General features: G+C 47.3%; 2 protein-coding genes across 3 annotated transcripts in view; one reads left to right on the top strand and one right to left on the bottom strand.

Annotated features, from left to right (window-relative positions):
- The window catches only part of Tmc7 (transmembrane channel like 7), a 48,685-nt gene extending 36,251 nt beyond the window's left edge, over window positions 1-12,434 (bottom strand). The window contains exon 1 of the mRNA XM_028867788.2: window positions 12,314-12,434. Within this exon, the coding sequence (XP_028723621.1) occupies window positions 12,314-12,377 (64 nt within the window). The 5' untranslated portion in view covers window positions 12,378-12,434. The remainder of the gene's footprint in view (window positions 1-12,313) is intronic.
- Window positions 12,435-33,988: 21,554 nt separating this feature from the next.
- On the top strand, window positions 33,989-116,124 carry Tmc5 (transmembrane channel like 5). 2 transcript variants are annotated; one of them, XM_028867912.2, is made up of 21 exons: window positions 33,989-34,086; window positions 59,064-59,896; window positions 62,122-62,237; window positions 66,433-66,522; window positions 73,675-73,774; window positions 75,382-75,469; window positions 78,819-79,067; window positions 80,215-80,366; window positions 83,879-84,023; window positions 85,678-85,833; window positions 88,262-88,413; window positions 90,957-91,035; window positions 92,939-93,036; window positions 95,651-95,746; window positions 106,341-106,416; window positions 106,607-106,740; window positions 108,317-108,490; window positions 110,956-111,034; window positions 113,122-113,226; window positions 114,510-114,552; window positions 115,630-116,124. In XM_028867912.2, exons 2-21 carry the CDS (start codon window positions 59,139-59,141, stop codon window positions 115,674-115,676), a joined length of 2,937 nt encoding a protein of 978 aa, XP_028723745.1. In that variant the 5' UTR covers window positions 33,989-34,086; window positions 59,064-59,138; the 3' UTR covers window positions 115,677-116,124. The 2 variants fall into 2 exon arrangements, with proteins under 2 accessions (XP_028723745.1, XP_028723744.1); XM_028867911.2 differs by lacking the exons at window positions 33,989-34,086; window positions 59,064-59,896; window positions 62,122-62,237; window positions 66,433-66,522 and adding an exon at window positions 70,272-70,793.
- The last annotated feature ends 470 nt before the right edge of the window (window positions 116,125-116,594 follow it).

Raw genomic sequence — 116,594 nt, 5'->3', positions numbered from 1 at the left:
CAACTCTCATTCTGTTGGCTGAGAGCCAGGTTAGGATTCTGGAAGGAATGAAGATGTTCCCTCTGTGATGAGATTCTTCCCACTTCTTCAACCTCCACGTCTCCTAAGGGCCCACCCAACGGCGGTCATCCCCATCCTTAATCTATGCAGCTTAATGTGCACTGTCTCCATCCTCTCAGGGACCCCATCTCTCTCCACCACTGAATCCCCAGGGTCTGCACAGGGGTTGGCACATGGCAGTGTCTGATAGATACTTGATGAATGAATGAATGAAATGAATGAATGAATGAAATGAATGAATGAATTGGGAATGGATGATATGAATGAATTGGGAATGGATGAATATGCTGCTGAGGACATAGTGTTCAATTACCTGCCAAACTTTTGATCAAAGTACGTGTTAGTAACCCAGAAAGCGTGATACAAAAATCAAAGGGGAAAAAAAAATAAGCATTTTCTTTATTATTCTTTTCTGCATGGATAATAAATCCTTACAACTGAAAATAAAATTCGTTGTTGTTTTTTTCAGAGTGTTTATTTATCTATCCCAAGCTAACCTGGAACTCACTCTGTAGCCAAGTTTGGTTTCAAACTCAAGATCCTTTAGCCTCAGCCTGGCTAGGCCTCAGATTACAGGTGTGAGCGATCATTCCCAGCTCTACATTGACCTTTTAAAGGGGGGGCGGGGCGAGCTGGCAGGAAACACTGACTCCACCTGCTGTCCTTGCTTCAGGTTCTTTCCATAGACTTGTTTATGGAAATACACTTTGGTCTGTTAGGACACAATCCATTGTTCTTTTTTTTTTTTTTTTTTTTTTTGGTTTTTTGAGACAGGGTTTCTCTGTGTAGCTTTGCGCCTGGCTCTGCCTCCCGAGTGCTGGGATTAAAGGCGTGCGCCACCACCACCCGGCACAATCCATTGTTCTTAAACAATCTGTGATTATCACAACTGGGGAGACACTGGTTCCTGAGAGCTTGTCCATTCCCTGTGCTTTGATGTCACTATTATCCTGGAAGCAAACTGGAGGTAGGAAGCCTGAAAAAACACATACTTACAGATTCCAAAGGCTTTTATCTACAAGTTCCTAGAATTCAGAGACTTAAAAAGCTGCCACAAGATACGTATCAAGTGCTAACACACACACACACACACACACACACACACACACACACACACACACACACGGGCCATGGAGATGGCTCGGCAGGGATGGCACTTGTCACCAGGTCTGATGACCTCAGTTCATTCCTAGGACCTAGGAGGAAGAGAAGCAACCACTGCAGAATGTCCTCAGAATTCCACACCTGTGCCATGACACATGAGCGCCTCCTACCACACACAAACAAAAACTCAACAATCAAAAAGCTTCCTGAGCTCTGCCGCTCCCCCAAAGATCACCATCCTCCCACTCGTGCACACACCACGCCCTCATCTCCTCAGACGCCTGAGCACATTTGATGAGAAACTTCCACAGGCCAAACAGTTCTTTAAGACTGAGACACACACCTAAGTGCAGGACACCCTACCCCTGCCTTTTTGAAACTCGCCTTCTATTTCGAAAAGACAGACATTAAACAATAACATATACCAGATGGTGATTATATGGAGAAAAATAAGTTGGGGGTGGGAGGGAAGGAGGGCTTAGGGGCTGAGGTATAATTTTAAACAGAGCGGTCAAGGAGAGCACCGCGAGAAGCTGACATTTGAGGAAGGCTGGGAAAACAGGGGAAACAGCTGTGCAGCCATCCTGGGAGAGGCTATCAAAGGAGGAGACAGCAAGCGCAAAGGTGAAACGCAACAGGAGGAACTCATCGACTTGAGAAACGGTTTGATGAGAGAGTCAACAGAGTCCACAGGAGGTCATGGGGGTGGGGGACAAGCCAGGTCACATGGGGCCTTGAGTATCATGGAAGACTTTTGCTTTTGTTTGGTAAAGTGGGAACCATGAAGGATTTGTGGCAGAGATCACCATGGCTACCACTGTCACTACAAGGTAGCATGGCTGTGGACCAAGCTGGGCACACGTCCAACAAAGAAAGTGTATGTACTGGTCTTTTTTTTTTTTTTTTTTTTTTTTTGATAACTCAACATAAACCAAGACATACAAGAAGAGGGGATCTTTTTTACTTTGTAGATTTATTCATGTGTCTGAGTGTTTTATTTGCAAGTGTCTGTACACCATAGAGATGCCTGGTACCCTCAGGGATCATAAGAGGGAATTTTAGTTGTGAAGATACTTCTACCAGATTAGCCTGTAGGCAAGTCTGTGGGACACTTTCTTGATTAATGATGTAGGAAGGTCCAGCTCATTGTGGGTGGGGCCACCCCTAGGCAAGTAATCCTGGTCCTGGGTGTGTAAGAAAGCAGGCTGAGCAAACCACAAGGGCAAGCCAGTGAGTAACATTCCTCCATGGCTTCTGCTTCAGTTCCTGCCTCCAGGTTCCTGCCCTCAGTTCCTGCCTTGGCTTTCCTCAGGGACGGACTGTTACCTGGAAGTGTAAGCTGAAATAAACCCATTCCTCCCCAAGCTGCTTTTTGTTCATGGGCCTCAGCAATAGAAACCTAAGACAGAGGTAAAAGTTCTATATCTCTAACATTGATCATTAAGCAACTGAGGTGTGACTGAGGAAATGAAGCTTTCATTTGGTCACATGGCCAAAGCTGCCTGTGGCTGGTGCTGTAGTGTATACTGTGGACGAGTTCCTGTGACACAGACCTTCAAGAAGATGGGAAAAGTGTTGTCTGCCCACCAGACACCTGGACAGCGAGCTAGGAGGACCAACCTGAGTCACATCGGAGTCAGGTCAGGCGTCTGGTGGGGCTAGACCCCACATTTTACAACCAGATGAGCAAACAGCCCTCAGGAGCAGGTGACTAACTTGTTAATCAGAGCTACTACTGGGTGAAGTGCCTGGATCACCTAGTTGTTGAGCCAGAAGAAAGTGGGGTGTGCTGGCTGTGGGCCAGTTCCTGTGAGTCAGTGGACCTGATTTGGCAAGGCCTGTATGACAGGGCCCTGCCTCCCTGGCCACCTGCCTGGTGCCACACCCCAGCCCCCCCTGCCCCCCCCCCCCCCCCCCCCCCCCCCCCCCCCCCCGTCAGCTAGCGTGTGTTTCGAAGATCCTGTACCTCAGCTGGCTCTCATATGTAAAGTGTTTAGACAAAAGCCAGACAGAAAACCACGTGCCCCAAGTCTCTGCTGCCCACACAGCAGAAAAGATCCCCAAGTGAAAGTCACAGCTGTGTTCTAACAAAAGCTTATTCACAAAAATGGGTGGCAGCTGACGTGGTGAGACACGTGGAAGCTGAGACTTACTATTCATTGATAAAGCTTAGTGTGTGAGATGATTCTCAATGTGCACGGGAGGGGTCTTCTTGGTAGGGACCAGACTAGTCCTTAGTGTCCTCTCTACTAAGACCGCTTCAAAAAAGTCCAAAGCAAGAGGCTGAGGCAGGAGGCTGGAGAGTCTGAAGCCAGTCTGCGTGAGGCCCTTTCTCAGAATAAATGTAAACAAATGGGGCTGGGGAGATGGTTCTGTAGGTCAAGTGCTTGCCTTGCAAGCACAGGGAACTGAGTGCAATCCCAGGACCCACATGAAAAAAACAGTGTTTATAATCCCAGCACTGGGAAGGTGGAGGCAGGCGGACCCCGGAGCCAGCCTAGCCTACTTGCTTGTTACTCCGTGAGTTCCAGGCCAGTGAGAGACCTGTGTAAAAAAAATAAAAATAAAAAAGGATGCACCTGAGAAACATCACCTGAAGTTTTCTTCTGACCTCCACACGCATGTGAACCTGCAGGAACACACTCGTGCATACGTGCACACACAAATATTAAATAAATAATAAGTAATTTCCAGTGTTCCTAGGAGCAATGACAGAAGCCTCTGGGGAGCAAAAGCACACACAATTATGAAAAACTTTTCTCCTGGATCCCCGGTGAGTCTCACAATGGCGGATCACACAGGGGCTTCTCATGCACTGTCCTCTTCTGCAGCTAGGATAAGAACCCTGCCCATGAGTGAGCCTGAGCCAAAGCTTCAACCGTGAGGGGGAACCTCAGCAGAACATGTACATGCCACACGTCCACCATGGCAGTGGCCTGGCTCCTCACAGGTATTCAACAAACATCCCTCAGATGGACACATGGATACGTGACCTTTGGAATTTCTCTGCTCCTGGGTGGCTGTGGTGTGCTGGTCTGGTTTTCATCACTAATTTGTCACAAAAAAAAAACAAAAACAAAAACCAAAGCAGCTGGTGTATCATAAGCAGGTGGATTTCACACACAGTTCTGGCAGTTCATGGTGCCTGGCAGGCTCAGCTCTGGTGAGGACCCAGGGACGGCTCCTGGAAGCAGGCAGGGTACAGCACTGGAAGTCAGAGGGGACCCTGGGGATCCACAGTATCTTTGGAAGAGACCCCCCATTAAGTTCCACCTCTTCCCCCACCCCATCCCTGGTTTTTCAAGGCAGGATCTCATGTAATCCCAGCTGGTCTCAAAGTCAATGTGTAGCAGAGGTTGGCCTTGAACTCCAACCCTCCAGGCTCCATCTCCCAACTGCTAGGATTACAGGTGTAGGCCACCATATCTAGCTCCATCACTTTCCAGTACCAGTACCCTGGGGACCGAGCCTCCAACACACAGATCCTCAGGGATAAGCCACATCCAAGGCAACACAGGTGGCTTGTCAAGCAATTTCTCTGTGCCTCCGTTTCCACAGAGATATAGCAAATAATCCTGCCCTGGTTTGCTTTCTGTTGCTGTGGTAAATGCCACAACCACGTGCTACTTGAGTAGGAAAGGGTTGGTTTGGCTTACACCTCCAGGTTATCAAGCCCATCACCGTGAAGGAACCAGGAACAGAGGCCATGGAAGAACACTGCTTACTGGCTTCCTCTCTGGCTCAGGCTCAGCCTGCTTTCTCATACAGCCAGGTGGGTCTTATCTAGCCCAGACGCACCTTCCTCAGGACGGCATCCCGGGCCTTCTCATGTCAATCATCAGTTCAGACAATCTCTCACAGACATGGCCACAGGCCAATCTGATATGCACAGTCCCTCAGCTGAGGTCTCTTCTCCCCAGGTGATTCAGGTTGTGTCAAGCGGACAATAAAAACACTTCACTGAGTTCCTAATAGAACTTGGGAAGGTACGCTCAGACTCCATAAGCAAACACAGACCCTGGCCTGCAGAGTCCACATGAACAGGCTCCAGCTTGCCTGACCCAAGCCCTCCATGATCCTCTGAGCTCTACCAGAGGTCTCCTCACACACACCAGGGGCTGTCCAGTGTCACAGACACCCTCACATTGCTCACTGGACAGCCAGGGGGCAGGTCCAGTACAGCCTCGGTGACCTCAGCCCAGGTGCGGCAGGATCTTGATGTCCACCAAGAGAAGACTCAAAACTAGTCAAGAGTGAGGCCAAGTTACAAGATTACAAAAAAAGACAGAATTGAAGAGAGTCCAGGGCAGGTAGGAAAGGCTGGCCCAGCTGCCTCAGCAGTCACAGTGGATACAATTCACAGGCTTCCAAGCTATTCCTTCGGTAAGTTTAGATTTAGAGGAAGCCCACGCTGGCCTGGAGACTTACCACAGAGCTGTGTCCCCAGAGAGAAGGGAAGGGAATGCTGGTACAGATAAAACACAAGACCACTAAGGGGCCCTTGCTCTTCCTTGGGTCACAGGATGCTGGACCCAAGACCCCATTTAGTAGCCAGAGTTCATATCTATCGTTTATTTTTACTTTCTGTGCATTAGTGTTTTGCCTGCATGTATGTCTGTGTGAGAATGTCGGATCCCCTGTAGCTGGAGTTATAAACAGTTGTGAGCTGCCATGTGGGTGCTGAGAACTGAACCCCAAACTCGAGCAGGGCAGCCAGTGCTGTTAACTGCTGAGCCATCTCTCCAGCCCCCAAGGAGCCAGAGTTCTAACAACACTGTATGTGGTGCTTCTCAGAAAGGGAAGGGCAGTGCTGTAGACCTGGTTGTCAGCCAGCGAGGGACAGAAATCAGAACCAGTAGGGTGTGTGGTGGGGGAGGGCCCTTTCTCATGTTCCTTGGTCCTCCCTTCCTCTCTCCCACTGTCCCTCCCTGTTTGAGACAATCCAGAGCCTCACTAGGCAGCCAAGGATGGCCTCCAGGTCTTGGCACTCCCCCGTTCCTCGGCCTCCTGCTGACTAGGCACTCCCCCATCCCTCTGCCTCCTGCTGACTAGCCACGGTGCCTTGCTTGGCTCTTTCCCGGTGCCTTGCTTGGCTCTTTTGGTTTCTAAAATGACATGTACCTGTTGTGCAGGCAGGGGACCAGAGCGAATGCATGCAGAGGTAAGAAGACCACCGCGGGGCTCAGCAGACAACTTTAGGAGTCTTCTCCTTCCACCATGTGGACCCAGAGATAAATCCAGGTCACCCACCAGGCTGGGCTGACAAGCCTCTTTGCTCACTGAGCCACCTCAGCAGTCCTGGTTTGCCTTTTGAGAGGAGCTTTCATGTAGCCCAGGCTAGCATCAAAACGGCTATATAGCTAAGGATGACCTTCAACTCCTGACCCTCCTGCCTCCCGGTCCTGTGCCTACCCCTCTCTATTTCCTAACTAGCCCTCCTGCCCTCTGCCCTTCAGGTCCCTCTCCTTCAAAGCTCCTCCCACTTGGGTTGCCAACAAAGGCCCCCCAAACACTCCTCTTTATATCCCCCTGCCTCAGCTCAGTCATATCAGAGTCACTCCACATTTGAGCTGGTACTGCCACCTCCCCCCTGCATCCCCACCCCCACTCCAGTACCTCCCTGCACCCCCTGCCCCCCACTCCAGTACCGCCCCGCCCCCCGCACTCCCCGCCCCCACTCCAGTACCGCCCCGCCCCCCCACCCCTACTCCAGTACCGCCCCGCCCCCCGCACTCCCCCCCCACTCCAGTACCACCCGCCCCGCACCCCCCCACACCTTTGTGTAATTCCTTTCCCAGCACTTCGGTTCCCTTGGATTTTCTTCCCATCCTTCTGTCCACCGCTTACTCCCTTGACCTGGACCTCTGTGGCCAGACTCTCACAGGCTGGCTCTCCAGGAGTCAGTTCCAAGGGCCTGACTACAGCCTGGCCCACCCTCCCTCCTTCTACTCCTGGGAGGGAGCCCCAAGTGCACAGCCTAGTTTGACTGGGTGGTCCCAGACCCAAACAATTCTCCTTGGGAGAGAGCAGCCAGCTTGCAACCAAGTCACACCCCTCCAAAGACATTTCCCCCTTTTATCCCTCCAAAGTTTTCACTTCCTGAAAAAACAAAGACAGCCACCTCTAATCTGGGTCGCCTGTTGCTGGGCAGAGCTGGGCTCCTCCAGACAGAGGGGCAAAAATAGCACACGAGAACCAGTCCCCATGAGAACCCTGACCGAAGTCCTGACTGAAAAGGCTCATGGAATCTGCAGCCTGGTTCCGAACGTCCCACCCTCCTCAGACACCCAGAAGAGCGGTGGGTCACACACCGGATGAATGGGCTCAGCAGATAGGGGAAGATATAAACACCACAGTCAATGGCTGTTTTCATGTTTATTGCGATGTAGACTTGACTCAGGAAGAAGAGAAGTCCATGCAAATGCCTGATGGTGTATCTGCAGAAGCCAGTCACAAACCTCACGCTGTCAGTGTTACAAAGACCAAGCAAAAATACCTGTAGTGCTGTCAGGGCTCGGGGACAGTATCTCAAATTATCATGCCTCAGAATCTCATGTCCCAGCTACTAGGCAAGACACACGCTCAGAACTTCTCTTGCCCAAGGCCAGTCATAAAAACTGGAATCCTTTGTCTCAAAGACAGTGACTTTAATTCCCGCCCGTCTAGGAGGCTGGAAGGACTTCTCCACCTGTGTATGACAGGTGCTGATAGGAATCTCCAGAGGGAAGCTCCTCAGGGTTAGGGTTGCCCAGGGATCCCCAAGAAGCTGGGTTCCCAATCTGCATAGCTCACACATGGCTTTGATGTGCCTCACAGCTCTCCAGGGGTGATCCCATGTGGCTTCCCCACCTAAGCCTCACAATGGAGAGGTCACCCTGGATCTTTGGGTCTTCAAGAGTATAACAAACTTTGATGTAGCTAGGCAGAGTACACACCTAAAATGCCAGCACTGAGTGACAGAGGCAGGAGGATGGTAGGTTCAAGGCTATACTGTAAGACTCAGTCCGACACTCAGGGGGAAAGGAAGAAAAGAGAGAGGGGGCAAGGTTTCCAACAACAACACTGTGCACATGTGGGCTGAGCAACCCCATTCACTGGACCCAAGGACTGAGTCAGCCCAGATGTCAATCAGTGGATGTGTGCACACACAAAATGTGACCCACCGACAATGGAGTATTAGTTACCCATGAAAAAGGATGAAGCACTGTTTCATGTGACCGTGGACAAATTCTGATGATATGCTGAGAGGAAGCTACTAAACACTCAGATCAGTGTCTAGATAGGAGATCCACAGACAGAGGTAGGAGCAGGCTGGTTGCATGAGGCTGAGGAGGAGGAAGGGACGGCTGAATGGGGTGAAGTCTCCATGGGGGTGATGGAAATGTGCTGGAACCAGTCAGAACCAGTCAGAGCATTCTCCTGAGGCAAGAGAAACTTTAAGTAGTAAAATCGATGCTATAAAGGATTTATTAATTAACTTGCTTAGGAAATATAGATTATACAAAGTGGAATTTTATAGCTGGAAGTTTCTCTGGTCCCACTTGGCCCCATGGTTCCACAGCTGCTTATAAAATAATCACTCAGAGGCTTAATATTAATTTACAAACTGTATGGCCTATGGATCAAGCTTCTTGCTAGCTAGCTCTTATCATTTAACCCATTTCCATTCATCTATGTATCGCCACGTGTTCGTGGCTTTACCTGTGTTACCTACATGTTGGACTGTGGGCTGGCATCTCTCTGACTCCACCCTTCTTCTCTCTGAATCTCTGCTTGGATTTCCCACCTGCCTCTAAGATGTCTTGCCATAGGCCAAAGCTGCTTTATTTATTAGCCAATGGGAGCAACACATATATTCACAGCGTACAGAAAGACATCCCACCACAGAATTTAGATGAAGGAGCACTGACTCCAATACGATGGAGATAAGTGGTACACTAACTAGGCTTGCTAAAAAACGGTAGGAAGAAAAAATTTGTACCGCAATTGAAGTTCAGGGTTGTGGCAAAGAACACGACCCTAAGGGCAGAGCAGGTTTGCAACCATCATGAAGTCCTGGTCTGCAGTTAAGTGTCCTGAGCTCTTACCAGGAGAAGCACAGTTCTGCCAGGTGGGTAAAATGACCCGGGTAACAAACATTTGAACAGAACAGCACTGGTTGTTAAGAAGCAATCCTGGCAAATCTCTGCCATGTAAATCTCCCATCCATCCAAGTGGCCCGACTTACAGTCTCCTGTCTCTGTTTTAATTGTTCAAAGTGTGGCCAGGGGCTGAAGTGAAAGCAAGTTAAGGATGAGAGTGTATGAGGAATATATAAGCCTAAAGTGTGTAAGTTAATAAAACCTTCTTCTCCGGGCCAGCTCCTCCTTGGGCATCAGCCAGAGCAGGATGTGAGCTATCATTAAAGAGCTTTCTCCTTATTCTTCCTGAATAGCAGAGTGGGTTCTCATTAGTGTTGGGGACACGCAGAGTGGCTTCTCACTGGGGATGGGGGTATGCAGAGTTTTGGTTCACACTGGGGGGCAGGGAGCATGCTTCTGAATCACTCCATGCTAATGAACCACAGCTGAACATGTGTGATCAAACCTCCATTAAGAGAAGAGAGATGGAGGGAAGAGAGAGGGAAAAGGAGAGAGAGGAAGTGTTAGAATAAATGATCACACAGAGAGTGTGTGGACAGAGTAGCCTGCCAAGACAATCCTGTTTGTAAAAGGGATACACCAAGACCCAAATGGGACAGGAAGTTCACTTCGTTTGTATTCTAACATAGGTGGTGACTGTTCGTTCCCCCTCTCCCACGTTCCCCCCTTCCCATTGTCTGGGGGTTGGACCAATCTTTCAGGGTTACCTAGTTTTAAAGGAATCCATTCAAAGGAAATGAGGGAAAGTAGAGGCCACTTAAATTCTGATAACACAGCTGGGCATGATGGCCTGTGCCTTTAATCCTAGCATCTGCAAGGCAAGAGAGGCAGATCTCTGTGAGTTCTAGGCCAGCCTGGTCTACTTAGCGAGTCCCAGGTAGGCCCGGGCTGCATAACAAACTATTTGAAACAAAACAAACAAAAAAAGCATTAACCAGGGATAGGATAATCCCTCCCCATCAGGGGGAAGTGGTGAGGGGGGGGGGGTCCTCAAGAGCATATGGTAGAGACAGAGTTCAACCTCCAAGAGGCAGTCAAGGAGTGTTTCTGGGAAGAAGTGACCCTGAAGGAAGAGAAGAGATATATGTACCTTATAAGGAAGGTCATGGCCCCCAAGGTGGAGGGACAGGGGCTAGAACAGAACAGCACCATCAGGTGGTCATGGGAGGAATGTGTGCGAAAGCAGGAACCAGTGGAGAAGGGCATCCGTGCAAATACAATCACCAGAATGTGCCGGGCACTGGTGAGCCACTGAGACCACCTTCCAGGACCCCGGTGGCACAAGGAGGCACAGCCATAAATAACAACAGTTAACGTTTTGTAGCATCGCCACTGGTCCCAGGACAGCCCCAAAGAGCCATGTTCCCAACGTCTGGGTGCTCACATCCAAACCCAGCGCCCTGCACTCTGGGCAAGGAGACCTGCACACACTGCGGCCCAGCACAGGACCGTTGCTCCTCTACCCCACACCATGCCACTGTGGGGTCCTTTTGCAAAGAGGCCCCACTTCATGCAGCTTGATTAGGAGATCAGAAAACAGCATCTGCCTGGGGCTGGCAGTATGAATCTGTATCCCAGGATGCCAAGGCAGGTCGGATAAGTTGAAGGCCAGCCTGGGCAGCACAGCAAGACAATGTCTCAAACTTTAAAAACAAACAAAACCAGAGGCAGTGGTGCACACCTGTGCTTCCAGCCTCAGGAGGCAGAGGCAGGAGTCCAAGGCCAGCCTGGATTACGTAAGATTGTTGTCTTGGGAGAAAAAAAAAAGTGAAATGTAAAAGAAGGCTGGGGAACATAGTTCAGAGGGAAAGCTCTTGTCTCGAGTGTGTGAGGCCCTGCGATCGATCCCCAATATTGCGAAACAAGCAAAAATGTGTCCATATCCAAGCGGGTGGGGAGATGGTTCAGCTATAGGGGCCCAGCTGAGTGGCCCTGCAACTCTCGGGGAGATACGAGAGGACTAGACTGCCAACATTGTAACGGCGTGAGCTGGAATAAGAGGAAGATCATGGGAGCCAACCAGAAAGACACTTGGTTTTCACAGGGCTGGGATGGAATCCTGGAACTTCATACAAGGCCAGAAAACTCTACCAGGAGACACGCCCCCGCCCCTCACTGGGGGAGTCTAGGCAGTCACACTGCAACCTTTGACTGCTACCTGAGGGCTGAAACGAAGTTGACATCAGCAATGCCAGATTGAGCGAGAAAAACGATCAAAGACCCCCGCCTGGTTTTTTCTGATTCCAGAGCACTGTCCCAGGATCAGGGTCTTTCACTTAATGTTGAAAACAATCCTAAGGAAGGGGCCCAATGCCCGAATCCATATGCTGTCCCCACGCTAAGCTTTGCCTTGGTAGATACAATCTCACACTGAAACTCAGCCTACAGATATCATTGTGAAGTCTGGCTGAGGGCAGAAACAAAATAAATACAAACTACAAGGAAGCTTGCCAGAGGGGCTTGGCAGCTCTACTCTACCTACTGGGCGGTGTCCTTACACATATCTGTAAAATCTTAGGAAGCTGTATAACTGACTACATGTTTAACACAACTAAAAAGAAAGATCTCCCTGCTCCCATTGACTATTGTCTATGACCAGGGGCTGCGTGGGGCATTTATTAATATTTCACTGTTTCTCGGCCCATCTGAGGCTCAGAGAGGGCAAGTCACTTGGCAAAATGCACACAGCAATAAAGACCAGAGACAGAATGGCTTCCAAGTGGATCTAAAGAAACTATCCAGGGGCAGGGGGCTTGAGGGCAGCCTATAGGGCAGGCAGGTTGTCACAATCTCTTTACAGAACAGATAGCATGGCGATCTAGAGGCTGGCCTGGGTCCGAGGGTCATCGTGTGGAAAGCGAGGACCGCCTCCCCAGCTCGGTAGGCAGGGCGAGGGGAGCCTCCTCGGCGGACAGGTCCGCTGCCCCCGCTTTCCCCGCAGCGATCCCCTGCGGAGGACCAGGACGGCCACCCCGCCTTCCCGCACGCTCGGTCCCGCCGCGTCCTACCTGTGTGTACGGCCCGCTGCCGGCTGGACCCGCGGCCCGGCTCGCCCGCGCTGCCCTCGCTCATCTCGGCCCCGCGAGGACCCTCCGCCGCCCCAGCCCGCCGCCCCGCCTCGTCGGGTTCCGGATGACGTCACAGAGGCGGGCGGGGCCGTTCCCACGGGCGCGGGGTGGGGACCAGAGCTACCTCTGGCGCCTCTCCCTCTTCTTTCTCGGTCTCCTTTCTTCTCCCCTCCTCCTCGCCCCCTCCTCTCCCCTCCCCTTTGCTCTTCCTATTCCCTCCCTCGGTCTCTTCTGGTACTCTGAGACCTAGGCTTGAACTCCTAATCGTCTGCCTCCACTTCCCAAGTGCTTGGATTACAAGTCCCGCTGTTGTAAATTTGGTAGCTAGGGCACGGAAAGTATGGAACGTTGCCGTTTGGGCACGTGTGTGTGTGTGTGTGTGTGTGTGTGTGTGTGTGTGTGTGTGTGCGTGTAGACACGCATAACTTAAGACAGTCGTGTAAGTTGCACCAAATATCGATCTGTGTGTAGATAACTCTCTAGAGGGTGCAGTTTACTCGCTTGCATGGTTCCTGGGGGGGCGGGAAGGAGGTCAGGTGGGGGAGGATTTGCTACATGTGCTTGTCTTAGAAATGTTCTCATTTCACTGATACCCCATACCGATATTCATGTGCAGCTGAAACATAAAATTAAAAGTAATGAATGGGGCCAGGGAGATGACTCAGCAGGTAAAGGTGCTTGCCGCTAAGGCTGACTGAGTTCTAGCCTCCGAATCCACATGGTGAAAGGGGATCGATCAGCCTGCATGCATACAGACACAAAATAAGTACACAAATATATGAAATTGGGACAATTGCCTTTTAAAAGAGAAAGTGGGGGCTTGAGAGAAGGTTCATCAGTTAAGGACACTTCCTGCTCTTCTGGACGGAGAGTTTGGGGTTCGATGCCCAGCACCCACAACCACCAGCTTCAGAGGATCTGACCCTCTTCTGACCTACACAGGCACCTGCATGCATGTGGCATATGTTCACACACACACACACAATAAAAATAGCTCTTTAAAAAAGAGCTTGGGATACAGAGGCAGGCAATTATCTGTGAATTTGAGCCAGCCTGGTCTAATTAGCAAGTTCTAGGCCAGCCTGAGCTACCTAATGATCCCAGTCTCAGAGGAGGAAGAGAAGAGAGGGGAAAGAAGTGGGAACTATGGGGTGCAGTTGCTGTTTTACCTTCTCAGGAGGCTGAGGCAGGAAGGTCACTTGAACCCAAGAACTCAAGGCCAGCCAGGGCAACGCAGGAACTTCATCAAAATAAAGAAAAGTGGGGAGGGGACGGAGTAGGAAGAGCAGGCAGGTGGCTACAAGGCAGAACAAGAAGTTCTATTTTGAGAATTTCTAAAAGGCTCAGACTCCAGCTGGCACTGGAGACCTTGTTGAAGGTCACCCGGCTTCCAGCGTCCCTCCCTGTGCCTTCGCAGCCCTGTACACACACACACACACACACACACACACCCTGTTTTCTTACACCATGCCGCCTTCCTCCCTTGTCACTTAGATAGTATCTGTTGACCTCTGGATGTTCACTCGGTTTCTGTCCTTGTAGTTTCTCTGTCCCAGGGGATGATTAATACAGGATATTAACATTGCTTTAAAAAAAAAAATTCCCAGGCATGGTGACTCAGGCTTGAAATCCCAGCGCTCTGGAGACAGAGACAGGACTATTAACGAGTTCAAGTCCAGCCTGGGCTACATAGCAAGACCCTCTCTCAAAGCAAATAAATAAGAAAACTGAACTATAATATAAAGACTGCGACCCAATTACAGCAGAGTGCTCGGGCGTGCACCAGCTCATCTGTGTGTAAACTACAGCTCATCACCAGAGTCCAAGTCATTCCTCCTCAAACAGAAACCTGTCTCCTACTGTTTCTCTTCTTTTTCCAACTTTCTTTCACATTTTAATTTTCAATTTATGAATATGGATGTTTTGTCTGCATGCTGTGTGCCATGTGTGTGCCTGGTGCCCGTGGAGGCCAGAAGAGGGCATCAGATCCCCTGGAAATGGAGTTGCAGACAGATGTGAACTGCCGTGTGGGTGCTGGGAACCAAAATCAGGTTCTCTGGAAGAGCAGCCCGTGTTCTTAACGACTCAGCCATCTCTCCAGCCCCTGGAGAGTTTGTTGTTTTTTGTTTTTGAGGTTTCTTTAGCCCAGGCTGGCCTGGGACTCATGATATAGTCAAGGATGACCTTGACCCCTTGCCTCCACCTCCCAAGTGCCGGGATTACAAATGTGTGCCAACATGCCGGCACTTCACTGTCAGCCCTTCCAGCAAACTGCATTTGTGATAAAGTAGAAATTACTGAGCTGGGTGTGGTTGTGTGAGGCCAGCTTGCATCGTGGGACCCTGTGTCAGAAAACAAGGAGGGGAGGAAGGAAAAAAGGAAGGAGACAGGAATGGAAATGAGAGCTAATTATCATCATCACCATCACCATTTGTGTGTGTACAGTGTGTTTGTGTGTGTGTGTGTGCAGATATGTATGAACAGGTATGTGGAGGTCAGAGGTCACCTTCAGGTCTCACACCTCAGGAGCTCTCTACCTTATATTAGTTACATTTCTATCACTGTGATAAAATACCACAATCAAAGTAAGAGTTTGCTTTGGGTTTATGGCTTCAGAGGGTTAGAGTCCTTGATGGCGGGCGGGGTGGAGGTAGCAGACAGTGGGCAGCTGGAGCAGCTGAGTGTGCACATCTGGATCTACAACCAGGAGGCAGAGAGGGCTTACTCCAAATGGCATACGTCTTTTGAAACCTCAAAGTCTGCCCCCAATAACACACCTCCTCCAACAAGGCCACACCTCCTAATCCTTCCCAAACAGTCCTACCAAGTGGGGATCAAGTATTCAGGCATAGGAGCCTAAGGAAGCCATTCTCATTGACGCCACAACACTGTGGTAAAGTTGGGGTCACACCTACTGGCTCAGCAATGTCAAAGGTTAGAGACACTTAGGGTGCTTAATACATACCATCAGGACCTGCTGTGTGTCTATCTCCTCAGACTTTTTCTCCTCCAGTGTGCTTCCGAGCTCTCAAAACTATCCTTTACAGGGAGGCAAGATCCTCCTGTGGATAGCCACAGAAGCTTGGTGAGTGCTGGGTGATTTAAGGGTACCACCTGACCATTTATGGACCTCCTTTCAAGATTGTGTCTTCAGTAGCAAGGGATTCAGTTAGACTGGCTGGCCAGGAGCCCAGCGATCCTCCTATCTCTGTTCCCAAGACTGTGATTACAAGCACACACTACAGACAAGGTCTCACTCTGTATCCCAGGCTGGCTTCAATTTACAATCCCCCTGCCTCAGTCTCCCAAATACTAGGATGACAGGCACGTGCCCCCACATCCAACTGAAAGCCACTATTTTGAAACCTCTTACTAGACACAGGTACTTTAATGCTGTTTCCTTGACTAGACTCTCAATAGGCAAATGGAAGACACCAAATCTATATATTTATTAAAATCTTCATCACTGATGCACCGAACAATAATAGACTGCCCCAGCGCTAAGTGGTTGTGCAGTCAAATCACCTCCCCCAGGGCATCCCTGGTTTTCTTTTTCTTTTTTTTTTTTTTTTTCTTTTTTTTTTTTTTTTTTTTTTTTTTGTTTGTTTGTTTTGTTTTGTTTTGTGTTGTTTTTCGAGACAGGATTTCTCTGTGTAGTTTTGGAGCCTGTCCTGGATCTCACTCAGTAGATCAGGCTGACCTTGAACTCACAGAGATTCGCTTGCCTCTGCCTCCTAAGTGCTGGGATTAAAGGCGTGTGCCACCGCCACCCAGCCTTGGTTTTCATGTCTACATAACACATGGGTTTGGGCCATGATGCCAAGCTGGGCTGACTCCTGTGGGGGGGGTAGTTTGAGAGCCCTGGTGATCTAGGAATGCTTTTGATCTGAAGGGTGGAAGCTGTGATTGTTCTCCAGCACCAAGCCGGAGGTCATCCTATCCCACACAACAGCCATTCTGCCTCCCAGGAACTTGGTAACAAAAACCTGAGCCAGTGGCTGGAGAGACGGCACTGCTGTTCACAGAGCCTACCACACCTCCAGATGACTCAGGTTTGGTTCTCAGCACCCCAGGAAGGCAGCTCACAGTTGTCTGTAGCTCCAGCTCCATGGGATCCAACATCCCCTTCCCATCTCCAAGGACACACACATGTATATGGCAAATACACACAGACACATGGAATGCACATAAATAAATTAGTAGGGGCGGGAGGCAGCTCACAGGAACTCCAGTTCCAGGGGATTGGGCACCTCTGGCTGCTCAGGCAGCGGCACTCACATGCACATCCCTACCCACACCCCCATATATGCAAATATGCATGATAAATTAAAAAATTGCACACACAGCTGTCTGGTGTTTCTGCTTCCTTTTGACAAGAACACAGTTTTCAGGAACACACCACGTATGTTATGAGAAGAGCACTCAGGATTCAGTCTCGAGCAGCTTCTGAGGATCAGCCACCCGGTGTCTTGGTCTTCGCTGTCTGTACCAGTCCACATCTGTAGATGCAGCATTGGTGGTGTTTCCCCTGGAAGCCCTTTGTTGTGGACCACTGTCCTCCAAGCACAGTGGCCATTACCATCGTCATCAGAGCAGCTGTGACGACCCAGAAGAGATCAGGGCTGTGGAAGTTCCCAACAGAAAGAGGGCATGGGGAGTGGCAACAGATCCTCACCTGACTCCAGCTGGATGCTCTTCTGTCCCTGCTGTCCGTGGTCTCCGGAGGTGCTAGACTATACAATGGGTGGAAGGTTCATTGAAGCGGGAATCTATACAGTTCCGTCTTGCTGGGCTGGGACTTGGGGGTAATGAGACTCTAGGAGGTGGGTCCTGGCTGTGGATAATCAGTCACGAGGGGCAGGCCTTTAGAAGTTCTAACACAGGACTGGTTCGGGGTCCAAGGTGCCTACATCCTGTCCATCACCATGTGAACAAGCTACTCCAGCCTACCACCACCTGTCTACCATGCTTCCCCGACATTATGGGCTGAAATCCCTCTGGAAGCAAGGACCCAGAATTCTTTCCTCCTGGTATTGTCATGCATTTTGGTCACATCGGTAAGAAAAGTAGCCCACCTGGCCGTTTCCTGGGCATGCCCACCTGCCCTTCCCACGCTCCTCGACCCTTGACCCTCTTCTCTGTGTCTCCCTTTCTCATGGCATTTGCCATTGTCTAACAAGACAGACAACAGCTTGCTTTCCGGTTACTGCGCCACTGTCGTCGTTTCTACCCGGCTACAACAGAATGACAGTTCCGTGGCAGGGAGGTGTGTCGTCATGTGGTATGCCAGGCTTCTTCTTTGGGGCCACCAACCAGCTCCCAGATCACAACATGGAGACTTATTGTTGGTTATGAACGCTTAGCCTTATCTTAGCTCTTATTTTAATCTGTTTCTCTTTATCTACGTTTTGCCTCCAGGCTTTTTACTTTTCTTTCCTTCTGTACGCTTAACTTTCACTGTTTCTCGTGTGTGGCTGGCTGGCGGCTATGCCCTCTCTTTCTCTCACCATGCTCTCTCCTCCTCCTCCTCCTCCCCCCAGATTTCTCCTCCCACTTACTTTCTTTGCCCTCCAGCCCTGCCTGTCCCTCTCCTGCCTAGCTATTGGCCATTCAGCTTTTTATTAAAGCAATCAGGTACCTTAGGCAGGCAAGATGAAACAGATGCAACACATCTTTACATAATTAAACAAATGCAGCATAAACAAAAGTAACACATTTTTACACAGTTAAAGTAATTTCTACCATATGGTGGAAGTTCACCAGGCATGTGGGAATTAATGGATGGAGGAGGGAAGTCTCTTTCTCTCAGAGACTGCTCTATATTATTTATTTGTTCATTTCATTTTACTGGTTTATTCATTTGCGTTTGTTTTGCTTGTATTTTTTTGGGGGGAAGAGGGTCAGTGTAGTCAGGATAAATCTCTCTCACCCATAGCCCTGTAGCCACTTATAAAATAATCACTCAGAGGCTTAATATTAATTACAAACTCTATGGCTTATGCCTAAGAATTCTTGCTAGCTTGCTCTTTCATCTTAAATTAACCAATTTCTATTAATTTATGTATTGCCATGTGGCTATGCATTAATAGTCTGCTGGCATTTTGCTTCTTGGGCAGCAGGCTGGCATCTCCTCTGCCTCTCCTTTCTTCTTCCTGTTTCTCTCTTGAATTTTCTGCCTGCCTATAACCTGACTCGCCATAGGCCAGAGCAGCTTCTTTATTAACCAATCATAACAACACATATTCACAGCATACAGAAAGACATCCCATAGCAGGTCAAAGTTTCAAGTATCTCATGCTGACTTCAAATTCACAATATAGACTAGGATGACCTTGAACTTCCAACCTACCTGCCTCCAATTCCTGAGTGCTGGGATTACAGGGATGTACCACTGTGCCCACTTTTATGGGTGTTGGGGATCAAACCCAGGGCTTCATTTCTGTTGGGTAAACTACCAACTGAGTTATATCCCCAGCGCTCTCTCTGTCTGTCTCTCTCTCTGTCTGTCTCTCTCTCTGTCTCTGTCTCTCTCAGAAAGGATCTCACTGTGCAGTCCAGCCTTGCCTCAAGTTTACGATCCTTCTGCCTCAGCCTCCCAAGTGGTGGGGTTACAGGTGTACACCATTCTGTGCTACTGCTCTCTGAATCTGAATAGATGGACTTTGCTGGCTTCTGGTTAGTCTGTCGGCTGGAACTCACCTACTCCATGGGGCTGCAGATCGAACCCGGGGCCTCAGGCATGCTGGGCTGCTCTTGAGTGCTGGGTACCCCATGAGTGCTACTTGTGGAGATTTCTGTGCATCTGCCACTGTACCTGAACCTAACAGAGCACTCACGATGGGTGTTTGTGTCTTCATTCTGAAGCCTCCGTACAGACCAAACTTTTCTCTCGATAACTGACCTTTTGCTATGGGGTGTCCACCATGACTCCTCATGACGGACAGAGGAGGAATGTCCCTTCTCTCTCCTACACACTTTGGCCTCCTTACTTCCCACAGATTTACTTCCGGTCCATCTGGAAAACATTTACCTCCTAAGGACTTCCGCCTCTGCCCATTCCTGAGGCCCCTGATACACTGCCCCCTGTTCTCACTGAGTGCTGACTACACAGTCCCTGTTCTCACCGAGTGCTGATACACAGTCCCTGTTCTCACTGAGTGCTGATACACATCCCAGTTCTCACTGAGTGATGACTACACAGTCCCTGTTCTCACCGAGTGCTGACTACACAGTCCCTGTTCTCACCGAGTGCTGATACACAGTCCCTGTTCTCACTGAGTGCTGATACACCATCCCCAGTTCTCACTGAGTGATGACTACACAGTCCCTGTTCTCACCGAGTGCTGACTACACAGTCCCTGTTCTCACTCAGTGCTGACTACACTGTCCCTGTTCTCACCGAGTGCTGACTACACTGTCCCTGTTCTGAGTGCTGACTACACAGTCCCTGTTCTCACCGAGTGCTGACTACACAGTCCCTGTTCTCACCGAGTGCTGACTACACAGTCCCTGTTCTCACCGAGTGCTGACTACACAGTCCCTGTTCTCACTGAGTGCTGACTACACAGTCCCTGTTCTCACCGAGTGCTGACTACACTGTCCCTGTTCTGAGTGCTGACTACACAGTCCCTGTTCTCACCGAGTGCTGACTACACAGTCCCTGTTCTCACCGAGTGCTGACTACACAGTCCCTGTTCTCACTAAGTGCTGATACACCATCCCCAGTTCTCACTGAGTGCTGATACCCCATCCCCAGTTCTCACGGAGTGCTGACTACACAGTCCCTGTTCTCACTGAGTGCTGATACCCCATCCCCAGTTCTCACTCAGTGCTGATACACTGTCCCCAGGGAGGACTCGGTTGAAATCTCCCAGGCTGGAGCTGACGCCCTGACAAGAGCCAAGGGTTCTCTGAGGCTGCTCCTGGCCTATGAGCCAGCTCTCCAGAACACAGCGGGGAAGCTTGTCTGTGGGTGGAGGAAGGGACACCTCCCTCTTGGCTATTGTTGCGGACAGCAGGACGCCATCGCACCCTTAGCTGCCTGCCCTCTTAGGGATTGATTACTACGCCTGTACATTTGTGGTCTGTATGAATATGTCAAACCCCAAAGGCTCCCTTTGGGAGAGACTCTTCTGTTCTGACGAGTCCTCATTCCAACTTTCTCAAGTTAAGCCATCCCTTTCCAAGGGCGAAGACAGCCTTGGCTCAGCAGTGGGCTCCTCACTCACCAGCTGTGTGACCCAAGGCATGTTATTAAGCCAGTCTGGGCTTCTGTTTCCTAATCTTTTTCCCCTTTCCCCCTTTCTTCTTTTTAGATAAGAGCTTGCTTTGTAACGCAGGCAGGCTTTGAATTTACAATGCTCCTGCTTCAGGTACCCAAGTTCAGGGATCACGGGTATGCATGACCGTACCTGGATCTCCTGTTCTACCAAAGGAGGCTAGTAATGGTATCCATTCTCTGCTAAAGAAATCATTAGCTGGACCTGGATTTTGCAGACAGGGAGGGGGTGGGTTTGACTCCTAAGGTGACATGGGTATGTGGGATCTGTATCTAAGGAGCAGGGCGGGGCTTGGTAATGGGAAATTACTAAGAGGAAACATCAGGGTTGGGTGAGTTCTTAAGTTGCCCTGACCAGATATCGGACAAAAGAACTCAAGGGAGTCTACTTACTTTAGCTCGCGGTTTCAAAGGCCTCCATCTAATTTATATCATGGTGGCCAGGAAGCAGAGAGATGGTGGAAAGGAAGAGGTCAGGGCATGGCGTAGCTTTCCCAGGACTTACTTCTTCCACAAGACCTGCCTCCACCTTCCTCCACCTTCCTCCACCTTCCTCCACCTTCCTCCACCTTCCTCCACCTTCCTCCACCTTCCTCCACCTTCCTCCACCTCCCAATGGTGCCGTTGAGTTAAGAACTCACTAAGATATTAGGTCAGAACCTGCAATATCTACCCGTGGGCAATCTATCACACACACAACAGGAATGTACTCCTCTAATTAATTCTGTAGGTGATTCCCACTCTAATTAGGGCGGCTGTGACATCCTGATCTAAACATCACAGGGAGATAAGGGTGTTTCTGGCTAGCCTGATCTGATGGTCTGTCACTGCAGATAGATCAGGTGACAGACACCATCTAGGAAGAAAGCCCTGTTCAGACAGTGAGGGGCACCAGGAATTGGGGCCCCTTCCTTTTCTGACTGAGCAAGGCTCTCTGCTAACACTGGCCTTCGTGGGGAAGCCTACAGGCTGGCCTGGGAGGTGGCCAGGAGTCAGGCCGAGCAAAGACTCTTAGTCACCTCCATGCAGGTCAGGGATTGGCCTAAACTGCAAAGGCAGGGCACCTGAGCTACATGTTATATAGATCTGAGTCCAGAGGGCACATGCGGAGCTTTCCAGGTTTGTATGTCCCAGAACAAAGAACTGGTCCAGGGACACATGATAGTAGAACAAATAGAAACTGCTTTAAGAAAGAGAACACTCCCAAGCGTGGAAGTGGGCCAGAAAGCCGAGAAAGGATGGAGGTGCTAATGGCCCCCAGCTGCAAGTGTGGCGAGCTGGTGAGCTGGTGAGCTGGTGAGCTGGCATTTATAGGGCATTTGCCCTCTCCTCTCAGGAGAGCTCCTAGGGCTTGCTTGGTTTGTTCCTAGTGGGAGGAGTTCCCAGGCCTCTGCCAGCTGGCTTCTTACATATGCTAATCTTCCTCTCCCCCCCCCCCATTCTGCCACCAGTTGCTGTAACAGAAAACCCCACACTGGGTAGTTTGCACAGAAAAACACATAGCTCTCACAGTTTGCAGCGGGAAGCAACATCTGTTTAGAGGAGGGTGACAAGTCCCGATTCTAGAACATTCCTGTGAAGCAAATTGCCTGAGTGCTTCAAAATTATCAGCAGCTGGGGGTTGGGGGCAGGGGTTAGGGGTGGACATGAGGAGGGAAGCTGGGTGGTTGAGCTCTTGCATAGTGAGCAGGAGGTCCTGAGTTCCAGTCCAACCCTGGGGTGGTGGTGGTGGGGGGGATGGGAAGAACTGTGATTAACAAAAGAAGGGGAGGAAGGGGAGGGCCTGGGGACAAAAGGGGAACAAAGCTGGGACTTGATGGGATTCACAGCCGACCTCCTCTGCTGATGCTTGCTATCAGTGTGCAGCAGGGAAGCGTTTGCTACCTGCTGGCACTCCATCTTCAGAATTCCTACCATCCAGAACTGTGAGAGTATTCAAAAGCCTGCCATCAGGGACTGTGGGATGGCTGGGCGGGTAAAGCACTTTCTGCACAAGCTTGAGTATCTGAGTTTGGATCCTCAGCAGCCGGGAGCACACATCTGTAACCTCAGCTCCTATAGTGAGAGGGGCCACAGGAGAAGCTGGGAAGCCCTCAGGCCAGCTAGGGAATACACTTGTGAGCCAGACTCCACCCCTCACAGGCGGGAGGAAGACAAAGGTCTCTCTTTCAATGTCTCTTAGCTCTCTTTCACTAAACCTGGAACTCAGCTGCCTGCTAACAAGCCCCAGTGTTTTCCTCTCTCTCTACACGCTCACTCCCATTTTTACCCCAAAATGCGGTTACAAGGGTGCATGCAACCATGCCTGGCTTTTTACTTGAGTGCTGGGGATTTGAACTCAAGTTCCCACGATTGCAACTAGTGCTCTTCCCCACTGAGCTCCTTCAATTTGCAGACACTTGTCTTAATTTACAGACATGCTATGCTAGCATTAAATAAAGACTCTGGTGTTGTTGTTTAACTCTTTTGGGGGGCTCAGCTCCCAAATAAATCACACATGGAGGCTTATTATTGATTATGAATGCCCGGCCTTAGCTTGGCTTGTTTCTTGCCAGCTTTCCTTAACTTTAAATTAACCCGTCTGTCTTTTGCCCCTGGGCTTTTCCCATTCTCTTACTTCTGTAAACCTTACTCTAATTCTATGGCTTGCCGTGTAGCTGGGTAGCTGGCCCCTAGAATTCTCCTCCTCTGGCTACTACTCTTCTTCTCCTCTTCCTCCCAGATGTCTCCTTCTATATATCCTCTCTGCCTGCCAGCCCCTCCTATCCTTTCTTGTGGTAATATATTGCTGTACTCTTAATAAAATTTGCCTGGAGGTCAGAGGACAGAACAAGCCATTAGATTAAACATAGAGACCAGGCAGTGGTGGCACACAACTTTAAATCTAGCACTGGGGAGAAGAGATCCATCTGGATTTCTGTGAGTTCAAGGCCACACTGGGCTACATGAGATTAATCCAGTCTCAGAGAGAAACAGAGCCAGACAGATGGCACACATCTTTAATTCCAGCACTTGGGATCACACACCTTTAATTCCAGCTCTAGGAAGGTTGAAATAGGAAGTGATATGGCTGGGCAGAGAAAAGAATATAAGGCAGGAGGAAACAGGAATTCACTCTCTTTCAGCCTGAGGAGTAGGTGAGGTAAGAGGTGGTAGCTGTGGCTTGCTCTGCTTCTCTGATCTTTGAGCTTTCACCCTGATATCTTGCTCCAGGTTTTTATTAAGACCAATTAGGATTTGTGCAACACTTTCTCCTGCCTTGTTATTGGCCATTCAGCTCTTTATTAGACCATCAGGTGTTTTAGACAGGCAAAGTAACACAGCTTCATAGAGTTAAACAAGTACGACATAAACAAAAGTAACACCCCTTAAGAAATATTCTACAACACTTCCCCTTTTTTGTCTAAATAAAAAGAAAGGTTTTAATTTTAACACAGTAGAACTATACACAATAAAAACAGTTATCAAGTAAGAATTAATTTATAATATTCAGTCCATTTACATTTAGCAAATTCAGAGAAAGCACTCCGCCATCCATCCATCTTAATGACTCCAAAGTTTTACACCTAATTTACTCTCTTTCATAACTACGGAAAACTGCAACTATAACTATCTAGTCTTCAACTCCATCAAAGGCCCTGAAGGATAAAAGATTATATAACTACAAAGACATTTGGCTGCCTGCACAGTCACCCAAAGTTCCTCCGAAACATTGGGGCATCTATCTTCAGCCTATGGGTCTTGAATATCTGGCAAACTTTTCAGTGAAGCAGGAAATTTGAAGGACTGTCCTGCCTTGTTTTGGCAAAGTTCAACAGTCTTGTTCCTGTATGTCCTGTATGTCCAGTCTGCACAGCACATTGTCAGCAGTCAAAGGCAAGAGCAGTTTCTTTGCCCAGGGGCTAACCTTGCCATAATGAAAGCAAACTCCATAAGGAGTTTCTTCAGTGCCTAGCATCTCTGAAGTGATTGGTGCTGCCAGGAGCAGATGTGTCTCATTGTCATGAGAAACCTTAAATTAACAAAACATTTTAAATGCCATATTCTATAGGTCATTGAAAGGTTTAAAGACCATCTATCTATCTAAAATATGATCTGGAAAGCATACCTAACATATCTACAATTTTGATTGTTATAAATGACTAACCACTTAATGAGGACTACTGGGGTCCGGCCTCTAATAGTCTTCTTTGCAGGGTTTCCAGAAGAGACGCTACCAATGGCGGAATGAATCTAAGTACACTGAGCTCTTTAGTCCATTCACTTTATTCCTCTGAGACAAAATTCTATCTACACAGCTTCAATTCTGTACCCATACTTAACGCCTCTCTGTCTCTTCTCCTCCTGTCCTCTCGTAGTTCTAACTAACTTCTTTCCATCTCATCCTCATCTTCATCTTTGTTCCTTCTCGTTCCTCCCTGGGAACTGGTCTAAAACCTTACAAGAAGTCAGACTTTTACAATGCAATGTGGTGATATTTTATTTGTATGTTAATAAATAAAGTATGCCTGGAGATCAAGGGGGGAAAAGGGCTATCCAATTTTAAGTAAATATAGAAGTCAGGCAGTGATAGCACACGCCCTTAATCACATGGCAGGCAGGGTCTCTGTGTGTTCAAGGACACACTAGGGAACAGCCAAGCATGGTCACACATGCCTTTAATCCCAGTACCAACCATAGAGACCTGGAGGTCTGTACAGATAGGCAGTAACAAGGAAGTGAGGTAGCTGGGCTAAGAGCCAATGAGAGCACAAACAGCAAGACAATAAAAACCTGGGTAGACAGGAAGTATCTCCTCTTGGGAAGCTATGGCGGTGGCATGGTGAGTTAAGGTTAGCTGGCGGCTCTCACTATTTCCCTGATCTCTAAGGCTTTCACCCCTATATTTGATTCTGTGATTCTTATTTAATAAGACCATTTAGGAATTCATCTACAATGCAAAGCTTTCAAGGTCCCCATAAGAGCAGTGATAGTCAGCTTCATTTGCAACCCAAAAGGGGCGTGAATAAAGGAAATGAGGTCAAGTAAGGGCTGGCAAACACATTTTTCTGGTAACAGGTACTATGTGGTACAGAGTACCAGATAGCTAGGTGACTTGTGTCATGGCTTGAAGCACCTGGTGTGAAAAAAGCCTTTTGTTCTAAGTAAGTTGCTTCAGGCTGCCACATTGGGCTGTGAGAGAAGAGTGGGGGTAGGTGGGGGGTGGGTGGGGGGTGTTGAGCTTAACTTGCACGAGAAGGAAAGCTGTGCACCTAATGTCCATCTAGGCGAGACAGTGTCCCCGAATGGGTGTTTAACTTAATTCAGGAGACTAGCAGGTGGTGGCCTGGGTGCTTATTCTGTCTGTTGTTTGTCCTTGGATATAGCTAAAGGAGATATCTGATTCTAATGCTAAAAAAGGAGAAACAAAAGGTCTGGAAGAAGGAAGCCTTGCCTGCGTGGCTGTTACCCAAATACCTTAATTGTATATGTCCAAAGAGTGATCAATCCACACTGCTTAGAAGTTTGGGGGAAGCTATGAGAGCACACATGAAATTCATAGCAGGAAACAACTGTTATATTAAAAGCCAAATAACACCAAATACTCCTTGAGACTTGGCTTCCTCTGCAAGAATTCCTTGATTCTTCCAGGTATTAGCTTTTGTTACAGTCAGTCCTGCTTCAGATTCCTGTGGCCTGCAGGAACTGCTAACCTATGCTTCCTGATTATCCTATATAGTTTATAATAATAGCTATCAAAACTAGAACTTCACCCTACATTTCCAAATGAACTGCATAGGTACAGTACCTCAAACAAAAATAGAAACATACATACATACAACGTGTTGTTACAAAAATAACCTTAAATTTTTATCAGTATACAAAAATCCTTTAAACAAGAGTAGAAACTTATATACAGTGTAACAAAAGTAATTTTAAATTTGTATCAATATTCTATATTCCCCTAAATGATAACAAACATCCATAACCCACAAAATAACCAAAAACCACCTACCCCATCTCTTGGGATTCTGGGCATAGTATTCTCCATACTGCTTCTTGCTGTCTGTGGACAAAGCATCTTTAGGGTCCCAGAGAGAAAATTTGAGATAATGGCCAAGTCCTGAAAAGAGCAGCTATAATCTTTGTTGATAGATATCACCTGCCAAGATTCAGGAGGTCTCACTTGATCAAACCTGATATTAACCCTGAAGGAATCCACAGCCCCTCATCTCCTGTGGGAACAAAACTCCAAAGCATTTTTGAGTTCCATTTGACAAATATATTTTTTAACATCTTTTTTAAAGTTAAGATAGTCCTAAAATATCTAGCTTGGTCCTAGATACTTGTGCAGTCCTGTTCACAGCCCCATGTCCGCCAGGAGTTGTTGTTTGCGCAACAACATTCAAAATCAACACAATAACATACAGGATCCAGATGCCCTATATATTTCCATCTTATGTGGCTTTTTTCTTTTATATTGCTTTTACTCCCTTTATAGACTTTTTAAAAAAACTATTTCTTTCTATGACTATGCTCATATCTTTCTTTCTTAAACTTACGCATATTGTTAAACATGTTGGAACCTATTTAGAGGTTTTTTCCCCCAATCTGGACCTCTTTTACTGTGTATCTCTAGTCTTTTTTGACCGCATGAGCAAACTTTAAACTGCTAAGATACACCTTGATTCTCCATGTGTATGCGGCTCTCAGCTGGCTCTGCTGCTTCTCTGGTCTCGAAAGCCAAGTGTGAAACCCGAGGCCGGTCAGAGGGTTGTCTGACCAGGAACTGCATTCAGCCTTCCTAGAGCTCTAGAATGCTGATGCTTGCACTGTGGCAGGAGGTTTTTTACTTAGTTTTTGCTTCTATTTAATGTGAAAAAAAGCTGTTTAAGTGTTCTGCTATACAGCAGGGTTTCTTAAAGGAGCATATGCTTTTTCCCCCCTCTCTTTTCAAGCTTTCTCAGGCCCTATGGAAATTTGGGAGCCTCAAGTTGGTATGCCAAAATGTTGTTGTTTTTCTTTTACTCTTGCCCCACATTGGGCACCAAAATGTTGTTGTTTGTTTTAACTCTTTTGGGGGGCTGTCACCCAGCTCCCAAATAAATCACACACAGAGGCTTATTGTTAATTATGAATGCCCAGCCTTAGCTTGGCTTATTTCTTGCCAGTTTTTCTTAACTTTAAATTAGCCTGTCTGTCTTTTGCCTCTGGGTTTTCCCCATTCTCTTCTATAAATCTTACTCTTATTCTGTGGCTTGCTATGTAGTTGAGAAGCTGGCCCCTGGGTCCTCCTCCTTCTCTGGGTACATCTTCCTCCTCCTAGATTTCTCCTTCTATTTATTCTCTCTGCCTCCCAGCTCCACCTGTCCTTTCCCCTGCCTTGCTGTTGGCCATTTGGCTCTTTATTAGACCATCAGGTGGTTTAGACAGGCACAGTAACACAGCTTCACAGAGTTAAGTGAATGCAACGTAAACAAAAGTTAACACACCTTGAAATAATATTCCCCAGCAGTCTGGTGTGTTCAATGGCTTGTGAGGTTTATCATCATGGAACCTGCACTTTGAATCAGGGCCTTTGGTGAGTCTCCCACTTTGTGCGTCAACTGCTGGGAGAAGGTTTTATCCTCGGAGGTGTGGGATCCTCATGAGTCATGATTCTCTTATGGGTGGAATAGTGGAATTCGGATATAGTCTGAGCTCCAGTCATGTGAGCCAATTATATTACATTCAGATCCATAGCATGCCACAGAGGTCATGTGGCCCTCAGGTCAAGCAGACCCAGACTGCAGCACTGGCCCTGTAGTTTACTGATGGGTAGGCAATGTTAGGCAAATTCCATTTGCCCCTGTTTGAATCTACCTCTTTGTGTCTAGATTTGCATGTCTTTAAACTTAAGATAAGATATGACTATGTTTCCCCAGCCAGTCCAGAAGTTCAGCGCTCAAGCCATCCATCCTCCTGCCTCAGCCTCACTTGTGGCTGGGACTGTACCCAGTGTGCCCCTACACACAGTTCAGTTTCTGTATTCACCAGTTGTCACATGAGGGAGTGCATGATGTCAAGTGCCAGGTGAGCTCCTACTCTGAACTCTTTTGACCAGTGAGCCCCTTTCTTAGACTGGGCTAGCTTCTTTCTTAGTCTAGGTTAACTCATTTCCTTGAGGAAGCCTAACTCCCTTTTCTGCCTCACACCAGAAGCAGGTGGCCACTAGAGGGCACCAGAGAGCAGGCACAGGCTCTTTCAGGCCACCTAAGGAACTTTGCAAAGTTTACATTGATGCCAAGCAATTCTGCAGAGTGTAAACACCATCCTCCCCAGAGAGGGCAGACTAAAACCGTATCTGCTCCCAAAGGTGGCCAGAGTTCTGTTGGGGCTCTGGGGAGTCTGTTCTCTGGCTGCTATGGAACTGTCACAGCTTATCCTCCTGAAAAACAACCAGTCCAATCTCCTTTTTGACCCTGAGTCACACCACCTTTCAAATAGTGTCATACTTGATGGCCTTTATGAAGATGTTTGTACACAAACTGGAGGGCATTTATTTGTTTTGTTTTGTTGAGACATGGTCTCACTACATAGGTTAGGTCCCAACTGGCCTGGAAATCTTTTTGTAGACCAGGCTATCCTCAAACTCACCTCCTGAGTGCTAGGATTAGAGGCATGTGCCATGGGGTTATTTAAGAAATGATTTAGCCAGCCCAGTGACAGTGGCGCACGCCTTTAATCCCAGCACTCGAGTGACAGAGGCAGGCAGACCTCTGTGAATTCCAGGCCAGCCTGGTCTACAGTGTGAGCTCCAGGACAGGCACCAAAAACTACACAGAGAAACCCTGTCTCAAAAAACCAAAAAGAAGAAGAAGAAGAAGAAGAAGAAGAAGAAGAAGAAGAAGAAGAAGAAGAAGAAGAAGAAGAAGAAGAAGAAGAGAGAAAGAAAGAAAGAAAGAAAGAAAGAAAGGAAGAAAGAAAGAAAGAAAGAAAGAAAGAAAGAAAGAAAGAAAGAAAGAAATGACTCAATGAACACGACATGCTCAGATTTAAAACTTTTTATTACAGTGTAAGTGTGTATGGAGATCAGAGGACAACTTATGGTAGGTATGCATTTCTCCCTTTATACCATGTGGGTGGAACTCAGGTCGGCAGGCTTGGCAGCAAATGCCTTTATCCTCTGAGCCATCTTACAGTCCCATGATTGCATGTTAAAGAATTATGTCTGACACCAGCTCGTCATGACCTTCTTGGTCTCAGAACCAGATGTTAGTATCCCTGAGATAACCAGGCAAACAGATACCACTTCCTTAAGGAGACATCCAGGACGCTGACATCCCCAAAGCCCCACATACCCCCTGCAATAGTCAGAGTGGCATCTAGGACACTGTGTGAGGTGCTGAGGCAGACCTGGAGCACCCTGTGTGTTGGGCGAACACTGCACCCGTAAGTTGCACCTCCCAGTCCCCCACTGTGCATTTCTTAAACAGCAATGAAAAGCAAATGACATGCAACTTCATGTCCTCATCTTTCTTAACTCAGTTAATGGAGGAGAGCCATGGTACGGTGCAACTTGTCTCCAGAATGTTTTTATCTGCCACCCCCCATACCCCCCATTCATTTCCCACTTCTGTCTGTGGTTGTTTCCTGTGTGAGTTCAGCAAAGAGTATTTGGGCCGCTGTGCCAGACCCATCTCACCTAGTGTAAGAATCCCTTGTTAAAGACAAGCTGGGTATGAGCACGCCTGTTGTCCCAGCACTTCAGGGGTTCAAGGCTATCTTCAGCTACATAGTGAGTGCCAGGCCATCCTGGCTACTTGAGACTGCCTCAAAAAGCTGACAACGTGGGGCCAATGAGACAGCTCGGCAGGCAAAGCGCTGCTAAGCTTGACGGCCTGAGCGCCAGCCAAAGACCCACGTGATGGAAAATGGGAACCGACTGCTACATGGTGTTCTCCGACCTCCACACATACTGCCGTGTACCCCCTAATAAGTAAAATGTAATTAACACACGCACGCGCATGCACGCGCATGCACACACACACATGCACACTCACATGCACACTCACATGCGTGCCCCTCTGTTTTGTTTTATGAAACCCTCACTCTACCCCTGGCTGTTTTGGACTTTCAGCAATCCTCCTGCCTTGACCTCCCAAGTGCTGAGATTACAAGCCTGGGCCACCTGTCTGGCTGACACTTCCTTCCTCTTCTAAGACAGGGTTTCACTAAATAGTGGGGACTGTCCCGAAGATCGTCCTGCTGGGATGACAGGCTAGGTCACCGTCCTGGCCACTTTTCCTTGTTCATCATGGATGGACATTTGAGTTTGCTTCTGTTAAAAATAGTGCTGGGGCTGGGCAGCACTTGGGAGGCAGAGCCAGGCGGATCTCTGTGAGTTCGAGGCCAGCCTGGTCTACAGAGTGAGATCCAGGACAGGCACCAAAACTACACAAAGAAACCCTGTCTCCAAAAAAAACCAAAAAACCAACCAAACAAACAAACAAAAGTGCTGGGAAGACCAGAGATGTGCATATATTTGGAGGTCCCTCTGGAGTATGGGGGATATCCCAGAAACAGGTTGCTGGATGACACCCCACTATTATTTCAGTATTGGGGGACTCCCCCCCATACTATCTTCCACTGAGGCACCTGGAGTGCTGCAGCGCCTCCACCCATTCACACCTACTTTCAGGCAGCTACAACAGTAGCCGGGTGCTTGCTCACTGTGGTTGGGATTCTTTTATCTATCTATCTATCTATCTATCTATCTATCTATCTATCTATCTATCTATCTATCTATCTAGTTTTCCAAGACAGGGTTTCTCTGTGTAGCTTTGTGCCTTTCCTGGAACTCACCTTGTGGTTGGGATTCTATGCAGTCCCCAGATCTAATAATTCACTTTGCATTTCTTTAGGATCCCGCAGCCCTTTGGAGCTAGCCGCTCCAGCCCAATGCCTTCTGCTTCCCCAGGGGACTCCATGGTGTGTGGCAGCTGCCAGGCGGAGGGTGAGGTTTTTGTAGGAGACAGTAAGTAGTGCTTGCACACCGGGACCAGCAGTTGCCCAGAGACGCCACCCGCAGGGACCCGCTGGATGCCAAGGATACTGTGGCAGGTCTCTGGATAGCAGGACGACACACCGCCTGTGCACAGTCCAGGGTCCTCATCGCCAACTGGGACACAGCATGAGTGAGAGAGGCACTGTGTGGAGGTGAGGGGCCACACAGTGGCCATGGGTAGCAGCTGTGACATGGGAGCTGGGAACCACGTAGGTGGGGTACGAGAAAGCCCGGTGTTGGGGGGATCTGGGAGCTAGGGGTCCAGACAACCTCTGCACCCCAACTGCAGCTCTGGCTTTCTGTGGCAACAGAAGCGGAGTAGTATTGTCCAAACTACAGCTTGTAAAAGAATATCTTCAAGATCTATTTTCTTTCTTGAGACAGTTAGTTATACAGCCACAGGGTTTAAAACCCCACCGGTATCTAAGCCAACAGTGAAGCGCGCCCCTCCCCCACCACTTGCCCCGCCTGTCTCTAGTCGCCCAGAGCGATCACTGCTGCCAGGTGCACCTGCAGACAACACAAGAAACCTCACACAATGTCTAGGGCAGAGTCCCAGGCTCCATGGATGGTTTCTAGAAGGGAGAAATCGGGCGGGGCTTGTGGGTGTGGTTGACTTGGGGTGTCTCTAGGGTGGAATGAGGAAAGGGCTGAGATGCTGCTAACCACCCCACGATGCACAAGGCACCCAAATGCTGAAACTGTAGAAGTCAGGAGAGCCTGCCTCACAACCGCTCAAGGACCATTTTCCATGTACTTCCTCCCGACCCTCTGCGACAAAACCACCAGTCCCCGTGTTCCTGGGGCCATTGGCCCCTGGGGACCTATCCCTGCCCCAGGACAGTTCTTGAAGCAAACCAAGTCATCTTCTTGGGGACCATCTTCTATTTCCTCTCATTTTAAGGCCTTTTCTCAATTTGTAAAAAATAAAATTCCCGTCTTACCTTTAGAAAATCACCACTTTGCATTTAAAATGTGAATTTTACTTATTTTTAAGATTTTATTTTATTTTGGCAACAGAGTATCACTTTGTAGCCCTGGCTGAATTTGCTATGTACACCAGGCTGGACTTGAACTCATAGAGGTCTGCCTGCCTCTGCCTCTGCCTCTTGAGTGCTGGGACTAAAGGGTGTGCCCCCAATATTTCATTTTTATTTTTAATTATGAGTATGTGGGGGGGGGTATGTACCCATTAGTGCAGGGCCCCTGGAGGGTGTTGGATCTTCAAGAACTGGGTTATGGGCAGTTACCTGAAGTGGGTGTGGGAATCCAATTTCATTCTCTGCAATAACAACAAATGTTCTTAACCACTGAGCCATCTCTCCAGACCCACAAATTTATTTTTAATTTCCTTAATAATTGTGTTTTTACTGTTTGTTTCTGAGACAGGGACTCCTGTATCAATCACAGTCTGGCCTTAAACTCACTGTGTAGCTGAGGGACCTTGAACTTCAGATCCTCATGCCTCTGAGTGTTGGGGTCAAAGGGGTGCACACGCCTGGTCTACCTGGCACTGGGGATGGAACCCAGGGTCTTGTGCATGCTAGCTAGCCCTCTCCAACTGTGCCACAGTCCTAGCCCTACTTTGCATTTTAATGTGGGTGCCAATATTGCAAGCTGGGAACAGGAAGTGTAAGCCCCATCCCCCATCCCCCTCTCTCTCCCGTCCTCCCTTTATAAGACAGGGTCTGCCTCACTGTTTTCTAGGCTGACTTCATACTTGACACCCTCCTGCCTCAGCCTCTCCAGTGCTAGTTCAGACTTGTGCCACTGACCTGTCTCGTTCCTTCCTTTTGAATGTTTCCTTCTTAGAGGCAGCATTGGGGGAAGGCTGAGTGTCTGAATAGCTGGGGTTTCTCTCTGGAAGGTTGAGTCTTGTGTGGCTAGAAATGAACTGAGTTGTACAAAAGTCCCATTTGTCTCTGGTGATGCCAACACTGAGGAGGTGGAGGGGATTTTGCTTCCATTTCTCAGATGAGGAGGGTAAAGCTGAGGCTGGGAGAGGGTGAAGAGTAAGAGTCATCAGGACTTGAATTCTGAGCTGCCTGCCTTGAGATGTCAGGCATGTCCACAGTGACTGCAAGGCACTGCTCAGGGGGAGGTAGCTGGCTGCAGAACACAGTGTCCCAGGTTCTACCAGCATGCTCCAAGGGACCCATGGTTCAGCCTCTTCCCACACCTCCATGACACTCCAGGTGGGGGGAAACCCGAACACTTCCTTATGGTGTCTAAGAAATAAAATACTGAGGTAAAAGGACTTTGCTCTTTTTATTGTCTTGATGCCAAGAGGACAACAGGGGAGGAGCCCAGACTCAGGAAGAAAGCAGAGGATTTAGAGTCCTGGTGAGCTAGCTAGCGCCTTGGCAAGCCCCAGACGCTGGGATAGGAAGGAGGTCTGTGCTACAACAGGTGAGTCTTGGTTCTTCACTGGCAGGGAGGGGGCAGCTGATAATGAGGGGCCTTTGTAAAACTTTCACAACCTAGGTCAACAGTTCCCCCTGCCTCTGCCACCAGCTGAGTGGCAGCTGACTGAGTGAAGGAGACCAACCGCCAGGCAGGCATACAGGTGTGCATAGGGACCTGGACCTGGGCTGAAAGAGATGAGCCCTAACCGGTTATTTTAGAAGAAGGAAGTGTCTGCTTCCTTTTCCTTTATGTCTGCCTAGGCAGTCTCCTTCCCAGAGGCAGTGCTGGCTCGGAAAGCATCTCTGTAGCTGAGCTCTCTTCCTGGAAACAAGTCCCTGGATAGAAATGCCCGAGCGAGCCACACAACAGACCCAGGCCAGCTCTGATCAGAGTGCGGAGGGAAATTATTGGGACGTTTCTGCAGGACAGACAGACAAACTGAGACAGGGACAGGGAAGGACGTTACAGAAGTAAAGAGGATGCTTGGGGACGTGTCGGGGAGAAGAAACACACAGGACTGCTCTGTGGCTTATTCCTGGGTGTGGGTGCAGAAAATGCACACGGTGAACGTGTTAGCCAAAGAATGCGCATGGCGAGGTAGAAGTCCAGAGCACTCTGGTTAGGACCATATGTGCTCCAGCTACCTCCTACCTAGTTAGAATCTAGGCTTTCCTGGTCTTAACTGTGTTTTGGTAAATTACTGTTCCCTTCTGGCCTTGATTTCCCTCCCCATCTGCTGAATGGGTAAGATGCTATGAGCTCACACCTGTATAAGGAAAACATCAGAGCTGATAAGAGTATATGGAGTATTATAGACACCCAGGAGTGTCTCCACGACCTCTGCTACCTCCTCACCCTTCCTCTTTTGCTCTTCTTCCTCTGCTAACATTGATGATGCTCTTGATGGTGGTAACCAAAGTTTCAGGTCTTTGGGCAGAGAGGCCCTGGGGTTACATCCCACCCTGCTTCTGTTTGGCTGTGCAACCTTGAGCAAATTTCACAACCTATTTGGCCTCAATATCATCATAGATGGGAGAGCCAAACCTCCCCAGGAGGCTTGACGTTTCGGTTGCTGAGACTGCAGAGCTTGGTCCAGTGTGGACACACAGGCAAGCCCTCAGCGCGTGGTTCCGTCTTTGTCGATGCTGGCGTTACTTTGAGTAGGATCTGTGTGAACTGGGGGGAGGAGAATTGCTCTCTGGGAATGGATGTCAAAGGCAGGATTGAGGCCTAGCGTGGAAGTGCACACCTGTGATCCCAGTGCTTGGGAGACTGAGGCAGGAGGATTTCAATTTTGAGACTACGGAGCAAGACTTTGTTTCTAAAATCAGAGAGAGAAACAGAAGGAAGGGAGAAGGAGAGAGAAAAGAAGAGAGAGGCCTAGGGAGACGGCTCAGTGGACAAGAGCACTGTGCAAGCGTAAAGATCATCACCCATGGCAAAGCCAGACGTGGTTGTGGGCTCCTACAACTGCAGCGCCATGGGGGCAGACAGGAGGACTGCGGGCCATCAGCCCAGTGCCAGGTTCAGTGAAAGACCCTGTCTCAAAAGACCCAGTGTCCTCCGGTGCCCCCTCCCTGTGGGCACATGCAGTCGGGATGTGCTATTCGGAAAGGTCCTCCGGCGGGTTCAAGTGGATGGTATAATGCCATCCGAGGCCAGTGAGTCACCTGCTGGATATTTCTGTCCCGGTTTCCCAGAATGAGGTGATGAGACCGTGTTACTGCTGAGGTTATTTGTAGTCCTTAGGTTCAACGTCCGCAGAGGTCACGCCAGCTGCTAATCACTAGGAAGGGCTATTTCTGGAAAGAAACTGCTATGAAGGAGCGCAGGATTTCCATGTTGTTATGAATGCTAGACCAAACAATTCCACTTCCTGCGGTTTTTTTTTTTTTTAGTCTGATCATCATTTAAAAGAAAAGAAAAAACAGCGTTATGTTTGTAATTTACAAGAAGACTTAGAGGCCTCTAATGACTATTATTAGCATCCACATTAAATGCAAAAAAAATATAGAAAAGTGATTTTTCCATAATGAAGATGGAATTTCTTCTTTGGTAGAATCTTGAGTTGTAAGCAGAGTGATCAGAGGGATGGCCTTTAAATGAGGGGAGGGGGGCTGTCTCCTAGAGGTAAATGAAGGGAGGAGGGGGCTGCCTCCCAGAGGTGGATTTGCCTCAAGAACTGTCTTTCTAGTGGGGAGGGGACACACAGACCACAGGGTCTTGTCTGCATCTGTATGGAGCTGAGCTATTGAAGTCGAAGGCAGACTATGCTTTCTTTGTTGAATCTTCAATGTTTTGCTCATGGAATCTGGAGTGACTTGAATCTGAAAAGTCCCCAAGAGGTTGGTGGGCTTGAACACATGACTCCCAGCTGCTGGTGACTTTGGTGGTGGGGCCTGCTGGTAGAGAGGGGTCCCTGGGCTGGGCCTGGAGGGTGGTAGCCCCACCCACCATCTGGTCCTCTTTTCTCTGCTTCTTGAACCACCAAGGTGTGAATAGGTTGCACAGCAAAACTCCTGCTACTCAGACTGTTCCAGAAGTCATGCCTCCCCACCAGGATGGACTGAAAGTCCCTGAAACCATGGGCCCCCCGATACAGCCTTTCTTCATGAGGTTGATTCCGTCAAGTATTTTGTCCCAGAGATGAGAAAATTAACTGAGGGAATCTGTATTGGTTTCATTTGGATTTTGGACATCCCATTCTTTAGTTTCATAAGCTGTAAGAGGTACTTACTGCCAAAAACAATTTCAGGGCCAGGAAGATTGCTCAGTTGGTCAAGTACTTGCTTTGTAAGCATGCGCACTGAAGCCCCCAAAGCCATGGGGAAAGGTGGGCATTGGGCTAGAGAGATGATTCAGTGGTTAAGGACTCTCACTGCTCTTGCGGAGGACCAGGGTTTCGTTCTCAGCACCCACTTGACAGCTCACATCCATCTGTAACTCCAGATGGCCCTTCTAACCTCTGAGTATGTGTGCGTATGCACTCAGGCATGCACACACACACACACACACACACACACACACACACACACACACACGAGTCTTTTTGTTTTGTTTTTAAAGCTAAGCATGCTAGCGTGTGTGGGACACCAATGTGGGGAGGCAGAGCAGGTGGGTCTTGCCAGCAACCTCACCTATGTGAGTGCCACCTCAGTGAAAGACCTTGTCTCAAATAACAAGGTAGACAATGGCCTCCACAGGCACCCACACATCCAGACACAGGCATCCACACATCCAGACACAGGCACCCACACATCCAGACACACACACACACACACACACATCCAGACACAGGCACCCACACATCCAGACACAGGCACCCACACATCCAGACACAGGCACCCACACATTCAGACACACACACACACACATCCAGACACAGGCACCCACACATCCAGACACAGGCACCCACACAGACCAGACACAGACACAGGCACACACACAGACCAGACACAGGCACCCACACATCCAGACACAGGCACCCACACATCCAGACACAGGCACCCACACATCCAGACACAGACACACACAGACAGACAGACAGACAGACAGACAGACACACACACACACACACACACACACACACACACAATTTCAAATAGTACAAAGAAGATAATAAAAATTAAACACTTTCTTCTTGTAACTTCTACGCCAAACCTTGCACATCGTTTGGTCACATGGGAGATAACCTCATCTTATCTGTTTCTGGTTACCATGGTAGCCACCTTTAGCCCTATGGGTTCTGTGTCTCATTGGTTATTGTGGAAACATTCCATGCTTAGGTGCAGGTGCTTAGTCCCTGCAGCTGTCCTTCATGGACTCTGTTCTGAGGGCTCAGGAGTCCAGCTCACCTACGTTGTCTCCTGTCCCCTCCTTCTCCCATTTGGTCCCCTTCTAGTTTTGTTTATTATTTTTTCCTTATGCAGCTATGGATCATGACATCTCAACTTTCACACTATTGAGATGTTCAATCAGGAAAAGTTTGTGGGCTGTGAGACGTTGAGTGTTGAATTCCACAGATGCCAACAGCATACTGTATTAGTTCTCTCTCTCTCTCTCTCTCTCTCTCTCTCTCTCTCTCTCTCTCTCTCTCTCTCTCGTTTTTTGAGACAGGGTCTTTCTATGTTGCCTTGGCTCTCCTGGAATTCTCAATGTAGGCCAGGCTGGCCTTGAACTCACAGAGGTCTGCCTGTAAACCAATGTTTCCTATTCCGACTGCCCAGCCTGACTCAGAGGCTGAATATAAACTGTAAATGCTCTGTCAATAGCTCAGGCTTGTTACTAGCTAACTTTTACATTCAAATTAACCCACTTCTATTAATCTCTGTATTGCCATGTGTCTCGTGTTTAACCTGTCCTCTAGCACATCTTGCTCCCTGAGTGGCTGCCTGGCACATCTCTCGACTCTGCCCTCCTTCTTCCCATCTTTCTCAGTTTGGCTTTCCTGCCTAACTTCCTGCCCAGCTACCCACCTATCAGCTTTTTATTAACCAATGAGAGTAAAACATATTCATAGCGTCGAAAAGGATTGTTCCACAGCATCCTCCTGCCTCTGCCTCCCAAGCACTGGGATTGAAAGTGTGTACCATCATACCCAGCAGTTCCTTTTCTCATTACTCTAACAAAAGCAATTTAAGGAAGGGGGCGTTTATTTTGACTCTCAGTTTGAGGGTGTGGTCCATTGTGGTGGGGAAATCTTGGCAGCAGAAGCCGGAGACAGCTGATTACCTCACATGCATACAGAGAGCAGAAATGATGAAGGCTGGTGTTCAGTTCCATTCCCTTTATTCAGTGTGGGAATCCAGCCCGTGGGATTGTATCTCCCACAGTTAGGGTGGGTCTGCCCACCTCTGCTAACCTAATCTAGAAACTGCTTCTCAGACTGCCCAGAGGTTTGTCTCCCAAGTGATGCTAGATCCCATCAGGCTGACAATTGAACTCAACTATCACACATACACACACACACACACACACACACACACACACACACACACACAGGCACACTCGCTGGCATTCAAGTCTGCCGGGCTTTGACAGATATTCCCCTAGCTGAATGCAGTTGCCTGGTACTTATGGTTCAAACACCCCACCTCATAAATTGAGCACATGGACACCTCAACACTTCTAAGTTCCCCTGTTTCACTCCTAGGCTTCTAGACATTACCTTCATGGACTGTGGCTCTTAAACGTTTTATGTTTCTTGAATGTTGGGGAAACAGTTTTCTCCTGTGTCTCCTCTGCCAAAGCAATGGTTGGTGTCACTCCAAAAGTAGCCACAGGGGAGTTCCCGGAAAGCAGTGTTCCTTGTAGTCATGATGGACCTGGCTGGAACTTGAAAGAAGGAAGCCCTGGGTGCCAGGGCACCTGTCCAGGTATTTACTCAGGGCACCTGTAGGAGACTGCAGCTTACCCTGTGACAGGAAGGGGGAAGAAAGTTCTCCCTAGGGAGGGTCAGAGTTTGTGTAAGGTTTAAGGATTTAGGCTCAGTGCCAGGCCTAGCTTCTCACAATGTTTTAGCAACAGCCTGACACCTTTGTTGATGCCTGGGAGCTAGCTCCCAAGGCCCTGGCTTGGGCCTCGGAAGGGGAGGCCCAAAGAAAGCTGGGCTCTGGGAAGTGCAAACTCTACTATATCTCAACAGAGAGACTCATAGGCTTGGCGGTGCAAGGCTTTTCAGTACTGGCCAATTAGCCTATCCTAGCTGGCCCATAGTTGAATTAAATTCCAGTATTTTCTACCTCGAGTTAGTCAGCATCCCCAGGTTAAGGACTCAGTCCCACAGGATACCCCAATTCAGAAGCCAGTGATTATTCCAGGCTTCTGTTAAAAAACAAAATTGCAATGAGTTTATTTGAAATATATGTATGTATGTATGTGTGTGTGTACATATATACACATATACATTTTTAGATCACATTTATATATCTATTTATACAGCTGTGGCACAAATGTGGAGGTCAGAGAACAACTTTGGGAGTTGGTTCTCTCCTCCTATCATGTGAGTCCCAGGGATTGAACTCAGGTCATCTGGCTGGTGGCAGGCATCTTTATGCACTGAACCATCTTATCCAGCCCCGACACTTTTTTAAGATAGGGTCATGCTATGTAGTCCAGCCTGGCCTTGAACTCGTGGTCCTCCTACCTCAGCCTCCTGTGTGCCCCTACCACAGGTCTATACCACTGTGCCTGGCTAAAACTCACAGTGCCCTAGGTTGCCAGTGTCTCCTTGATTTTTTTTAAATCTTTTTTGCTGGACCAGCTGTGTAGTGCAGGCCTCATGTGCAGCTGGCCAGCACTGGACCACTCAGCCACACCCCCCATCTTTGAATGATCTTCATTGACTTTGTTTGTGATTCTAGAAGCAGGCACCGCCCCAGTTATGATGAGCTTGATAACCAGAAAAGGACTAGGGGAGACAGAAGAGAAACAGTTGACCGAGTGGTAGTTCCCAAGTTACTTTCCCTAGAAAGGTTGAAGCAGAGAGGACCTTTCCATCCTGTTGGCTGAAAGTGGCTTCTCTGGGGAAGTGGTTCTCACCTCTCTCTCCTGATCTGATCTTGGAAGATGAGATAAAACAACTTAGTTTTGACTTAATAATATGAAAGTTTGGTGTGAGTGACTCCATGATGGTTGGTCTATGGGGCCTGATGCGTGGCCTCATTTAAGTTTTATTTAACACCGAAAAACGTATTTTGTGCTCTCTCTCTGTCTCTCTGTCTCCCCCTCCTGTGTGTGTGTTTGTGTGTGTGTGTGTGTATATATAACATGTGCATAGGCTTGTGAGAGACAGAAGTAGACTCCCTGTCGTATCTATGTGGCTTTTTCCATGGGGGCTGAGGATCCAAACCCAGGTCTTTATACTTGCACAGCAAGCCGTTTACTGACGGACCCATGCCCTGAGCGTCTGATAAAGAACTTCTCTGACCAGCCAGCTCCCACCGCTCACTCCTTCATGGGCCTTATCATTTGCTACAATCACTTACACAACTCGGGGAAAGCTCACTCTTATTTACAGGTTTATTGTCATAGTTATGAGAAGGATACTGATAAACAACCAGACGAAAGGGATCATAGGGTGAGGTGTTGGGGGCAGGTACTTCTCTTCCTGTTGACGAATGCCACCAGTGAAGCATGCCATCCGACCAGTGCCTGGTGTATTGAAGCCACAAGTTCCCAGAAGCCCTGAATTAAGGGAGTGGTGTGAAGTCTTCAATACCTAAGTATGATCCTGCGATCCCTCCATCTGCAGCTTGGTCCTCATCTAGTACGACAGGGGTGCGGCTGAGAGCCCTAAGCTGCTGCCCAGGCTCCCCAAGATTCACCTCACTAGAGTAAAATAGAAAGTTCCCAAGCATGGGAAACTCTATGTCAGAGACCGTATATTATTTTATTGTTATTATTTAAAATTTTGTAGTGCTAGGGAGCAAACCCAGGACATGAGCATGCGAGGTGAATACAGAGGAACTACAGCCCCAGCCCTGAAGTCTAAACTTGAGACTGAAAGATTCTGAGTCTGGGGAGATGGTGCAGAGGCTAAGAGCACTGGCTGCTCTCTCAGAAGACACTGGTTCAATTCCCAGGATCCATGTGGCCGTTCATAACTGTCTGTAACTCCAGGGGATTCAACACAGACATACGTGCAGGCAAGACACCAATGCACATAAAAAAATAAAAAGGAATCATTAAAAAGTGTTAAAGAAGATAGATTCTCTCCTTGTCTCTATGGTTCAGGAAATGACAAGGCCCTTGGGCTCTCCCTCTGTCCTTCCACTTCTGCGTGGAGAGCAGCTTTATGACCAATCACTTTCGTCCCGACTCTGCTTCCCTCAGTCTTTTCCTGGCTGTCAAGCCAATCTTCCCCCAGCTCATCAGAATAGGTATTCTATTTTTACAAAATTAGATGGTGCTGGATTCTAGAGTCACAAATAGGAGTCAAGGAAGTTCATTCATGGCTTTGCACATGCTGGGCGTTACAACTGAGGTCTGCCCTCAACCTCTAGCTGCTGTCTACTGTCAATGGAGGATGTGTATAATTTATTTACAAATATGGTTGACAATGTTAGGTCTCAAACCCGGAACAAATGGCTAACCTATTAACATATCAAAGCAGACTCCGGACACCTGGTTCTCCCAGCATCCCTCAGTCCCTATTACAGGGTCCTCCTGGCTGGCACACCTTGCCCCCTACCCTAAACTTCTCCAACTGGGGATGGGAGGGGTTTTCCCTTCCCTCAGCTACTCTTCCTTATATAATCCAGCCATTTGGGCTACAGGGCCCTTTTCAGCCCTTTTGGTCTCTTGGCCTCCTGCTTCCTTGGTTCCGGGTTCTCTCACGGTCTCCTTAGCCTCCTGGCCTCCCTGCTCTGCCCTCCCCACTTCCTCAGGGTCATGTTCACTCTGGACCCTTCCAGATGCCTCTGGCTATGCTCTTCCTCACATCTACAATAAATGTTCTTCTCCGTCATTCCTAGGAACAGTCATGTCCTCCTTTTTATTTCTTTTTTTCATTTATCTGGTGCCCAAACCTCAGGAGTGGCATAAATGAGCTCCCATCCAAGGGACTCAGCAGCTGCTGATCTGATTCTCCTAAGGTATGTAACGGATCATTTGTTTCTACTGGCTTCTGCTACCCTCCATATTTGGCCTCACTTCAAGTTCCAGAACTCGCTTTGATATGCTAATAGGCACCTCAACCATTTGTCCCGGGGGTTTGAGATCTAACAGACTGCACATTGTATGCATGACGTTAAAAGAAAAACCTTTATTTTAGTTTAGTTTTTGGTGCGGTAGCTGGAGCAGGCCTTAGGCACGAGAGGTAAGTACATCGCAGCTCCAGCTTCAGACACATTCAATTTCTCAGAGTTTGAGAAAGGAAAGATTCTGGAATCACGCAGCCATATGAATGAGCAACGGTTTAGGAAACATCATCAGTCAGTGGGCAGATAAAATAAGGAAAGAGACACTCAAAGATTGCCAGGGATGTTCAAGTTCACGGTTTGCTGTATTTGGATGGATCTGACCAGTTTGTAGCGTGTAAGCAGCTGAAAACTCAGCTGCTATGGTTGGCAGAGGTGTGGCTACTTTTTACAAGAATACCCTGTCCAGGCAGGTTACAGTTCACTGTGTGTGGACACAGCTTGGCACCAGATTTAGTTACATAGTTTCCATGTTTCTATGCATGTGTGTGTTCAAGGAAAACAAAATCATATATTTAAAAAAAAGGTTCATTACTTATTTGTGTATGTGCATGTCTATGTGTGGGTGTGTGCCTGTTCTTGTGGGTGCCCCAAGAGACCAGAAGATGGAATCAAGATTCCCTGGAGCTGGAGTTGTAGGCACTAGTAAAGCAGCCTGATGTGGGTGGTGGGAGCAGAACTTAAGTCCTCTGGAAGAGTAACAAGTATTCTTAACCACGAAGCCATCTCTCTAGCTCCCCATATTTTAAATTCTATTTAGATTAGGCAAAGTGAATGGAGCCAGTCTCAAAAGGCAGCATACGATGGGTTGCATTTATACAACATTTTGGTAAAGGTGAAGCTGCGTGAGCAGAGAACGGGTCACTGTGACTAAGGGATCTAGGAGAAAGTTGCTGTAGAGGGCAACAAGGAGTTTTGGGTGGTGCTGATGTTGGGACCCTGGTGAAATCCCACAAATGACCACCATCCACATATGCAACCGACAAGAGCATTTATTATCTCCAGAGTAATGATGCCAGCGTGTTGGAGCCACACATCCAACTCAAAGGCAAAACGGCCACCCTGAAAGAAGCTCACAGGCTCCTTTTATAAATAGTTGAAAGAATTCTAAGGCAGGTAGGTCCTTCTATCTACAATTGGCTTAAGCAAATGGCAATCATATTAGTACATTTCTAATTGGTTAGAGCTAGCAGGGGTTGGCCAAGGCTACAGCTTTTCCATTTTTGGGCAAGTCTGGACAAGTCCCAGGCCTTGTCCTAATTTGGCTATTGCCTTGAGGTACCCTGGGGGGTTGGCCCAGGCCAGGTACACGGAGTTCCTCTCATCCTTGCTGTGTGTGGGGGGCAGGGAGCGGGGGCATTGGTAATTGATCGCCCTGTGTTCTGTCTTCCTCAGAAACTGTCTTGTTTAGTTTCAAGAGGCAGGAGCTGAGACCTAGTTCTTAACTGAGTTATTAGGAGCCTGTCATGGTATTTGTCTAGCCTTTTCACTCTGTGCTAATGATAAAACTACTGTGCTCGTCAACTTCCTGTTACTGTAACAAATACCTGAGCTGATCAGCTTACAAAGAGGAAAAGTTTATTTGGCTCACAGTTTTGGAAACTCCAGTCTGATCACTGAGTCTGTTGCTTTCAGCTTGTGGCCACCATCCAGGCAAGGAGGCCAAAGAGAAGAAGGAGGAGCTGGAGGCTAGTGTCTCCTTTAAGGACACCCCTCCCCCAGTGACCCAGGACCTCCTATTGGGCTCTACCTCTTATAGGCTCCACCAACTACTCACAGCAGCACCAGCTGGGAAGCAAGCCTTGAACACACAGGCCTTTGGGGGGGGACCCCAAATAGCACCCACACATTAAAAACAAAAATCACTGTATGTTAAAGTAAAAATAAAATGCGGGTGGTGCCCATGATCCAATTTACTGTCTACCCAAACAAACAAATGACTCATAACTCTCACTTTAAAGGGAAATACGATTATTCTGGAGCCAAATTTGAGTGACCACCGCAGCCTGGGAACACAGATTTAGGTCTCCCCTAACTTAGAAATTCCATGTTCCAATGCTGAATCTTTATAGTTTTGAAGAACAAAGAAAGTCATGAGTCAAGGCAAGTTTAAAATACATTGGTGGATACATCAGAGAGGTGTTTACAGAAAGATGGGGGGAAGCTTTTCTACAGGCCTCAGATGCTATTTGATGCCAGTCTTAGCTTCTAAGTTGGCAGAAGCTACTGGTCTAATAAATTAATAGATTCCAAAAGGGTTTTATATGTTAGCCACAGGATGTTAGTTCTGACACAGAAGTGGGTGAGGAATGGTGCTGCTCCAGGAGGCTAGAACTAGTCCAAGATAAGGTCGTTAGCCTCTGGACCTGAAACATTCCAATCACTACAGTTCTAATCAATCAGTCTTGGCAGACACAGCTTCTTTCCAGGAATTCCACTTTACTGTGTTTTGACTTGACGAGGGTGCAGGAGCTACATGCATTCGGGAGAATCATTTCAGAGTTTGGATTTTGAGAGTTGAATGTTAACATTTTTCCAGCCTAAGAGATGGTACCATATTCTCCCTGTCAGCCCCGTGGCTACCAGGGAAGCAGTGAGCATGAACAGCGTTTGCTGTACTGAGGAGTGAAACGCTTTGGACGTTCATCCATTTGCTTCACAGCATCTCCAACTTACTGTTGGGTTCCTTGGGGCGTAAGTCAGGAGTGTCTGCAGTGTGATTCTGGACACACACTGTGGCTTCAGGGAGTCTCTGAGCTTGCTGCTTCATTTGGTCTGTATTGGAGAGGACATAATGGAGAGGCTGCTGAAGACTCCTTGGTAGAGATGCTATGCAGCTGTTCACTGGGCTTCAGCGGAAATGTTTTTGTGTATGTCTCTGTGTGTGGTATGTATGTGTGCTTGCTTATATGGTCACAGGTGTGTGGGCACATGTGTGCAAAAGCCAGCATACTTGCTTATCTTACTTGGTATCTTAGTTAGGGTTTTATTGCTGAGAAGAGACACCATGACCACGGCAACTCTTATAAAGGCAACATTTAATGAAGGCTGGCTTACAGTTCGGAGGTTTAGTCCATTGTCATCATGGCAGGAAACATGGTGGTGTGCAGGCAGATATGGTGCTGGAGAGGTAGCTGAGAGGTCTACATCTGCATTGGCAGGCAGCAGGAAGTGAATGCTACATTAAACCTGCCTTGAGCATTTGAGACCTCAAAGCCCCTCCCCCTTGGTACATAATTCCTCCAACAAAGCTACATCTTCTAATAGTGCACCCCTATGGGCCTGTGGGAGTCATTTTTATTCAAACTACCACATTTCATTCTGACACACACCCCCCCCGCCCCCACACCCAGGCTTATAGTCATTAACAAAGCAAAATGCATTTAGTCCAACCTCAAAAGTCCCCAGTCTGTAAAAGTCTCAAACTTGTTTAATTCCAAAGTTCAAAGTCTCTTCTGAGACTCACAAAATCTCTTAATTGTAATCCCTTCTAAAATCAAAATAAAAAAGCAGATCATATACTTCCCACATATAATGGAACAGGATATACATTACTGTTCCAAAATGGAGGAAGGGAACATAGTGAGGAAATACTGGACCAAAGCAAGACTGAAAACAGCTGGGCGAACTCCAAACTGTATCTCCATGTCTGATGTCAAAGCACTCTTCAGATCTCCAACCCTTTATGGTCACAGTTGTGTGGGTGTAATGAGGGCAAAAGCTAGAGGTTGATTTCAGACACGTTCCTCTGAATCAGCAAGGGCTTTCTCTTTGCACCCTTTTTCCTCTCTCTCTGTCTCTGTCTCTCTCTCTGTTTTACATAAGTATTTGCACATATACTGACAGTCTCTCTCTGGAGCTTGCCAAGCAGGACAGAATGACTGACTAGTGAGTCCTAGGAATCCTAATCTGCTCTGCCACTCCAGCAACTATACCACCACACATGGCTTTTAAAAGTTGGTCCTGGTGATGGAACTCAGGTCCTTGTGCTTGCAAGGCGAGTACTTTACCAACTGAGCCACCCCTCGGCCCTCTTTGAGCCCTTTCAAATGCTCTCTGCTGTGCCTAGGTAGAGCGGGCAGGCACCACCTTCAATCCTTCCAGCTGTTTGTCAGGTCTCTTCACCAGCTGCAGGAGGAGTAGGGCATGGGACGGATCATCCAGTCAGCACTGTGGGCTTTTAACATCTCCCTTTTATTGCTGTGATGAATGGCTATTCGATTTCAATGACAATTTATCACATTTGCTTCGAGGCTATAAACTGCCTTTCTGAAACCCAGTAGGTGTGCCTACTCACTGATTAGATTTATTTGAAAGCCTCCGTCACCTGTTCGGGTTTGATGGCAAGAAACAATCCCGATGCCAGCTTATTCCACATTTTTCTCACCACTCTGCCCCCAGACATCATGCTTTGCTAGTTGACTGTTTGCACAGTTTCCATTTGAAATGACTATGACTCAAGAAAACTTGCACTGGGCAGTGGTGGCGCATGCTTTTAATCCCAGCCCTCGGGAGGCAGAGTGGATCTCTGTGAGTTCAAGGCCAGCCTGGTCTACAGAGCAAGATCCAGGATGGGCACCAAAATTACACAGAGAAACCCTGTCTTGAAAAACAAAAACAACAACAAAAACCTCTTGCCTTTTTTCACTCAGCTTATCAGTTTTCTGTTAAGAAGGCCTTCTTTAAAAACTGATTTTATTTTACTTACTCATTTTTTAAATATATATAATTTTCTAAATTCTGTAAGAATTTTGCGCAATGTGTTTTGGTCGTATTCATCCCCGCCCTTTAATTACCTACCCACTTTTGTGACTCTTTTTTAGTTTTATGTGTGTGTGTGTGTGTTTTTAAACATATCACGTCCAATTTGTGCTGCCCATATATTCTTGGATATGTGGTTTTCTACTAGAGTGTGATGGACTTATCAGGGGTTGTCTTAGTTAGGGTTTCTATTACTGCAATAAAACACCACGACCATAAAGCAAGCTGTGGAGGAAAGGGTTTATTCAGTTTACTTACGCTTCCGCATTGCTGTTCATCACTGAAGGAAGTCGGGACAGGAACTCAAACGGCGGGGATTCTGAAGGCAGGAGCTGATGCAGAGGCCATGGAAGGATGCTGCTTACTGGCTTCCTCAGTCTGCTTTCTTGTAGAACCCAGGACAACCAGCCCAGGGATGGCACCACCCATCATTGGACTGGGCCCTCCCCTATTGATCACTAATTGAGAAAATGCCTTACAGCTGGATCTCATGGAGGCATTTCCTCAACTGAGGCTCCTTCCTCTCTGATGACTCTAGCTTGTGTCAAGTTGACACACAAAACCAGCCAGTACAAGAGGCTCCACTTTTTAAATTCTCTATTTATGTGTAAATGCTCTGTCTGCATGTACACCTGCCCTCCAGAAGAGGGCATCAGGTCCCATTACAGATGGTTGTGAGTCACTATGTGGTTGCTGGGAATTGAACTCAGGACCTCTGGAAGAGCAGTCAGTGCTCTTAACTGCTAAGCCATATCTCCAGCCACCAGAATTACTTTTTCTCTTTTTATTTCTCTGAGACAGTTTCTTTGTGTAGCCTTGGCTATCCTGGGACTAGTTCTGTAGACCAGGCTGACCTTGAACTCACAGAGATCGCCTGCCTCTGTCTCACCAGTGCTGGGATTAAAGGCATGCGCCACCACTGTGCTGGGGGCTATGCTCTTAAAACCATCTCTCCCTCTCTCAGCTACTATCAGTTGCCAATAAGTCCTTGGCTAGGGATGGGACTTGGTGCCTGCCCATTTTCCCTTTCCATGTTGGGATTTGATCTGAAGCTATAATTTTATATTTGAAAATTTCACACATATATACAATATATTTTCATCTTGTCAATTCCCACTCTCCCCTCAAACTCCTCCTAGAACCTACATACTCCTCTGATATTCATATATGTCTATATATAATGCACACACACACACACACACACACACACACACATACACATCCCGCGCTGAGTCAATTGTAGTGTCCACTGTGATGGAGAGTCATAATGGTGACTATGGTGGTAACTGTGACATTCATTTAGCATGGAAGTGTCCACTGTGGTGGTCAGCTGTAGTGTCCCCGTGGTGGTCAGCTGTAGCGTCCCCGTGGTGGTCAGCTGTAATGTCCACCATGGTGGTCAGCTGTAGTGTCCACCGTGGTGGTCAGATGTAGTGTCCACCGTGGTGGTCAGCTGTAGTGTCCACCGTGGTGGTCAGCTGTAGTGTCCCCTGTGGTGGTCAGATGTAGTGTCCACTGTGATGTTCAACCATAATGGTCACTATGGTGATCAGGTATAGTGTTCACTATGGAGGTCAGTTGTAGTGTCCACTCTGCTGGTCAGCCACAGTGATCACTCTGCTGGTCTCTGTGTATAGGACCATCCCCTGGAGCATGGGCAATGACACCCTTGAAGAAAATGATACTCCTTCCTCCAGTAGCCGTCAATGGCAACAGCACCTCAGCTAAGGGTAGACTTCCCGACCTTCTCCCCAGCCATGGTCAACTTGACACAGAGTCATCAGAGAGGAAGGATGAGCAAACGCCTCCAGGACATCCAGCTGTAAGGCATTTTTCTCCATTAGTGACCAATGTGGGAGGGCCCAGCCCTTGGTGAGTGGTGCCATCCCTGATTTTCTATAAGAAAGCTGCTGAGCAAGCCATAGGGAGCAAGCTAGTAAGCAGCACCCCTCCATGGCCTCTGCATCAGCTCCTGCCTTCAGGATCCTGCCCTGCTTTGAGTTCCTGTGCTGACTTCCTTCAGTGGTGAACAGCACTGTGGACGTGTAAGGTGAATACACCCTTTCCTCCCCAAACTCACTTTGTGGTTGTGGTGTTTCATCGCAGCCATAGAAACCCAGAACCCCTAACTAAGACAGTGCTGAGATGTTGACTGGCTTTATCTTGTGTTGTCAAACACAGCTACTGTGAGTTCCTGAGCAAAACGTTGGGCGCCAAATGCAGATGAATTTCTAAGCAGTCTTATTAAATAAAAAACACGGAGCCAAATATAGGGGTGAAAGCCTTAGAGATGAGGGAAATAGCAATAACCACCAGCTAACCTTACCTCACCACACCACACTTTCCAAAGTGAGCTACTTCCTATCTACCGGGGCCTTTATTGCCTTGCTGTTCTTCCCTCTCATTGGCTCTTAGCCAGCTACCTCACTTCCTTGTCACTGCCTGTCTGTGCAGACCTCCAGGTCTCTATGGTTGGTACTGAGATTAAAGGCATGTGTCACCATGCTTGGCTGTTCCCTAGTGTGGCCTTGAACACACAGAGACCCTGCCTGCCAAATGATTGAATTAAGGGAGTGTGTGCTACCACTGCCTGACTTTTGTACTTAAAATGGCTTGCTATTTCCTCTGATCTCCAGGCAAACTTTATTTATTAACATACAAATAAAATATCACCACATTTCAGCACAAATAAAATATCACCATAGCCAGCATGTCATGCCCACTAGATACTGTTTCACCCCTGTGCTGCCCAGCCTCCGGTTCTTACGGTCTTCCAGCTCCACTCCACCCTGTCATGTTCCTGAGCCTTGAGGGGGAGGGGTTGATACAGATGTCCCATTCAGGGCTAACCACTCCACGGTCTCTTATTCTATTGCATTTTGACCTGTCATGAGTGCCTGTTAACCGCCATCCACTGCAAGAAGAAGCTTCTCTGATACTGGCCTGAAATTGCATTAATCTCTGCAACTAGAGAGGGAAGTAAGGTCACTTATATTTAATTTCGGATAAAAGTCTTTATCCTTGCTTCTACCTGATTTGAAATCCTAACTGAAGTAATTCTGGGCTGCGGCTCAATTGGTGAGGTGCTGGCCCAGCATACGTGAATCCCTGGGTTTGGTCCCCAGGACCACATGAACTGGGTGCAGAGGTGCACACGTATAATCTCAGCGCCAGGAGGCGGGAGGAGCTGGAGTTCAGGCTAATACTGAGCTATAGAACAAGGTGGATACTGACCAGCGATGTGAGACTCTGCTCACACTCATGTCCTTGTGTGCGAGCCTGTAAAGCACTGACTGCACTGGGAGGATGAGGTGAGAACAGGAACATGTAGGGGGGGTGGAGGTGGGGGAGTGAGGGGAGATGGGGAGGTGGAGGGGGTGAGCTCAGTTTAGGAGGGAAGGTTCCTGCCTCTCAGAAACTTCTCATCTTGCTAATTTAGGCCTCATGTCCATCTAAAATAGTCGCTTTATCTTTAATGAAAAGGCCTCCCACAGGTGCTTTGTCTCAGTATTTTCCTCACTATTTTTTTTTTCTTTATGTCACTTGAAATTAGAAAAATGAGGTCATCTCAGCTTCTGGTTTTGTTTTTTTTTGTTTTTTTTTTTTTTTTTTTTTTTTCTTTTGGTTTTGGTGTTTTGTTTTGTTTTAGAAACAAGGTTTTACTATGTAGTCCTGGCTGGCCTGGAACTCACTGTGTGCACCAGAGAGACAGGTCTTCAACTTGGGATCCTCCTGCTTCAGTCTCAGGAGTGGGTGGGATGACAGGTTTGCCAGGCCCAGCTGGTTGTCTTAGCTAATCTGTTTACCTTGGCCATTCTCAAACTCTTGGTGGGTTAGGAAGAGTGATGATTTTGTCCCCGGAAGGCTAGCTGGCAGTGCTTGAGAGTTTTTTTTTTTTTTTTTTTTTTTTTTTGCCTGTTACAATGGGGGTTAGGTCCTTTTGGTGTCTGGTGGGAGAGGCTGCAGATACTGCTGAACATCTGCTGCACACAGGCTTCCTCGCCACAACAAAGACTTGCATGACCCACATCACTTGTACTGATATAGAGAAAACAGGATTTAACTGCACCTCATGCCACAATTCTTGTGTCTGTGTGTCTGTGCATGTGAGTGCAGGTACCTGAAGACACCAGAAGCGGGTACTGGATGCCCTAGAGCTGCATTTACAGGCAGTTGTGAACCTCCTGACTGGGAACCAGCTCAGGTTTCCTGCAAGAGTAGTATGAGCTCTATTATTATTATTATTATTAGTAGTAGTAGTAGTAGTACAGTGTTCTGCCTGCAGGCCAGAAGAGGGAACAAGATATCATTACAGATGGTTGTGAGCCACCATGTAGGTGCTGGGAATTGAACTCAGGACCTCTGGAAGAACAATCAGTGCTCTTAACCATGAGCCATCTCTCCAGTTCTGAGTCTTGTCTGTCTGTTTCCTTTATGTGAGTTGCATAGGAAAGGAACTAACTGACTGTCCTCTTCAGGAAAGGAAGAGAGGTCAGTTGTGGGAAATCCTGATTGTCCTGGGAAGACAATGTAAAAACGAATAGACTACTAACCCACAGTGGTGGGAAATCAGTATGGCAACTTGGGGAACAGCTGAGTCATCCCCAGTGAGATGGAATATGCTCCATCCAAACAGCCCTGGAAGCCAGAGTTTTCTCCCTTCCTTATGGACATTTGCACAGCCCAAGGAGACTCATCTGGGGCGTACAGAGGTCACTGTGTAGAGCTGTGAAAATCGGGGACAGCCCTGTGACCCAGGAGAAGGAGCAGGGATCAGTACAACAGAACATGATAACAAAATGAAATATATGAAGCCATTGAGACCAATAAGTTCTTACAGTGTGACTTCCTAGCCTTAGCTGCTAGAACTAACATCGAGGATGGATTTCCAACCTGGCTTACATTAAGCTAAAACATAGGTCATTGTGTTTTACTTATGTCTAGCTCATATAATTTCTATTATATAGAGAATGAAATGTTTAAATACTGTTCACAAATAATGTATATCATGCAGTCATCCCGCAGTACCTGTAGGGGACTGGCTCTAGGACCCTGCTGACACCAAATGTGCAGATATTCACATCCCTTATATAAAATATCAGCATTTGCATAGAAGCTAGGTATATCCTGTATAATTTAAACCCTCTCTGAATTACTCATAGCACATAATACAATGTAAATGCTATATAAATGTTCTTACACTAAACCTGGAGAATAGTGACGAGTCTCTGCAGGCTTAGTCAAGTGTGATTTCTCCCTTCAAATCCTTTCCTTCAGTGAGTGGATACAGCCCCCACTTCTACCCCCAGGTGAAGAGGTCTGGCTGTAGTGCTTAATGCTTTTTCTTTCTAGTGTCCAGAATTCAGTGTAGTCTCCTGTTTTTGTTTTTGTTTTGTTATTGTTGTTGTTTAGGTTTTTTTTTTTTTAAGTTCTTAAGAGAAAATAAACCCAGCAGGTATTTGAGCTTGCCTCGAACATACACACATGCTTCGTGTCACAGGCTCTCCCCCTCATTTTGGGGCCTTTCATCTCTGCCAAGTCAGTAAGCTTGGAATATTCAGGTGAGGCCAGCATCAGATTAGAGCCACTTATATTTACTTGTCACCCAGTTCCTAGAAGCCATCCTAGCTTTGCAGACGAAGGTAACTAAGAAGAACGCATCACACATTTCAAGAGAAAGATTCTACATGTTTTCACCATAAAGAAACAACTGACATTTAAGGTGATGATATGCTGTTGCTCTGAGTTGATCATTATCCAATGCATACACAACCCCAGATATCATGTACTCCATGACTATAAAATACGACATGTCAGTCAATAAAGTTAATTAATTTACAGACTCCTGCTTCCTGGAAGCCATGACGTCAGCAGCTCCCGACTAGATCTGTAGACCATGTTGTATTGGGCACAATTCCTATGATTGTAGACACAGTGAGATAAGTAAGGGCTGACAGTCAAGTTTCCATGGAGCTGAATATGATCAGTTAGTGGATTCTCCTTTCTCTTTTTTTTTGGTTTTTCGAGACAGGGTTTCTCTGCGTAGCTTTGCGCCTTTCCTGGAGCTCACTTGGTAGCCCAGGCTAGCCTCGAACTCACAGAAATCTGCCTGGCTCTGCCTCCCGAGTGCTGGGATTAAAGGCGTGCGCCACCACCGCGATTCTCCTTTCTCTTTAGGAAAGACATATAAAATATTTTTATTTTGTACTTTCACTTTATGTGTGTGGGTGTTTTGCCTGCATATATGTCTGGGCACCGTGTGTATGCTGTGCATTGGATCCATTGGAACTGGAGTTACAGATGCTTGAGCTGCCATATGGGTGCTGGCTATAGAATCCAGTCCTCTGCAAGAGCAGCTGGCGCGCTTAACTGCTGAGCCACCTCTCTAGTTTTCTCTTCAGGGAAGATTTTTTTATTGGCACATATTCACTGTTCTCAGCGATGGGTTTGGTAAGACATTTTACCAAATATATCATGTACTTTAACCATATTCACCACCATTCTCTCCTTTTCCTCCCCTTCTCCTTCTTCTAAACCTCTTCCTTCCCCAGATCATCTTGCTTCTACTTCCATGCAGTGTGTGTGTGTGTGTGTGTGTGTGTGTGTGTGTGTGTGTGTGTGTGTGTAATTTTGTGTGTCTACATAAAACTCAAAATCTACAAATGAGAGAAAAATGTGATCTATCTACCTACCTAACCTGCCTACCTATCTATTGAGAAAAGGTCTTACTATGTATTCCTGACTGGCTTGGAACTTGCTATGTAGACCAGGCTGGCCTTAACCTTACAGAGATCCTCCTGCCTCTGTCTCCTAAGTGCTGGGATTAAAGGCATGTACCACTATGCCTTTATTTCCTTTTTTAAATATTTACTTTTTGTTTGTTTGAGACAGAGTCTCTCTACATAGCCCTGGCTGTCCTGGAACTCACTATGTAGACAAGGCTGGCCTGGAACTCAGAGATCCACCTGCCTCTGCCTCCTGAGTGCTAGGATTAAAGACGTACTACCATACCTGGATATTCCTTTCTTTAAAAAAATTTTCTTAATGTACATAAGTGGTTTTGCCTACATGTATGTATGTGCACCAGGTGCATGCCTGGTGCCCACAGAGGCCAGAAAAGGATATCAGATCCCCTGTAACTGGGGTTATAAGTGATTGTAAGTTACCATGTAGGTCATGGGAACTGGACCTGGGTCCTCTGGAAGAGCAGCAAGTGCTCTTAACCACAGAGCTATCTCTTTAACCCAGTGCTAATTCTTTGAATCTGACTTCTTTTGCTTAATATGATGACCTCTGGCTGCATGCATTTTTCTGTGGTTAAAAGAATTCCCTTCATCATCAAGGCTGTATAAAACCATTGTAGAGATTCACACATCAGTGACTAGAGGGGACCCTGGCGTCCCTTCAATTTTAGGCTCCTGAGGTTGTCAGTCCCTGTGTGCTTTATATGTGACCTTGGCTGATGGTGTCGCTCTGTTACCTGATCCCTCTGGAAGAGTTCTCATAACTCCTAGTTAGAAACTGATCCTCAGTAGCATGGCTGTCTTGCCAAGCTGACCTGCTTTCTGCTCACCTACCTCCCCTGCTCCTGTAACCTACCCTGATTTCTTTTAATCTTGGCTAATAAGAAGCTTAAAGCAAAATGTAGTTCTAGGCTGGGCAAGGTGGTGCATGCCTATAATCCCAGCACTCAGGAGACGGAGGCAGAAGGGTCAGGAGTTCAAGGCTAGGCTTTACTGCATTCTGTCTAGAAGCTAATCTGGATTACATACGACCCCATTTTACAAAACACCCAAAAAATTCTCTGTTGTTGTCATTATGACTACTTAGGAATTGTGTGGGATCACTCGTCGTCTGTTACAGGAACTACCTGTTTCTTTAATCATGTCCTGGTCTAGTCCACAGCTCCTAATTCTTCTAGAAGTTACCCAGGGCTCCATTATACAGAAGCACCAACGTTGCTCACTAGGGACTTCTGTTCCCTGAAGGCTGCCTGGGGATGGTGCTAAGATGTTACTATTGTTGTTAGGTGGGTGTGCAAACAGTTAGGTGCCCAGCCCAGCCAGCAAATGGGAACTAATGTCCTTTCTACATGACACCAAGTGCTGGTGTTCCTAACCACTTTCATTTTAGTATCACATCAACATTTAAGTCAGATAATACTTCCTGCCTTCACCTAGATTTTGTTTTTATTCATTCAGATTTTCTATGAATTAGATGCAAGAAAGTCAGAAGTATCTGTGAGCCCCAAACCTCGGTGTGTTTTTTTTTCCCTCTGCAGCTGGTGTTATGGGTATGGCTTCTGGTTTTGGTTTTCCTGGCCTTCCTTTCTTTCTTTCTTCTTTCTTTCTTTCTTTCTTTCTTTCTTTCTTTCTTCCTTCCTTCTTCTTTCTTTCTTTCTTTCTTTCTTTCTTTCTTTCTTTCTTTCTCTTCCTTCCTTCCTTTTCTTTTCTTTCTTCTCTTTTTTTCTTTTGAGACAGAGTCTTGCTGGTTAGCCAAGGCTGACCTCAAGCTCACAAGGTAGCCTAGGCTAGCCTGAAGCTTGTGATTTTCCTCCTCTGCTACCAAATCAAGCATCACAGTTCCCACACCTCCAGCCTTCATTTTCATTTTCATTTTAGGAGTAATATATTGACAAATATGTACACAGGTCTTAAGTGTACAACTGGACAGATATCTACACACACACACACACACACACACACACACACACACACACACACACGTCTATACCTCTAGGTATAGAATACACAAGATCATAACCCAGTTCCTTAGGGATACCCTCATGGAAGATCCTACTCATTGCCTGGCTCTTTCCTTCTCTGTGTCCAGTATTCCCACTAAAATCAGCACATGTTACTATTCTGATCTTGAACTGGGATGGATTTATACAGCATATGCTCTGTTGTGTTCGACCCTTTTATCTGTGGAAGTCATCCATGCTACCTCATGAACCAAAAGTTCAGTCTTCTTTATTACTGCATAGTGTTTTATCCTGTGAGCATGCCATAATTCATTTTCTCTTTCTGCTCTGGAATGACATCTGAGTTTTCAATTTTTGGGGTGCCTTGATAAAAAGTTTCTATGAAGGTCACATGACTTGTCATCTTTGGGTGGATATATTTATTTCTCTTGGGCTGGTCTACATATATCTTTTTATTTCCTGAATACACTAGTCCTTACTTGGATGTAAGTCGAGACCTTGGCCTTATGTAGCCCTTGGGAGTTCCTAGCATAGACATGGTAATTGGTACAAGGCAACAAATGAGTTCCAAACCATGTTAGGAGAGATAATTTGCAGCAAAGCTCAGCAGTAGGTCTTCATGGCAAGCACTCCAGTGTGTCTAAATGTCCCTGCTTGCAAAGGTCATGTTGTAGTCAAGATTCTTCTGTTTCATTGGCCAACAATCAGCAACTCGACCCTAAATTATGTCAAAAAGGGAATGCAATGATGCAGACATGTGGTGTTCACCTGCCTTGAGGTGTGACTGGATCCAGCGGCTGCACACACATCACCAGCACTCTTCTTTCTACGTTTCTTTTGGCCCTGCTCTCTCTCTGTGGGCATCACTTTTAGCAAGCCTTCCCACTGGTGACTAGTGGAAGCTTCAGGCTTAAATTGCCTGGCTACGATTCCAGCAACACAAAGTTTCTAGGATTGACTCTCTAGTTCTGCCTGGATGATTTGCCCGCTCCCCGGTCACGTGATCTGGAAGAAGACAATCTCCACATCCAGCCCACAGGGGCTTGGTGTAGGGAGGGGTGCTACTCAAGGAGACGCGTTTCCACAGCAGAGAACAACGGACACCAGGAAGGAAGAAAGGGGAGGAAAGCTGCTTCCCCTGGTGCTGAGCAGAATCGAGTCAGCCCGTAAACGTTCCGAAGGCACAGCTGAGGGGAGAGAGTTAATATTTTCTTAAGCTTTGGTTACTCAAAGCCGAACCCATGTCATTTACACAGAGATAAACTTGTATAAGTTTGCCAAGCTTTAAAAATCTTGTACTTCCTTCTTCGAAGGCATCCGCATTTACCTAATCATTCAGGCGTCAAACAGTGGAGGTGTGTTTGTGTTTTACTTTCCTTACTTCCCCCTACAGGCTTAGCAACAAACCCTGTTGACTCTTCTTGTGAACTTTCTCCTCTGTGTATTATTTTCTTCTTTACCCCCACTGACACCACACCAGTAGCTCCAAGCTGAGCTCTTACCTCCTTGGAAGAAGAGTATCTTCTCCTCAGCAAGTCCAGCCTAGATCCTTCAGAACTAATGGGATATGTGAGCCCACCCATTACTGAGCCAAAATCCTGTATCCAAAGAAATGGTGGATGTTAATTGGCTAGGCTGGGGTTACATGATCATTGTGCATTGTTGTACAATGCAGAGTTTCTGTATCACCTACGCTAAGTGGGAGTGGGGAAGACTTCTAGAAGAAATTGAGGCATTGTTGCTAGAGAAGGGACATCTAGAGAAAACTTTGTCACTTGATTAGAGAGTGCTCCCCATCTGAAGAGCTCATAGAACTGATAAAGTCACATTTTCAAACAATAACGGATCCCAACTGGTGTCTTCACCCTAGCCTTCTGTCTCGGTTCCATAGACTAATCCTCCTTTGCGCACGCGTGCTGATTTGTGCCTTTAACCCTAGACACACAGATCAACCAAAATTTCAAGGTTAGATGCAGTGGCTCACACCTGTAACCCCAGCATTGGGAGGCTGAGGCTAGAGGATTGTGAATTCCAGACCAGCCTGGGCTACACAGGGAGACTTGTTACAAACAAACAAACAAACAAACAAACAAGTAAACAGCTCAAAGATGTTCTGGTTCCGAGGGCTGGGACGAAGCTCGATTGGTAGAGTACTTGTCTAACTTGCACGAAGCCCCCATGGCTTAAGCCAGGCACCTTAGCACAAGTCTGTAGTCCTTGAACTTGAGCTCAAGGTCATCCTCTGCTACACAGTGTGCTCAAGGCCAGCCTGGGCTACATGAGACTCTGGCTTAAAAATTATTTTGTTTTTTTCTAGTCTTTGGTTAAGAACCCCCCCCCATCATACAGATTAATTATTAAAGATATAACTGTGTTTGTAGGTATCAATATCTTGAGAAAAGACACAGGTTTATTCTCTCCTCCATAGTAGTCTGAGCTCCATGCTTTGCTCAGGGGAGTTGCCCACAGCTCAGCTCGCCATATATTATGCTGTTGTTCCTATAGAGAGCACTGTCGTCCTCATGACCCAAGACCACCGTTCAACAGCTCTGTGCCGGCACACAGAAAGTAGAAAGCTGAGAAACGGGAATGACTTCAGTCCTCCAACAGTATGACCTGGAAGTTATAGATAATACTTCTGCTGGCCTGCCATTGAGCACTTTCAGAGCCTCCTCATAGGTGTGGGGAGGCTGCAAAATGCAGTCACTGTTCTTGGCACCTAAGCACCTAATTATCAGATATTGGAAGAAACCTAGCAATTTATGCAAGGGAAGAAGAAAAATAACTGACCTTTCCTTTCCTTTTTGGCTTTTTAGGTTAATAAAAAGGTCCCCGAGTTGCTCCAGAGGCGGTGATGCTTTAACACAACCGGTTGAAGACTCTACAGCATCATGTCTTCCTTTCACAGGAACAGCAGCTTTGAGGGACATGCTGACTACTCTGGCTATTCAGGGTCTCAGGATCATCTAGAATTTCCAGGTTCTCTGGACAATCCAGGCTTCCACCGTCCCAGGAACAACCCATATTCTTCCGGCTCTAGAACAAATCCAGACTACCCCAGCTCTCTAGTGGAAGCAGATTATCCCGGATCTCTAAGTAACACAGACTATCACAGCACCAGGAGTCCTTCATTCTCTGCACATTCCAGAACAAGGCCAGACTATCAGGAGTCTTTTCCTAAGCCAGACTATGATGACTTCCAGAGCAATCCCTACCGCACAGGCTCATCCCCAGAGGCTCACTACCCCAGCTCTCAGCACCATCCTGGTTTTTCAGGAGTCAGAAGCAGCATGAACTATGCAAGTTCCAGAACCAATCTAGGTTATTCGGGATCCTGGGAAGAACCAGACTACCCTGAAGCTCAGAGCAACTCTGGCCATCCTGGCCCCAGAGCCAATTCCAACCTGCCAGGCTCCAGAAGAGATGTAGGTTATGCTGGTTCCAGAATCAATTCTTACCGAGACACCTTGGAGGAACCCGATTACCCAGGTGCTGAGAATCAACCAAACTCTCCCCGCTTTTATGGAGAACCAGACTATCCTGGTGCTGAGAACTCAAAGAATGCTCCAGACTTTTGGGGAGAACCTGATTATCCAGGTGCTGAGGAAGATGATGGTTATGGCTCTTCCAAACTGGGAGTCATCAGGAGGTAAGTTCAAGTCTATCCCCCACATTGGGGTACTCATCAAGGCAGTGGGAGTTGGTCCACTGGTTTTGGTTAGGGACATACATTGATTACCTTTGTGTCTAAAATACCCAATGCAAACAAACAATGCCAACAATTCAAGCCCATGGTGTCTTGGTACTATGCTCTTGGGAAGAATGTCATGTCCACAGGAATATGTGGCAGAGGAGAGCTGTTCCTATCCTGGTGTGTGTGTGGTGGGGGGGAGTGAAACTGGGTGGATAGTTGGAGGTGCAGGGACAAAAGTCCTCCCCCAAGGACCCACCCCCAGTGAGCCACTTCCTCCAGTCAGATCTCATCTCCCAAAGTTTCCAGAAACCCCCAAACAGTGCCACTAGCTGAGGACCAAGCATTCAGCTCACCAGTCAGTGTGGGATAAAGGATTTCAGCTTCGGGAATTTTTGGTCACTGTTATCTGGTATAGCTTTAGAGCTTGACAGCATTATCTGGGTGCCATAGCTGGGCCAAATCTAATTTTCCTGGGCTCACTTTTCCAGAGGTCATGTCAAGAACATACTTCTTTTTTTGGTTAGTTTATTGTTGTTGTTAACCTATACGTTTTGCCACATGAAATTTTAACTGATACATGTCTTACTTTACATGTACCAATTCAATTATAATATTTATAAATTTGAGTTCTTTAAAAATGACTCTCTTGGAAGTGGTTTTTCATTTCCATAATGTAAGCACTTGGGAGGCTGAGGCAGGGGGATTGTGGCTTAAGGCTAGACTGGGTTATATAGTGAGACCCTTTCTCAAAACAAGGAAGGAAGAAAAGAAAAGGGGGGGGTGGAGGGAATGAGGGAGGGAAGGAGGAAGAAAAGAAGGAAGGAGGGAGGGAGGAAGGAGGGAGGGAGGGAAGAAATAAAGGAAGAGAGGGAGAAGAGGGGAAGGGAGGGGAGGAGCAGGAAGAAAAAAGAAATAACAAGACTCCAGTAGCTTGCATTTATCTCAAGGAACAAGGACACAGGAGTTGGTATGCAGCTATCAGATCAATGTCTTTAGGGCCTAGGTAGTGGATCTTCAGGACCAGGCCACAGATGTTACCTCTGACCCCCTGAGTCACCGTTCCAAGAGCCACCCTGATCCCATCAGTCCTCTTTTCATCTTTCACGGATCCTCCTAACCTGGGAGCCAGGCTGTGCCCCTTCACTTATGGACTGAGGAACAGGAAGCTACACAGTGCCAACACAAGAGCAAGGTGCCAGCCTGTGGGAGCCCGTTTTCGGGTTCCTCGTGGCTTTACCCAGCAGGTCCACATAGAGGGTGATTAGGACCAGGGGCCTGAGTGCAGGTGTCTGAGATGGTCTGCACTTGGCTGTGCTGGGGGAGGAGGTCTTTTGCTCTACCCCTTGGCGTCTCTATAAATACCCTGGGGCAGAGACAGTCGGGCCGTTGGAAAAGGTTCCAGGCCCTCTCGAGGCTATCCTTTATTTTCTGTTTATCTCCGCAATAAATCCTTTTATCTAATATTTCCTGATGCTCACACTCAAGAAAACTCTGGGGAGCTGTGGGGTTGGTGGGTAAACGCCCCACACCAGCCCCAGAGCAGCTGGTCCTGCTACTGTCCCCTCTCTACCTCAGAGCTGTGCTCCAAGTGACTTGACTTTAACTGTTCACTAGAATCACTCTGCTAACTGGAGTCCTTCAAAAATAATATAAGGAGGGTTATAGCGAGGGCTCAGCCGTTAAGAGCACTTCAGACTTTCTGCCACTGTAAACAACAACAACAACAAAAAAACTGACATAAACAAATTAAAGGAGAGAAGATGTATTTGGCTCATGGTTTCAAAAGTTTCAGCCCATTGTGGAGCAGAGAGCGTGGTGAAGTAGAATGCTTCACGTCATGGTGGCCAAGAAGCAGAGAGATGGGGAGAGGAAAAGAGAGGGGAGGGGCAGGGGGAGGGAGAGAGAGAATACACATTCAGGTTTGTTTTTCTCAGTTCCTCTTTGATTTCATTTGGGGTCCCCTTATGGGCAGTGCTGCCCTCATTCAGGGAGGGTCTGCCCCCTTAGATAATCCTCTCTGGAAATGACCTTCATAGACACGGAGGTGTGTCTTACGCATTTCCTAGGCCTTCTCAATCCAAATCAAGGTGATAATAAGATGGACCAGCACAGATAGCCATCCTCTGGGTAGTTCATGGTGTTCAGCAGAACAAATTCAATGGAATCTCTATTTCCTGCAGGAAGAATGGCCCCTTGGGCATGCTAGGGAGAGAGATTGAAGACTACCCTGAAGGCATTGAAATGGCATCCATGGCGATGGCAGGTCCACAGGACCACTCTCCTAGAAATGGCTATGGTAAGTATGTGTAAAGGTGACATTAGTGTCCCAGGAAGAAAGCAAAGGCAATGAATTAAGGCATGCCACAGCTGTGACACTGGCTCCTCCTCCCCTCGCATGCCCTGGCGTGCAGGAAGCCAGGTGCATCACTGAGAATTAAAGAGGAAGAGGGGAGGGGAGGGGAGGGAGGGGGCGAAGACAAAAAGGAAGTGGGGAGGAGGAAGAAGAGGAAGAGAGAGGGGAAATGGAAGGCAGCAGAGAAGGACCATCCAAGAACAGCACAGGATGTGGGTGCTGTGACGCTCAGGAGGAAGGTTAATAGGCTGGGGTGGGTGCTGGGAATGGTTTTGAAGGCAGCAGAGGGGAAGGGATGGGGTGCATCTCTCTGTGAGTGGATGCTCCTGGACTCATGCTCTGTGTGAAAGTACCACAAGTCAAAATGCATCGAATCCACTATGGAACCTCCTCATTCAGCACCATGCTGCGCTGAAGAATGCTTTGAGCTGTTTCCCTTGGTGATGTGTGGTCTGTCAGGGAGCTGCAGTTCACTGCCGCTACTCAGCATCATGGGCCAGGCAAATCTCTAGAGTGGAAATTTTCAAATTTATCAGGGTGAGGTGGGACACTTGTAATCCCAGCATTCTGTGGGGGGTGGGCGAAGGGCAGGAGGATCAGAAGTTCAAAGTCATTCTCAATTACATAGTTTGAGGCCAGCCTGGGCTACAAGAGACTCTGTCTCAAAAATTAAAAAATAAATATAAAAAAAGGAAGGAAAAGAGAATGTTACATTTCAATTTTTTTTTTTTTATGATGCTGAGTATTGAGCCCAGGGCCTCACACATACTAGGAAAATATCCAGTTTCCTATATTGCTGAGCACATTCCCAGCCTTTAAAGTAACAGATTTGAAATCTGGGTGTGGTGGCTCCCACCTTTGATTTCATCACTTGGAGGGCAGAGGCAGGTGGATCTCTGTGAGTCTGAGGCCAGCCTGGTCTCCATACTGAATTCCACAGCAGCCAGGGCTACACAGAGAAGCCCTGTCTCAGGCACAACAACAGACAACTGCAGTTCTGAAAGCTGATTTCTAGGGAGTCCGTATCACTTCCCTCCCCCACAAAGCTGAACAACCCAAGTGGAGTTGTGGTAATCCGGGGCATCTGTGCTGCTGAGAACACAGGCTGCCAGGAACTACGTCTGCAGAGGGCAGGGACACTAATTGCTCCGCCCGAGACCATCATAAACACGCTGTGCTTTGCATTCTCAACAGAGACAATGACAGTCCCAAGGAGGAGGGCGAGGGAGTTGAGGGGAGATCTTACTGTTCTTACTGTTCGGATGTCCTAAGCACAGGCACACACAGAGCACAGAGGCAGGTATCAAACATAGTTGTGACAATAAAATTTCACAGGAAGGACAGTGAGGGGGAAAGATCTCCAATTTTGCTTAAGGGACAAACTGAGGCTCAGAAGGAAAATGCCAGTGTCCCTCGACCACTAATTTGACAGCCAAGAGGAATCCAGGCTGACCCAGACCGTGACTCCCTGTTTCCCATGAACTGCTGCTGGGTAGAGTCAGGGCAGACATGGGTGGATGTCTGACAAAGACAAGTTAAGGGCTCGGGGAAAGGTTTGATGGGTAAATTGTTGGCTGTGCAACCACGAGGACCTGAGTTCAGATCCCCAGCCACCATGTACAAACCAGTGCTGGGGTGGTGCAACCCCAGCAATGGGGGCGGGGCACGGGCAGATCCCTAGAGCTCCACAGCCAGCCGGGCTAGCTGAATAGATGAGCTCCAAGCTCAGAGAGACCCTGTCTCGAAGAATAGGGTGGAGAGGTGACTGAGGAAAACATCTGATATCAATCTTTGAGCTTCACACACACACACACACACACACACACACACACACACACACACACACACAATGAAAAAAGTCAACGGTGGCTTCCTTCTCTGGGATCCTCTATAGGACAAAGGTCCCAGAGCCAGCCAACCCCTGGATTCCCAGTGTCCCTCCGTTGTGGTAAGCTCTTCACGTCTGAAGAACTCAGAACCATCTGTGTGTCCTCCAAGGCTCTTGGTGATTTTCCTAGTGTCATGGTGCCTGGCAAACAGTAGATGTGGGAGAAATGCTAGTTGAACTAGTAACAACTGTACTGAGTTGTATCTGCTACCTTTTGTGACAGGAATGCTCCATAACAAACAAACCCCCAAACCTAGAGGGTTGTTTTTTCACTTGGTATTTTGGTGTTGTTTGTTTGTTTGTTTGTTTGTTTGTTTGTTTTGAGACAGGGTCTCATTATGTAGCTCTGGCTGTCCTAGAACTCACTTTGTAGTCCAGGCTGGCCTGGAATTCACAGAGATCTATCTGTATGTAGTTGGCATTTATTTGGGAGCTACCAACCAGCTCCCAAATAAAGACACAGAGACTTATTATTAATTATGAATGCTCGGCCTTAGCTTAGGCTTGTCCCTCTCACTCTTTTAACATAATTTGACCTCTTTCTAGCCATCTACCTGCTGCCCAGGTGAGGTGCAGGGCTGGCTCTCTTGAGTGCTGCAGCTGGTGAGGGGCAGGATCAGCTCTCCCAAGTTCTGCAGAGGGGCGGAGGGGGCATCTTTCCCTCACCCACACCAGCACATGGCAGATGTGGGAGCAGGGCCAGCTCACCCAAGCTGCTGAGAACAGGGTCAGCTCTGCTGTGTTGCCCAGGTGAGGTATAGGACCTGTTCTCCCTGTAGCTGCAGCCAGTGAGGGGAGGAACCAACTCTGTGCAGCCCTGTCTCTCAGCCTTCAGTGGTAACAGAAGCCATGGACATCAACACAGACCGTGGCTGCAGCAGGGCCACAAACCCAGACATGGGCCTTGGCCACAGCTCAGGCCCACACATCACCATGGCCCCAGGTGGTAAGCAAACCACCCCCCTCAGCCTGCTCCTCACCACCTTCACCTTTTCAGATCTGCCTCTCTCCACAGGGCATGAACCATTCTCTCTCTCTCTCTCTCTCTCTCTCTCTCTCTCTCTCTCTCTCTTCCTCTCTTTCTCTTTCTCTCTTACTCCACCATATATTTTCTCATCATAATAGTGCCCAACCTTGTTGTGCCGGGCAGGCCCGTGTTTTCTCCCGGTGGCAGGCCGCCAGGGGGAGGTGTGTGGGTCTCCCCCTGCTCAGTTTTAATGGCTTATTTCAATATTTCAATGTCACATGTCTTAACAGATGGTTCCACCAGCAATCCTGTGTGAAAGTCAGATTGTTATCCCCATTTTACGGATTGTGACACTGAGGCTCAGAGGTGTTAAATGCCTGGGGCAAACAGCTGGCAGATAACAGGGCTGAGAATTACTCCCAAGCAAGGGGTTCTAGAGCCTCTGACAGTGTGCCCTTCCAAAGTGCCCTCATTCTATGTTGAGTCTGCCTTTCATCTTTAATGCGGATTGCATAAACATATGGGAATGTGACACTGTCCCACACATGCAGAGAGTGGACTCTGTCCCAAGGAAAATCAGGCCACACTTACTCCATGTGCGGTCACAAAACATTACAGCTTCAAGGAACCTTTGTGCTCACTTTTACAAGCAGTTTCAATGTGACTTATAACTTATTAACAAGTATAATCAGTTATAAAATGAAATAGGCTTAAAATGTAAGTATATAAACTTAAGTCTATGTGAAACACAGTTTTGTGAAATGTATTCAGTTACATAAGCATATCTTTGTGCTGGAATACAAGTATTAATTTTACAAAATATTTTTTGAGATTATATATATTATATATATATATATATATATATATATATATATATATATGGGTGTTTTGTCAGCATGTATGTCTGTACACCATATTTGTGCAGTGCCCTCAGAGGCAAAAGGTGGGCACCAAATCCCCTAGAACTGGAGTTACAGTTGGTTGTGAACTGCCATGTGTATTCTGGGATTCTGGGAACGAGACTCAGGTCCTCTGGAAGAGCAGCCAGTGCTCTTAACCACTGAGCCATCTCTCCACCCCTAACTAGTTTTAATTGTATGGTTTTTGTATTTTAATCCTAGTTTCTACCCAGGTCCTTAACCTCCAATCTTTAGGACCTCAAAAGCAAAGTTTTAGTATGAGTCGCCACCCTTCCTGGCCACTGTGAGCACATTCGGCCATCATGTGTTCCTCAGTGTCCAGTGGAGAAGGACTGATTGGCCATGTTCCCCTCCCTATTCCAGTGAATTCTGCTTATGAGAGAGGAAGTAGCCCTGCCTGTGCAGATGGAAACCTGCTGCTATGTGAGCGTGATTGGTACACATCACCCCAAGGTAAGACTTATGAATCATCCCAAAAAAGTCACCCTTGGGGAAGGACTGGGCTCAGGGCAACCCAGGTACTGGAGATGGCCATATCTTCAAGGCTCTTGGCCTTCTAATGGATGCTAAGAACATCTTAATGCAAGGTTAAGAACTTGATGCTTTATTTATCCCTAGGGTTTTCTCCCTGCCTCCCTCCCTCCACCTCTCCCTCCCTAGCTTCTTTCCCTCTTTTGCTGTGGGGATGAACCTGGGGTCTTATGAATGGGAAGCACACACTTCATCCTTGAACCAGAGCCTCAGTGCTTAGTTTCCTATTCGACGATGCATGCTTCCCAGCTAAGCATCAAGGGTACCTTCATTAGGAACCTTCTGGTTGTGGGCTGGGGAGATGGCCTAGTGGATCAAGGCCTGCTGTGCAGCAGTGAAGACTTGAGTTTGAATTCCAAGAACACACACACAGAAGAAGAAGAAGAAGAAGAAGAAGAAGAAGAAGAAGAAGAAGAAGAAGAAGAAGAAGAAGCATCATCTGGCTATGATGTCAAGTGCCTGGAACTCAGTGCTGTGCTGTGGGGCAGAGACAGGTGGATCCTGGGACCTCACTGGGTAACCAGTCTAGCCAAAATGACAAACTTCCGGTTCTGTTGAGACACCATGTCTCAAAAAATAAGATGGAGAGCGACAGAAGAAAGACATCCTGGCATCAGTCTCTGGCCTCCACACATGCCCACTCACACGGGTGAGTGCGCCCATGCACACACAGGTGCATACTTATTCACATACACACACATCTAAAAAAATCTTCTGGTTATAATGGAAACCCAGGTCAGATGGGCATTAATTAGCAGGGAATTTATTGGCTTATGGAGGAAGGGTGTAGGAAAATTTTGCTGAATATAGAAACCACGGCCTTAGAATCCGAAGCCAAGGCGGGGTCTGTTGGACTTATTACTCATCCATCTCTCACCTTTGCTTGGCTCAGCCTCTCTTTAAACTTGACTTTCATAGATGGCCATCAGACCCACAGATGCCCCCCAGCATAGTTATCCTTTAGAGGGAAGGCTTTTCTTTCCTGTTAGCTGTCCAGTGCTATGAGGATTACATGCCTACACTGAAATCAATATTTTTTATCATAAGATAGGGCCATCTGTCTCATGGACAATGTGTTTCTGGGGCCAAAGTCCACTGATAAAAAAACTGGGAAATAATAAAGCAACTTGCATAATGTTGAGATGTGGAAGTATGTAGACCAGTGGAAGACAGAAAGCTTTGTTTTCTTTTTCTTATTTGTATATGTTTGTGTATATGATATAAATATGTATATGAGTGTTTGAATGTGGTGTGTGTATGTGTGTGCGCGCGCGGGCGCATGCGTGCATGCACACACTTATAGAAGTCAGGGATTGACATCTTCCTCTATTGCTTCAACTTATATATTGAGGCAAAGACCCCCACTCCTTAAAACTACATTTTGGCCAGATGTTGCCGCACATAACTTTAATCCCAGCACTTTGGAGGCAGTGGCAGGTATGTCTCTGTGGGTTCAAAGCCAGCCTAGTCTACATTGCAAGTTCCAGGCTAGCCAGGGCAATATATTGAAACCTCATCACAAAAGTAAATAATAATATTTTTATGTATTTATTTATTTATTTATTTATGTGTGTGTGTGTGTGTGTGTGTGTGTGTGTGTGTGTGTGTACATGTATGGGGGTCAGAGGACAAACTTGGGGGAGTTGGTTCTCTCCTTCTACATTGTTGGTGCCCAGGACTGAACTCAGGTCATCAAGCTGGGCGGAAAGCCACTTTAATTGCTGAAGTATGTTCCCTGGCCTCATCGAAGAGACTTTTGGGGGATTCCTAGGTCCCATCTCTGCCTCCCAAGCACTAGACTTACAGGAGGCAAACATACTTACATTTACATGGTTATTGGGATTTGAACTCAAGTCTTTAGGCTTACCTGCTCACACACATCGAAACATCTCTCCTGAAAGATTGAAGGTTTTGAAGAATTAGGAAAGTCTAATTGTCCTCTTGTGTGGCAATGAGGGTTTTACTTGCAGACAGAGACCAATACTCCCCATGGAAGCCATCAGAGAGACATCAAAGAATGCCATCACAACGGCAAGCCTGTGAATAAAGAGGACAGAACACACAGGGTTATTGCAGTGCAAACTGAGGGACACATACCTGCTGCGCCCCCCTCCCCACCCCACCCTGTGACTTAAAGCTGTTTCTCTCTGCCAGTGTCATATCCTACCAGCAGTCTCCAGACTCACCCTTCCAGAACTTTCTTAAGCTAGAGTGTAACTTTTACAAGAGATAGATACTGCAGCCTGGCAGGATGCTGTCAGTGAAACAGAGATTGGCTTTAACTATTGGGGAAAGAATGCCATGACCATTGGACTGCTCTGTCCAGCCAGCATGAGGGTGGAAGAATAGACCCCCAGAGACAGAGGGGGGTGAAGAAATAGAAGACACAGCTTTTAATCTCCCTGTTTTCTGATTTTCAAATCACGTATCAGTTCATTAATAATGAACTTATGGATTCTGGTAACGCACCAAGAACTCCCTGGCACAGAGCAAGCGCTAGTAAGTACTCTCTAATTTGTGAATGAGTGATGAATGAATACACGTTAGCACCTGTTCCAGGAGGGGGCAAAGGAGAAACACTCAAGCTCTGCTTTTCTGGGTTCAGACCACCTCAGCTGGACCTTTCGCTCCACTGCTTTCTGACATCTTAGCCTTAGGCAAAATCCTCTGCATCGAGCCTCAGTTTTCTTAGCTATGAAATGGGGTAGTACTGAATATTGTACTCTGAAGTATCTGCCCTTGGTTAGGGCAGGTCTGGGTGACACCACTGACCACTGTGGGAGGAGATAGGAAGTTCTTGTCTAGTCCTGACATTAAATAGGAGTCAGTGGAGCAAGTGTTTCCAATCCATCTCTCTGCCCTCAGTTTGGTCCACCGGAAAATGAGCCAATTGGTCCAGGTTACTTTTCAGTCAGTTCTGTTCACATCTCTGGCACTGAGGCCGAACAAGGGCTTGGTGACAAAGAACTTATTTTTCTCGAGGGACAGGAGGAGTGGAGGGAGCAGTTCAATAGAGAAGCTATCCCATGATGCCCTCAAGGACTGAGTCTCCCTCACTCTGCCCATCATCCTTAGCAAATGAATATCAACTTAATCGTTTTCAAAACCAAAGACACAAAGGCAGAAGGGTGGTGAAGAGCAAACGGCAAGCAAACCAACTTTTTAAAAGCCCATTCCTAAAAGCTGCTTTCTCATTGGCAAGAACCGGATCACATGGCTACCCTTTTCTGCAAAGGAAGCTGGGAGAATCTTAACTGAGCACCGTGTCTGAACAGGAGATGAAGCTTCTGCCAGCATGAGGAGGATGGCTATTAGAAGGCAGACCTGAGATGGTCAAGAGATAATAATAATTATGAACTCACCGGGGTTCATATAGAAATACATTTAGTTATTGATGTGTGCAGTCTCCTGTGTGGAAATCAAGGAGAAACTTGCAGAGATCGGTTCTGTCCTTCCACCGTGTGGGGATTAAACACAGGTCATTAGTCTTGGCAGCAAGCACCTTGACTCACTGAGCCGACTCACTGCCCCAAAATGTGCATATAAAAGGATGACTGTAAAACTGAGAAGAAAGCCTTGTCCTGTGATTACAAGTCATTTAGAAGACTCCCCACATTCTGTTTCTAGAACCCCATTGTCTTTAATGAAGGGTTCTGTTTATAATTTATCACTTAGCTACCAAGGCAGAATTCTCTGTAGGGAAACACGTCTCCTCCTGAGGAAGCCCTCAGGGGATAGAGGCAGGAAGTCATATTGTAATTTGTGTGGCGCTCCTCGTGAATGGGGTATCCTTTCTCCAATGTCCCTGGCGGGCCCAACCATGCCAGTGTGAGTGCTTATGAGGCCTTTGATGGCCAATCCTGTGAAGCACACGACTCATCAGAGGCCAGAAATGCTGTCAGATGACCAAGTAAATGAAATCATCATAGAAGTGGAGAATGTTCCATCGGGAGTCCAAAGACATCTAGCCTCAAATCAGATTTTTCTAAGAAAGTCATCAGCAAACTCCACCTTTGACATGGTTTCATCATCAGTGGTGGACACCATAGACAGTCAGATCTTCAGCAATGGGAATGACAGAAAGCACCGGTTGTTGAGATTTTCATCTCTGAATGAATCAATTTCTCAGAGCCATCATGGCCCAGAGTGCCTGGGCATGGATGAAACCTGTAGTTTCCATGAAACTGTTCAAGGTATGGAACACTCGGGAAAAGTTACAGAAGTAGCTTTAAGGTTGTCTACAGGTTATTGTTGTTTAAGTGTGTGTGTGTGTGTGTGTGTGTGTGTGTGTGTGTGTGTGTGTATATACATGTATGTGTACATATGCATGTGTGGAGGTCAGAGGACAGCTTTGGGAAGTCAGTTCTCTCTTACCTTTCCCTGGGGTCCAGCTTCTGGGGATTGAACTCAGGGCATCAGGCTTTCACAGCAAGGGCTTTTACCTGCTGGGTCTTGCTGGCCTCTGCACTCTATTTTTTGAGACAGGGTCTTTTCCTGAATCTTCAGCCCCCGGAGTCAGCTAGACTGGCTGGCTAGTCAACCCCAGGACTCCTTCTGTGTCGGCCTCCCCATCTCTGGGGTGATGAGTGTGTGGTGCTGGGCCCAGCTTTTTACACGGTCTCTGGGGGTCCAAAGTCAGATACTCACACTCCTGTGGTGAGCACCTGACCCACTAACCCATCTCTGTTGCTTTTAAAAAGTTTTTAAAATATCAAGTAATTTTCAAGGGGCACCGTCAGTAATCTAAAGGGTGTTGGAGATGAAGAGTGTCACTCTGAGACCTGCCTACTGAGCGCTGCTTTTCCAGGCAACCTTACCTCTTGTGCCTGAAGTTCAACCTTCAAGTTTAGCTTTGTGAGGCACTGAATTTAGTTACATTTTCTTGTACTCTGCACCTTTGAGGCAGGGCTTAATGAGGAGACTGAGGCTCAGGAAGCGTCATTGTCACCATGGTTTCATGGGACAAGACAAGATGCCTCATGGCTAGGTTCATCCTGAGCCCGGATCTTAGCTGAGACCTGCTGGTCTCTGAGCTCCCGAGGCCAACATAAATGCCGTTTCTCTCTCACCCCGTACTACTTCAGACATAGGCCTGGGGCTGGGGCTCAGTTGGTGGAGTGTTTGCCTAGCGTTTCAAAATCCGTGGGCTCTACGCCAGCACCCTATGCACGGGACATGGTGGTATGTATCCGTGGTCCTGGCACTCATGAGGTAAAGGAAGGGGGATCAGAGTTCAGGGTCATCTTTAGCTATGTAGGAAGTTGGAGACCAGCTTGAGTTTCATGAGATCTTAGACAAGACATTCTTTCAATGTTTTTGTTCTAGGTATAAAGTCTAGCCTGTGCCAGTAATTGCTAGGAGAAGGGGAGATGTACCCACACCCAACCCTTTACAAATGGTCAGGGCATCCTTGCTCACACTGCCTGTCCCTCCCCTGTTACTCTGCGTTGTCCCTCCCCTCCCCTCCCCTCCCCTCCCCTCCCCTCCTCTCCCCTCCCCTCCCCTCTGTCTTGCCTATCCTGCACAGGGAAGGCAAAAGCTCCTCCTTTTCACCAGAGTAAGTTGTTGCCCATTGAGGAGCCCCCTTCTACTTCTATGAGCCCAGGGCTTCCTCTACCTCTATGAGCCCAGGGCTTCCTCTACCTCTATGAGCCCAGGGCTTCCTCTGAGGCTTTCTGGCTCCATGTTGTGTCTGAGCCTGAGGAGCATCCCACACCTGCACCTCAGCAGGGCATCCATCCAACCAGTCACACTCACTGTTAGCAGATGGTCACAGCAGCTCGGAGCTACACCTGACACACACTATCCAGAGGAAGAAAGGTGGTCTTTTGCCTGCCCCTTTTGTGTAGAAAAAAGAAATTCTTTCCCAGAAACTTCAGCCAACAGTACATCACACTTTCTTTTTTTGATCTTGGGAAAAACAGAAGTATTGGATTAGAATAATCTAAATGTTTGTTTTGATTTTGAGCACACATGTATGCACACACACATAGACACACACACACACACACACACACACACACACACATCTTCTGGTCATGCCCATTTGTGGCTTTGTTTTTTGAGATAGGGTCCCACCATGTAGCTCTAGCTGACCTGGAAGTCACTATGTAGACCAGGCTGGCCTTGAACTTACAGGGATCCACCTGCCTCTGCCTCCTGAGTTTAGGGATTAAAAGTTTGCACCCCTTTGAAAGGCCCCAGTCGTGATTTTCGGAATCCCTGAGTCTCTGTTATCACCTTTATCAGTCCATTTGGTGCTGTGTGTCCATTGTTTGGCACTGGGAGACTGAGGGAACAGAACCACCAGCTCCAGGCCATCGTGGGCTATAGAGAGAACAAGAGTCTGTCTTCAAATAAATCATGCTCTAGTTTCAATACCATACCTGACTGATTGATTAATTTATTTATGGGAGTGTGCAGGACAGACTCTCACTGGGTAACTTAGAAAAGAAGGCCTTTATTTGGGATTGCAGTTCATGGGGTTAAGAGTCAGCCATAGCAGGGAAGCATGACCGTAAAGAGCAGGCATGGCGACTGGAATAGGAAGCTGAGTGCTCACATCTGGAACTAAGAGCAGGAAGTAGAGAGTGCTAACTGAGAATGGTTTAAGTCTTTAAGCTCTCGAAGCCTCCACCCACTCTGTGGTGTACTTCCTTCAACAGGGCCACACCTCCTCAGCCTCCCCAAACAGTGCCACCAACTGGAGAACAAATATTCAAATGCCTGAAACTATGGGGAAGATCTCACTCAAACCTAGATTGGCCTTGAATTCACTATGGAGCCCAGGCTAGCTTGGCTGTGAACTCACTGTGGAGCCCAGGCTAGCTTGGCCATGAACTCACTGTGGAGCCCAGGCTAGCTTGGCCATGAACTCACTGTGGAGTCCAGGCTAGCTTGGCCATGAACTCACTATGGAGCTCAGGATAGCTCTGGGCTTTCTATCTTGCCTCTGCTTCCCAATTCTGGGATTGTAGACATGCACTGCCAAGTCTCGCTCCAGTTTTAGCTTTTAAAATGTTAAGACTGTGTTAAAGAAATAAGAAACAGAACTCTGTTCATTTTCTTCTGCAGGACAAAAACTAATTGCGTCCCTGGTTCCCATGACATCCAGAGACAGAATCAAAACCATCAGGAACCAGCCGAGGACCATGAAAGAGAAGAGAGAGCTTAGGTGTGGCCTTTGTTCTTACCTGGGAGACTCAGTCTACTGCTTTTATCCCATCTCAAAAAGATAAGAAATGAATAATACAGGAGACAGTTCTTCTGTAAGAGAAAGCTTTACAGGGTGGAAAACCCCACCCCTACCCTGTAGGGTTTCTTATGTAGCATTATCTGGCCTCAAATTCAGGATCCTCCTGCATCAGCCTTCAAAGTGCAGAAATAAAGGTGTGTATCACACCCAGGTCTTTGCTTTTTATTGGTATAGGCTCTATGGCCCAGACTGGCCTTGAATTTGCTATATAACCAAAGATTGTCCTGAACTCCTGATCCTCCTGCCTCTACTTCATAAGCGCTAGGATTAATAGACACATGCCTAGCCATGCACCGCTTGCTAAAGGCTGGGTCTTGACCTGTCTACCTAGGGGGCATGTGCACCGTGGTCCATGACTACTCCCAAAGAGGATTCTCTGGAGAAAAACAAGTCTCCAGTGTGGTAGAGTTACCACTGCCTGGGCCAGGTACTTGCTTAAGTTAGCTTCCCTAAAAGATAAGGCATGTTCTGAAAAGGGCAGTCCCCTCTTAAAGCCCAGACCCTAGGGTAACCAGAGAGATGCATCGGGCAAAACCTCCAAAATCTCTGACTCAAATGTCTTCGTGTCACCAAAGGCAAGGGAAGTCTGAGAACCTGACACAGAGGAGAGGATTCTAAAGAGGCAGGATAGCAAATGCAATGTGCAGGGCCTGAGCAGGCAGGGAGGAGAAACTGGGAAACTCCGAAGCAAGCGTCTGGATTTAAGTATCAGAATACACACGTGCTGGCTTCGTTTTGACAAGCCTACTGTATTAGTTACTTTTCTATGGCTGTGAAGAAACACCATGACCAGGCTACTCACAGAAGAGTTTATTTGGGATTGTGGTTCTAGAAGGTAAGGGTCATGATGGCAGATGGAAGGCATGGTGGCTGGAGCGGTAGCTGAAAGCTCACATCTTGAACCACAAGAAAGCGGAGACAGCGAACTGAGAATGGCCTGAGACTTTGAAACCTCAGAGCCCACCCACAGTGATGTACTTCATTCAGCAAGGTCACACTTCCCAAAGCGTAGTGCTAACTGGGAACCAAATATTCAAATGCCCCCCCCCCCCACCTAGCCTCTGGGGAACATCTCATTCAAGCCAACACACCTACCATGGAAAGTTGAGAGTTGACAGGGCAACCTGAGAGAGGCATGTGGGAACACTCTACATAGCCTAAAGTCTTACTATAAATTTCAAACCACTCTAATTTTAAAAATTTTGTGCTATTTTTAACAAGCACCCAACAGAAACCAACCAACCAAATGAAAAGGAACAACTGAGGCGAGAGTTCAGTTGGAAAATGATCACCATGCAAGCATGGCGACTGAACTTAGATCACCAGAACCCACGTAAAAGCTGACACAGTGACCACTGTGTAATTCCAGCATTGGAGCCCTGGAGACCCAGGATTAACTGATTCTGCTTTGGCCCCTGAGAGGCTGGGACTACAAGCAGGGGCCTCAGTACCCAGCAGTGGCTGGATTTTTGTTGAAATGAATGACAACACTGACGTCCTTTATTTTCTCCTCCTGTTTTCCACAGAAAAATAGTTGACAAAGAAAAGAGTAAACAGCGCCATGGCGCCCTAGAGGCCAACTGCTGTGCTCAGTGTCTGAACTCCCTTTCGCTGGTAAGTCAACTTTTAAAATCATTTTTTTCACACCTTTATTCCCACACTTGGAAAGCAGAGGCAGGTAGGTCTCTGCGAACTTGGAGGCCAGCCTGGTCTTCATAGTGAGTTCCAGGTCATCCGGGGCTACATAGTGAAACCTGATCTTAGACAAACTGTTTTCTTCATTAACATAATTTGCATGTTACTGCTGTAACATGTGCTATTTCTACACATACACACAACCTGTTTTAGGGTTTCTATTGCTGTGAAGAGACACCATGACCATGGCAACTCTAATAAAGAAAAGCATTTAGTTGGGGCTGGCTTAAAGTTTTAGTCCATTGTTGTCATGGTGGGAAGCATGGCGGCATGTAGGCAGACATGGTGCTGGAAAGGAAATGAGAGTTCTACACCCAGATCAGCAGGCAGCAGAAAGAGAGAGAGACACTGGGCCTGGCTTGAGCATCTGAAACCTCAAAGCCCACCTCCTAGTGACACAGTTCCTCTAACAAGGCCACACCTACTCCAGCAAGGCCACACCTCCTGATAGTGCCACTCCCAACAAGCCTAGGGGAGCCTTTTCTTTCCCTCTTTTTTTAAAAATTGCCTACTATTTCTTTTTTATTATTATTTTAAATGTATTTATTTATTTTACATCTCGCAGATTATCCTCTATCCTCTCCTCCCAGTCTCTTCCTGCCTACTTCCTCTCTGCCCCCCCCCCCCCCCCCCCCCCCCCGTCCACTCCTACTCTGTTTCTATTCAGAAAGGGTAAAGCCTCCCTGGATATCAGCAAAGCATAGCATATCAAGTTGTAGTAAGACTAAACACCTCCCCTTGTATTAAGGCTGGACAAGGTGACCCAGTATGAGGGGTAGGGTCCCAAAGGCCAGCAGAAGAGTCAGAGCCAGCCCCTGCTCCTAGTGTTAGGAAATCCACAAGAAGAGCAAGCTACACAACTGTCACATATATGTAGAGGGTCTAGGTCAGTCCCATGCAGGCTTTAGGGAGCCATTTTCATTCAAACTCCACACAGCCTGAATGGCTCAAGTCTGGTTAATTAGCATTTTCCTGTCCTGTCCTTCTGTCATGTGAACTTTTTCTAGGGAGACAGCAAACTTCTGTTCACTGCAGACAAGGAACCAACTAGCTCGGTGGACCAGTCAGTGTTATCACAAGTTTCTGTACTGCCAGCAACTCCCAAGTACCCAGCAGCCACTTCCCAAATAATTGACTCTGAGGCTTAATATTACTTATAAATGCTTAGCTGGTAGCTCAGGCTTACAAATGACTAGCTCTTACATTTAAATTAACCCATAATTCTTATCTATGTTTAGCCACATGGTTTGGTACCTTTTCTCAGTACGGCGTTTTCATTTTGCTTCCTCAGTGTCTGGCTGGTGACTTCTGACTCCACCCTTCCTTTTCCCAGAATTCTCCTAGTTCGGTCACCCTGCCTATACTTCCTGCCTGGCTACTGGCCAGTCAGTGTTTTATTAAACCAATTAGAATGACAAATCTTTACAGTATATAAGAGCATTATCCCACAGCAAGTCAGTTCATAGAATTACCTACAGGGCATGGGCAATTTGCAGGCTGCCACACACACCACTGAAGTTGTCTCTCTCCCCAGCAACCCTTCACTGCCTTGTGTGTGAGCCCCTCACCCAGCAGCTGTTAACTGCCCACAAATCTTATGGAAGGAGCCAGGCTTCTTGAGTCCTTGCTCCCATCCACCAGGGAAAGTAAGTGGCTCCAATTTCACACAGATCTCCTTTGAGTACTCACAGGGCTGAGAGAGTTTAAGAGTGCAATGGCCACGTCATACCCAGAGGACAGCATCCCACACTTTCCTTCCTCACCTCTTCCTTCTTGCCTGCCTTCCATGCTTCCTTTCCTCCCTCATTCTGACCCCTCTTCTTTCTTCTCAGTTGTGGGGGATTGAACCCAAGGCTGTATGTGCTAAGCATGCACTCTACTCCCACCGCCCTTGATGTCCTCTCTTCTGGATCCGTATAAAACATATACCAGGCTATTGTGAGCTACAGTCATCCCACCGTGAAATACCAGCACTCATTCCTTCTTTATCCCAGTCCCTCTCTATCCTTCCTCCCCTCAATTCTTTCAAGCCTCTAACAGTTACTATTCCACATTCTTCCCCATATAAGAGGGAATACGCAGTATTTGTTTTTCTGTATCTGTATTATTTCATTCTCACGGTGTCCTCTAGTTCTAGCAGCATTTCAGCAAATGATAAGATTTCACTCTTTGTAGCTGATAGTGGATAATAGTGTGTGAATATATATATTGCATTGTCTTTACACATCCATGCACTGAGGACTGATAGGTCAATTCTGAATCTTAGCTATGGTGCTATAGGAACTTCCCTGGTATGCTGATTTCATTTCTTTTCATTGTATACGGTGCTGGTTTATTTCTGTTGTTATTGTTATGATAAAGCTCCATAACCAAAAGCAATCTGGGGAGGAAGAGTTTATTTGGCTTATACTTTTGAGATCACAGTCCATGGTGAAGGGACTTCAGAGCAGGAACTCAAGGCAGGACCCTGGAGGCAGGAACTGAAGCAGAGGCCATGGAGGAGTGCTGCTTACCAGTTTATTCCTCATAGATTGCTCAGCCTGCTTTCCTAGAACTCAGGACCACCTGCTCAGGAGTGACCCAGCCCACAGTGAGCTGCCTCCCCACTTCAATCACTCAGGAAAATGCCCTCACAGATTTGCCTACAGGCAATCTGATGGAGGCAGTTCCTCAACTGAGGACCCCACTTCCTAGATACGTCTAGGTTTGTGTCAGTTTGACAAAAACTAACCAGTGCACATACCTGGAAGGGGGTGACTGTATCATTTGGTGATTTTATTATTTTATTATTTTTCTATTCTGTATGGGTAAACTGATTTGTATCTCCTTGTAAATGGGATGAGCTCAGCAAGACAGTGACAGCAGCCAGTTCCAAGAGTCAGGAGTGGGAGGGGATGGAGGGAAGGAGAGCTCAGCAAGACAGTGACACCAGGGAGGTCAAGGGTCAGGAGTGGAAGAGGATGGAGGGAAGAGGAGCCAGCATTCAGACTGTACAGGCCAGCACAGGTGTGGGAGTAGAAAGGTGGGCACAGGAAGGTAGGATGCTAATGGCCAGTTTGGCCATTGGAAGCACAACCCGGGAAGGTGGTGGATAGTAGGGGTACATGAGAGGGTTGTTGTGACCATGCACGAAGTCACCTTTGTAAATGCACCTCAAAGCTGCCTGGCTGGGAACAGGGCTTTTGGAGCAGGGCTGTTCGGCCATTATAATGCCCACTCAGGAACCACTTGCTGAGAATCAAGGCTCCTCTTTGCCTCCACACTCTAGGCTTCCCGCAGAACCAAGAGCAACCTTTCAGAGCTTCTCAATTATGTCAGCTTGTGGCAGAAGACGTTCAAGGTCATCGGAGGCAAGTTCGGGACCAGCGTCCTGTCCTATTTCAGCTTCCTGAGGTGGCTTTTGAGGTTCAACATCTTCTCCTTCGTCATGACCTTCAGCTTTGTCATCATCCCGCAATTCACCGTGGCCGAGAGGAACACCCTCCAGTTCACGGGGCTGGAGTTTTTCACGGGGGCGGTAAGTTCTCCGTCCTCTGCGAAAGGTCACCACCGTGGAATCCCAGGGAATGCCTCGCACTTGCTCAGACCTCTCGTTCTGCCTGATGGAGAAATGGCTGGTTCTTCCTCAGGTATTGAGTGCCTGACATTGTGAGGCAAGCCACTGAAACACCCCAGGGGTCAGGAGTCAGTGCTGGGGAGCTGTTTTAGCCACACCCCAGTGTGGATGCTAGGAACTGAGTAAATAGCAGAGGTTGAACATGTCTGACTCTGTGGTTCTCAGGATGCTTGGCTTGATCCCCAAGTTCAGGTGCTCACAGTGGGGTTCCTCAACTGCAAAATCAGGTTGATCTGAAGTTCTCTCCAACTCCAGGAGCTTATTTCTAAAACACCTAGGTCTTTTCCCCAGCAAACTACAACTCCCCTTCTACACCCACGGGTTCTAAACGCTGATTCAATCAACCACAGGTGCAAGCTATGTTTTATCCAAGGTGACTCAGGATAAGAACCCTTGCTACACAAACATGCAGGTCTGAGTTAGGATCCCCAGCACCCACATACAAAGCCAGGCATGACTGTGTGCACCTGTAATATGAGCACTGAGGTGGGCAGAGACAGGAGGGTTATTGGACAGCCAGCATGGCCTCCAACAGCAATCTCTAAGTTCAGTGGGAGACCCTGTCTGAGGGAATAAAGTGAGAATCATAGATCAGATTTCTCACCAGCATACTCATGCACACACACACACACACATACACACACACACACATACACACACTCATGAGCGCTTGTATGTACACATTCACAAACACGATAAAGAATTATGTATATAAGCATGTAAACAGTCATGATCCTTGTCTTTATTCTCTAATCTACAGACTGCAACACCTATCTACAGAACATTCATGTCGTGTTAGGCATGTCATCTCAAGATGATTTAGGACATGGGAGGGTGAGCACACATCCTGTGTGAACACTAGGCCACTGCATGCAAGTGTTGAGCACCTGCTATTGGTGGCATCTTCAGTGGCCCCAGAGCTGATCTCCTTGGATGCCAAGAAGTGACATGAATGTCTAAAGAACTGCAGACAGGGACCTGGAATACATAGCCATTCACCCTTCTTAAGCAAGCTCTTTAACTTGGATCTCTTTGCTGTTCCCGTCAGGGTTATTTTAGGGACACAGTGATGTACTATGGGTTTTACACCAACTCCACGATCCGGCATGGGACGGGCGGACCGTCCTACAACATGCAGCTGGCCTACATCTTCACAATCGGAGCCTGCCTGGTCATCTGCTTCTTCAGTCTGCTCTTCAGGTACAGGTTCTGACTGGACGCTAGGGCTTATTTTATTTGCGTGTGTGCAGTTGTATGTGTACTTGTGTACACATTTGTGGGGTCAGAAGACAACTTTGGGTATCTTTCCTCAAGCAGTGTCTACCTTGTCTTTTTATTATTTATTTATTTATGTATTCATTCACTCATTTTTTATTTATTTTTATTTAAGCAAGGTCTCTCTCTGGCCTGGAACTTGCCAAGCAGGCTTGGCTGACTGGCTAAAGAGCCCCAGGGACCCATCTGTCCCTGCTTCCCCAGTGCCGGGATTGTAAGTGTGCCGCACCATACCCAGGTTCCATTTTACATGGGTTCTAGTCATCAAACTTGCCTTATTCTTGGATGGCAGCTACTTTGCCAACTGAATTATCCCCCCAGCCTCTAAGGCTTATCTTAGACAAGCTCCAAAGACCTCAGGCTGTAACCCAGGAAGCTGGAGTGTGATGGTGCATACCTGCCACCCTAGCACTTGGGATGGTGGGGAATGAGGATTTTGAGTTCAAGGCCAGGCTGGGCTATGTAGTAAGACCTTGTCTCCAAAGAAGCAATGTTAACCCAGAAGACAGCTTCTCTGCCACGCTGTCCCTGCACTCCTTGTCTTGCAGTGTAGAATGTGGACGGATGGAAGAAGAGAGGTGTTCACGTGACTTTAGGGAAACTGAGTGGTCAGTCGGAAAACAGACTCAGTAGCTGAGCAGTTCTACAGGCTAGACGAGGTGGAGGGATGATTGGCGAGGAGGTCCAGATGGGGAGGAGCACAGGGGTGTGTCAGCCTCTCATTCATTTATAGAGGACCCCGGCATGGATAGCTAAGACAGTCTCTCCTTGGCTTACAGAAAGCCATTGCTACAGTATGGATCTAGGATATGAGAGGTGGGAGATCTTCAGGTCACTGAGGGCCTGCACTCAAAGGGCATCGTGGGGCCCTGACCCCTTCTGCTCCTGCTTTCCCACTTCATGGCCATGAACTGAGCAGATATGTTCAGTGCCCCTCTGCCCGTCACGATGCATTGTTATGGGTTCAGAGCAGCACGGCCAACTAGACTTTTCCAGAAGCCTCTAAACCCATGGCTCCTCTCTTTACGAGCTGATACTCTTAGGTATGTGCTACCATGATGGGAAGCCTCTAAAGCCATGGCTCCTCTCTTTACAAGCTGATACTCTTAGGTATGTGCTACCATGATGGGAAGCCTCTAAAGCCATGGCTCCTCTCTTTACGAGCTGATGGTCTTAGGTATGTGCTACCATGGTGGGAAGCTGACCAGGACAGCCACTCTCTTCATGTTGTCTTCCACTGTGTCTGTCTGGTTCTCCTCACCTCTCCTCTCCACCCTCTTTCTTCCTCCTATCTCTCCTCTTCCTCCTCCTCTTCCTGATCTTCCTCCTCCTCTTCCTCTTCCTCCTCTCATTTTCTTTTGAAATTCTGGAGGGGAGCTGCATCCCAGGCCTAATTTCTTCTAATAAGAATGGCAGCATCTTTATTAGGTCCCACCCTGAGGTCTTCATTATTTTAGTTGTCACTTTTTTTAAAGACTTTGTCTCCTAATACAGTCGTATACTGATGTTACCAGGGCTTACAACTTTCACATCTGAATTTAGGGAACTCATAATTCAGCTCATATAACCTCCCTGCCAGCATCACTGTTCAAAGAAAAATGGGATTTCGTTGAAACTTATCAAACTAGAACACGTTCTTTCAGCTGTCACTCAGTGGCGATGCATTGTGGGAGGGCAGTACTGGTTTCACTCTGCATGGAAAACATGTCCAGCTGGGTGCCAAGGGAATCCCAGTCTGAGACACCTCATTATCACACAACAGAGGCTAATGAATGCCTCCTACCATGACTCTTGTGGCTTTCTGAGTAATGTCTCCCCAGGATTCCCATTTCCAACTTGTAGCACCCATGGACATGTCATTTTGTGAGGTGTATTCATCTCCATCACTGTGACGAAACTATTGCCACCTACAACTCAGTCCATGGTCACTTGGACCCATAGTCCCTGGGCCAGGGTGAGGCAGGCTAGCTGGAGGAGCAAAGCTGCTTACCTCTCGGTAGCCTTCCTGACGACCTAGCAGAGAGCATCTCTGCGCTGGCCAGCCTCCTCCTTCACTTTTGTCTCATCTGGGTCCCTACTGTGTTCCCACTTTCATGGTGGCCCTTTCCCCTTTGAAGATCATCTCTGGAGACAACCTCATGACACCCCGAGTGTGATTTAGTAATATGGGCATCTCTTAGTCTAATCAAGTTGGCAAAGATTAACCATCACACAATGCGAAAGGGACTCTGGCCAGGGTGGTGGATACCTGTAATTCTGCAAGAAGACCTTTACAAGTTTGAGACTGGCCTGATCCACATAGTGAGTTCCAGGCTAGCTTGGGCTACGTGGGGATACCCTGTCTCCAAAACAATACAACACATGGGCCCTACAAATGTGAGTAAGGATCTTAAAAGTAGGGAGGGGTGTCTTGGGTTGTCAAGTGGGTCCAATAAAATCACAGGGAGCCTGAAAGATGGAGATGAGAGGTCGGAGGGAGGGCAGAGGGCAGAGGGAGGAAAGAGGGAGGGCAGAGGGAGGGAAGAGGTCAGGGGGAGGAGAGAGGTCAGAGGGAGGGAGGGAACATGTTATTTTCTGGTCTTGAACATGGAGGAGGGGATGCAAGTCTAGAATGGAGGGAAGCCTCTGGAAGCTGGAGAAGGCAAGAGAATGGGGTCAGTTCTAGACCCTTCGGAAGGAGGCCAGCCTGTGACATCTTACCATCTGCCCTGCAACATGTGTGTGTGCGCGTGCGTGCGTGCGTGCGTGCGTGCGTGCGTGTGTGTGTGTGTGTGTGTGTGTGTGTGTGTGTATACCAGAGGACACCTTGGATCTTTTCTTTGATGTTGTCCATCTCTTTGAGACAGGGTTTCCACCACCCTGGGCTCACCGATTAGCTAGGCTGATAGGCCGGTGAGGTTCAGGGATGGCCCTGCGCCCGGCTCCTCAGAGCTGGACTTTGAGCATATGCTAACACACTGGGCATTTTTACATTGGCTCTGGGGATCCAGACTCAGGTCCTCATGTTTGCACAGCAAGCATTTTACCGACTGGGCCATGACCCCAGCCCCCATCTTAACTTCTGACCCCAGAAATGTGAGGTGATAACCCTGTGATGGGTTAAGCAATAGCTGGGTGATCTTTTATTGAGGCAACATGGATGGTATTCTCATAATATCCCTGTGAGGTGGGTACTATTGTTATCCCTATTATACAGATGTGAAAACTGAGGCTTAGAATACTTAATGGGGCAAAGATCTCACTATTGGCAGAATGCGGACTTACAAGCCACACCTGTCTGTTCCTGTCACATATAGAACAATGTGCTGATACTTCCCCTTCTCTGTGGGAAGAGTTTGTATTGCCCATGTTGCTTTTTATTATCAGTAAGAAACATCCCTGTATGCCTCAATACCTTCATAATAATGCTTGGACGTTTTGGTTTCCTCCTTCCCCAGCATGGCCAAGTACTTCCGGAACAACTTCATCAACCCCCATATATACTCCAGGGGGATCGCCAAGCTTGTCTTCTGCTGGGACTTCACTGTCACCCATGACAAAGCTGTGAAGCTAAAACAGAAGAATCTGAGCACCGAGATCAGGGTAAGGCCCAGATCCGGAGTCCTCCCCACCAGCCTCCTCGCATCCCTGTGTTTCCATTGCTTTTCCCCCCCTGCCACACCCACGCCCCCCTTTCCTTCCCTTTCCCATTTCTCTTTCCTTTTGAGACAGGATTTCAGGTGGGCAGTGGTGGCGCACACCTTTGATCCCAGCATTCAGAAGGCAGAGGCAGGTGGATCTCTGAGTTCGAGGCCAGCCTGGTCTACAGAATGAGTTCCAGGACAGCCAGGGCTACAGAGTGAAAACCTGTCTCAAAAGAGAGAGAGAGAGAGAGAGAGAGAGAGAGAGAGAGAGAGAGAGAGAGAGAGAGAGGTGGGGGGAGATTGATTCATGAGTATCACAAGCTGACCTGGAATTTGAGATCTTCTGCATCAGACTCCCAATTGCTGAGGTTATAGATCTTTGCCTTCAGTCTTGGTCTTGTCTATAAAATATTAAATTATGGGCAATACCTAGTACCACCCCATACATGGGGAAATGGACTCTCCACACCATGTCAGGCTCAGTCTACTGAGACCAGCTTCCAATTCATCTGAAAACATGTACACTTCTTGAACTCACACCTCTACACTGAAAATCCTACCCTAGATTAGTGGTTTTCCATCTGTAGCAACTGTCCCTCAGGTGGATGCTGGCCTATCTGAAGACAGTAGAGATTTCAGCTGCTACAGTTAGGAAAAGGTGCAGTGGTGTCTAGTGGGTGGCGGTCTGGCATGCCATGAAGTACCTCCCATACACGGTAAGGACAGTCTTCACCCCAGACGCAGAGACTGAGCTGCCCTGGTCTACAGGGATAAGATCCTTTTACTCAGAGAAGGGGAATTACCAGCTCAAGTGAAGCAGTCAGGTGTGGTGGACCACACCTTTCATCCCACACTTGAGAAGCAGATGTTGGAATTCGAGGCCAGCCTGATCTACATAGTGAGATCCAGGTTAGCCAGGGCTACAGAGTGAGACCCTGTCTGGAAAAAAAAAAAAAAAAAAAAAAAGGAAAGAAAAGAAAAGAAAAAGACCAAACAACAATAAAGCCCCCCTCCCTGCCCCCCAAAGAATGAGTAGTAATTATAAACTATCAATAAGAGGGCTTTGCCAACAGCTTTCATTTCTTCCTCCATGTGGTACTTGGCCTTGGTCATCAAGAAAAGGCTCCTGTTGAGTGTTTCGGGGTGGTGTACAGTTGTACACCTGCCATCCTGGGGTGGCAGAGGCTGGGGGTTCTGTGGTTAAGGGTAGGCTAGGCTACATAGTAAGACCTGTGTTTTCCCAAATGCAACGATAAAAGAGAAGGAAGGCAGGAAGGGAGTGACTGAGGGAGGGAGGGAGGGGGAGAGGGAGGGAGAGGGAGAGGGAGGGAGGGAGGGAAGGAGGGAGGAAGGAAGGAAGGAAGGAGAAGGAAAGAGCAGATGGAGAAGCAAAACAGAAAACGCACTGTGACCGCAGGCTACTGCATCTCTCTGGTCCCCTAAGATGAGGCTTCTCTGCCGTCCTGAGATTCTCCCTTGGTCTCCCATGATCCACCGTGTTCACAGACTTCCCCTTTAGCTCCCCTGTGGTCTAGGCTGGCCCTGTGATCCTGGGGATCTCTGCTGAGGTGGGGAAGGGCCAGTGGGTCCACTTGACTGTCTGGCCCTTGCAGGAGAACCTGTCTGAGATCCGCCAGGAGAACGACAGACTCACACTCCACCAGCAGCTGACCCGCTTTTCTGCTCACATAGCCGCCTGGCTGGTCTCTACTGGAGTGGCTGCAGCCTGCTGTGCCGCTGTGTACTATTTGGCTGAGTATAACTCTGAGGTAACCCTTAGGGCCGGAGCAAAAAGAACCGGGGAGGAATGGGATGCTGCTGAGGTAGATGCAGAGCTAAGGCCTCCAGCTGGGCGCTGTGGCAGCAGCAGCAGTACCCACAGAGGCTTGCGCCAAACTGCAGAATATCACAGGGAAAGGGGCACTGGGCTCCTGTGGAGATGGGATGTTGGCAGAGACCTGGGATCAGATTCTTATTTCTGCTTTTTTTTTTTCTGTTTTTTGTTTGCTTTGTTTTTTGAGACAAAGTCATTATACAACAGAGGCTAGCCTTGAACTCCTGATCTTCCTGCTTCAGTCTCCCAAGCGCTGAGATTATAGACACTCATCATTCTTTGTTATTCTGTCCCCAGGCCCCCATGACACCTTGACAGAGTAGATGCTCAGTAACTCCCGTGTGGCTTAATCTTTCCTGGCCCCCATGTTCCGCCTCTGGTACAATACAAACAATAGGTGTGGGATTACACACACTTGAAGGGTTGTCATTGGCCATAATAAAGTCTGACTTTAAAGAGGGGAACTGAATCAGTCTTTAGGGGTCTGCCATTGACCACATGGGGTGGAAGCAGTGGTTGGGCATCTGCAGGTAGAAAGGCTTTGCCTCCTGCATTTGCCCTGAAGTGCAGGGTGGCTACTGAGGCACAAACATCTCAGAAACATCCCCCTGGCCCAGGCACCTTTGCTGGGCTGAGCAGGATCTACTATTGGCATAACCCCAGTGGCTGTCAATCACTGGAAAGCACAGCTTCCGTGGCTGGCCTTGGCCTTATTTCATCTCTCTGGATTCTAGTTAGTCCCTGTGGCTTGAGGGATACTCCCCTGGCTCAGAGACACCTGTCACCCAGGTTTCCCCTCAGCTGCTCAGTATGGGACAGAGAGGAAGCATTAGGACCCAGACATGTTGGTTAATTTCCTCAGTGTTGTGACAGAGGCAGTGCCAGGGAGGAAGGAGTTACCTTGGCTCACAGTTTTAGGGGATGTCAGTTCATCTGGGAGGGGAAGACGTGGTGGCCGGGCATGGTTAGCATAGGTCTGAGTGGGTGAACCGTCTTGATGGGCCGAGAAGCAGAGAATGTACAGGCACCAGAGACTGGGCTTTGCCCTCCAAAGGCTGGCCCCTGTGATGCATTTTCTCCAACCATGCTTTCTGCCCCAAGGTCCCACAGCCTTCTAAAACTATGCTACCAGCTGGGGACCAAGTATTTAAACACACAGGCCTGTAACTTTACATCCTACCCACACCATGATATAAGGGTTCCAAAAGTATACCAAGAGGTCACAGGTGCTTTCAAGGCCTCTAGGAGTGGATACAGGTGGGGTTGGGCCCCAGGAGAAGGAGAATGAAACATGCATATAATATATATGTAGAACAACAATTTTTAAAAGGCCACGAATTTGAAAGAGAGCAGGGTGGGGTATACACAGGAGAGGAGTGAGAAAGAGGAAAGGGAAAAGAGAAAATACTATAGTTATATTTTAGTTCCAAAAAATAAATAAAAAATGGGGGCCAGGAATGGTAGGACATGGCCTTTAATCCTAGCACTCGGGAGGCAGAGTCAGACGGATCTCTGTGAGTTTGAACCCAGCTTGATCTACATAATGAGTTCCAAGGATAGCCAAAGCTACATAAGACATTGTCTCACCACCCCCCCAATGATGATGATGATGATGGTGATGTTAATAATAATAATAATAGAATCGCAGGAGAAATCCCATAGTGTTTAGTTCCCTTGCACCATAGCTAAAATAGGCTTTGTTTCCACAACCAGAGAACTCCATTTCCTAGCCCAAGGCATCTTGGTAAGAAGAGCCAAGTCTCAGCAGAGCTGTCTGAGTTTCGTCTGTTTCCACTCTGTTGCTGTGATAAAATATTCTGACCAAAACCAACCTGCAGAGGAAAAGGCTTATTTGGGTTATACTTCCAGGTCACGGTCCATCACTTGGGGGGAGTCAGGCCAGGAACTCAAGCGGGAACCTGGAAGCAGGGCATGGGTAAACACTGTTTGCTGGCTCCCTCACAGGCTCATGATCAGCTTAGCTTCTTAGACAGCCCAGGAACACCTGTCTAGGGCTGGTGCTGCCTATGGTGATCTTGGTCCTCCTGCATCAATTACCAGTCAAGACAGTGCCCCACATATATAACCACAGGTCATTCCGATCTAGGCAGTTCCTCAGTTGAGGTTCCCCCTTAGCACTTGACTCTAGGTAGTATCAAGTTGACAAGAAAAACTAACTGGCGCTGATCTGATTGAATGCTTCCTTGCTGGGTGACCTTGGGAAGACAGATTTACCTCTCTGAGATTCAGTATGCCTCAGAGGAACTGTGTGTGTGGGGGGGTTCCCTACTTCAGACCCTCTGATTGTGCGGAGAGGGTCCACAGCTCCACAGACCTCTAAGGCTTATCCTCCAACTTTGCAGTTCTTGAAGACGCACAGGAACCCTGGGGCAGTGCTGTTATTACCGTTTGTTGTGTCCTGCATCAACCTGGCTGTGCCTCGCTTCTACTCCATGTTCCGCCTGGTGGAGAGGTACGAGGTACCAAGACAGGAAGTCTACGTCCTCCTGATCCGGTAGGTGTGTTACACCTGATTTCAGCTCATTTCCAGGAGCTGGAAGGAGTTCCATTCAAGTGTCGAATGTTCCTGAAGGAAGGCATTCCAGGAATGAAGTCTCATGTGATGGGTTAACAGTTGTCTTAGAGTTTCTGTTGCTGTGATGAAACACCCTGGTCAAAAGCAAGTTGGGGAGGAAAGATGTACACTTCCACATGGCTGTTCATCACTGAAGGAAGTCAAGACAGGAACTCAACCGAGGCAGGGACCTGGAGGCAGGAGCTGAGGCAGAGGCCACAGAGGAGTGCTGCTTACTGGCTTGCTCCCCATGGCTTGCTCAGCCTGCTTTCTTATAGAATCCAGGACCAACAGCCCAGGGGTGGCCCCACCCACAATGGGCTGTGCTTTCCCCCATCAACCGTGAATTAAGAAAATGTCCTATAGGCTTGTCTGCAGCCCAGTCCTAGAGAGGCATTTTCTTAATTGAGATTCCCTAATATCAGATGACTTTAGCTTGTGTTATATTGACATAAAACTATCCAGCACAACAGCCTTCAAAGAACCCTGGAAAATGTGATTATTGAGTGTGGATGCTTTTTTACCAGATGGGGTGGCTTACCTTTTCAATGGCTGCTGGCCTGAGGATTAACCTAACTCTCAAGCGTCACTGCACAGATGGACAAGTATTGTGCAAGGGTTCCTGACTCAGGAGCCCTGGTACCCACTGCCTCATGCAGGGAGAAGGAGTATTTTTTAAATTCATCCACAAAAACAGAAAGGAGGATGTTCTTGGTGACTCCTTGGCTCAAAGTTGACACCCCTGGGTGATGCCTGTTTCTATGTACAAGAGATGCAGCCAAAGTTTGATAAACAAAAAACAAAGCTACCCAGTTTCTGTCCTTGCAGCCTCTTCCTGGCTGATTCTCTTGCTGACTCCTGGCTTTGACCACGGATGTGCACAATTCATAGTGTCCTCACAGATCACCTCCTGAGTCCCTCCTCTCTGTGGCCTCGGAAATCTGACCCAAGGTCCATGTGCCAGCCTCATGTTCTGTCTTTCTCCTCATTATGCTCCTCACTGGGCTCCCAAGTGTTCTCAGACATGTCTAACTCCATACCTGCCTCTGCTCTGGCTGCTCTCTTTGCCTGAAAGTCTCTTCCTACATATGGCCCTGGGGCTTGCTTCCTGGCTGCATTTCAGCTTCTCTTAAGTGTTGTCCCTTCTCGGTGTCTTCCCTCACACTCTTATTCCTTACATTATAATTTCCTTCTACATCTTAGCATTTTAGTTATTATCTCCCCCAGCAGTATGAGGGGAAATTGTTTTCTTGCTCACAGTACCTGGGACATTCCAGATGCTCAAGAATAATTAGAGAGTGAATGGATCAATAAATCAGTGAGTCGATTATTTTCAAGTTATGCTATGAAAAATTCTAACCATAGATGATCCTTGTGCCATCATCGTTCCTCCCAATCCACCCACTGGGCCAGGGTTCCACTTTCTCAGGTATAATGGCTGATATTGATTGTCAACTCGGTAGACTCTCTAATTATTTAGCAGACAAATCTCCAGGCATGTCTGGGAGTTTCCAGACTGGGTTAGGTGAAGTGGGAAGACCCACTCTAGCTGTGGACAGCACCAGGTCCCGTGGGCCAGGATCCAGGCTGAATGAAAAGAAAAAAAAAAAAAAAGCTGAGCACTAGATTCATCTCTTTTTGTTTCCTGTGTATGAAATGTGACCACTGCTCATGTTCCTATTGCCATGTCTGCCCTTACAGGATAGGCTTTATCCTCAAGCAGTGAGCCAACAAAACAAACAAAAACCTCTTTAACTCACTTCTTAGCAGGTGTTTGGTCACAGCAATGAGAAAATTAACTAATGCATTAGGTATGCACAGAGAGGTAAATATTAGGGATTGCCGTCACACTTGAAGTTTGGGAAAGATGAGTGTAACATACCACCTGTGGGAGAGTTATACGGGTTGAGATGATTTAACTAGGGACTCGGTACAGCATCTTGGGTGGGTACTCAATAAATAAATATTAAGCACTTTTCTTATTACTCTAGTGGGCTCTAATGGGAGAGAAACTGGTTCATTTGCAGGTTCAACAGAAGAGAGTGTATTAAGTCAGAATGGATTAAGTTTTTGCTGCAGTAACAAGCCTCCCCAAGTCTCAGTGGCATGAGACACCAAGGTTTACTTCTTGCTAGTGTTACACGTACATTGTAGACTGGAGAGAAGGTTGTGTGCATGCTGGTTCCCAAGGAACCCAGGCTGAGGCATCAATGCCCATCTGAGACAGTGCTGACTGCCCTTGTAAAGAAGGGCAGTGGGTTCTGGAGGGTCTCAGAGTGATGTGCAGTGCTCACGGCTAGAACGGACACATGGCATCTTATCTGCACATAGTTCACCTGCTAGAACTCATCTTGGGGGCATACCCAGGCTCGGAGGGCAGGCAGAGATGTCTGTCCTACTGAATGCCTACAGGGAGCACCGACCAACAGCACAGAAGTCTGCCAACGAGCGTGACCAGCGCCATTTCCTCTTCTGTTATTTAGAAACATCCTTCTGAAGATCTCCATCGTTGGAATTCTTTGTTACTACTGGCTCAACATCGTGGCCCTGTCTGGTGAAGAGGTGAGATTTATGTGCTGTTCTGCCTTGAGTGTGTTTCTTGGCCTTTAGTTTCCTGACAGCCATCACACTTCCTTTTTGAAAGAGGAGAGGAAAGAAGCTGGTCTGAGAAGCAGCTTAAAGCAGGAGGGCTTCGTGGAAAAGCTGAGATGCCAGTCAAAATCACTCAGTCTCTTTAGCCTCAGTCTTTGTATCTGTAAGATGGGCACTATTCAGTACCAGGGGTAGTGTGAGTACTGTGACCAGCCTATGGTGAGCATACAATAGACAGCATTTCTGAGGCTAGTCTGTTCAAATAGCCTGAGGTTGAGCACAGATCCTTCTTGAGCTTTGATGTTCCATTTTGTCCTACCCCAGACACCATGGGCTCTGCTGATCCCCAGACATGTAGCTCATCTGGCTGTCACTCACATCCTAACCCTGACTGTCCCCGGCTCTCCCACACTCACCATGGCTTTTCATCTTCTCTTGCCTCAGAGCATGGGTTTCTGGTCCTTGCACTCTGACAGTGGTGCCCCATAAGGCCTCAAAAGAAAGATAACCTCGTTGGTTCCAAGGCCCTCTCCTTGGAATTCCTCTGCTTCTACTACTAGTTTCCCTATGACCAAAAACCTCTGTATAATACACTTTTTCCACTTTTGTCCAGTGACAGCGTAATAATAAGAGATCCCTTATTTCTTTGACTCTACTTCCAGTGCTAGGACACACTGGGTCCCTGAGCGACCATACTGGCCAAAATAACATTGCTATGTCTGAACGCAAATTATTTGTCTTAACACAGTATCTTCACCAAATCCTAATCATTGAAGATATTCAAAACCAGCTTTCTTTCTTTCCTTTTTTTTTTTTCCCCTTCGAGACAGGGTTTCTCTGTGTAGTTTTGGTGCCTGTCCTGGATCTTACTCTGTAGACTAGGCTGGCCTCGAACTCACAGAGATCCACCTGGCTCTGCCTCCCGAGTGCTGGGATCAAAGGCATGCGCCACCACCGCCTGGCCCAAACCCAGCTTTCTAAGTAAGGATATTAGAGAACATATCATGTTATAGCTACCCATTTATTCTTCTGTCTATCTATTCATTTATTTATGTATCCATCCATCCATTCATTTAATCTAGCCATCCACTTATTCAACTATCATCTATCCACTTAATATTCATCCACCCATTCATCCATCCATTTATCCACCTATCCATGTATCTTTCCATTTATCCATTTGCCCAGTCATTTTCCCATCCACCCATCTTCCCATTCACCCATCCATCTACCCCTATTTCTCCCTGCATCTACGATCTATCCATTCTTGTACTCATTCATCTACTCATCTATCCATCCATGAGTCCTTGGGCTGTATAAGGAAACCTTCCTTCTTCAACCAGATCTGAAAGCTGCCATTACATCCTCTCATGGCTCTGACTTCCTGTGGGGGTCGCTATCCACCAGCTTACACCAATTTGTGAAAACCTCTAGTCACTTTTTAAAATAATATTTTTATTACTTCTAAATTCCATACATTTATACAATGTAGAAGTCAATAAATAGAAAGAGGAGGAATGTTGTTAGTCCTCCATGCTTCTTAGTCTCCTGAGGAAAATGCTTAGTCCTGGTGGGGAAATGGGATCTAGAAGGGACAGGGCAGAAATGAAATATCTTAGAAGTAGAGGTGATGAGATGGGGAGATTTTTGTACATGTGAGCCGTGAGCCTTATAGAGTAGAAAGAGAAGTGCAGAAAGAGAATATGTGCACACACACACACACACACACACACACACACACACACACCCGCAATGGTTATTTTTACAGATTAAGTCTGCTTTTCTGGGTACACGGGGTGTGATGAAATTGTGCCCACATAAGCTGAGCAGGGCTACCAGCCCTGCCTGACCCTGACTCATGTCTGCCTTGCAGTGCTGGGAGACGCTCATTGGCCAGGACATCTACCGCCTTCTTCTCATGGACTTCGTGTTCTCATTGGCCGATTCCTTACTGGGGGAGTTTCTGAGGAGGTAAACACTCAGTTGTGAGTGGCTCTGTAACCAGAGACTGATTCCTGGCTGAGCAGAAAGTGTGGGTTCCTGCCACGTCTGCTGTGTGTGTCTAATCTGCCCATTGTCCTTCAGGGTGTTGTTCTCTTCTAACTTAACAACATTCCACCTTCACCTGACAGCTCACAGGGTTTAGGCTGACTCTACCCAATCTTCTATTTGGACAAAAATTCCAGAAATACAACAGAAACTGAGCCACTTGAAATCTGTCTCTCCCTTTCTCTCATTCTCTCTTGTCTGTGACATGGGAATGGAACCCGGGGCCTCAGACATGCTGGCCAATCACTGCACCACTGAGCTGGGTCTCCAAACACATGTGTATTATTTTTCAAGATTTTTTATTTATTTGTTTATTGGTGAGTGTGTATGTATGTGTGAGTGTATGTGCACCACGTGCACATGTACATTCAACCACCTAAGGAGGACGTCAAATCCTCAGGAACTGGAGTGAACAGGCAGTTGTGAGACACTCAGTGAGGGTCCTGGGAACTGAACTTGGGTCTTCTGCAGTAGCAGCCAGTGCTCTTAACAGCTGAGGCATATCTCCAGCCCACACTAAAATCCTTATCTACTATAGATAGTATTACTATATATATCTCCATATTTGTGGGGTTGTTGTTGTTGTTATTGTTGATGCTTGTTCCTTTTGAGGCAGAGACTTGCTACATAGCACAGGCCAGCCTCAGACTCCTAGCAAACCTCCTGCCTCAGCCTCCAAGTGTTGGAGGCTTGACCCTCCCTCTCCCCCGATTTCTCTACATACACATTACCACACGTGTGCATACTGTACCATACTCTATAATCTCCGAAAAGTGCAGTCAAATGGTTTTTCTGCACAGAACACGGATCCTCGTTTCAGGTTAGAGGGATCCCTGCAGACGATGTTTTTACGCAGCAGACCGTGGTCTTTATTTTGGATGCAGATGTACAGGACTGAGGCACTGTGACTACTGGACAGATGTGATATATATATATTGCAGTGCTGGGGTGGGGAAAGACACAGACACTCCCTGCTGAGCCCTAGTCCTGTGGGGATCTGTTCTGTCTTTATTCACTCACTTTGTAGTGGTTTGATGTACGCCTGTTCTTTCAAGGCATTGGTTTTGCTGAGGCTGTAACCCAGGGCCTGAGACTTATAAATTCTTTTGTTGTTGTTGTTGTTTTTTTTCAAGACAGGGTTTCTATGTGTAGTTTTGGTGCCTGTCTTGGATCTCACTCTGTAGACCAGATTGGCCTTGAACTCACGGAGATCCACCTAGCTCTGCCTCCTAAGTGCTGAGATTAAAGGTGTAAATTCTTTACCACCAAGCTGCAATTCGACTTCTCTAGAGTGAGATGCCATGATATAATGCCCGGTTTTCTTCATGCCAGATTTTATCAGTTCTGTCCAGGCTTGCTTCTATTCCAGCCTCTGTCCAGCGCCTGAATGGAAAGGGGAGAAGCATTTTTATTAACAGAAATTTGTGGGGAGATGGAAACTTCCCTGTATAAAGAAATCTGGCTGAGGAGATGGCTCAGTGAGTGAGGATTTTATCACACAAGGATTGGGGCCTGAGTTCGAATCCCCAGAACCCACATGAAGCCAGTTGTGGTAGCACATCTATCATCCCAGTGCTCCTAATGGGAGACAGGAGAAGCCCCCCAAACTAACTCACCAAAAGACCCTGTCTCAAACAAGGCCGGAGAACTGACACCAAGATGGCCCTGTGATTTCCATATGCACACTGTGCCATGTGTGCACACACATGAATGTGCAGACACACGCAGACACATATCAGACACATCAACAAAGAGTCAAAACAATAGTAGTAAGACAAGAGAAAAGAAAATGTCATTAAAGAATGATGTAAGCCCTGGTCGGTCAACCACACGCCAGGGCAGGTGTGTTCCCAAGAGCAGTTGGGTAACACACACTGGACTTGATGGCAAGGGAGAAGAGTTCCAAGTCGGGTGGGTAGGGAGGTGATGGTGGAGAGGGTGGATGTCGGGGGAAGGAGGGTGGATATGATCAAAATGCACTGTGTGATATTCTCAAAGAATTAACAAAAATAATATTTAAAAGAACAAGAAAGAGAAAGAAAGTTTCCCCAAAGTATATAGAGAGCTTGTTTTCTTCCTTGGGGATCATGGACCATCACCGACTCTAAGGCAGGAACCGTGTGTGGCTTAGTTGGCTCAGTGGTAGAGGGCACACTTAGCATACACAAGGCCCCGGGTTCCATCCTCAGCACCAAAAATAGTTTTTAAAAATGCATTTGGGTTGGGAGGCGCTTGGCTTATTTGCTTCATGGAAAAAAAATATATAATAAAGAATGGGATCAACCAGAAAGTAGGTTGGCTGATTTAAATGAGGGCGGCCAACATCCTCTAGAATTGTTTACAATCATCATAATAGCTCCCTACTTGACCACACTGCGATAATCCCACATCTCCCCGGTTCCCTCCACTACTGGAGAAACTGCTCTAGGACCTACAGCTTCATTCTTAACTATGGAGGGTCTCTGCTGCTGTTTGTACTGGTCGCTGGGGTGCTCTGAGGTGTTGTTTGAGCACTAAATGTAGTATGTTTTCACAGGTTCATTGGGATGAAATTCATCACAAGTCTCAGCTTACAGGAGTTTGACATTGCCAGGAATGTTCTAGAACTGATCTATGCACAGACTCTGACCTGGTAAGTGTTGCAGTGCAGCAGACTGCCCCTGTCAGTTCCCACCTTGGAGTGGACTTGGGAGTTTGGGTTGTAGGTCCCTGATCTGTTCTTTAAAAATCTGAGTGGGGCCGGGTGGTGGTGGCGGCGCATCCTTTAATCCCAGCCCTCTGGAGGCAGAGGCAGGCAGATCTCTGTGAGTTCGAGGCCAGCCTGGTCTACAAAGCGAGTTCCAGAAAAGGCACAAAGCTACAAAGAGAAACCCTGTCTCGAAAAAACAAAGCAAAAAGTCTGTGTGGGTGATAGCAAGCACAGCTAGTCTGAAAGCTGGGAATTTGGCATGTGTTCTAGAATATTCTTTGCTTTCAGGAGACCTTGAAGATGTCAGATAAGAGTCAGCCTTAGACACAGACCATAGACAGCCACAGGCCTGGTTTGTTTACCACAGGCCTGTTCCACCCCTACCCCTCCCTCCCACCCCTGCCACAGTGCTTTTTCTACAATCCCGGTTTACCCCCAACAGTGTTGAATGCTTGCTTTACCTAAAGTGTTTGCACACACGTGTGTGAGCTTGTTCATTGTGTGTAGACACGTGTGTGTGCATGCATGTGGAGGCCAAAGAACAATCTTGTGTCTCAGAAACTGTTCATTCTCTATTTTTTTTTTTAAAGGGAGGGTCTCCCACTGGAACTCACCTCGTAGGCTGAGCAGGCCTGAGAGCCCCTGAGAGCCCTTGAATCCGCCTACCAGGTCTAGCATCATAGCACATGCCACCGTGCTTGGCTTTTTAAATGTGGGCTCTAGTGATGGAACACAGGTCCTCATTTACTTACCAGACAGGCACTTTTACCCATTAAGCTGTGACCCCAGCCCCATGCAGTTTATACATTGGAACAGAATCACCAATGTGATTGTATTCGGGGAAGATTTGGTCTTAAAGTGGAGACACCATTAGTGGGATTAGTCCCCTTATAAAAGAGGGCCAAGAGAGGCTTCTGGACCCTTCTACCATGTGAGGATAGTGAGAAGGTCGGTTGTCTATGAGCCAGGAAGTAAGCTTCACCAGACACTGAATCTGTCAGCTGCTCAGTCTTGGACTTTTGGCCTCTTAAATTGTGAGCAACAAACCTATGTTGTTCTAAAGTTAATGAGCTAAAGATGTTTTGTCATAGTATTCCAAATGAGTAATACAGTCACCAACACTTTCATTTTATTTTATTTTGTTTTGTTTTATTTTATATGTACGGGTGTTTATCCTGCATGTATGTCTGTGCATCATGTGTGTGCATTGCCTGCAGAGGGCATAAGAGGGCATCAGATGCCCTGGAACTGGAGTTACAGATGGTTATCAGCAGCCATGTAGGTGCTGGGAATTGAACCTGGGTCCTCTGAAAGAGCAGTCAGTATTTTTAACCATTGAGCCATTTCTCCAGCCTATATATTTTTGTTTGTTTCTTTGTTTGAGGCAGCTTAAAGCATGGTAGCTCTGTGTAGCCCTGACTGGCCTAGAACTCACTCTGTAGACCAGGCTCACCTAGAACTCACAGAGATCCACCTGCCTCTGCCTCCCAAGTGCTGGGATTAGGTATGTACCACCATGCCCAGTCCAATCACCAATATTAAAACACAGAAGATCATATAGAATTCTCCTCTCTGTCTCTGTGTGTGTGTGTGTGTGTGTGTTTCTCTCTCTCTCTCTCTCTCTCTCTCTCTCTCTGTCCTCTCCCCACCCCCACCCCCTTGTTTTTCAGAATGGCCAGGATGGCCAGGTAGTTGTACCATGTAATTTCATTTGGCTTTATTTCTGGGATGGTGCTGGGGAACAAGTCCAGGTTCTCATGCATGACAGCCAAGTGTTTCACCACTGAGATGCTGTAGCAGGAATCTTAAAAGTTCTTATTAATAAAATCAAACCCGAGGCCAGTTATTGGGGTCCATGTTGGTAGATCAGAGAGACAGAAGAAGCCACAGCTATCTCACCTCGCCTGTTCCTCAGCTGGTCTTGTTTCCTCAGACTGGAGGCCTCTGAGTCCTCATCCGGAATGGGTCTCAGCTGAATTGCTGCTCAAAAGCCTGAATGCTTAACCAGCCAAAATCTTAACCAGTCAAATGCCTCTAGTTTCTGGTCCTCACGCCTTATATATCTTTCTACTTTCTACCACCACTCCCTGGGATTAAAGGCTGGCTTTCTGGGATTAAAGGTGTGTGTCACCATGCTTGGCTATTTCCAATGTGGCCTTGAACTCACAGAGATCCAGAGGGATTTCTATTTCTGGAATGCTAGGATTAAAGGCGTGTGCTATCACTGACTAACTAGTGGCTTGTCTGTTCTCTGACCCCAGGTAAGTTTATTAAGGTACACAATATTTTGGGGAACACAATACCACCACATTTGTTGGAGAAAGTGTGTCACTGTGGGGGTTTCCTATGCTCAGGATACCACTCAGTGTCAGTCAACTTCCTGTTGCCTGCAACAAGATGCCCCACCCTAGCTCCTGGTACCCGTCCTTTCATACAGGCTCACTTAGAAACTTTAGACCAGCCTATGAGTCTTTCCCTACTTATTTTTAAGCGACGGAGTCAATGCTAGAGTTTTGTGTGTCATATCGTGGGCCCAAGTTCTATCTGTTGGAAAACTGCTAATTACAAAGCAATGCATTGGGAGTTGAATAAACCTGGGACTAGCCCTGCCTCTCACTGAGGTCCCTGACTTCTCAGAGCCTCAGTTTCCTGGAACTTGCACATGAATAGTAGCTGCTTTCAAATTACATTGAGGATGAAATTTGACAGTAGATGAACAGGCCTTTGCAAACTTCAGCAGGCCAGGCAACTGACAAGTATCTCATTATTTTATCTCGTTAAAATTGCTCCAGGTGGCCTGGCTGTCGGCAGGTCACTCTGTCTTTGAACAGACTTTCCAGCAAGGGAGGACTTTTCTTTGGTATTTAGGTGATGATGTGTCTGCAATGCCAGGCCACAGGCTGGCTTCCAAGGTTATCCACCCACATTATTTCAACAACCAGGGACCTTCAGGGAGGGTAAAGGGTTGAGAGAATAGTTGCTGCGGGAGATTTGGAAGATTAAAGGAAAATGATGTGTCTGCTCACTGAGAGTCTGGCTCAGACCCACTTTGTCGGCGCGGGGGTCCTCCAGCTGTTTCCCTATGAGCGCTCTTATGAGTGTTTGTTAACAGTGCATAACTGGGCTGGGGAGACGGCTCAGTCAGCAGGGGGCTTGCCTCACAGACATGAAGACCTGCGCTTGATCCCCAGTACCAATATAAAAGCCGAGTGTGGAGGTGTGTGTCTGTAACCCCCACACTGGAGAGGTGGAAAAAGGAGGATGGAGCCCTGGGGATTGCTAGTCAGCCAGTCAAGTCAAATAACCCAGCGCCAGGTCCATGAGAGACCCTGCCATATAAAACAAGATGGAGAGTAAAGGAAGGAAACACCTAAAATTGCACTCTGGCCTCCCCGCACGTGTGCACACGCATGCACCAGATAATGCCCAACAAAGTTGGGCGTTGTGGTGCATGGCCTGCGATCCCAGCGCTGAGAGACTGAGTCAGGAAGGTTACAAGTTCAAGGCTAGCCTGGGCTGAACGAGACCTTGTCACAAACAACAGAAATACATAACAAGAATCATCATGTGGCTGTGTAACCCATCTTGTGAACTTTTCATTTTGTGAAATTGAAACACTACGTCCATTAAACCACTCCCTACTCACCACTCTCCCCAGCCCCCGGCAACCAGCATTCTACTTTCTAGTTCTGTGCTCTGACTACCCTAGATACAGCCTAAGGGTGGCAATGTGTGTCCTTTTGGGTCTGGCTTATTTCCCTTATTTGTAGCTTTTCCTTTTTAAGCACATTCAACATCTCATTGTGTGTGTCGGACCACACTTTGTTTATCCATTCATTTGTCTGAACATTCTGGTGGCTTCCATCATCTCAATCACTGTGAACACGGGTGTACAGACACCTCTGGGAGAGTCTGCTTTTAGTTTTCAGCTATCTACCCACAAACAGAGTGGCCAGGTCACAGCATTTGTGAGCACTCTTAAATTATTTTGTGATTTAAAAACAAGGGGACTAGCTGGCACATGCCTTTAATCCTAGCACTCAGGAGGCAGAGGCAGGCTGATCTCTGTGAGTTCAAGGCCAGCCTGGCCCACAGAGTGAGTTCCAGGACAGCTGGGGCTACATAGTGAGACCCTGTCTTGGGAGGGGAAAAAAAAAAAACCAAAAACAACAGAAAACAAAACAAACAAAAAGACAGAAACAAAACAAAAAACCCACACTGGGGTAGCCCCAGTTCTTCCTTCAGGCTGGAGCTGCCATCTTGTGGTAATTTGCCTAAATGACAAATAAAAAGAGAGTTGAGAGGCACCCGATACACACTCACTAGGGCTTTTAGGAAACGAATTATTCTTCTGACCACATATATGTCAATCTAGAAGAAGGATGATGCTGTCGATATCGAGCAAGTGGGTGCTTGCTTCTTCTAGTTTGATCTCAGTAGCGACAAACACCATGACCAGAAGCAACCTGGGGAGGAAAAGGGGTTTTGCCTTACACCTCCAGGTTACAGTCCATTACTGAGGGGAGAAACCTGGAGGCAGAAATGATACAAGAGTGCTTTTGGCCCTGGCTTGCCCACTGGCGGATGCATAGCTAGCTTTCCTTTTTATTTTTATTTTGTTTTTGCGATTATAATTTTAATTACATTTTCCCCTTCCCTTTCCTCCCTGCAGACCCTCCCATATGCTGTTCCCTGCTCTCCTTCAAATTCATAGCCTCTTTCTTCACTAATGGTTATTACATGCATACATACATGTACTACCTGTGTGTATGTTTTGGGGGCTGACCCTCCGGCACTGGACAACCAATTGGTGTGCTCTTCCTTGGGGAAGGCCACCTCTCCTGCTCCTACATTTCCTCAGTGTAAACAACTGAGACAGACCAACTATAAATACTTCTTTGTGTAGGGTTGAGGCCTGGTGGGCTTCTCTCTATCCAGTTTGGTAGCCCATTGGTGTCAGCTTTGTTCAGCTCACATTTCAGTGGTCATATTGGTGAGACTTTACAGTGTAGCTTCTGATATTATGAGGAGACACAATATCAGAGCAAATCCCTTGATCCTCTGGCTGCTACAATCTTTCTGCTCCTCTTCTGCAAGATACCTTGAGCCTTAGGTGTGGGAGTGTTTTGTAGACACATCCACTGGGACTGGGCTCCACAGCTCTGTATTCTGATTGATTGTGGTTTTCTGTAGCAGTCTCCATCTATTGCAAAGAGAAGTTTCTCTGATGAAGGGTAAAGACTATACTTATCAATGGGTATAAGAACAAATGTTTATAGATTGTTGTAAAGGATTATCATAGCTAGCTTTCTTATACAGCCCAAGACTGCCCACCTAGGGATGGTACTGCTTATAGTAGGCTGGACCCTCCTGCATCAGCTACCAATCGAGACAGTCCCACACAGGCCAAACTGATCGCCGACAATTCTTTAATTGAGGGTCCTCTCAGATGACTCCAGGCTGTGTCAAGTTGACAATTAAGGCTCCTCGTGGTGTACTCTTCAAAAGAGAGCACCCCACAAATGTTACCATGGCAAAACCAGGAGCACCTCAAAGTTGCCCAGCGTGAAGTTGGCATTGTTGTCAAAAAAAGCCAGGGCAGGGTTCTTGACAAGGGAATTAATGTGTGTGTCGAACATATTAGGCACTCTGAAAGCAGAAAGAATTTCCTGAAGTGGGTGAAGAAAAATGTAAGAAAAGGAAAGAAAGAACTCAAAGAGAAGAACCCAAGTGCATAGGAGGTGCCAGCCTGTGCTGCCAGAGGAGGGAGAGGTGGGGGAGCAGCCTGTACTGCTGGAGCATTCCTGCAAATACCATCAATACCACCAGAAATATCCTGGAATAACAGATGTTTAAAACAAAACAAAAACGAACAAAAAACTCTACTGAAAAATAATAATGGTAGTAAATTACCCAATCTGGGTAAAAATAATATAGAGCCATTTCAGGAGTGTTTACTTTGGCCCAGCTTTCAAATCTTAGGCCTGGGCTCTCCTGCTGCCAACCATTTGAAGACATTCCAAAAGGAAATGTAAGTGGCAAGCAAGGAACGATGTATGAAAAAATGGCCAGGTGACAGATCTTGCCTTAAACAAAAGGTAGATGTCTGAGGACAATGCCTGAAGTTGTCCTCTGACCTCCACATATGTGCTCTGTGTCCACACACACCTGCATCCCCAACAAATGCACAAACACACAAGCTTGAGCCATATGTGTATGGGTGCATGCATGTGCATGTGTGCATGCACATACATACACTGGTTGTTCCAATTTATTTGTTTTTATTATTTTTTAAGACAATGTCTTACTTTGTAGCCCTGGCTGGTCTGGAACTGACCATGTAATCAGGTTGTCCTCAAACTCACAGAGATCCACCTGCCTCTGCCTCCCGGGTGCTGGGATTAAAGGTGTGTATCACCATACCTGGACTCAGAGCTTTTGAGCTGACTATTGATAAGCACAGTTGAAAACATGGTATCCTTTTCTTTCTCTATACAAATTACAGATAGGCTTTCTAGATTTTAGGATATCCTCCTCATCCCACCCCCTTTTTTTTCTTCCAATATTGAAATCACACCGGGGACCCTGTACTTGCTAGGCAAAGGCTCTACTTCTGAGCTATATCCCCAACTGTGAAAATTGTCTTTGATGATGAGTTTTTAAAGAAAACAATGTAATACCCAAAAAGGCGTGTGTTCTGGGGGTGGTGGCCAAGGTAAGGAAATGTGCTTCCCAAACCTCAGCCTTTGCACAGCACTGCCCACCTACCAGCCTGTTAGCACACCTACATATTATCGAAACCATTACCTATTTAGTTTTCTTTCTTTCTTTTTTTTAAAGATTTATTTTATTTATCATGTACACAGTGTTCTGTCTGCGTGTATCCCTGCAGGCCAGAAGAAAGCACCAGATCTCATTATAGATGGTTGTGAGCCACCATGTGGGTGCTGGGAATTGAACTCAGGACCTCTGGAAGAGCAATCAGTGTTCTTAACCTCTGAGGCATCTCTCCAGCCCTACTTAATTTTCTTTAAAATGTTTTGCTTCTTTTTATTCAAATACTTGTATTACTATTTGTATTAATTCTTTGAAAATGTCATACATTGTATTTTGATAATATTCACCTTCTTCCCCCATCTCCTTTCAGATACACCCCTATTGCACACCTACCCAACTTTGTGTCCTTATTTTTTAAGAAAAAAAATCAAGTCCTATTAGGGCCACCTATATATACTTGGGTGCATGGCCAGCCACTGGAGTATGTTAGACCTCCCAGGGACCACACCCTTAAAGAAAGTTGACTCTCCATCTCCTGGCAGCTGTCAATTTCTGTTAGCTCCCCAGCTAGGAGTGGGACTTTGTGCCCACCTCCCCTCTCCATGCTGGGGTTTTGTCTGGCTTGAGCTTGTGCATGTCTTGTGCATGCTGGAACAACTAGTGTGTCCCCAAACCACTGTTTCTTAGTCATCCTGGCTCTTACAGTCTTTCTACCCCTTGAATACCATGATCCCTGAGCCTTAGCAGGGAGGGGAGTGATACAGATGCCCCATTGAGGGTTAAGCACTCTGTGGTCTTCTCTGCATCCTGACCAATTGTAGGTCTCTGTTAATCACCATCAACTGCAAAAAGATGAGATGCACAGGTTATGGCTGTAACAGGAAGTCATTAGGAGTCAGCTCAATACTATGCCCATTTAGCAGAGTAGTGCTAGTAGGACCTATGTGACCTGTCTAGTCACAGGTTCTTAGCCAGGGATGGGCTTCATCTCATAGGCAGGCAGGCCTTAAGTTTAAGCAGTAAGTGGTTGGGTACGCCTATAACGCCAGTGCCGCTGTTGCACCAAAGGGCACATCTTGACAGGCCAGTCCCTGTTGTAGCTTCCAGGGTCCACACTTGGGTGAGACTGGTGATTACTTTTCTCCTCCGGTAGCGTACATAGTACCTTCTAGCACTATGAAAGCTACCTAGTAAGGATAAAGCTTCCAGATGAGCACCAGCTTGGTTTCTCCATGTTCTATGACGTCTTCAGCCAGAGGACCTTACCCTCAAGCCCTGGAATGTAACCAAGAGCAATGATGATAGCCTTTAATGTTGGGGGTCCTATAGGACCTCCCTGGACAAAAACTCCCACAGAAGTAGCCCATTCCTGGCAGTGGGCTTTTTATTTGTTGTCTTATGGTGTCTAGTAAAGGCATTGTTACCCCGTTAGAGGGTAACTCCCTTTCACCTATTTTAATAATGTGTGTGCTTAGAGCTTCTGCAGTAGAGGGCGTTCGTATGACCCTTTCAGGAAGTCTTTATGTTGATTCCTACTCTCCTTACTCCTTCCTCTACCCTGTCCTCCCACCTCCCACTCACCTCATTTAACCTGTCTTGTTCTATTAGTTCCTTCCCCCTTGTATCACTGCTTTCGATTTCCCTTTCCTTGAAAGCCCCCCTCCCCACGGTGTTAGCTTTGAATCTTTAGACACATGCTTCATTTAGAATCCCCACACAAGTCAGGAAATTACTCAAATATATTTTAAAAGCATCTTTACTATCCTAAGTAGAAAACCAGTGCCTACTGATATAAATCATAACTTATTGGAAAAATGGAAGCAATCCTGTCCCAGGCAGTCCTTAGACTCTGGCTCTATGTTCCTGTCTTCTGAGACTGTCAGTTTAAAGCCTTCTCCTTGAAGCAGGGGTGGGGTTCAGTGGGTAAGAATGCTTTTGCTGTGCATGCATGAGGACCTGAGTTCAGATCTCGGCACCCACATAAAAGCCACTGTGCTGGGGGGCCCTGCTGGTTGGAGGTTGCAGTCTACCATGGCCTGGGGCAGCTCTCTCTGAGCTTGGCAACATGGATGACTACCCCCATCCCCCAGTGGAAGGCACCCTGTTCTCTACCTGACCTTATTTGGAGACTGTCTCTAGGTCCAGATGCCTGACTTATCTCTAGTGTGACCCTGAATTCAGTTCCCTGCAGAAAATTTCCCCTTGCTGCCCATATGGTAGTTAGACATTGTGTGAGGAACATTACGATAGGACTGTGCTTCCACAGATGATAACTAAGACTTGTACTAGGAGCCTTATAATAGGAGCATGCTGTTAATGCAAATTAGGTGGTTCCCTAGCTACTGTCCCCAATCCTATCCAGTCCCTGTACTCTGGAATAAAGTTGAGCTGATTATGGCTGGGTGGTGGTGGCACACGCCTTTAATCCCAGCACTCAGGAGGCAGAGGCAGGCAGATCTCTGTGAGTTTGCAGCCAGCCTGGGCTACCAAGTGAGTTCCAGGAAAGGCACAAAGCTACACAGAGAAACCCTGTCTCAAAAAACAAACAACAACAACAACAAAAAAAAGTTGATTAACTGAAGTTATTTCCTGGAGGGCTATCTCCACCATTCTCACAGGCTGGACAAGGACCTGCTTACTGCTTCTGTCCCCTTTGTCCCTGTAGCCCAGTGGCCAATGAACCATGAGGGAGGAGGGGGCCCACACCACTGTGGCCACATGTGTACCTATAATCCTATGTGTGGGAGAGACAGGAGGATTACTAGGGATATTGCTGACCGCCAGTCTAGCCCCATGTTTGGTGAGAGACACTCCCCCCCCCCCCCCCCCCCCCCCCCCCCCCCCCCCCCCCGCCAACTCAAAAGAGTAAGGTGAAGAGAAATAGAGCAGGACACCCAAAGTCCTTCTTTGACTCTGCACACATATGTGTACATTCATTGCACACTCACACACTGTACATGCAGAGGTTAAAAAAATTTAATTTCGAGTATGAGGGTTGGCAGGTGTTGGGCATTAAAGCCATTCTGGCCCCAAGCTTCCTTAGGAATACTCTGAGAGTTGGAAAGCGAGATTTTCTAACCTGTAACTTAGTGTGCTTTATTGTTTCGTCTCTGCAGGCCTCCTCAAGTACCATGGGAAGGATGGGCGCTAAGTGAGCCTCACATTTGGAACATGCTAGATTAGGGGTTCCGATGGTTAAGTGGCTCTGTGGAAGCATAGGGTGGTGTTTTCTCTATCTCTTTGCAAAGTCTTCCCAGATCTGGGGAGGAAGCAGCCATGGTGGGAATTCTCTGGTCTGAGGTCAAGAAACTCCCGCTGCATGAGATGACACTACACATTTAAAGGCACACATTACCATTATGAAGTACCACCGTCACAGTGTTGACAAGCTGGTTCCTTCCAAAGCCCACAAGGTCAGGGTCTGTCCCCGGCTTCCCTTCCTGGTTTACAGCTGGCCTTGTCTTCCCTGTGTCTTCACACAGTTTTCCTTCTGTTTGTGTCCTCCTCACTTCTTTTAAGGGCATCGCTCACACTGAATTAGAGCCTAATGTAGTGACTGTGAGCCTACCCCATTCTAACTTAATTACCGTTTTAGAACTCTACCTCTAAATCCAGTCATGTTTTGAGGTACCGTGTGTGTGTGTGTGTGTGTGTGTGTGTGTGTGTGTGTGTGTGTGTGTGTGTGTACAATTCTCTCCCTCACCTCTCCCCCTGTATGCCTTGATTTCCCCCGTCTCTGACACTCCTGTTTTCCTCACAGGCTTGGAATTTTCTTCTGCCCTCTGCTGCCTTTTATCCAAATGATCACTCTCTTCATTATGTTCTATGTCAAAAATGTGAGTTGGACCCAAGTTGCAACCGATTACTTTTCTTTGTTAACTTATGACCTGGTGGGGCTCCAAGCTGGGAAAGGGTTGTGGGGAGGGGTCAGGAAGCTGTAAGTCAGTGGCTGGAGAGTGGGCACTTGGTGGGATCCTGAGGGCTGCTCCTTGGGCACAGGTGGAAAGGTTCCATCTCTCTCCTCAGATCAGCCTGATGATGAACTTCCAACCTCCAAGCAAGGCCTGGCGGGCCTCCCAGATGATAACGTTCTTCATCTTCTTGCTCTTCTTCCCATCCTTCACAGGCGTGTTGTGCACCCTGGCCATCACCATCTGGAGGTAGGGACGGTGACTTTGGCTGAGGTTGTAGTGGTGGGGTGGATAGATGTCTGCTTATAAATGTGGGTTTTATTCTCCAGATATGGAGACAGTTGCCCTTGAAATCATAGTTTGTTACTCACAGTTCCCCCAAAAAAGGAAGGCTCCCCATGCCATACAGGGCCACATGAGGAAAATGTAAAGGTTGTCAGGATGAAGGGAGAGTGAAGGACAAAAGCTTTTATTGCAACGGGGCTAGGGCTGGCCACTTTGAGTCTTTTCAGAAGGTTCTGCAGTCCTGGGAGCTGTTGTAGGTCATTGAGATCATGACCTTGGAGTAACTGGGGCCTGGGACCATGCTCCAACTGTGAGCCTGTTAAAAGAGATGCCTGTGCTGCAGGTTCCCTGTCAGGTGGTTGTCGGCATGTGAAGTCACGCTTCCTAGGCTAGTCCTAGGAAGGGAAGTCTCCCCAGGGTCCACAAGACTCTCAGATGGCAAACAGAATAAAAACTGTGTGAGATACAGAGCCCAGTCTATGTTCCTAGGGTAGCCAGCAAATACAAGGACCGAAAGAGGGGATGAATCCTACCCTGGATTTATTCTATGCATCCTACACCATTGTTGGGAGCCATTTCCTAATTTCTGCCAAGTGTTTAAGCTTCTCAGACAGGGAGAGGCCACTTCTTCTCTGTTGAGAGGAAACTTGACTGAAGTGAACCAGTCCTTGTCTGGCCTGGCTCTTCCTCCTTTGGCTCTACCTCTCTGCAGCCCTGAAACTTTTCTTCCATGTCTAGGCTCCAGCAGGTCCCTTTCTATGTGGCCAGGCTCCTCTCTGTGAAGGGGTCTCCCCATCCCCTTCGAGTCTTAACTCCAAGGTCAGTTCTAGGCCTGAGCATCCTAGTCACCCCGGCTGCTGCTGGCTCCTTACCCCTTTCCTTTCTCAGGCCCACATTCAATCCAGCATTCCATGGCTCACAGTTTATGTGTATGAGCTTTCTTTTTTTCATGTATGTATGGGCATCATGTGTTTGCCTGGTACCTGCAGAGAACAGAAGAGAACGTTGTAGATGGTTGTGAGCCACTGTGTGGGTGCTGGGAACTGAACCCGGCTCCTCTTACAAGAGTAGGGAGTGTTCTGAACCTCTGAGACGTTCCTCCTGCCCCAATCTCTGCTTCTTTTGCCATCTTTATCCCTGCCCTCTCTCTTCCTAATCTTCCAGTGTCTACTCATTTCTAATAGCTGACAGCACATGCTCACAATGTCACACCTGGCCTCCACAGCTAACAAGCCTCCCACTTGGTGTGTCTTAAGTCACATTCTCAAGAAAAACTTTCTAACCGCTCCTAAGATACTGCTAGATTGTTGCCTAGATTCTGGATTGGCCCCTGTGGCAGGTGATAACACTCTAAGAGCTGGTCCTCAGACCACAGGTGACACAGACAAGACTGGGTGAGAGCTCTTCCCTTGGAAGCAGAGTATGGGAAGAGCAGGCAAGATTCTCTGTCTGGAGCCTGAATCCAGAAGGGATCCCTTGATTCTGGAAAGCCTACATCTGAGTCTCAGGCAGCAGATGGCCTTCTGTTTCTTGTTTTCAGGTTGAAACCTTCAGCTGACTGTGGCCCCTTCCGAGGCCTGCCTTCCTTCATTCAGTCCATCTACAGCTGGATCGACACCCTGAGCAGAAGGTCTGGCTACCTGTGGGTCGTCTGGATCTACCAGAACCTCATTGGAAGTGTGCACTTCTTCTTCATCCTCACCCTCATCGTGCTGTGAGTGGGCTTCCCCGAGAAACTAAAGGGAGGAGAAGCCAAGAGCTCTCGGGGACCCTTTCATTGACAGGAGACTGTCCCGGGGGCGTTCATTTGGGAAACAAAGCAAGGGGTGCAGAGCAGTGAGTATAGGATGCTCTCAACTCCACCTGTAAAGAGAGAGTTTCCTGTAAAATGTTGTTTAACGTTCTCATAGCTAAGCTTTTTTCTTTTGATTGCTCTACAAAGAAAGTATTCTTATTTTCTTCCTTTTTGCTGGGGATATAGCTCAGTGGCAGAGTACTAGCCTAGCATGTGCACGACCCTGGGTTTAATCCTCAGTAATGGAGAAATAAGGAAACAAGAATATTAAAATACAGAGAATATTAAAATAAAATAAGAATATTTAAATATTAAAATAAAATAAGGAGAATATTAAAATAAAACATATTAAAATAAACATTTTTTAAAGAGTGAAAATATGTGAGAATTTTTAGAAAAATTCCTCTGCAGACTACAAAATATAAAACTGGCCCAGGTGTCACTGACATTTTAGAGTATTGCATTTTAATTTTTAAAAATATCCATTTCTGACTTCTTATGACGATTCATCAACACTGGGTTCGGTTTCCTGCATGGAAGAATTGGCTGGTCAACGTGCAGGGCTCTGTGTTTCACACCTTAGCTCCCACAGTATTAGACAGGGCTGCTCCTTGTCGGGAGACACGGGACGGGACTCAAGGACTCAGACTATTGGAGCCAGCCATGGCGTACAGAGCAGTGTCTGTGCTTTGTAGAGGAGAGCGACCAGTCAGAGACAGGACAGTTCCAAAACAGCTTCTACACTGCACAGTCTGATAGTGGAGGAAGAGGCTAGACGCCAGGTCTCCTGGCTTGCCTGGATGTCCCCTTCCCCCACTCACCAGCAGCAACTGTTACCAGCACTTTAGAATGGTAAGCTGGTCTCCACCAGGCTTCTTGCTCACTGGCTCTGCTGCTGGCTCTGCTTGTACTTCTGACACCAAATATGTGTGTGAAAAGGAAGCTTCCCTTAAACTAAGCACTCCTTCAACACCACTGGCACCAAGTTGGTAACCTACCCTTTCAATCAGTTCTGATCCTGGACCTGCATGGCATCACCCTCACAAGTTAGGGGCAGGGTCCTGCAAAGCCCAGTTTAGAAGCTGGATAGGGCACATCTGTAACCTCAACAGGTTAGGGGGGCAGGGACACGTGGATGATCCCTGGAGCTCAGTGGCCAGCCAGCCTACCAGCTCATGAGTACCCGGTTCAATGAGAGTCTGAAAAACAAAATGAGATGGAGTAATACAGCAGGATGCTAGACTTTTAACTCTGGCTTCCTTGCGTGCATTCACAGGAACACACACGCATGCACACACACAAACACACACACAACGCAGTTTCTCAGGTTCTACTAAACCTAACCAGGTATTTGAAAAAAAAAAAAAATTGGAGAAATGTGCATTGCTTCAAGTTTGAACAGCACTTGTGTAAATCACAGAATCTTGCTACATATTCAAATTGTGTTTTTAAAACGTGGATGCCTGGCCCTTGCCCAGAGAATGTATGCTTGCTTGAGCTAAGGACCAGCCATGATGTGGGGCTTGTTTCTACTCCCCAGGTGACTCCCTGTGCAGCCAGGTTGGGAAAATACTGTTCTAATACAGCGGTTCTCAACTTTCCTAATGACGGGACTCTTTAATACAGTTCCTCATGTTGTGACCCCCCCAACCATAAAATTATTTTCATTGCTGCTTCATAACTGTAATTTTGCTACTGCTACAAATCATAATGTAAATGTCTATGTTTTCCAATGATTTTTAGTTGACCCCTGTGGAAGGGGGTGGGGGTCATGACCCACAGGTTGAGAACCACTACTCTAAGGCACTTGGCCTGCTACCCTGTTTTGACTTTTCAGGGGCACACTTGGGTCAAAACCCATTTGCCAGCAAATATTCCAGTCCCTCTGTACCCTACTGAACATGGAGCTCAAAGCACTGTCACAATGTCTTATTGATGTAACTAACCGTCTTATTAAATAAGAAACACAGAAACAATGTAAAAGAGAAAGCCGAGAGGTCAGAGCTCAGAGCTAAAATCTCACCCTTCCGCCTGTGGTGTCCTAGCTTCCTGAAAAGAGGGCTACTTCCTGTCTGTTCGGTTTTTTTATAGTATGTTGTTCTGCCTTCTCATTGGTTGTAAACCCAAACACATGACTGCCTCGTCACTGTCTGAATGTACAGCCCCCTAGGTCTTAAAGGCATATGTCTCCAATGCTGGCTGTATCCCTGAACACACAGAGATCTATGGTATTAAAGGCGTGTGCCACCACCGCCACACTCTCGCTATGGCTCTAATAGGTCTGACCCCCGGACAACTTTATTTATTAACATACAATCAAAATCACATTTCAGTACAATTAGATTACCACCACAATGTCTGTCTGCCACTTTCTTCTCTTTCAGAATCATCACCTATCTCTACTGGCAGATCACAGAGGGGAGGAAGATCATGATCCGGCTGCTCCATGAACAGATCATTAACGTAAGGCTCTCCTGTACCCTCCCCTGTAATGACCCCTGCCCCCACTCTTCTCAACAGAGTTTAATAAAAATTTCCAAACATACTCCAAAATAGAGAGAATAAATAGTACAACGACTTTCCAGTTCCCATTGCCCAACGTGTGTGTGCGTGTACTTGTGTGTGCAGACACACATGTAAGTGTATGCACATCTGTGTTGAAGGCCAGAGGACAACCTTGGGTGTCATTCCTCAGACTCTGCCCGTATTTTTAAAAAGATAAGACAAGGTCTCTCATTGCCTGGAACTTGCCAAGAAGGTCTGGCAGTCTGGCCCATGAGCCCCAGAGACTGGCCTGTCTTCATTTCCTCCCCACTGGAATTACAAGCACGTGCCACAGGCATGTCTTTTTATATAGGTTCTAGACATGAAACCTGCTTGTGAGCACTTCACTGACAGACGTCACTTCAGCCACCATGGACATTCATATACTCTCATCTCATCCCTACAAATCTTTGTATTATCTTAAATACTCTTGAGGCTTATGAGTTAACAACTACCTCTCTCATCACTGTGACGCAATGCTTGACAGGAAGCGACTGAATGCAGGACGTCTTTATTTTAGCTCACCTGTCAGTCCATCACAGTAAGGAAGGCAGGGCAGAGTTCATTGGCAGGCGCATGAGGCAGAGACCAGTCACATGTTGGCAGATCAGGGGGGCAGAGAAGTTGGGCTAGAACCAGAAGCAGGTACCACCTCCAAGGCCCACCCCTGGAAGCCTACTTCTGCTGGTTAGACCACAGTCCTGCCGGTTCCATGACCACCTGAGAGAGTACCGTTCCTGGGCGCAGTTCTTTGGGGAAGTCCAGTTGGTGAGTGTAGAAGTGATGAGGGAAATAGAGGGTGAACTTGAAGCAGAAGCCACAGAAATATTAGTGTGAGCAGTAGTTACACAGTGGTGGTGGTTGGGGTAATTACTACAAGCAGCATGTTAAAGTCAGGGGCTCACTTTCCAAGGATGGTTTTCTCATCTGTGGATGATGCCCTCGGAGTGACAGCTAATGTTTTCCTTTGCCATTCATTGTTGAACCAATAAAGTCAGTAAACTTTGAAAAAAAAATGTCAGGGGTTCACAGTTTAAGGGGTTTAAGGAGAAACAGGCATGAAGTTGGGACAACCATGCCTGTGTGACGCTGGGGTGACAGTACCTGTATGGAGGAGACAGGGATGCTCACCTGGCTCCCCACACAGGTAGAGTAGTTCATGCCTTCCTGCTGTAGGGTTCATGAGGAAGTGATCCGGCCTCCTGGGAGAAGGGATGTTCCCTCTGTTTTCCTTTGAACTGCTGAATCACAGATCTCAGCCAACACAGATAACCTCAAACCTTTTTAATTATTATTAAATTTTGTGTGTGTGTGTGTGTGTGTGTGTGTGTGCGTGCGTGCGTGCGTGCATGCGTGCGTGTGTGTGTGTGTGTGTGTGTGTGTGTGTGTGTGTGTGTGGTGAATGTAGGCATGTGTGTCCTTTATCATGTGTAGGACAATAGAGGGCAACTTGCAGGACTCAATTCTCTCTCCTCCTGCCATGGGTTCCAAGAATGAAACTCGGGTCGTCTTCCGGCCTTTGTAGCAAACACTTTTATTTGCTGAGCCGTCTCTCCTGCCCACATATAACTCTGATGGCTGAAGCATTGTTGACGTCCTTAGGAGTGGAGCTCTAAGCTTTGGCGTCTCAGTAGGAGGACTGGGAAGACCCAGGCAAGACTAGTTCATAGAACAAGGGACAGGGAGCTTGCAGGTAGGGCTTCTGGAGGTCCTGCGTTCTAAGCCTTCAGACAGTAGCATGGAAGTTGTGTCTACAATCAAGCTAACAAAGGCACTACTCCAGCCTACTGGGGACGGAGGACGGGGGTCACTTAGAGGAACCTATGGCAATGCAGGAGAATTCTGGGGCTCATTGTCTTTGCTCTGAAATGTTTCTTCTCTTTCATCAGAAGAAAACATAGCGGACATCTCCTCTGGACTAGTGCCCCCCCTTTTTATGCATGCCTTCTGCACCCTGCACTAGTATGCAGCTTCCCTGCCTTACTTTTATTTTTCCTTCTTGGCAGGAGGGCAAAGATAAGATGTTCCTGATAGAAAAGTTGACCAAGCTACAGGATATGGAGAAGAGAGCCAACCCCAATGCACTTATCCTGGAAAGGAGAGAGGTGGAGGTGAGGCCACAGCTACCTTGGGGCCAGAGAACAAACTCTCATGTTCTTATGACAAGTGTATTGGAAAGCAGACACTTTCTAGGGTTTTTTGTTTATTTGTTTGTTTGTTTATTGGTTTCTGTACAACAGGGTCTTGCTGTATAGCCCAGGCTGGCTCCTGTTCTAGCCTCTTGAATTCTGGGATTACAGGTGTACTTAACTCCTCCTGGCTATGAGCCTTCACTTTTCTGTCTAAGCATTGCTGTACTTTTAATTAAAAGGAAAAAAATCATTGTTCACTTAACACCTGCATGCCTGGCTGTGGTCCAGATGTTGTGTTGCTGTGAACTAAAGAACATTCTGCCCTCATGGAGTTCACACTTGTTTTAAATCACCCAGTAATACACAAGTGTATCCCACTGAATAGTTAACACTATTTTTCCAGATCTTTCCCTAAGAAATCAACAGTCACACCTGCATCTCCCCAGACTTTGATGAACGGATTATGAAAGTAGGGCTTTCATAATTTTATAACCATAGCATAATATCCAAATAATATCATAGCTTTCTTCTTACTGAACATTGTATCCTGACCATGGTTCCTTTCTGGATATGTTTGGACATTTGAGTTTGGGGGCTTTTTAAATACTAAAGATGGTATTGAATGAAACATTGTATTAAAAACTGTAGTCAGTGATCAATACATTAATAGTCATTATTTTGTGGTGCTGTGGAAGGAAACCAGAGCCTTGTGCATGCCAGGCAAGTGGTCTACTTCTGAACCACACTGCTAGTCCTATTTATTATAAGTATTTTATGTAATTCTGCTCCAAGGACATGTACATCTGCCCTCATAACATGTTGTTAATAGGTATTCTTTAATGAAGTTCATAGAAAGTTGTGGGTTTTTTTTTGCCAATTTCATTGGTCTCCTGAAACACACCAGTAAAAGATAAACTCTCCTTAACTCAGAACATTGACAACATAATTTGCTATCTGTGTAAAGTAATGCTGTCAGTGTTGCCCATCTCAAATCCCCAGAAGCCAGGTACCTCTGTCACCCCAGGCACTAGCATATTACCTGGCATGTCAGAAATGCTCACTAAATATCCATGGAATGAATGCAATATCTGTTGCTAAAAAGCTAGACATGCTGGGTATTTCTGTGGCTGACTCTTGGTCTCAACCATTACCCCTTCATTTTAAAACAGTGGTGGGCTCACAGATTGTACCAACTGTGAAACACACCCAGCGTTTGCATCCCTCCCTCCGGTGACACGGCTGTATGTTTTCTTCATTTTCAGCAACAAAGCCCTTTGCATGTGGAGGAACTCAATGCTGCTCCTGGTGCGTACCAGAACTGCCAGAGACAGAGGCGTGCGGTGACGTAGCCCAAGGTGGAGGGCGTTCAGTCGCTCTTCAGCTGCAAGCCTGACCTCAGATGAACTTGCTTTTGGTCTGGTCTACTGCAGAAGCTCACGGTGTCACTAGAACCTGGTTTCTGTCTGTTCAGGTCACATGTTAGCTCTTTACACAAACAACCACCTTGTAATGATGGCCAAACAGCATTCGCCAACACCGCACATCTCTTCAGGTTCCATCTAGTGAGAAAGAGTCAGGGAATCTAGAATTTTCACATCAGCTTCACTCAGTCTGATGTGTTCCTTCACAAACTCATTTCTGTGACCATGAAAATATGACAGTACCTATCATACTGAACCAAGCCACGTGCTTCAGCTACGGTACTGATGGTATAACCGTACAGATCACAGGAACTGAGAGCAGGTAGTTCTGCCTCCCAGGTCAGCGGCTGAAGCCAGGAGAATGGGTGCTGGGGAGGGAACAAAGAAGCCTACTCACTTCTTTAGACTAGTTATTTGATATTTGTGTGTGTGCATGCGTGCGTGCGTGTGTGTGTGCGTGTGTGTGTGTGTGTGTGTGTGTGTGTGTGTGTGTGTGTGTGTGAGTGCCTGTGTGTGTACAAGGAGGCCAGAAGAGGGTGCTGAGTATCCTCCATCACTCTGCCTATTTCTCTGAGGCAGGAGCTCTCCCTGAACCTGGTTCTAGTGTCTTCTTGGCTAGTCTGGAAGCCGGCAAACTTCAGTGATCCTCCTGCCTCTGTCCCCATTCTATCAGGGTTTACAAACATGTGTGGGATACCTGGCTTGGTACATAGGTTCTGGGATTCCACAACAAGCACTCTGACCACTGAGCCACCTCTCCAATCCTACACTTGTTTTTTAAATAGAATTTACTGACAACAGCCAATAATGGGAGGTCAAGGGGAGAGTTTAGAAACTGAAAAAGGAGGCAGGAAGAAAGGCTTGAGAAATGCTGGGCTCTTTCTGGCCACATCGATCTTCCCCTTGAGGAGATGGGACTGTGTGTGTCTGCATTGACTTCTCTTTCCTATGTCAAACCCAGACCTGCGGTTGAGACGATCAGCGCAAGATGAGAATCTGGAAGTCTGATGACCGTTGAGTGCTGTGGCAGCCGATGCCGGTCAAAAGGGGGAAAGAAGATAAAAAATGAGACAACCTCCATGACAGCTGGGCCTCGGGAGCTTCCCAGGGGTGGAATCCAAGCCCGAGGCCAAGAGGAACCTCACCCACCATGCAAATGGCTCTGTGAAAGAGGGCACACTTTACTTCTCTTCCAACCCAGATTGCTGATTTTTTCCAAAACAAAGTACTTGGAATTTTCCAATTAAAACTGTTAAAACATTGGAATTATCCCACAAATAGCTGGGAAGAGGGAACCTGGAAATGTTGCATTTTATCTTTAATTTTAAACTATTTAATTTTAAAATATATGTCTGCATGATGGATCCTTTAAGAATCTCTCTTCCCAGACCTGGCAATGGTTTAGAAACTGGTGCTAAGAAAAGTTGTCCATAATGAATAAAAATGTGATCCTTAATCCGGGATGCAAAAACCTCTGAACCGTGTGACTTGCATTTGCTCTGGCTTTGAACTGGAAACAGCCCCATGTTATCCAAAGCTGAAATGTAATGAAAGGTCTTGTGGCTGAACTTCATGTCTTTACTGAGTATTAGAGTCTTGGGGTCGGACCAGAAATAGGGGAGGTGGAAGAAAAGAACGAGACTCTGTCCCTGTGCATGGTCATTGTCGTGGTTTGAATCTGAAGTGTCCTCTGCAGGCTTGTGTTTTGAATGCTTGTTCCCTGGCTGGTGAGACTATTTGAGGAGGCTGTGGGACTTTTAGGAGGTAGACCCTTGATGGAGAAAGCAGGCTATTAGAGGCAGACCGGCCTTTCAAGGATATTCCTGGCCCCTACTTCCTCCTTTACTCTTCTTCTTGGTCAGCCATGATGTGAACATTTGCCACACCCTCCTGCTGCCACAGACCACAAACTGCAATGTCTTACCA

Source organism: Peromyscus leucopus, chromosome 1, assembly GCF_004664715.2.
Source record: "Peromyscus leucopus breed LL Stock chromosome 1, UCI_PerLeu_2.1, whole genome shotgun sequence".
In the NCBI taxonomy this organism is placed as follows: Eukaryota; Metazoa; Chordata; class Mammalia; order Rodentia; family Cricetidae; genus Peromyscus; species Peromyscus leucopus.
This window is presented reverse-complemented; position numbering and strand designations above follow the sequence as displayed.

What these genes read in the sequence shown, in the direction of transcription:
- Tmc5 (XM_028867912.2), top strand. Translation starts at nt 59,139, where the DNA reads ATGTCTTCCTTTCACAGGAACAGCAGCTTTGAGGGACATGCTGACTAC. An exon ending in TGGCTGAGTATAACTCTGAG is followed by an intron (nt 85,834 to 88,261) that starts GTAACCCTTAGG and finishes CCAACTTTGCAG; the next exon opens with TTCTTGAAGACGCACAGGAA. An exon ending in TGGCCCTGTCTGGTGAAGAG is followed by an intron (nt 91,036 to 92,938) that starts GTGAGATTTATG and finishes TCTGCCTTGCAG; the next exon opens with TGCTGGGAGACGCTCATTGG.